Source organism: Varanus komodoensis, unplaced genomic scaffold, assembly GCF_004798865.1.
Source record: "Varanus komodoensis strain SLA01 unplaced genomic scaffold, ASM479886v1 scaffold29_1, whole genome shotgun sequence".
NCBI lineage: Eukaryota > Metazoa > Chordata > Lepidosauria > Squamata > Varanidae > Varanus > Varanus komodoensis.
The window spans coordinates 343764-470605 of record NW_025335759.1 but is presented as its reverse complement, the minus strand read 5'-3'; the positions used below and the strand labels follow the sequence as shown (position 1 = coordinate 470605).

Genomic DNA, 126842 nt, shown 5'->3' with positions numbered 1-126842 from the left:
TTACTGGGAGTGAGATGGGGGAGTGCAACCCAGTTGATTCTCCTGGACCTCTCAGCAGCTTTCAACACCATCAACCATGGTGTCCTACTGAGACAGGTTAGGGGTTGGAGCCACTGCTTTGTGGAGGTTCTGCTCCTACCTGGTGGACTGTGTCGAGAAGGTGGTGCTGGGGGATTGTTGCTCTGCACCATAGCAGTTATACCACTGGGGTTCCACAGGTCTCTATACCGTCCCCCATACTGCTCTTCAACATCTACATGAAATCACTGGGGGGATGTTATCCAGAGGTGTGGGATGAGATGTCAGCAATATGTTGGCAATACTCAACTCTACCTATCTTTTTCATCAAATTCAGCTGAAGTAGTAGCTGTCCTGAATTGGTGCCTGGGTTCAGTAATGGACTGGATGAGGACCAATAAGGTGAAGTTCATTCCAGGAAAGACAGAGGTACTGTTGATGGGTGGATCATCTGACAGGTTAGGGGGTCTTCAACCTGTTTGGCATGGAGTCCCATTGCCTCCAAAGGACATGGCCATAGCTTGGGCTGCTCCTGGACCCAGAACTATCACTCAAGTGTCAGATAGGTGGCCAGGGGCATCTTTCTTCTGCTACTGCTGATATTCCAGCTTTGGCCTACCTGGACAGAGGCTGGCCACAGTTACCCAAGGCCTGGTAACATACTGGCTGGACTATTGTAATGCTCTCTAGGTGGGCTGCCCATAAAGATGGTCTGAAAACTTAGATTAGTTCAAAGCAGAGCTGCCCAGCTGTTGTCAAAAGCTAGCCCATGCACCCATATTATGCCAATCCTGTAGCAACTACATTGGCTACTGGCTGAGGTCCAGGCCCAAGTGCTTATTTTGACACATAAAGACCTAAATAGTTTGTGACCAGGATGCCTTCTTCCATATTTACCTACCTGTGCCTTAAGATCTGAGTCAGAGACGTCCTTACAGAAGTGAGGGGGATGACAAATAGAAGAAGGGCCTTTTTGCTGTTGGTGCCTCACCTCTGGAATAGTCTCCTCAAAGAGGTTTGCCTGGACCCCTCATTAGTGGTGTTTCAGGGATCCTTGTCCAGTGCAGCTTTTCCTTTGAACTTTATAGGAGCTACCCATGTTGTTCCATTGTGGCAGAAATATTTTGGGGGTGGAATTCAGTACCCTGGATAGCTCCCAGGAAGCTCAAAACAGAAGAAACAATGGGATGAGGTGCTTCACTGACAGGATTCACTCCCTCCACACCATCTCATTTATTTTTATTTTTTTATTTTTGCCAGTATAACATTGTTTGAAAGGATTGCGGTTTAGGGAGATTTCATCAGAAGGAAAACAGAGCCAGGCGATTATATTTACAAGCAAAGCAGGGGTGAAAAAAAAAGAAAAGAATGGTCAGTCAATTTGTTTTCCTCTAGAATACATATTAGAGCAGTTCCAGAGCCCCAGTAAATTTAGTTTTTTTTCTGGACAATCACCAAAAAAAAAAAAAATGCTGATAAATCAGATGGATCCTTTTTAAGTCCTTGCATGAGGCTGAGTGGGGCAGCTGAAAAGTAATGCAAGGCACAATTTAAGGAGATCTCTTACCTTCACTGCTTTAGTAGACTTTTCAGGGGCTGAGAAACTGGAAGAAGGAGAACGCCACCCTCCCTCCGTCCTACAGCTGCTGTTTCTCTTTTATAGAGAAAAGGGGTCATCAACGCCTATTTCCAAGGAATTTCAGGGGAATTTCTCACAGCCCCAAGGGCTAAGTTTATTGGCAGGGCAGTACAAGAACCAAAGGGCTTGCTCAAGATTGCCAACAGATTGCTAGAACCATAGGGTCTATGTTCGTTGTTCTGAAAGAAATGAGTGGGGTCAGTTGTGGTCTTGTCATTTGCCCTGGAGAGGTGTAATTTACTTTTGAAAAGTTGGCAAACAAATATATCTCCCCAAAGTTCCAGTGAACTCCCTGAAAGGCAGCCAAAAGCAGGGAGGGAGTAGTCCAGTGCATTTTTAACATATCAACACTGCCCTTGCATGTCAGGTCATTGCTATAAATTTGCGATTTTGTTTTGGCCTTATCTAAAAGTATAAGAAAGTCAGTTCCCGGAGGGTGAAGATGGGTGCTTTCTCCTCCAGATGCTCCTGGTACATCTGATAAGTGAAGTAGTGTTTATAGAATATAAGAAGAGACCTGCTAGATCAAACCAACACCCCATCTAGTCCAGCTTCCCAAAAGCAGCATGTCCATGCTCCCCAGTGACTGGGATACACCAGCATAACAGCTTCTCTTGCTTCAGGAATACTACAAAATTAATGGTGCAATCCTATGCATGTTTGAACAGAGGAAGTCCTACAGTTCCAAGCATTCTGCAGCCAGCTGGGAGCTATAGAACTTTTTTCTCTGTCTGAACATGCAGAGGATGGTGGCCTAAGAGTGCAATCTTATACTTGAGAGATAAGAAAATTCAGCTCAAAGGTAAAACTACACATTAGCTTAGCTGTAGACTTCTGGCCTTGAGTGCAGCTTCCCTGATCCTGATGCAATGGCAAGTAGAGCAGGAGAACTTCAGTTCTTTGCCTCACCACATAGAATCATAGAATAGTAGAGTTGGAAGGGGCCATGAAGGTCATGGGGTACAACCCCTTGCAGTTGCAGGACTCCGAGTTACACCATCCCACTCAGATGGTTGTCCAGTTACTCCTTGAATGTCTCCAGTGTGGGAGAGCCCACCACCCCTCTAGACAGCTGGTTCCACTGCCATAGTGTTCTGACACTGAGGAAACTATGGTAAGCTATGGTCTAAAAAGTTTTAAACAAACATACAAACAAACAAACAAACTTTTCCTGATATCTAGCCAGAATCTGGGTTGTCACAGCTTGACTTGATTATTCCATGTCCTACACTCTGGTGCTATCAGCAAAAAGAGATCTTGACCATCCTAGAGAGAGTGATGAAATACTACCCCCCTCTATTTCTTCCCCTTCTTTACCACCAGTTCTTCTGCCCATGTGTCAAGACCCATGGCAGCTTCAGGGCTTTCTCTGCTGCTCAAGGATCAGCACAACAGCCCTGGTAGTTGTAGGATCACTACCCCAGTCTGCTGCAGCTGCCAGGGTTATCATGTGCTCCACCAGGGAACCTGGCAGAAAAGCTATATAAGAACTGAGTCTTCTTCCCAAAAGCTGCCCTGGCAACAAAGGTCTTCCTGACTTGCTTAAGTGCTCCTGGTTTGTGGATTCTCATGCCTTGGTCCTGCCTTGCTCCAGTTCCTCCCACCTTGCTCCTGCCTTGCTCCAGTCCACAAAGTACCTGCTCCTTTTGGCTTCTTTTCCTGGTTTTCTGATGCCTGGCTTGCTTGACTATGCTTTCTTCTTGAATGGACTGTGTCTAGTACTGCAACCCTTGGCTCTGACCTCTGGACTGTGTGACTGTGCTCATGCACTGTGCTTGTGCTAGTCAGTCGCCCACTTCCTGGATGTTGACACCATATTGGTAAGTCTTTCTCCAGTGAGCTACTTCCTCAAGTCAGGGAGCATCCACCAATCAGTACATCTTCTTTACCCCTTTGATCTTCTTCTAATGCTTTCAATGTCTCCTCTTCCACTGAGCTGACACTTCAGGTTGGTGAATGTCCTCCCACACCTCCAACAATTTCTTCTGCATCTTCTTGATCTCCTTCTGATGCTGTTTCCCAATCTTTGTCTTCAATTTTTCTAATCCGTTTCCATTGATTTTCAATAGATCATCACTGATCTTCATCTATTAAGCCCCATTCATAAATCATATTTAAACCTTGCATCAGGAAGTTGATTCTATTATATTTCCCACTGTTGTCATCCTAATCTGGATGAGGTATGTCAAATACCATCACGGTGTTGGAATCTGACCTGTGAAATGTAGGAGGAGTCAGAATGAAAAGAAAAAAGAATGGGAAAGACTGGTGGCGCTGAGCAAGTAGACGAGCTAAGAGGTTGTAGGAGAAGGTGGTGTCAAAGGGGAGCAGCAATAAGGAAAAGGGTATCAGAGTGGGATACAGCCACTGCCTGGGTTCAGAACACATGATAATCCACACACAAGGGAAGAGTGTGGGTTGTTGTCAAACTGTGGGTTGTTTAAAATGTGGGTTATTCTTTTGTTTGAACCCATCCGTGCTAACAAACCACTGCTTGTTAAACCAGAAACAACTCATGAAGACATCCTATGGTTTGTTGTTAGGGTGTGAACGTGGGCTCTTTGTAGTTAATGAACCATGGTTCATTAGAGTGATTGAGTTCAGAATACGCAGACTAAATCAGCCATGTTTTAGCAACAAACCACAATTCAACAACAATCCACACTCAACCCATACTCAACTCTTGAGTGTGGGCTTTCATGTTATCTGAACCCAGCCACTGAAGAGGAAGATAAGGGAAAGAGGCAGAGTGATAGAAGTCAGTTCCTGATTGTATCCTTCTCCGTTCGTCTCAACCAAAAGGAATTACTCCTTTTCTCCCTCTGCTCTAACTGACTTTTTCAATCATCTAGTATGCCAAGGCGTCAAGTCCTTCAGCCTTCCCTGAATGTCACACAGGGGCCTTCCCCTAGCCACAGAGGATTGAAGAATTCTGTGCAGAAATGGGTGTCAAGGAAAATGCCTGGAGCCACTCAGAAATGGGCAGGTAGCTATGGCGTGTCCTCAGTTCCTTCCTTCTATATTAGCAGAAGCTATTTTGTGAGCAGCTGCATAAGAGAGATGCTCTTAGTTCAAGAGAAACCGGTCAGCCAGCTTCTCTTGTGAGCAAGTGACAGATCCCTTGCTATTTTAAAATGATCTTTATTTGACAATCTGGGTTGTTTCCTCTTCAGAAATGGCCTCCGTCCTGCCCTCTTTCTTCCATTTATGTTGTCCTCTCCTCAACTACCTCTTTCTCTTCCTTGCCTTGCTTCTGTGCTCTCATTGCTTTGGTTAGTTTTCATCCAGCATTGAGTGGGTTCCTGCCCTGGAAAGCAGCTTATAAATGCACTCGAAGTCACACTTCTGGTCTCCTGCCTTGCTTCAGCTCTCTCTTTGCATTTTCTGCTTCTGCCTCATTTTCATCAAGCTCTCCTGCCCACCTCTTTCTGCAAGCATTTCTCCTCATCCATTTCCAGGCTCTATCCAAGTGCTGATTTCAATTGTTTAAAGCCAAATTGACCCACAGTCTCCTCTCATGTTTACCTATGGAGGCATGAAAATAATGTTCTGAGTACTACTCCAGGTACCTCTGTCAAATGAGGCAAGGCAGGTAGATATAAGAGAGAACAACTTTCCAGTGGTGGCATTTGCAGAATGCTTTCCACAGACAGGATCACCTGGCACCTATGCTCTGATGCTTCCAGTGCCTTTCTACTCTTCCAGCATTTTAAGACCTGATTTTTGATCCTGCTGGCAGCATTCCTCCTGCATGCCTAGTGCAGGCCTGTTTGGAAGGCTGCATCTGATGCAGAAGAAGGTTGCTGGTTGTGCAACCAGGAGTCTGTGCAACCAAGAGTCCACTTTAGAAGACCAGGCCAAGCCAAGAGAAAGCCCAGGAATGCTTGGAGGGACAGATTCCAATAAAGCTTCATGCCTGCCCTCATTGACCTTCTGGATAGGCTGTCTGGGTTGGAAGTCAGAGGTGCTGCATTGTCATATTTCCAGTCCAGCTTGGATGGCTGATGCTAGAAGGTGGTGTTCGGAGCTGACTGCTCTATGCCGTGGCAGCTATGCAGTGGAATTTCACAGGGTTGTTTTATCTTCCATGCTGTTCACCATCTGCATGAAGCTGCTGGGGAACGTTGTCTGGAGGATGGACTGAAGTGTCATTGGTATGCTGATGACACCCAGCTCTATCTCTCCTTTTCATCAACTCCAGGTCCAGTGTCTGGACACAATAATGGACTGGATGAGGGCCAATAAACTAAGACTCAGTGCAAACCAGATGGGGCTACTGCTGGTAGATGGTTTGCCTGCCTAGATGAGTAATATTCACCCTGTTCCAGAGGGGTTGCACTCCCCCTAAAGGATCGGGTGCATGATTTGGGGGTTCTCCTGGATCCAGCACTGTCATTAGAGGCACTGGGGCACCTGTGCAGAAGAATTTTGTCTTGGCTGGTTCTGTAAGAGAAGCTCCCATTCCTTCCATTCCCTCTGACTTCTTGGCCTCATTCTGTATTTTACACGTTTAAATTATTGTGAAGCACCTAGAGAACGTCAGCTAGTGGGTCATATAAAAATGTAGCAAGCAAACAAAATAGAGATACTATCAGGAACCATGTGTGAAATAGTAGGTGGTAGCTAAAGCATTGGTGCTTACATTCATACACTTCTACCCATGTTTAGTAGTACTGAGTGAATTCACACATTCATTTCTTTGTTTGATAAAATATTTCTGAAATACTCCAGTCAAGTAGTAACTGAAAAACAAATCTCAGCATTTATTGGAAATATTTAATCATTACAATGATGAGACACAATTCATAAACTGATTGATTTTAAAGTTTATTGCTTGGAGGGATTTTTGCAGCAGTTGATTTTTTTTTAAATTGAAAAAAATAACAAAACACCAAGGGTCAAAACAAACCCTGCATCTAAAAGACTTCCTACCCCTTATACAAAGGTCATAACTGGACTGGAGCCTCTATGCTTACTTTAGAAACAAATGCTGGGTGGAAGAGAGTGGCATCGTCTCAGCTACCTGCACAGGTAGCTTCAGACCTGTCCACTCTCATTGCATGGACTACACTTGTCCTCCATTAATTCTCCTCTGCATTGCGTCAGAGATATCCTGCCCTTGATGGGATAAAATGTCCCAGAATTGATGCTGCTTGTGGGAAAAGTTATGTGTTCCCCTGGATAAGGTATCAGTCAGCAGCTGGTTGGGTTTTGGGATTCAACTATTTGCATTAGAATTTTTCAAGAGTTTTCATGGCATGAAGTCTCTAAGTAGAAACTACTTTACTAGTAGAGCATCATTGTTCCAGCAGCCTGTAGCAGACGTTGCCAAAAGGATGGACTTCCATACTGCTTCACTAAATCTGTGGTGATCTGAGATGCAGCTGGGTCCATCATATGCAAGGTTGTGTGTACAAAAGCAGCTTGAAAAGTCACCTAGGAAAGAAACATGGTTTATGTACATGGTCCTACAACCAAGGTTCTAATCTTCTGACTCCTGTATGATTCAGTGGCACAGGAAGAGGGCTTTATTTGGGGCAAAGAGGCTTTTCTGTCCATGAAAGCTTGGTGTAAGACTCTGAACCCTGGAAACTCAGTGGCTGCATGCCAAACCCTGCATCTTCAGTGCAGCATGTTTCTGGAGATGTAGCCTGCATCTCCCCCCTATACAAGACAGTGGAGACAGCAATGTGTACAGCAAGAAAAAGCTGCCAAAGCACACCTGCCCCAAGGACACCATTTTAGTGAGTGCAGCCTTATTTTTCCCTTGCAGCTACTGAGGCTTTGGAAAACTCAAGGAAGGCTCTGCTTCCAGTCCAGAGCAAGGCAGGTTCTGCCAAAGGTCCCTGTCCAATGCACAGATGTGGGTTCCAAAGTGATTCCACCCCCCATGCATAACCCTCTCACAAAGTCTCCCAAGGTGAGCCCAGATGAATCAGAGATAGTTGAGTTGGGTCAGAATGAATAGTGTTCCATGGAACAACTTACTAACATTAGTAAACTACAGCCTCCCAGGCTTTCAGAACATCGTCAAAATAATCCATGGCCTCTCCATTGCGCAGCTTCAGATCATCCAAGAGGTCCCCATTGAAGTTTCCACAGGGTGCACACAGCTTTCCTGCAAGAATCTCCTGGGCTTTCACCGTCACCTCCCCATCAGCATGGAGATGAACCTGCACCTGTGAGTGCAGCTCAATGGTGATCCCACCGTGAACCTTGCTTATAGATGCAGAACTTCCTGTGTAGCTGCTCCTGTATGGGAGTCTTACCAGGCGTCCATTTACCTGGAAAAAAGAAATATTGGAACAGGTGATGAGATGTGTGAGGAATCTGTTGGATTTGCTGAACTTGGCTCCCTGACTCAAGTCTGCTTTACAGCTGTCCAAAGTTCCTGGCAAGTGTGCCCAGTGTTTCTAGGGTGCTGTCCAGGAATCAAGCCCATGTGCTGTGCAAGCAACACGCCTCTCCCACACCAAGTGCAACTGCCATTTGAGAGGCTGTAACTTCCCTAACCCTAATCCCCAGAAAAATGAGACCATTTTCTAGTGAGGACTCAAAGGACAGAAGCCTTGGCTACTCCCAGTTCCCAGGGAAAGTGTCCACAAAGTCACTTCCCTCTTCCCTTACTCTTGGGATTTCAAGCCATACTTCCATAGGCCACCAAGAGCTGGCAAATGGTCATCATCCTATTGGTGGGCTGACACTACTACTTGCTTGCTTAAGATATGCTGACCACATCCAGATGTCACCACAATTGTCTTCCATCAGCAGTAGGCCAGAAAGCTAAGCAAAATCTCGCAACATCTCTATGGTGGCCAAGTAAAAGGAGAGCCCTGACCACTTACAGGGGTACATCTCTTAATGGTGGCCCAGGCACATGGCCAACTGCCAACCCACACTTCTGGTGAAGAGCCAACAGCATCCATCATATATTAAGATGCCTTGAGGACATGTGACATTATTAAGCCTACAGAGGATGATGCTGACTCATGCTCTAAGCTCGAGGAATAAGCTTGCATAATATTCTCCTTGGTCGCCACTCACCCGTGTCTCCCTGCTGTTTTTAAGCATGATGGTTCCCCCTGGGAAGTAAATGTAGACAATCCTTCCAGCAGCCCTTCCAGCGTAACCATCTAGTTCAACACTCACTAGCACCTTGAACCAGTTGGCAGCACTTTCATCACAAAGAGAGGCTATTTCATAGACTCCGCTACAGGAGTACTTCCCTGAGGCACCATCAAAAGAATTGAGCTGGGCATTTCCAGAGAGTTTGCACAGGCCTCTCTCCCTCACACAGCTAGGTACTCCATCTGTAAGTGTGCAAGACTGGCAGCTGGTTTTCACACAGGTGAGTTGGCTTGACGTGCCGCAGGTGCATTCCTCTGAGCAGTTGCTTGAAAAGATGCTCTCTCCAGTCTGTTGAAAAATGAACAAAATTACAGCTACATCAAAAGGGAGTTCCTTTCTTCTTTTCTTCTTTGCTTTTTGGATGGCCCACAATTATATGATTTCCTGTGCTGAGAAATAGCATGAGGATTACTTCACCCATCTGTTCATAAACTAACAGAACAGTTCCTAACACAAAGATGTAGGGGAATGTTGGAGCACTGTTTGCTCAAGCACTTAAGACTAATATTGAGGGGTAAAGTTTATCCTGGAGTGTATAATTGATTTGTCTCCTCTTCAGACATGCAGCTCTCCACCTTTGCTTTCATGTGCCCCACCATTTCCCTGTGGCATTTCAGCTTCTAGCTCAGTGGCTGAGCTGATGCAGCTATTTGCTTAATTAAGAAAGGAAAATTGCATATAGATGGTGGTGCCATTCAAGAAATCCAAAAGAGATTTGAGCGACTGCAGATTGCTGTGTACCTGACTCCTGGAGTCTGGGAACTTGCAGACAGTTCCCCCTATTTCTTGGAGTGGTATGCAAATTGAGTCATATGAATATTATGGAAAATAAGCTACCATGTAAATTCTTTGCAAAGAAAATAATCATAACATTCTGAATCTGTGTTCAGCTTCTTCTGTGTAGCACTAAGAAAAATATACAAAGCACAGTATACTACCGAAGGTTATGTAAATTAGTGGGCATTTCTTTATTCTTCACCAACAGTGAAAAAATATGAGTAAGTGTTAGAAAAAACACCCTTGAAAATCTGCAAAATGCACATGGAACTGATGGATGCAGGGCAAAGCCCTCCCTGCTTCTTATGAAAATGAGGAATATTTAGCTGCTTTTGTGAGGCAGGACACATTTCTGAGAGTGGGGTTCCTACCTTAATTTAGATGTGGTGGCTGAGGAATCATCTGCCCCTTAGGGTTTTGTTTTTGTTTTTTTGAATGCCTATGGATGCTCATAGCAACAGTGAATTAGTCCATTCACAGCCTCGGGTTGCGATTCACAGAATGGGCATGGGGACAGTGCTATTTGTCATGCCTGCTCTGGGAAATGCAGCAGGGAGAGTGATTGAAGTATTGTTGTTCATTGCTATGTTGTTCATTATGTTGTTAACTGCCCAGAGAGCCTATGGATAATGGGGGAGGCATGCAAATTAAATGATAAATAAATAAACCAGAACCAAAGCAGTAGAGAAACACCTCAGCCACTTAATTTAAATGTGATAAGCCTCCATAAATATTATTCTAAGAAATTATCCCACTCCAGGGGCATTTTCTTTCCTGATCCCCACCCTACAACCACAAAAAGCTTGGCCAAAAGCTTCAACCAGATGCGCACGGATTTTTAGTTCCATCTTGTGATTCTGGAATAGACATATCAGTTCCCGTAAGAGCCACACCAGGGGTCTTGCTTGCTGGTCTGAAGCAACGGTGGCAATGGCATAACAGGGTGGAAGAATTACCTTGAGGTACAGTCCATCATGCACACAGCCACACCTGTCCATAGGCACACATGCGGCTCCATCAAACACGTAGCCCTCATTGCACTGGCAGCCTTCATAGCATTGCCTTGTGCACGTGGAAGGACCAGTCAGGCTGGCACAGCTGTAATCACAAGACATGGTGCAGGTCTCATAGTGGCTGTTGGCTGGGCAGGCGAGAGCTGTGGAGGCAGAAGGCAAGCAAAAAATGCTCAGCAATCTCCTCCTCACTGATGGAGGAGGATATTTTAGCAAGTTAAAAGACAGGCTTGTCAAACTGTTCTCTTTATCATAAACATTGCAAAATAAATAGAAGATTGCCCAAGAGGCTGGATTCCATTTAGCGTCTGTTTTTGCCTGAAATTTTCTTGCTAAGGGGAAAGAATGGACAGCTAAAAAAGTTTTCTGGAGAAATGGAATGATTGGGTCAAACTTGCTAAACACAGGTTCTTAAAAGTTACTTTGTCTATGACCTGGGAGGTTTGGTATAGCATGGGGTATGTCCCTGAGTTCACAAATCTCTGAAAAATGCTTGGTTTGCAAGCCTGCATACAAGTGAGAGTCATGTTCTCTGCAAATGTTCACAAGCTCCCAACCTTGCACCCACATCTGTTAAAGGTACACTTTGGAAAAATGCAAAAATTAAAGTTGTGCATTTTTACACTCCAGTTAAAAGAGAGTGCAGGAAAGAAATGCAGTTTTGAAAACCATGCTCTTTTCTTGTTTGAATGTGCTGGGGGTGGTTGTGGGGGGGTGAGGTGAACAAGTATAAACATCAACAGGAGGTAGCCTAGTTTTGAAGTAAAGTGGAGGGAACTTCCATAAACTCACACATTGCTGGTTGCCCCATTCCTATAAAGGAACTGAAACTTTTCAACAAGGACGTTTTGTCTCAAATTTGGGGGCAGGGAAAAACAAATTTTGGTCCTTGGAAATGGGAATAAATTTAGGGCAATTGGGGCAGGTGCTTGTGGGGGGCAGAACTTACTAATGCCAATAGGGTGGAAACCGAGATGCTTTGCTTTCTCTTTAAAAAAATGTCTGAGGACAGTACCTCATGGTGTTAATGTAATCCTCTAAAATGTGGAATTGTTAGAGCTTTGCTTCTGCATACACTGTTACATGAATACAGGAGAAAATTTGTGCTTGCTGGTTTCAGCACATTGCCTTTGCGCTGTGCAATTTAATAAGAATCTGCTTAACGAATTTCTGTGCTTGTGTGGAATGTAGGCAGCAGAGGCTGCTGGTCATTTACTCCTGCAGTGTAATCTCTATTAAGACTACAGGGAGAAGCTCATTTTCTCCTTAATAAGGATTCTTCCTAGATGATGATCTGAAATGCTAATGATGTTTTGTGTGAAGGATGATTTATCTCATGTGATTGAGACGACTGCAAGTTCTTTTTCTTATCTCAAATGCAAATTAGGGGAAAATATGTGCCTTCCTTTAGAATCTTTTTTATCTGTCTTTTGCATAAACACTTTTATTGGTGTCCGACTGACGTGAACAATTTATTCATTCAAATATGTTTAATGATAAGGAGTGCCTTTTTTTTTTTTTTGCACTGTTATGGCAGTTGTGCAGGCAAACATCTCCACTGCCCAAAGAACCCTGGATGTAGTATTGTCTGGGATATTTTTGGAGGACAGAAAGTAGCCACTCCTGGTTCTAGCTTTGGTTTCTCTCTCTTAAAACAAACTGAAAGATGAGGAGTTCATCAAAACTGTCTTCACAGCTGGACTCCATTTCCAGAAGGGAATGGTGCCCCAGCTAGTAACTATACTCCAAAACTTTACAAAATGTAGCTCCCTGAGAACATCTCACACCATTCCATTTTTTGGCAAATGGGAGTGTGGGTTAGGAGGGTATTTTCAGCTTAGCAGTGTTTCACTTGGAGAAACCTAAGAGAAAAACTCATTCTGCAAACTTACGACAGAAGGAGGAGGTTCTCCAGGAGCCGACTGTCCCTCCAGCTGCCTGACATGCAGCTACATAGGCCTGAAGGCTTCGGCAGAGGGATTCCTCCGCCCCTTCCGTTGCACACATGTCATACAGGCAGACCTCGAAGTACTCAGCAGGGCTCACCAAGGGGTGACATTCTCTGAAAGGGCCAGATTTGGACTGGATCATTCCACAGGACTGCTCAGCCCTGTATGGGGCAGTCTGGGCTGAACTGCAGGTGGGGCATCTCTCACCGCAGCCATCAGAACAAACAACACCGTCCATGGGAACCTTCCAGGAGGCCCCAAACTCTTCCACATTTTGAGCATGTTTGCCATTGGGTAGCAAGAAGTCATCACTCTTGTCACCATTGAAGTTGCCCCCCAGACCACACATGTGCCCCTGGTAGGTGCTGGGGACAGTCACACGGACGAATGAGGAAGTATCATAAAGGACTGTGAGGCTAAAAGATGTCTGGAGTATGATGTTGTTCCCTTCCTGGGTGATCCAGAATTTCCCATCCACCTTATTCACCGGCAGATTGTAGAACTTTCCATTCACCTGGATGAACAACAAAGAACAATGTGGTCTTAATGCTGGTCACACAGCATAGAGTGCTTGCACAGACGTTACTCTTTCCATCAGTGACCCCAATCATGCACCAGTTGCGCTAGGGGGAACCCATGCGAGTAATGAAGAATGGGACCACCAGGACCATGTTGCCTTGATCCCACGTACAGCCATCCACACCTGAGTGATGAGCGCGGCAGGGCTGCTGACAAGCTTCTGCTCATGTTCAAGTGAGAGTGCAATTGGGACACCAGGCACATGTCTGCAGCCCTTATGCACCGGTTATTGCCCCAGAGATAGAGAACCATGCCAACGCATTGTCCTCAGCACATGAGGCCAGGGGGAAGGGCCAGCAATGTGGTCTGAGTCTCTAACTCACATGATGTCACTTTACCATAGTCACTTCAAATAGCCAGTAAACTATACATTTCTATTCACTTTTGGCCAGAATGTATGTATAACATTTCCTGGAATTGAATGTGGACCTGAAGGCAACCTGCAGTCACACTTTTCAGAGTTTGCATTGCAATTGGTGAAATAACAATGCCTTAGAAAAGGTGCATGAGAAATGTATACATTTGGAAGAAAAATGCTCACGTGCACTTTAGTCAGTGGGGGGGGGGAATGTGTGCATTTCAAAAATATGTGCAATTGTGGCATCTGTTTGGTGAAGTTTGCATTACATATACAGGTTTTTTTGAGGGGAAAGAAAACAACCCAGCCAATCGAAGGCTTGCAATACAGTATGGACACCACAAATGACAAGCTTAATGACTGAAAATCAGAGAACTGCACCAAGCTCAGCCTTTGCTGATCTGAACATTGCTTAATACAATATAAGGTCACTTACCTTAATTTCCCATTTTATTCCCCTCTGAAGGATGATCTTATATCCATGAATGGAGACCACAACAGCCCTTACTAGACCTAAAGGCCCATGGCTAAGCTTCTCAGTTTCCAGCAATACAGAGAATTCCACTAGCTGATGATCCCTACCACAGACATTGACAAAAGTGTAAGTGCAGGAACCATGGAAGAAAAAGCTTCGGCCATCAAAGGAAATGTAATAAGGGTCACCAAACACAGTAGCTGTCCCATATCCACTAGGATAGCAGTCCTGGATGCCCTTCTCCACCCTGCACTCCTCATGAGTCCCACAGGAAAACCTTTCACACTTGATCACTCCATCACCCGTACATTGGCACTTCTTCTGGCAGGAAGTGTCCGGAAAGAATGTGTCTCCTTTCTTGTAATATCTGCCCCCCTGCACACAGCCACAGGCTTCTTGTGGGACACACTGGTCCCCACTGAGGATAAATCCAGAGTCACAAAAGCACCCTTCCGTGCACTCAGCCTCACAGGTGCTTGGAGCAAAAGGGCTGTGGCATGTGGCGGGGCAGCCAGTTCCACAGGGTTCATAGTGGGAGTTCCGTGGGCAGGGAAGACCTGGAAGGACAGAATACAGAGGCATGTGCTGACCTTCGGGACAACACTCAACAGGCATTCAGAAGGCCTCAAGTTGAACCACTGGTGTCTCTGCCAGGAGGGGAAAAATCCACATTAAAGCATGGGTTCTCGGTCTGTCTGTCCATCCATCTGTCTCCCTTTTTCTCTCCCCCAGCCCTTACTCATGCACACACACCTGAAAAAAGTAAGATGCAGTTGTAGGCACGAGATTTAAATAAATGGCTCTTATTCTGCTGTGAGAGAGAGAGGGAGAGAGTTGGGCCCTGCCTTTAATCAGCAGAGAATCCGATGTCATCTTTGTTCAGTTGTAACCCTGGAATATAAATAGGAATGGATGGATTCATCAGGCCTGTTTCCCCAGACTTTCTCCCTTTTCCACCTTCTGCTCTGCTTCTCCATGGTGGTTCTGTGCAGATGTTTAGTGGTTCTTTTACATATGAGTGCACAATTTTTCTGCAATTTTCAAATTGTACACATTTTATATGCATTTACCCCTTTGATTGATACATGTGTATATGCATTTTAAAGGAAAGCATTTTTCTTTGTACTGTTTTCAAATATGGATATTTTTAGATGATGTTTCCCTGTTTTGCAGAATGCATAGTGAGTCCTAAAATATCCAGAGTTTTAAACACAAAGTGCTTTGAGTCTACACCTATTTCTAAGGAATGCAGAATGGATAAATCTGCAAAAACAATCCAACAGAACAGATTTCTCCCCCATCCCCAAATATGAATAACTCTCAATTCAGTTCCATAATTTAACATTGCATTAAGCTCTTTGATGCTGGAAAAGACTCTTGCGAGTCCCTTGGACTGCAAGGAGATCAAGCCAGTCAGTCCTAGAAGAGATCAACCCTGACTGCTCTTTAGAAGGCCAGATATGTACTGAAGATGAAATTAAAATACTTTGGCCACCTAATGAGAAGGAAGGACTCACTGGAGAATAGCCTAATGCTGGGAACAATTGATGGTAAAAAAAGAAGGGGACAGCAGAGAATGAGGTAGCTAGATGGAGTCACTGAAGCAGTTGGTGTGAGCTTGAGTGGACTCCAGGGGATGGTGAAGGACAGGAAGGCCTGGAGGAATGTTGTCCATGGGGTCGTGAAGGATCGGACACGACTTCATGACTAGCAACAACAACAGCAGCAAGCTCTTTGAGGAAGCACATCTCATGTTTTAAATCCATTTCTAAGTTGCAGTATCTGTCTCTCAATGCATTTAATTAGGAAAACTTAGATGCAGCAAGCAACACTTACTGCAGAAAGAGGATGATCTCCACGGCTGAATGTGGATGCCCCGAGACTGGCAGGTTGTTGCATAGGCAGCGATGGAACTACAGAGAATGTCGTGGTGGCCCTTGTATTGGCAGGTATCAAAGACACAGCTGTCAAAGTAGAATTGTGCATTGACAGTCTTATGGCACTGCTTGAATGGGCCATCCTTCTTGGTGAGGATCCCACAGTAGCTGTTACTCTCATAGGATTTTTTTTCTTCCTGACTGCACAATGGGCAGTTAGTGGTACAACCTGCCGAGCACCCTGGGACCTCCTTCACCTTCCAGCTCTCCGCAAACTGGATTTCATCAGTTGTCCTCATTCCATCCTTCATGATAAAGTCATCACTGGGATCCTGATTGGCATTGCCGCAGAGTCCGCAAACAGCATTGGCATAAGAACTGGGAAGTATGACCCTGGCATAGCTGTACCAGTCAAAGCTTACTTTCAGGTCAAAGTCTGTCTGGATGAAGCCATGGACACCACTGGTGTAGATCTTGAGCTTATTTTCATAAGAGTATGGCACATCTACAAAGACTCCATTGACCTGGAAAATATGTGGAAGAGACCAGCAGGATTTTTCAGTGAATTTAGGAAACAAGGATTGGTCCAACTACTTTTCTGTAAAAGAATCAGTACACTTTTTATTTCTTCCTATTGATGGAAGAAAAGGAAATTATTTCACAGAAGGCAATGTCAAAAGAACAGAGATTAGAATGAAAAGCAGGTTTGTCTGTCAGAATGGAAATTTGTCCTTTGCAGTTAGAATATGTAGAGTTCCCTAATTTTAGTATCCTCTCTTCTATGATTCTCTGTTGTGCTCTTTCCAGCTTCCTCTCAATTCCTGTAAAATCACCACACGTATATCTGCTTTAGAATGCAATGTTCTTCAGATTGTAAGTGACTATGTAGTCTAGTTATTCAAAAGCTCTACCAGAAGACAGGAACTTCAACCACATCAGCAATACAGACACAGAAGGACCATCTCACAGAAGGAGAAGTGCCAGTGGTGCAAGCTCCAGCACTTAGGAAACAATGCCCAGACCCTGCTGTTCCTTGGTTCTACTTGAGGTTTAACCATAGCTCTCTGTTTCCTTAGCTCCCCCTTTCCTTCCTTTGTTCAGGTCCCAGCTTTACAGCCACCTAATTAGGTTTTCCCATTTTTTCTAGTTGCCCAGTTATTTGGACTAGTCTCCTAACACATCTCTCACCCTCCCTCATAAGCAGGTCTTCTTGCCATCAGCACCATCTGTTTCTTATCTGCTCACTCTGCAGCCCATTCTTGCCTCACTTCCCTGCTTTTCTGCTTGGTTTCTCAAGCTCTCAGCTCTGGCATTTCTGAATCCACCCCCTCTTGCTTCTTAGTTTCCCATTTTTCCTAAGCTTTTCTCACTCTTCATTGACTACAGGAAACTAATTCAGTTTCTGGGGCCTGTATGAGGCAATAGTCCCAGCCAAACTGAAATACTGTCCCTGGAGACATTGGGATGTTTGGTGACATTCTAACTCAGCTAATCATTGTAAAGATTGTTAACAAGACAGATAGCTAGGAATGATAGGAAATGGATGAATAATGCTTCTGGAGGATAGCAGCAGGTAAGAAAAGCCTGACCAAGGGCATCCCCCCCAGTCTGGCATTCTGGCATGTATTGAACTACAACTCCCATCAGCTCCTGTCAGCACAGCTATTTGGACTTACGGGGTTGACTAAGACAGCTATGGAGAGATATTAGTTATAGAAGTTCCACCCCCACCCCAGAGATAGACTTTTCCTCCAGTGGGGTCTACGAATGCACCAAGCCAGGGGCCATGCCTAGGTGGTCAGCAGGCATGGCATTATTCAGACAGGCAAGCCTCAATGACAGCTGTGCAACTTTGCTCAAAGGCTTTGTCTGTGTCAAACTAAGGACTGTTCTAACTTGTGCAAAGCCAGGTTCACTCATTGGTTCTAATTGTCATATTCCCACTTTCAAAAACAGTTTTCCAGATTAACTAAAAGGGTAGAAATGCAACAGCAGATGGTCAATGTTGTATGCTACCTGCTTTTGAAGTTCACGGAATGGTTGTGGGGGATATACATCTTTCATTTGCAAAGCACAAAAGCAAGGCTTCTGTGGATGTTCAACCATTCTTTCCTTCCTAGTCATTCTTTTGCAAAGCACATATGAGGAAGGCTATTTCATATGTGAGGAAGAGATAAATCATGAAGAGAGGAACTTGTGAGAAAGTCATAGAGGTGACTTTCATGGGGTGGACTGCACCATCTATGTTTTGGAGAAAAATCTTTTTGTTCCTCACTTTTGCTTTTGGTCATTTCGTCTTTTGGCCCTTGGAGTTTGGTTTTCACTCACAGTGCCTCCCTACTGTTTTTTTCTGGTGCCTCCAAAGAGATCCCAAATAATATGATACTTTTTTTTCTAGCCAACCTTCTGTCTGGTCCCTGATTCTGTAGCAGAAAAGGCACTCACAGTGCCCTTCATCAGACACTCCCTTCCCCTTAAATCAAGATTAGTAATGGGGAGAAGTTCCTGTAGGAAAAATATCTATGTTTGGAGGGCTGATTTCTCATGATCCGGTTCTTTTACAGGCACTTAGCTCCCCTCACCTGCTCCTTGAAAGGTCTCTTCTTGAAAAAGGTACTAATTCCCCCCTTTGCCCCAACAGATGTACCTGAATCTTGTTTGGGTACTCCTGGCTCAGGCTGATGGTCATGTTGTAGACCTCCAGAGTCACCACCTTGGTGTAGGACACCACCTTACTGCCTCGGTGGTTGTTTTCCACCATGACCGAAAAGGGGGTGAGGTTGGGGTTGTCAGAGCAGGTGCCTGCCAGCTGGTAAATGCAGGTCCCCATGAAGTCAAACTTCTTTCCATCGAAGGTAGTGTAGTGAGGGTCTCCAGTCCCTATGCAGATGGCATGCTTGAGCACATGGCAGCCTCGCACTCCATTGACCACGACACATTTCTGGTTGGCCTTGCAGGAATCTTTCCTGCACTCCATCTTGCCTAGTGTCGGGTTGCACCTGCAGCGAGTTTGACAGCTTTCATCATCCCAGAACTCCTCCCCTGCCTTGTAGGTCTTCCCTTTGTACATGCAGCCGCAGCTCTCCACTGGGACACACTTCTTGTTGCTGAGGATGAAGCCCTTATCACACTGGCAGATCTTTGCACAGGTGTCATCACACGTTGAGGGAGCAGATCGGTCAAAGCAAGTGGCTGGGCAGGCATTTCCACAGTCCTCATAGTGACTGTTTTCAGGGCAGGATAATGGGAATGGGACAGGAACTGATTGAAATGATAATAAAAACATGTTAGATAAATCCTGAAGGCTGTGAAATTTTCCCTTCTTGAAGGAAATTCCTATTTACCTTAGAATTTACAATTTACTAGTGCAACAGATGTGTCAATGCAAGGTATACTTTCTGATGGGATTTGAGAATAAATTGCAAAGATAAACTTCCTGGACTTGGAAACACACACTCACACACTCACTCTTAAAATGCAAACTCAAGGAAGAATCACCATCTCCTGAAATACTAGATGCCCCTGAGCATTATTAGCTCAGCAGCTTGATGTCAAGTCAATTCAGTGGACTTCACTAATTAAGCAGTCCAGCATTTATGCTGTCTGGCCCACAAGCACTATGAGGGTGGAGAAAACTGTTTGGTGGGGAAGGGAAGGAAGAAATTCAATTTGGAATCAATTTCTGGTATGGGCAACTCCTTATTCAACAGTCACTGAATCCATGCTGACTTTATATTGTAGGCCAGCTATTCATTCAAATGATTTATTTTGATTCTTCTAAAAGTGTTTGTGAAAAGGTTGCTCTCATTTCCTGGTTTGAGGGGGTTTACATGCTTGCTTTTAAAATCTCATTATTATACACTGTTTTCAGAACTTCAGAGTTAAGCAAGATTGATATATGTCTGGATACAGCAATTACATAAATAAACTTTACATAAATAACTTATATCCAACAGTTAAACAAAATCAAAGCCTATCAATTTATTTGAATACTTACTGCTAGTGCACTGGCCCCAGAGCCTCAACCATCACAAGAATAGCCTCGAAAGACGTAGAGGCCAAAGGGACTCCTGGGATTCTCTGGGGAAAGTGGAGTGGATCCAGTGTCCAACATGTGTTCAGCCCAAGAATATTCTGTGCCAGGGACTTGAATCCACTTTGTGTTTCCCATAGACTTCTTCCCTACCATGATTTCACTAGAATCTGAGGTTTTGGCTACAGCAAAATTATTAAACTGATCAATTGCAGCAATGTGGTATGACATGCCATAACTTGTTATGGCTGCGATATTGGCAAGGAATGGATCAATGGTAATGTTTCCAATAGGGGTCCCCATAATGAAGAAAGAAACCTGGATTCCAGCATCAGCTGAGATGTGAAGTGACTGGGAGGGCTGAACAAGAAGGTGGAGAACTTCCCTAGCCACCATGCTACAAGAGTCTTCTTTGGGCCCAGAGTGGAATTTGACCAAGTGGTTTGGGAAGTGATGACATAAACAATGCCACTTTCAGACTGGGAGAGCACAGGAGGGACAATGCAAGCAGTTCCCCAGGCGGATACAGGCAAGAGCTGCTCAACCACCTGATTGCAGACTGTGTGCTTCTCAGTACAGCTGCTCCCACTCAGGACAGCCACAGGTTCCTCTGATTCCTCTGGTGCCAGATAGATCATCTGAGCTTTGCAACTGGATTCCCTGGAAGGCCTCAAGCTGAACAACTAGTCTGCTTCCTGCAGGATCATCCCATCCTTTGAATTTCACAGCCCCAGCCAGGAGAATGTCAACTTTGGAAGGAATCCTGCATGCTACAACTGTAAATTGTTTGAAAGTAACTGTCTTTTTTCCTTCTGGGGTCAGCAAATAATACAATGTTCCTAGTTCTTGGACTGGGTACTGGATTGTGGCTGAAACCTTCTGAAAGTTCCTTGTGTGAAAAGACAGAGACACCTTTGTCTGCTTGGATCTGGACAGTCTGGTCGAAGAAGTGTGTCTCTAACAACTCAAGGGAAGTGGAAAGCTGAATTGATACTGTTTGCCATTCATTGACCGGAATTATTTTCTGGAAGATGGGCTTGTTCACAGTCATTAGGACATTGGTTTCAGGATGGAATTAATTTTGAAGGGGACTAGGAATGATACATCCTATAACATAATGCAGTTGTACTTGGAACATTGTGTGCCATTCTGGTTTGTCCATCTCAGAAAGGACTTCCAAAACATGAAGGTGGGGGAAGAAGTCAAAACAACATCTTGGCTCAAGCATCAGGAGACACGTATTCCAATTTAAGGTGCTTGTTCTAACATATAAAGCCCTAAATGGCTTGGGATCAGGATACCTGAATGACTGCCTGCTCCTGTATGCACTAACCCAGCCTCTAAGATTGGTTTTGGAGGCCCTTCTGTAAGAGCCATCCTCCATGGAGGAAAGGAGGATAGAATTAGTGCCTTCTTCTAGAAGTAGTTGTGCCCCATTTATGGAACAGCCTCCTGAAAGCAGTTTGCCTGGTGCTTTCAGCACAATCTTTCAGGAACCAGGTGAAAACAGCTTTATTTTCCAGGCATTTTAATAACTGATTTTATTTTGACAATTTTAAAGGGTGCTTGTTTATATACTACTGCTGTTTTAATTTATTACCTCTCAGCTGTATAATGTTTTTTCTTTCTTTCTAGATATTGTGTTTTATTTGCTTGTTTTTATTATTATATTGCATTTTTATTCTATTGTGATCTGCTTTGTGAGCTCTTGGGCTAATGCAGCAGTATACAAGTTTAATAAATAAATAAACAAGAAAAATATTTGACAAGTGAGGTAAAAGAAACTTTGGAAAGAAATGTCACATAAAAGGTTTCAAGTAAGGCAAACTAGCATAGAAAAATAGCTTTTACAAGTGAAAGACCTTGAATATTTAATATGTTTAGATACCAATATTTGCAAGGAGAATGGGGTGTCCCACATTTGAACAAGTATTATCATGCAAACCAGTTCAGACTTAATTTTTTATGAAGAGTGGTAACACATGATATATGCAATAAACAAACACAAAATAAAGAGATATCATGATTATTATGGATGCAAATCAGAAAATGCTTTAGAACAAGAGAGATAGTAAGGCAAAGTACAAGAGATTTGACAGAACATGCAAATGTGGATAATTATGAATTAGGAAATGAAGGAGTAGTCTCTGCAAATGCATGAAATTCTGATTAAGAAGGGAAATGTTAGTATAAAATGAATACATGAGATCCGTTTTGATGTTAAAGCAAGAAGTCTGGAGACAAATTTTTGATAGATTTCTCTTCCAAACGTTATCAACTAAAATAAAAAGGGTGTGTTAAACTTGGTACAGAAATGGAACTTGACACCACTGAAATTGGCCAAAATAATAAGAACTTTCATGTTGGAAAGGGAGTGAAATGGATGAGATGCAAATGCATATGTGGTGGAAATGTAGGAAGGAAAGAAGATTTTGGTACAGGATATTTAAATCAGACTGGTTGCTATGAGAATAAGATTGTGAGGAGGAGGAGAATTATGTAAGCAGGCTTGAGTTCTTTGAAGGGAGAAAAGGTGAGATATAAATGGAAGGAAGGACGGAAACCAGAGCTAACTCTTTTGAGTTTGTGGAAAAGAACAGTGAGATGAAAGAAAGCCAAATTCATTGAGTGTTTTGTTGATGACTGCAAGGCAAGTAATAGTGAGTTACTGGGAGACAGTTCAGATGCTGACAATATCTAGGTGCTGTTTCTTGCATGATAAAGCACTGGGGGGAACTAATTGTATGCAAGGAGCACCCCATAGTGTTTAGTACAACTGCTGACCATAAAGCTTACAAAATTGGGTCAGCTGAGCCCACCATATGGACCTGTCCAGCAGGATTCTCACTATGTAGCCAGTGTGTTTAAATGAGCCTCCTCTTACCCTTACTAACGCAGCGCATAACTCCACCCTGGATCATGCAGGCCTCATCCATGGCACAGCCGTGGGCTTCACAGATTACCCCTCGGCTTGGGATGCAGCGGCAGCTCTCTTGGCAGTGATCCAGCAGAACCTTCTCATTGGGCTGATGGGACAGATTCAAAAAGCTTTTAGAAAGCAATAGACTTACAGCTAATCCTGAACATTGGAGGAACTGCCTTGATATTCTCCTTGAGTGGAAGGTTCAACACTACTTAAGGTTTCATCTCATTCAATCTGGCAAAGAGAAGAACTTGACTTTTATAGTAGATACTGCAAAATTCTAGCATTGGCCACAAGAACTTGTGATATCTGGATGAAATGCATGGGACTGAGCAAATCACTCATACTGAGAAGAATAAATGTACATTCTGATCCATAAAGACTAGGGGTAGTGACAGAAGGTAGGACACTAGGATACAAAAGAAAGCCCATTACCTTGTAGTAGTATCCGTTTCGGAAGCAACCACAGCTTTCTGCACCAACACAGCTGAGACCATCAAAGAAGAAACCGTCGTCACACTGGCAGCCCTCAGCACAGGTGTCTGGACATGGCTGGGGGTCTCTGATCTTGGCACAGCTTCTGGAACAGAGGTCACCACAGACCTCATAGTGACTGTTGCGTGGGCATGTTAGAGCTAAATTAGAAGAACACACATATCAGATGAAAAGTGCACCAATTCTGCACAGAATGACTTTGAAGAGGGGTTGGCCTGGTCAGTGAAGATGGTTGATGGATTTGCAAAGCTAATAATGTTCTAGCTTGCCAACATTCTCCAACCTTTACTACAAAGCTCAGTTCCCACCCACATACTTGTTCTTGTTTGCAAACTTTTTATTTATTTGCCTGAATGAGAAAAAAAAAAAAAACACGATTTTTTCAGTTGTGCACTTTCCCCCAGTGGTCACAGTATGAAAATGCAATTTCTTTAAAGCATGCCCAGGGATGGTAGGATAGCTCTTTAAAATGCCTTTCAGAAGAAACATCAACCTTTAATTTGCGTCTCCCTGCAAAATATGGACTCATTTCAGGTGTTGTTCCTCTTTCATTTCTCTGTGCATGTGCATCTCTGTGCTCAGCCACCAATACTCACGGCAGAAGGATGGGTTCCTCCAGGGTTCCACAGAGACCCCAGCCTCTTGGCAGGTGGACACGTAGCTCTGGATGCTCTGGCACAAGATCAGGCTCTCCCCATTGCCCAGGCACACATCGTAGACGCAGTTGTCAAAGTACACACTGGGGTCCACCTTGCTGTGGCAAGCCCTGAAGGGGCCATCTGAGGCGGTGAGGATCCCACAGTAGTTGCGCTGTTTGAAGATGGCCTTCTTCCTCTCCTCGCAGACTGGGCAGCTGCTCCCAGAGCACCCATCGGAGCAGGATCCTTCTGCCCCAGGGACTGGAACCTTCCAGGCAGCACCAAAGGCAGCTGCATCTGAAGCCATCGTGCCATCCGGAAGGAGAAACTCATCCTCCTCCTGCCCATTGTAGTTGCCACACAGACCTTGCAACAGGCCCTGGTAAGTGCTTGGGACCATGACTTTCACAGAGTAAAACAGGCCAGTGTTTATCTTGATCACAATGAGGCCAGTGTTTATCTTGATCACAAAATTACTGCTCTGCTGTGTAACTGTGATCTTCTCTTCAGAGAGGCTGACTGGAGGGGACCGGAGTAGACCATTCACCTGGAGAAAGAACATTTCTCTGTTGTACATTTAAAAAAACACTAAGAATATGGGCATAGATCTTAGTAGTTCTAGCACTATTTGTACAAATCGTACTAGGTTCCAGCTTCTAATTTGCACAAATTATGCAATTTGTACAAATTGCATGAGCCATATTGTGAAAAATGTGTGATGTGCATGAATTTCCTTAGCATCTTGCTTTTAAACATGGGCAAACTGCAGCTTATCTCAGAGGTGGAAACCTTTAGCTGGCTCAACTCACTCCACAGCAAGTCAGTGCAGAGCTGGCAAACTGGATTCCTGGAGGCTAAATCAAGTTTTATTGCACTGAGAGATTCCTCATCCCTAATATGTAGAAAGAATGGGGAGATGCCTGAACAGAGCCGCACAGATTCACTTTCACTTACTTTGGGTATTGAGCAGTACAGAAATGGAATGGATATATACTTAAAGAGATATCAAATAACAGCCCTCAGAGGGAAGCATTAGAAGGAGGGACTAATTTTGCATTTGCACTGCTGTGGAAACCATTCCAGTGTGCAAACACAATAAGGCAGCAAATGGTGTAGATAATGATGTAGTTTGTCTGGAAAAAATAGCGCACTTGGGAAAGTGAGAGGGAAAGAGCAATAGGTTTCTCTTCTAGACTTACCCTTACAAGTCCCATCTCATTTCTGCCTTGAGAGATTGTATGATTATAGGCTGTGACTGATACAAGGCTAGTGTAAGGAACATGAGTATTGTCCCTGTTCTCATTCGTGACTTCAATGTGGAAGTAAGGAAGATCGGCATCCTGGTTGAAGGTCCTGGCAATGGTGTAGGTGCAGGCGCCCGTGAAATCAAAGTTCTTCCCATCAAAGGTCTGATAGTGCGGCCCACTGTGTGCAATGCAGGTGGATGCGGACTCTGCTGCACAGGTGGGGTGGCCTTCCATGATCTCACACTTCTCCTCCTTCTTGCACCGGATCAAGCTGCAGGAGGGAACCAGCTTATCTAGGATGTAGAAATTGTGGAAATGTGACCTCTTTCCCTTTGAAAGCACAAACACTTGTAGCCAGCTTGGAGCAACACTTTAGGTGTTTTTACACCTGCTCACAGCCAGGATCAGTGCCTGCACTGTCCCATCATGCTCTGCTCCTGCTTTACATTAATTTAACCATGGTACCCACAACTCCACTAAAATCTGAAAGAGTTGCAACCAAATATTGCATGTCAGAACAGAATAGATTGGAATGCATGGAGAACAGCTGTAATAGAGAATCGAATTAACTGCTATTTTGGGACAAGAAGTTATGGCAGGGAGATGAAAGGGAGTGATTTTTTGACATTTTGTGTCCATGCATGTACACTTTACATTTTACATACGATGTACATATCTGAGCATTAGTCTCAAAGTTCATCTGCCTTTCTCTTGGATCATGCAGCTAATAACCTGGGAAAGGGAGCAGAAACCTGTGAGTGGTAGAAACTGAAAGAGGCTGTGAATTCTAGCACAAATTTGTGTACTTACAATGCATGTTTGCATGGCACCCACAACATAATCCCAACAGGTAAAACAGGGGCCAATAGCAATAGAGCACTTTGCCAGGGACAGGCAGTGTTAATACAGACTGTTCCTGGAGGACCAGGGGCAGGTGGATCACATGACAGGAGGCAGACTGTGGTCCTTTAGTTCTCCTCCTCCTTCACCACTGACTATGCTCTGCCAAAGCATCTGGAGAGCCACCAGTTGATCTCTCTGTTCTACATTGAGTCAACAGAAAAGAGGTAAGAGAAACTGCACAGAACATCTTGAGCATTGTTTCATTCCATGTCATGTGTCCCAACTTTTTACTTCCTTTTATATATACATTTGTGTGTGTTAGAAAAGTTACAGTGAACAAATTTATATTGATAGCAAACTCTGATTTTCTCCTGCAAATACTGTTAGTAAAAGCAAGCAAACAAAAATGCCTGCCTGCTTGTATTTCTCCTAATCCTAATGAATGACAAAAATGCTCTTAGTTTTTCTTGGTGTTGAGTGATCCTCAGAACTCTTTTAGGGAAAAGGTGTGGTCTGACCAAACTCTGTCACCAAAGGCAACAAAGTGCGGAAGGTAAATAAACTGCCATCTGAGTGCAAATTCACATAGCCATTCATGGAGTTAGGAACCACACCAAGAACATTTGAAATAATGAATAAGAGCAGGTATGAATGAACAAGCAAGGTTTTAACTAGCCATGATCTTCCCAATGTCATATCTCAGTTTGTCTTTTGTCCAATTTATGTCTGTGCTTGCAATAGCTCAAATGTCCCCCATAGACCAAAGTGGGGAAGATTTAGAGATTTGCACAAATTTGGAAGTCTAGGCAAATGAACAAGGGAAATTATACAAATTGAACATGAGTGTATGTTCAGTACTTCCACATATTTTTGGCAGATGCATTCTTGATCAGGTTGCAAACCAAATCAGGTAGTGCTCGTGTTGTGTGAGCAGAAATGGACTTTTAGAGAGTTTTCATTCTGGCACCAAAGCCTCATTTCTAGTTCTGTGGCTTACTAGTTATTCAGTCAACATTTTAAACACTTCTGCCCATAGTCAGCCACATTATTTCATAGAATCATAAAATAGAATAGTAGAGTTGGAAGGAACCAGAAGGTCCAACCCCCAGCTGTTGCAAGACATTAAGTTAGACCATCCCGTTTAGGTGACTGTCCAAACACTTTTCCCTCCAGAGAGGGAAAAGCCACAATTTCCCTAGGTAATAGGTTCTATTGTTGTAGTGCTCTGACAGTCAGGAATGTTTTCCTGGAGTCTAGTCTACATCTGCTTTCTTTTAACTTAAGTCCATTATTCCATGTCCTGCACTCTGGAATGAACAAGAGATCTTGTGATGGCCTTTGCCAATATGCATAAAATCCACAGTGCGCATGTAATAAAAACTGTAAAGTTCTATAAGAAAAATTTTAAAACATGGCAGGGAATGCTGGATGAAGAAGGAATAAAAATGCCATTGCTGGCAGCAAACAGAAACTGGAAGACAACATTGAAGTGTGGGTTAAATTCAATAGTCTGTAGGATTAATAAAAGTGGCATGCACACTCCTTCCAGCTTTAACATTAAGCAATTAAAAGCCATATATATATATAATGGATACATACCAGAGGAGCAAACAGCCACTGAACCATAACCACCATATTGTGAGACTCCAAGGATGTAGAGCCCAAAAGGACTGCTGGGGTGCTCTAGGGAGAATGAGGCTGCGTTTCCAGCCAAGCTGTATTCAGCCCAAGAATATTCCGAGTCTGGGATTGGTCTCCACTGGACATTTCCGATGGTTGTCTTCCCTAATACAATTCCTTCAGTTTCTGAGGTTTTGGCTACAATGACAGCGTAATTATCAAACTGACTCATTCCATCAATGTCGTATGATCTGCAATAATTGGCTATGCCTGGAATGTTGATGAGGAATGGTCCATTGTTTCGCTTTTCAGTAGCAGCGAAGAAAAAAAGAACCTGGATTCCAGTGCTGGCAGAAATGAACATTGGCTCAGAGGACGGCCTGTTTAGCTGGATAACCTGCTGAGACTCCATAGTCTGAGATTTTTGTGTATGCCCATGATGGTACTCAGTGTACGTGCTTTGGGAGGCCATGATGTACACTATGCCATCTCTGTCCTGGAGAACCTGTTGAGGGACAATGAAGAAGGTGCCCCAGCTTGTAACAGGCAGGAGCTGTTCAATGACGTGGTTGCAGACCTGGCTGTTTTTATCAGCACAACTGTGCCCACTCAGGACAGCCACAGTTTCCGTCGATTCAACCTTGGTGCCCGATAAATCATCTGAGCTTTGCAGCTGGATCGCCTGGAAGGCTTTGAGGTCAACCTCAAGCTCTTTTCCTGCTGGATAGACCTGCCCTTTGAATGTCACAGCCCCTTTCAGGTCAATTATGACTTTAGTGGGGGTTTCACTGGCGATGACTGTGAATTCCTTGAAAGTATTTGCTCGATCACCTGGTGGTGTTAGCACGTAATATAATGTGCCCAACTGCTCGACTGGGTACACAACTGTAGTACCAATAGAGGACCTCTCTTGGCTTTGGGCAAAGACAGAGATGTCTTTGTCAGCTTGGATCAGCACCGTTCCATCGAAGGTATCACTCCCCACCATCTCTATGGTGCTTGGAAGCCTGACTTTCACTGTCTGTCCCTCCTTGACAGGAACGGTTCTCCGGTACATAGACTTGTTTACAGTCACCTTGGCCATGGTTGCAGAATGATGGCCAGTGATAAGAAGCTCATATTTAGTTTCAGGTTGGTTTGGGTGGCTTTTTTGGTCATTCTGCATGAAGGCTGTAACAAATTTCTTCCCCCGGGCATTTGCTGCATGAGCACCTAGAAAAAGGAGTGCAGCTATTATTCAGGAAGTGGGTTTCAGATGATGCCAGTGCATCACTGATGTGACCACATGTGGTGCAGCAGGTCATACTAAGCGAGTAAAGCATGAGTGTGATTAGTTATTACTAGGATGCCTTCTACATTAGCTACTATATGACCTTCTGTACAAATTTAACTCTGAGAAGCTGAATGGCATTGAAAAACAGCAGGCCTCTTCTTTTAGTTTTCTTTTTCTTTTCCTGTGCTACAATATTGGTCTTGACCAACAGGGAGGAGCTGATAGATGAAGTACAGATTAGGGGAGCTCCAGATGCGAGTGATCACTCCATCTTTTGCTTTGAGATCAAGGGACTGGGGACATACAGCAGGTTGAGCACTGGAAGCTGGGACTTCTAGGGCCAACTTTGGCCAACTGAAGGCCAGACTGGGGAAAGTCTCCTGGGATAGGTTACTGGAAGGTAAGCGAGTTGAGGAGGGGTGGACAGCACTCAAAAGGGAGGTTTTGGAGGCACAAGCCTTGACGATACCTCTAGTCAGTAAGGTGGGGAGGCAGAGGAGAGTGTCGCCATGGATGCGAAAGGAGGTAGTTAGAGGGATTGGACAAAAGAGGAACCTCCATAGGAAATGGGTATTGGGGAAAATAGAAAAAAGGGTATACCGTGAGGAGGAGGCCCATTGTAGAAGGATTCTTCGCAAGCCTAAGGCTGATTACGAGCTGAGACTTGCCAAGAATATCAAGAGCAACAAAAAGGGCTTCTTTCAGCATGAAAATAGGAAGAGGAAGGGGAGACAAGTGGTGGGACCACTAAATAAGGAGGAAGGAGATCCAGTGACTGATATGAGGGAACAGGCACAGATGCTAAATGACCATTTTGCCTCTGTGTTCTCCCCAAAGCAGGATGGGGGATATCCGCATAGGAGATTAGATGAGGCTGGGGACTTCGGGGCACAGATTAGAGTCACCCCCCTTGAAGTTGAGGGGCTCCTCAGGGCATTGGACATTACAAAGTTGCCAGGCCCTGACGGTTATACCCGAGATTACTTAGAGAGTTGGCAGGGGTTCTCTCACGCCCGCTGGCCTCCATTTTTGAGGCCTCATGGAGAATGAGTGAAGTTCCAGAGGACTGGAGGGTGGCATCAGTGGTCCCAATTTTCAAAAAAGGTAGTAGAAGGGACATGGGGAATTACAGACCTGTTAGCCTTATGTCCATTGTAGGAAAAACAATGGAAAGGTTCATAATAGAGAGAGATCTAGTGTTGCTGGATAGGAAGGGAGGCTGACAGCCACACAACACAGCTTCTGCAAAAACAGGCCCTGCCAGACAAACCTTGTGGAATTCTATGACAAGGTTTTGAGATGGCTAGATGGAGGGGATGCAGTGGATGTGGTATACCTGGATTTCAGCAAGGCCTTTGACAAAGTGCCCCATGATATCCTGGTGGAGAAACTGAGGAGTTTTGAGATACACCAAAGCACTGTCCGGTGGGTTAGGGCATGGTTGACTGATCGAAAGCAGAAGGTAACCATTAGCAGGGGAATCATAGTAATGGCGGCCAGTGACAAGCGGGGTCCCCCAGGGCTCTGTCCTGGGGCAAATCTTGTTTAATCGTTTCATTAACGACATGGAAGAAGGGGTGAACAGTCTGCTGATCAAATTCACAGACGACACTAAAACTGAAGCAGTGGCCACAACTGAGGAGCAGGTACTCCAGATCCAAAAGGATCTGGACAGACTATGGAAGTAGGCAGGAGACAACAGGATGGCATTCAATGAGGATAAGTGCAAGGTCTTGCACTTGGGACATAGGAATAGCTGTCATAAGTACAGGTTAGGTGACAAGTGGCTGGAGAGCAGCACTTGTGAAAGGGACCTCGGGGTGCTGGTTGACTGCAGGCTAAACATGAGTCAGCCGTGTGATGTGGTGGTCAAGAGGGCGAATGCCACCCTTGGTCGCATAGCCAGAAGTGTGGCTTCTAGATCAAGAGAGGTATTACTACCACTTTACACGACTCTGGTGTGCCCGCAACTAGAGTATTGTGCTCAGTTTTGGTCCCCTCATTACAGAAAGGGTATAGCCCGGTTGGAGTCAGTGCAGCGTAGGGCCACAAGGTTGGTGGCTGGTTTGCAGGGGATGGGGTATGAGGTGAGACTGAGGGAACTGTGTCTCTTCAGCCTGGAGAAGAGGAGACTCAGAGGGGATCTGTTGGTGACATACAGGTATGTGAGGGGATGTCACATGGAGATGGGTAGAGACCTGTTCTCCCCTGCAGAGGAAGTCAGGACGTGCTCCAACGGAGCAAAGCTCAGGGAGCCAAGGCTCCGTTTGGATGCCAGGAAGTACCTCCTGACAGTTAGGACCCCAAGGGTGTGGAATGGGCTTCCTCGAGAGGTTGTTGAGGCTCCATCGGTGTGGGTGTTCAAGGATAGGCTGGAGGTGCACATGGTGGGCATGTCGTGAGTGGAGCCGGCTAGTGCCGGAGGTCAGACTAGATGGCCTGGGAGACCCCTTCTGACTCGCTCTGTTTCTCTGTTTCTATGTTTTAATATAGGGGTCGGTTCTGTCCCACCACCACAATGCCTCTAGGAGGACCTGAACAGCTATCCTGAAATTGACCAACAATCCACAAGCCCAGTTTACTTACTGCATAATTGCCACAAAATGACCAAGAGGACCAGGATCCTCTGCATTGTCATAGCTGCAAATCGAGAGAGAAAAGTAAGAAATATTAGCATCAACTCCATTTTCCCCCTTTCATTGGCATGTTAACACACACAGACATAGTCCTGCTAGTCAGGGTCTCCTACAATGTGAAACAGAACCAAACTTTATTGCACAGCCAATAATTTTGCAAGGAGCTGTGGAATGCTGCACAAACTGATTTCACTTTTTATGATCTAGGTGTGTTCTCACATCCTTTCTAAAACCATGAGAAGTTGGGCAACTCTCATTCTTGAAGGACTACATTGCCCAATTCAGGAGTGAAAGAAGCGAAAGGGCTCTTCATGCTTGCCCAACTGGTGGGCAATCTGTTTCCCTACTGATTGATTGATTGATTTGACTTTTATGCCATCCAATTAACCATAAGGCTCCCTTAATAACGGGCAGGTTCTTAGCAAGACCAGTACTCCCTAGTCCATTAGCCAGGTCTGAAGACAGATAAGGCTCAATCCAATGCATATTTAAAAAGAAAAACTCCTATAACTCACTGGATGGAGAATGCTGGGAATTGTAAGACTTTTTCCTGTTTATGCCTGTATAGGCATGCTCTCTTTAAACTTTAAAAATTAAAGTCAAACACTGAAATGAGCCAGGAAAGCAAATGGAAAGCACTGCAGAGCTCAAGTTCTGCTTTTTCCTGCAGCACATTGCTACAGTAGATATTTTGCTGCCACAAAATTTCTTTATTAATAGTTTCTTTATAAATAACTTTCTTTATTAATATTGATTAATATATTATTCAAGATTAACTAATATTGTTTGCCACGTATGGGGAAGAGCTGTTGGACTAGGTGGTCTTTCCTCTCATTAATAAGACATGGTCTTTGTTAACTTGGCACAGAAAGAGTACTTGATCAGCATCACAAGGCACAATCCAAAGAAGTCACTTACCTTCAACCCAGGAGATCTTCCTTGGATGGACAAAAGAGGAGAGGGAAGAGGCAGCTGGCTCTCCCTTTCTCTTTTGAGCTGTTCCTTCCCCTTTTGTAGAGAAAAAGGTCAAAGCCTTTTTTTCTGGTGAACTTCCTTGGAATCCTTCACAGTCCCAAAGGTCTGGGTTTATTGGCAGGGCAAATGAAAGTGCTCTGCGGCCAGCCCATCCTGAGCTTCTTGGCCAGCCATGGCTGCCCCACACCCTCAGGTTCTAACTGGGCTTGGAGGGGAGGAAAGGGTGCATGCTGGAGGGCTAGAAAGGGGAGAAGGCTGGAGCCAAGGGCTGGACACCAGTTCCAACCAACACCCCAGCCTTATTCCCTCCCCCAAATCTGGTTGGCCAAAAACAGCTGGTGTGAGGTGCAGAAGCATCAGAGATCACCACCCTCTTGCACAGCATAGGATGGTTGGAGGCTTCTGCGCATCTGCCTTGGGGGGCAATATGATTGCCAACTAGATTGCTGCCATCTAAAGCTTGCTGAAGCTGTCTGGGTGATAAGCCGAACTTTATAACAGCTTTGTTACAGAATTAGGTTTCATTCTGCAACAAGCAATTGCAGAACCATTCATTCTGCAATCTTTAATCTCTTCTGGTAAGCCCAAGGTAAGCCTCGCAGAGGCTTACAAAATGTTTCAAAGCTCCACAACAGGTTTTGCTGAGTCTTCTGTATCATCTTATTCAGGGTTGGTGCCCACCAAAGATCCCAAAGTCTGGTCCTTTAGGGGCTTCCCTGACAACCATCTGGTGGTTTTCCCCTGCCCCACCATTCTAAAAGGTCAAAGTGCCTCTCCCAACAGTTACTGGCAGTAGTGGTTTTAAGCTAAAATATTTTGGATTTTGGGGCCCAACCCCCTTGACTTTGCCCCCATCCAGTATTGGGATGAAAGGGAAGTTGATCTGCAGGCTGGAAGCAGTTCAACACTCCTACACTAACATTTTTCTTCCTGAAGCTGCATAATAATAAAAACAAATCAGACAATTCAAACTTTTTTTATTGATGGATTTTCACAACACCACTGTAGGGATTCTTGCTTATTGTTCTTCCACCTCAATTTATACGATTTATTTAATATAACCATTCATAATAATATGAGCTTATTTTTGAGAAGAATCTTCCCCAGACATTGTACATATTTAGGGTTGTTCCTACTGTGGATAAATAGGTCTATTGCCTTTTTTCCCCTCCATTCTGTCTGTATTTTGAGGATTGCCAAGTGCCTGTTGTTTTATTATTTGCTTATTGATGGAATTAGGTCTCCCCCCCCCCCAGTTTCCCAAACCCATGTTTATGCACACATGTGCAATTGTGCATTTCTAATAATGTCCAATGCCTATTTTCATACTTTAGACTATGGAAGAAAATTGACTTTTTCTGCATTTGTGTAAAATTCCAGATAATTTTTAAAAAATCAGTTGGGGCAAGTCTGCCAAATCCATGCACCTTGGGAAAAGTTAGTCTACTGCAGAATCCACAGGTCAAATTCTTAGAAATGTGGACTCATTTGAATCCATTGTAGGTATCTCTGACATTCCTTAATATGTCTATTGCAGGCCTATTTGTGCTTGCAGCTAGTATCTCTGCAGTTGCAAGCTTCATTGTAAACTCTGGGTGTGCCTTTTCTTCCTCTCTGTTTTCTTGATAGGCAGCAGGAGTGTTTCAGCAGTGCTTGGAAGCACTATCAAAAGCATTGTCTTTCTACAGTCCAGTAGATCTACCTTGGATTGATGGATAAGAATGAAAGAGGCAGCCTGCTCTCAATATCTCTCCATCATTCCAATTGCTTCTTCCTCTTCAGAGGAGAAAGAAGCTCAAAGCCCTATTTCCAATGAATTCCCATGGGATCTCCAGAATCAGGTTTATTGGCAGGGCAAATGCAAGAGATACAAAGCTAGCCCCTTACAAGTTCTCGGAAGCTAGAGAAGTGAAGCTGTTCCATTTTAACCCTTAAATTTAATGTTGGTGACTGTGAGAAGATTCCAGTTTTGTCTGTTCTAAGCCACTTCACATTTATTTTCTTTCTAATATATAGCTCTCTCTCTCCTCTCTCTCTCCAGATTGTATTTCAGTGTCAAAAGTGGCAGAACTAAGTATGTGCACCATCAGTTTGACACCGGAGAAGTGTCACAACATCACAATATCATTTAAATATATCTAGACATGCTGGAGAGAACCAGAAAGCACCTAAAATTTATCCACTACCTATTGCAGCATTGGTCCCTATTGCACCATTTCTTATTTATAGCATAATTTTTACTTGCTGCACCAATGCTTCATGCTGACTCAGAACTGACACTTTGAAAACAGCGTGTGGTCCTGCCACACCTCAGATCAGAGGGGAAATGATGTGCAAATAGCTGTGGAAATGAGATGAATGCATTTATGGGTGAACACATGAAAAGCTGACATGGGCAGGAAATATGGACTATTTCCTTTTGTAGGGATGGTAGCTGCAGAGGACTTATTGGAGAGAATATTCATGCTGAAGAAAGAACTTTTGACCCTGATTCTTGGCATGTTTAAGTAGGGAAGAATGCAGGAGAGGCTTCACCTGATAAAATTCCATTATAGACAGGGAAGGGTATTTATACAATTCGTTTCCTGCTCACCAAGGCATCCAAAGCTTTTTCCCCAATGGTAGGAAGAACATCTGCCCTTCCCAGCACCAGTCAAGTCCTCCATTCCTGTGTACTTGCTGTTATCCCCAGTTCCTGATGGGAGATAACAGCAGGGATTCCCAGTGTGCTGTCCCCCTTTTCTATTGGAAAGAAAAACAGCACCCAAGGCAATCCTTACTGTTACCTCCAAGATGAGATTGGAGATAACAGCAATGTTTCTTCCAGGAATTACTCTTCCAGGGAGACGGGCTTGGTGCAGAACACCGGCTGGGCTCAGGTTCTACATCCATGTTTTGAAATAAAGCCAGGTCTGCTACAGTTTTATAAAGCAGCTCTTTGGGGATACTCTGATGCAGCAAAAGGGGTGCAAAAGGGAAGGGACCCAAATCTTGTCTACTGCAGAGACAACAGCAGTGACAACAAAGATGAAAGAAGAAGAAATGACATACTTCACACAAAGCCTCTTCTACCATTTGCTTTTTCTTCTTACATCTTCACAGCACAAATGGAAGAAACTGATATCAAAACAGAGGCTTTAAAAAGGCAAGCCAGGGCTAGGTGGGTTGCACACTGGGTTTTGCTTTGCACACTTTTTGCCTAAACATTGCCTCCCTGCACTTTACATGCACATGAGGGGGGGAGAGGGAGGTTGACGCAGCTTCCACTATCAAGTGTAATTTTTGCTTGGGTGCATCTGTGCATCTCTATTTGCAGGCATCTTAGAAAGTGCCTCTGAGCATGAGCTGTGTGTCTTCTTCTAATCGCAGTGTTGATTCACACATATGTACACCCAGATTAGATTTTTAAGTTTGGCTTAGGATGAGATAGGATAGACCTTTACTCACTGAAAACTAAATTCTCAGTCCAACCAATTCCAGTCATAGCTAGAATGGAGCTGAGTATCAGCTCCATCTATCAGCTTCCTCAAGCAGCCAAAAATCATTGTTTTCCACAAGTGATTCACTTGGAATTAGGACAAAATTTCTTTGGAAACATCTGAGAATGTGACTCTGTTGTTTATAATTTAAGATGTTCTGGGTGCCAGAGACAGCCCAAAGTGACCTGCACGTTCCAAGGAATATCGCTGAACCTTTGGGACTTCCCCCACTTTTTTTTTTTTAACAGAGAGTAAAGAGTGAAATAGGTCTAACAGCAGACATTGATCAAAACCCAACCAAGACTTACTTTCCACTCAGTTTAAGAGCTCAGAGGCAGAAATACCTTGGAAGGGGTTCTTTGAGAATTTAGATATACATGGATCTGACTACACCTGAAGGGATACATCCCAAAGGAACATGTGGATTGCCATGTAGTGGTCCACCATTTTTCCACTTGTGATTCCAATATTTCATGAAGGATTCTGCTCAAATGCTGTAGATTTCACCCACTCCATGGTTTTGGTACTCCCTACACTCATGAGAACATATGAAGCTCCCTGCTGGATTAGGCCAAAGGCCCACACAGTCCAGCATTCTGTTTGCACTGGGGCCAGCCGCCCACAGGAGACCCAAAAGCAAGATAGGAGGGCAATGGCATCCTTCCACCCCAACATTTCAAAGTAAAATGTATGGTAAGGGTAATTTTGTTCTTGGCTCTCGCTTGGTGGACAACAGTTTTCATGAAATGCCTGCTGTTTGGGATATTCTTTTATGCTATTATCTCAAGATCAACCTCATGTTTTCACCTCCCACCTTCTACCTGCACAAAACATGTCCAGTCTACCAGACAATGCTCTGCTCTCTCTGCTCTGAGTCCTTTGTCCAAGGATCCTTTGTATAATGCCCACGCATGACCCCTCCATGTGCCATGATTTTTCGCCACCCCCATTAGGTACCAAAAATATTATAAACCACATCTTCATCCCCAAAAAAAGCTCAGGGTGCTGTACATAAAATGAACTAGAATGTGTAATAAAACATAATAGGATTTTTTTTTTTTAAATGACATGTTCTAAGTATCATCATAGAAGCTCAGGAAGAATAGAACTATTTCAAACAGCTGAAGAAACAAAGAGACTCAAATCTACAAACCTGCAGATTTGCAAGTCTGCGAATCTGCAAATTTGTCAGGTTGCTTTAAAATGGTTGTGCCAGTAGAGATGGCTGTTCTTTCACCTGCTGGCAAAGGCAGCACAAGACCTCCAGTGGATGGGAAGTCCAGAGTTGGGGCACCAGGGTAGAGAAGCTCTGCCTTTTGTAGATGCTAAAGGTACTTTCTTCATTAAAGGGTAGCAAAAACTGACCTCCACCAGTGGCTGTTAGATGCACGAACAGGAGGCCTGCTGTGGACACTAGGCATGGGCCAATATGATGAAACAAAGGGGGCACTTCTCATTTTTAAAGCAGAAGTGGTCCATAAGTGAGAACAGATGGACCCTCCCTTACTCCCACTCCTTTCTCTTTCCCTCCAGATGCTCTGGAGTCAACTGGGCATCTTACAACCTTAATGTGAAAAGAAAAAGAAGTTGGGACCAATGCTGCAGGGCCAAGAAAGTATTTGCATTTGTATTATATTTATTTGTGTGAGCCATCCCAAGGCTATATAGCAAGGGGATGGCATACAAAAACTTTAAATAAAATAAATAAGTAAGTAAGTAAGAGAGTGGACTGCAAGAGCAGGAAGAGTGTAGCTCTCCACAGCTTCAGCCACCTTTGCTCTTAGATCAGTTTTCCATGGTTGGATCCAGATGAGGAACCCAACAAGGGATCAAAATTTGATGGATTTTCTTGACTAGGTCCCATGAGTTCCATTCTGTCAACCCTGTGCTACTGCTAACTCAGTCCGATGTGAGTTGAGCCAGTCATGGACTTCTGTCTTAAAATGGGCTATGATTTGTGGATTTATAAATTGTCTTAGACTGAGTTGAGGCTAGGAATCCTTCTGCCCCTGTACTATTGATGCCGGGAGAGGATGCACATCAAGCTAAGCCCCCTGTGAATAAGCCCCCATGAGCTGCTTGTTTGTTTGCTAACCCGGCAGACAATCAGGCTGGTTGTGAGTTGTTTCCCCTTAGTCTTTCTCTGTCCCCCAACAGCTCTGGCCTGTATTTCAGGCACTTTGTGGCAAAATCCCTTGTTTCCCCAGCCCCTACTTTGCTTTTTTGCCCTTGGCTGGATGATACACATTCCCAGCAACCCATGACAGAGTTTCCCAGTCACGAGAAGCCACCATGAGTCTCAACAACCCTAAGCCAAGCCATTGTTTGCGAAAAATTAGCCACACTATAGAAACTGATCCAGCTTCACACAACATGGAAATCCACCATGTTGACATGTTGTGAGAACCAGGTCACTGAATGGTGGCATACCCCGACCCCTGGGTTTCAGGAAGGATTCTTCCTGATGGCAAGGCACACGTTGTTTCCATGAGTTAATTAAACTCATGGAGATTCTTCAGGAATGGAAGGAAATGGGCCAAAGTGTCAGCTTTGTTTGTGGTTTGGGGGAAGACCCAACATGCTTTGGCTCTCACTCAGTATGCATTAATAAGTTCCAAAGAAAAATTGCAGCTTTGGAATTTTTCCTTTTTAAAACATACAACATGTCTCAAATTTCTCTTGCCCTTGACCTTGATTCCAAGAGATTGTTGAGAGCTGTTGAACTCCAAGGCCACAAAAAACCCCCAGCAGAATATGTATTTTTTTTTCTTTAAATGGCAAAATGCCATATCATAACTGGCTAGTTGCAGGCCAATCCCACCGTTAGTAAGACTTCAGGTGGAGGACCCTGGGAGGTGGTAACAGGAGGACTGCTCTGTGCCCGTAAGTTAGTCTGCTGCCTTCAAGGGTATTGGTGGATCTGTACTGAAGACAGATTCATCTGCCAGTGCAGCTGGCTTTATTTCCTGGAATGAGAGCTGTTGTTCTGTCCTTCATGCCAGACTGTAGCATCTCTTGGGTCATATCTGGCCAGCTGCATATTCTCTGAGCTCATTTCTGACTTTATTCTTTGGGGTCTCATCCCCATGGAAAGAGAAACCAAGAGAAAGAGAAACTACAGATATTGACTAGGTCACTGTGCCAAAATCCTGCGACACAGTGGAGTCCAATTATTAGCATGGGAAAATGATGTCATGCCTTCACTCACCGTGCCACAAATGTCAGTTCCACACTGAATGATGCAATAGCAGTTGGCCCATGTCAGATCGCAAATGGCAGCATTTTATGATGGGAGTTCCAGTAAAAGGAAGTCTTGAGGATGGAGATTCCTGAAGGTGTATGGGATCATGCATTCATGGAGGGTTTACAGCTGGTGTTTTGGATCCAAACTAAATTAGCTAAACTGAGACCATTCTAAAATGAATGGGTTAAATTAGTCATGAATGAAGCCTCATCAACTTCAATAGGAATTATGTACTATTAAATATGGATAGAGGCCAGTATGTATAAATAGAAGAGGAATGGTTATATTCTTTATTGCATGATCATTCAAAAACCCCTATATATTAAATACAATAAGACATTGGCTGTACTATCGAGGAAAGCAGATTTCATTTGTTTGTATGAGCTAAGGATTTTTGAAAAATGATGACCGAGGTGTTGCAAGAAGTGTTCGTTGAGCAAAAGCCCTATGAGTCAATGTTAGAACTTTCAGATTTCATACAATACACTATGCCCGGGAAAACAGGAGATAAGGGGACTAAGTGATTGTGAAAGGCTGCATTAGCTAAACTTACTCTAATCATGTCATTATAATTGGCTAAAAGCTATCTCTAATTTATGACTTCCTAATTTAGAAGAATTGTATGTGTCAACTTCAATGCTGAATTATATTGTGCCATGTTTTTTTGCAAATTCTGCAGCTTCATTTAGCAGTGGGAACAGTTAACCCTATCCTGGGGTACTCCCCACCTATATTTAATCACAGACATTAAAGCACATAATTTAATCTCTTGGGGTTGAAAAGATGGACTCCATAGCTTTTGAGGAGTTGACTTCATATATTGTGGTATTTGGCTCTTACGTTTGTGCAGCCAATAAAGCAAGGACTTCTGAGTTTTGGGAGCTTCCTTGGAAGTTGATTGGGAAAGAGGCTTTCATTGTTATTTTGTTCTCTATAAAAGGAGGAGCTGTAGCTAAGAGTTGTGGACAGTGGGCAGAGCGGTTCTTTTTCTTCTTCATCATCATCAAGCCAAGAAGCTCTACTGAAAGTTGAAGGTAATCAGCTCTTTCTCAATTGCTTTGCGATGCTGATCAATTGCTATTGCTGAACTTGTCATATCAAAAGCAAGTCCTATGGCCGGACAGCCAAAGCAGGATCCATCTAGTCCAGCCATCCCCAGTCTTGTGCCCTCCAGATGTTTCAATCCACAATTCCGAAGATTCCTTTGATTATGGTAGGTGGGGCTGATGGGAGCTGAAGTCCAAAGAGCAGTGTTTTTCAGTATCTGGCTTAGGATGTACTGGTGGGTCTTGGCCAACAGATGCTCTTAGTATTGCAGGCTGTTCAGGGCATCTTGCTTGGAATGCCCAGTGCTATGGATTTGCCATGCACACTTCAGGGGCAGGTGTGGCAGTGGGAGCTGATTAAAGAGTATGGTGAGGATGATTAATATTACTGCTACTACTACTATGAATTGCAAATGATTGTTAAGGCTGGGAAGGAAAAGGAAGGGAGATGGAGGAGAGGAAAGGTGTTGCAGGAGGAACTGAATGTAAATGCAGCAGGGGGGAGGGTGAAAGGGTTAGTCTGATTTAGTTTTCCCTCTTTGCCCTTCAGTGCCACTGGTGCTAGTCAGTGCAGAAACAGGATTGTGCAGATCTTGTTACAAGTGTTCTATCTCTGTTTTGTGGATTCTCAGGCATCCTTCATTCCATCACCTGCTCTAATCAAAGCACCCTTTTTGGGTGGGGAGGAGGGAGAATTTTGTTCTACTGTCAAAACACAAGTGTACATTGGTTAATGCAAATCAGCATTGATAGGTGTAAACTCTGTAGAAATAAGATGTACATTTGCACAAGTGCAGGAATGAAAAGTAGCATAAATTTCATTTCCAAGTCTGCAAGTCCTCCCAATCTGCTGAACTCAGTGAAGCTGCTCCACTGCAAAATCGACAGGTTGGCTTCACAGAAATCTGAGCTCTTGCTCTCGCAATACCATCTCCAGAAGTTGTTTTGCTTAGGTTCTGAGGTGTCAGTCAGGCAAAAATTCTTGGATATAGGAATCCAAGTTTTTGTGTGTGGCCAAAAAAAGTTGCCAAGGTGGGATTCTTTTCAATAATTTATTTTATTTATTTATAAAATTTGTATGCTGTCCAAATACTAACTTCTCAGGACGGCTAACAGCATAAATAAATTGATGACCCACTTTGGCTGCAAATTAATAAAATACAATAACAAAATTCAATATTAAAACATATTAACATATTAATTAAATAAAAAGGTGCCAAATAACCTGGTGCCAAAAAACATCAGGTGCCAAAAACATGACGGCACCAGGCGGACCTCTCTGAGGAGTGCATTCCATAATCCATCCTTTCTTGTTCTACAGCCGTGACAATGAGGTGGATCCTGTTTTGTTTGACTGGTTTGATGCTACTGAGTGGTGAGTATGCTGGATTTGTAAACTGAGTGAATCACAACCCCCCACAAAAAAAAGGAAAGGGAAAAAAGGAAGAGAGAAGCCAAACACACATTTCATTTTTGTTCTAGCTACCCAGTGCTTCTTAAAGAGTTAGCAGCCAGTCTCACTCCTCCCTTCATTATTGCACTGCACAAGGGTCAGTGAATTGGGGTTCTGAGTTTCAGTGAATGAAATGAGCCTCCTCAAAAACAGACCTTATGTTAAAATCCATGTATAACTGATCATTAACATTACTTCATTCATTCCATGCCCTGCTTTCCACTTGGTTATGATGCTTGAATTGCAAACAACCATTAAAATAAAAACATAAGCATAGTAGATCAAGTAAGCTCTGGGGGACTCCCTCTCCCAAAAGTCAGTCTCAGGAAATGGGGAAGAGGAGGAGGAGGAGGAGGAGGAGGAGGAGGAAACTGAGGTTTGAATCTGCTAAGACAAGTGTCTCAGATGAGCCCAAAGAGCTGTGTGGTGTAAAAAACTCTTTTTTGGAGGATGGAGATGCTAAAAGAGACATTTATTCCTCCTGTGAGCAGACTGTTGCATACAGGGAGTACTCCAACTTCAGAACCCTCTGTAACAAGTGGTAGAAACCCATAAGATTGCTCTCAAAGGCTGCAATAATATGCAAACCATTGAGCTCAGTGGAACACATGTCTGAGTAAGCATACTTTGGATTTCACTGCATGTGAGGTTAAGCCATGGAACAGGATGCTTTCATCCTTCGTTTTCTTGTCTTGAGTCTACTGCAGCCACTGCAAACAACAGCCAGATTGAAAAGAGGAAAGATATGCCACCCCATCAATAAAGGCATAAAAGAGTAAATTCTACCAGGTGTTGTCTCTGCTGCATGATTATTAAAAGCCTGCCTTAATTTTGCATCTGGCTAGCTTGCCATTGGGTCATTCTGATAGAATGACTGGGGGAAAAATAAATTTCTCCTTCCATGCTGTAAAATCATGATAATTGAGGTACTTGTGCCCATAGCTGTTTCTGATTCCTGCACACCCTCTGTTAGGATCAGAGTCTGGGTCACCCTGCAAGTATCTGCAGAACCAGGAACACCCCTGCAGGTGCTTGCAGGGAGCAGCTGTGTGGCAACACTACAGTGCAGGTGGGAGCCCTGGACAGCTGCATATACAGCTTCACTGCACGGCTGCTCTTTGCCCCAGCAACACAAGCTGTTCTGGCGGTTACCTCATGTTTTGACTTCTACTTTGTCTTGAACTGGGACTTTGCTCCTGCCTATCCACCTGCCAGTTCACTTGCCTGCCTACCTGCCTGCCTCCTGCCCAGTTCCATCCTTTTCCTGCTTCCCTCCTTGTCTCCAACCTGACCCTGCCCTACCAGGTACTGCACCCATCCTCTCTGACCTCCCCTTGCTCCTGATTGTGACTATCTTACTGTCTTAGCTGACCCTTGGCCTGCTCCTGGCCTGTGCTTTGCCTGAACCATGTTGTCTTGCTGACTCTTGACCTTGGGAACTCAAAATCATGCCTTTTGCCTCTAACATTCTAACCTGGTGCAAGCCACCACCCTGTATGTGCACCCTGGTCCTGGCAGCTTGACCACAGCTGCCTACTACCTCTGTGTCAGAGATTACATCCTCACCCCTGTCTTCTGGAAGTCCTTTCTGAGATGGAGCATCCAGGGCAACATGCAGATTTCCAGATTTGGCTGCATTATACATTTATATGCTTTCATTATGATACATGATGTCTGATCCTATCTCCTCCTTTCATAATGACGCATTCTTTTTAAATCCATTTTATTTGTATTTGTTTTTAGGGACCTGTGTAGCAAGATCCCATGGGAAGGAATTTGTCACTGCATTTTTATACAACCTCAGGCAAAGCCAGCCTGATCCTAAGTTCACGCTGCTTATTAATGGCTACCATCCTGAAACCAATGTCCTAGTGACTGTGAACAACCCTAACTTCCAGAAAACTGTTACTGTCAATGAAGGGCAAGTAGTATCAATCCAGCTTCCCAGTTCCCTTGAAATGTTGGACTCAGGCTTGTTCGACGGGACTGTGAAGATCCAAGCCAACAAGGACATCTCTGTCTTCTCCTGCAACCACAAGCTCTACTCAAGTGGTTCCACAGTTGTGTACCCAGTTGAACAATTGGGCAAATTGTATTATGTAGTTACACCATCAGGTGACCTAGAAAACACCTTCAAAGAATTTGCAGTTGTAGCTCATAACTCTCCTACTCTAGTAGACATTCTCCTGACTGGGGCTGTGACGTTCAGAGGGCTGTCTTATCCTGCAGGAAGCCGGCTGGTTGTTGACCTTAAGGCCTTCCAGGCAATCCAGCTGCAAAGCTCTGATGATCTGTCTGGCACCAGGGTGGAATCTGTGGAACCTGTGGCTGTCTTGAGTGGACACAGTTGTGCTAGGAAGCACACAGCCTGTGACCATGTAGTTGAGCAGCTCTTGCCTGTATCCAGCTGGGGAACCACCTACATTGTCCCTTCTCTATCCTATCAAAGCAAATTTTACATTACATATGTCCTTGCTTCCCAAAATACTTCTATCAGTTACCAGTCTGGGCTCCAAAAACGCACCCGTAATATGGTGGCTGGTGAAGTTATCCAGATTGCCACAAAGAGCTCTCAGCCACTCTTTATCTCTGCAGATGAGAGAATCCAAGTCCTCTTCTTCTCTGGTGGTACCATAAGTGGAAACCTATCCTACGACCAGCTAATCCCCCTTTCTGCTGATGCTCCTGAAGGAAGCCAACTCTACGACCCATTCCTCATCAATATCCCAGCCTTAGAAAGCTATTGCAGGCAGTACCATATTGATGGGATGGGGCAGAATGATAATTATATCATCATCATTGCTATTACTTCAGAATCCAGCCAGATCCAATTAGCAAAGAAGCCCATTGAAAATATCCAGTGGCAGGCTATTCCTGGCACAGAATATTCTTGGGCTGAACTCTCCCTGGGCACAAAAGCTACAGTGCTTCCCATAGAGCACCTCACTTCTTCTTTTGGGGTCGTCACCTTTGGAGGTTCTTACCGTGATGGCTATGGCTCTGTGGCTCTTTGCTCCTGCAGTAAGTATTCTCATTCGCTTGCATGGAAGGGACAGTTTGACCGCAGGCTGTGGAGATTTTCATGGGTTTCACTGGGAGATTCTTTTAAAGTATATTTGCATGCATCTGGTTTAAATATCCCAACACAGCCCCTGGTTATGCCCAATGCTATTCTCATCCTTTGCTCCTTGAGGTACTGTATTTTTCTGAAAGCATTTCCCCCATTTTGTTCTTTTTCTTACCCACCCAGGAGAACCCTGCTGAACTAAATTTCCTCTGAAGGAACCCACCAGCATCCAGTGGAATGGCGATGGATTCAGGGCATTAAGAATGATAATGAAATGGCTGCCAGGCTGCCAAACAATACATAGTTGAACTATGGAACTGGCAGCCACCATTTCATGGTCACCAAACTATTAATTGGCAATAAAAGCACACACTCTGTTGTGCACCACAAATCACACCTGACTGAGTCACTGTACAGGAAAAGAACTGGCAGACCCCCCCCCCCAAAAAAAAGGCAAAAGAAGGAGATGGTCTTCTGCCATCTTTTATGGTGAACCCCAACCTTAAGAAACTATAGGACATTTCTCCTGTCCTAAGAGAAAACCAGTGAAATGGTCCACTGGATCATGGAGAAAGCTAGGGAGTTCCAGAAAAACATCTCCTTCATTGACTATGCTAATCCTTTGATTATGTGAATCACAACAAATTGTGGCAAGTTCGTAAAGAGATGGGAGTACCAGACCATCTTATATGTCTCTTGAGAAACCTATATGCAGGTCAAGAAGCAACAATGAGAACTGGACATGGAACCACTGATTGGTTCAAAGTTGAGAAAGGAGTTTGGCAAGGCTGTATACTGTCACCCTTCCTATTTAACTTATATGCAGAGCACATCATGAGAAGGGCAGGGCTAGATGAATCACAAGTTGGAATTCAGATTGCTAGGAGAAATATCCACAACCTCAGATATGCAAATGATACCACTCTAATGGTGAAAGTGAAGAGGAACTTAAGAGGTGAAAGAGGAGGGCACAAAAGTTGACTTGAAACTCAACATCAAGAAAACTAAGATCATGGCATCTGGTCCTCTCACTTCCTGGCAAATAGATGGGGAAGAAATGGAGGTAGTGACAGATTTTATTTTCTTGGGCTCCAAGATCACCACAGACAGTGACTACAACCAAGAAATTAAAAGACGGTTGCTCCTGGGGAGGAAAGCTATGGCAAATCTAGATAGCATACTAAAAAGCAGAGACATCACCCTGCCAACAAAAGTGCATATAGTCAAGATACAATGTATAGCTGTGAAAGCCGGTCCATAAGGAAGGCTGAGTGCTGAAGAAATGAGGCCTTTGAATTGTGGTTCTGAAGGAGACTCCTGCGAGTCCCTTGGACTGCAAGAAGATCAAACCAGTCAGTCCTAGAGGAGATCAACCCTGACTGCTCTTTAGAAGGCCAGATACTGAAGATGAAGCTCAAATACTTTGGCCACCTAATGAGAAGGAAGGATTCACTGGAGAAGACCCTAATGCTGGGAACAATTGATGGAAAAAGAAGAAGGGGATGGCAGAGAATGAGGTCTCAAGATGGAGTCACTGAAGCAGTTGGTGTGAGCTTAAGTGGACTCCGGGGGAAGGTGGAGGACAGGAAGGCCTGGAGGAGTGTTGTCCATGGGGTCGTAATGGGTCGGATGCGACTTCGCAACTAGCAACAACAACAGCAATTTCTTTGCTATCCTCATCTTTCATAGCAATATGGCAAGCTGATACATGATGGTGAATTCTCACCATACCAGAAGAGAATTTCAGTTCAGCTCACCTTTGTTTTGCAGGAACTAAGCTTTCAAGCTTGATTTTTGCTAGACTGATTTCATCTCAGTCTTGTGTTGCCATGGAATCTGATGGTGCTTTTTGGTTCTGAGATTGTAGAACTGATCTTAGTTGGAGCCTTTTATCATGTGTGTAACAGGTGTGATGGTCTCATTCTTTGTTGCTTTTTAGGATCAAGGCCAACATCTTCTGTCTCAATCCCAAAAGGTAAGGTGGATTTGAAATGAGAACTAAATTTGGACTGAAGACTTCTTTAGTCCGAAAACTGGGCCACACTTATCAGAAATGAGATACCATATCCTGGAGAATGCTGATCCCAATCTAGTTCACAGTTCACAATCTAGTTGAAACCCAAGTGTTCATGAACTTCATGCGACTTTTTTTGGTGCACTAAGAATAATACAGCTCACACTTCTGTTTAATTTTGTCCTGTTTCCACTTTCTATCTTTGATATATCAAGCAACTAAGCTATATTCTACAACTTTTCTAGAACCAGAAGTATTTCTGATGGACCCCTAAACTTATCTGTGATTAGGCCATTAGTCAGAGTGATTTTATTGATATGGACTTGAGCTGCTATGGACTGAAGTCAGAATGAATTGTGAAAAGGAATTTAGAGACCTTTAAGAAGCTTGAATTTTACCACTTTGCACATCCCTAAATATAATAGATTTTCCTCAACTGTATGGTGCTTCAAAATGGTTCATAGAAGCAAAATCTAAATCCAATAACAGCAATTAAAAAAAAATGTCCCCCACAACAGACAGAGTGGCCATCAAGTATGCTCAGTCCTCATCTGTGTTTGTTTGTTTATTTATTTAAACTATTTTTATGCCACCCCATTTGCAAAAAGCCTCGGGGCTGCTCACAAATATATCAATTAAAATATTATACAGTAAAAATATAAAACAATTAACAATATAAAATAAGCCACCCTGGCTGAAGAATAAAATAAATAAATAGTATTAACAGTTAAAATGACCTTTGAATAAAAAGGTCTTGGCCTGGCACCAAAAAACAAATTTGACTGCACCAGGCGGACCTCTCTCTGGGGAGCGCATTCCATAGGTGGTGCGCCACCGCAAAGAAGGCCCTCCTCCAGGTACTCACCCTCCTAATATCTTTCACAGAGGGTTCCCAGAGAAGGGCCTCTGCTGCCAATCTCAGGGGGTGGGCAGGCATATATGGATGCAAGCGCTCCTTTAGATAACCAGGTCCCAAGCCGTTAAGGGCTTTGTAGGTGATAACCAACACCTTGAATTGGGCTGGACTTCAATGGGGAGCCAGTGAAACTGACGGAGAACTGGAGTTATATTATTATTATTATTATTATTATTATTATTATTATTATTATTATTATGAGAACAATGCCCACAATGTTTCCCACCCCACCCCTTAGGTTTTCTTCTATTTATGTTTTTATTTATAGTGGGTTCCCCTATGCATGCTGATACCTCTGTCTTCTGCATGGATGGTGTAGCTTTAGCCATATAAGCAGAGACTGAATGGTCAGCTATGGAAATTGTTTGGAATTCATTTCTTTATATGCCACCCTTTTCCTTCAAGGATCCCAAAGGAGTAGATGCATTTCTCTTCCTTTCCATGTTATCCTCACAGCAACTGAGGCCAGCTAGGCAGAGTCAGTATCTAGTCAAAAGTCACCCAATGAAATTCCTGGCCAAGGAGAGCCAGTGGGGTTAAGAGCGCAGGACTGGGACTCAGGCAATCTGGCTTCTAGTCCTACCAAATCATGGCCCACTGGCTGAATATGGGCCAGTCACAGACTCTCAGCCCAACCTACCTCATAGGGTTGTTGTTGTGGGGATAAAGTTGAAAGCAGGAAGAGAAGAATGATGTAAGCCATTTTGTAGGAAAACAAGGCAGGATATAATTCTAATAAATAAATAAAGGAGGGACTAGAATCTGGCTTCCCAGAGTCTTGGTCCAACATGTTACCTACTGCCCCACCACGGCTTTATGTATAAGCATTTGATCTTCCAAGGTATTTTCCTTTGAGGAATTTGTTAAGCTCCTGCTCTCAGAGTGAGGTATCCACTAGCTATCTTTGCTTTATTGGACAACTAGCAGCTCTGTGATTCTTTGTCGCACACAATGGCCTCAGTCTCTGTGTAGGTAACACGCACATCTCTGATGAGAGTCTCTTTGTTGCCACTTTTTAGGATCAGCCCTGGTGCCTCCAGTCCCAAAGTCTGAAGGTAAGATGCAGTTGGGTTGAGAGATGGAGATTTGAGATGTGGGATTCTTTAGGATGGTGTGGATATGCCTAGAAATCTGGCTCATTGGTGCTTGGTGGGCTTCCTGCCACTCCCATCCTGATATTTGAAGCAGGCCGAGTTGGTTTTATTCTGCAGATTTCCTTCTCTAAGACAGGTCACAGTCTGTATGTTTGAAAGAAGTGGAAAGGAAATTTGTGCAAATTTACACAATTTGCCCACATCAGAGAAATTTGTCCTTGTCCTTGTAGTTTTGTTTTTTGGTTTGGAGTTTTTTTTTTCAGTTTTTTGTTTCTTGTTTCTCATTTCCTTGTCTTTTGGTTTTTTTATTTTTGATTTTTTCACTTTTTCATTTTTGGTTTTTGGCTTTTGGTTGTTTGTTTTGTTTGTTTTTGGTAAAATGGTCCCTATAAAAATCTGGTGCAATTTTTGTAAGATTAGATGATTTGCATAAAATGGCATGTGAAGAGCATGTGGTCTTCAAGCACTTGTAAAGCACTTCAAGCACAAACTGCCGATTATCTTAGAGACAGCAATCCATGGGCTGACTCAACTCTTGCCATAGTGAGTCAGCACTAACACAGGGCTGGTGAACCAGAATCAGGGTGAGGGCAGGAATCATGAAAATCCCTCAGACATCCACCCTGCATCAGATTCCTCATGCATCCCTATAGAAGGTAATCAAGTGCTATGCTGCTGACATTATTTCAAATGCAACAAGAGATGTGGAAGAATGTGTTTTGGGGAGTGGGGATCTGTTGGATTCCTAGGGCTAGGTGCCCTGGGCTCTGGTCTTCTTTGTCATGCCCATGAGTCCACATCCCTGGCCAGTCCTGCATGAACTCTGCCAAACCAGCATCCCTCTGGTTTGTGCTGCACACAATGCAGAAGATGGTTGCAAGTTCAGTCTTTGTTCCATGAGAGTTTGTGGGCTTCCTCTTGGCTTGGCTCACTTTTAAAACCAGGTCAAACATAAAATCCATGAGCTGAAGAGGACTGGATTCCAACTGGAGCTTTGTTGCAACCCTAAATATAAGCTTTCATGTGGCCCTCACCTGATATTGCTGACCACCCTTGGAAGAAAAAGAACAGGGTTATTTTGACATGGATGGAAAGTTTAGAACAAGAATGTCGTGTGCAACAGCACTGTACGGATCATTGTGTATGTCAGCACAAGGCCATTAAGCCCTCCTAATTAGCACAAGCATTAGCATTTGCAGGTGATACCAAATGTAAAGCACTGACCTTAACAGGGGCTTGACAGAGGTTCCCTGCAGGGAGAGACAGGCATTGGAGATTTCTCATGACAATGTACAAGACTTTCTCTAGGAAACACATTTAAAATGATTCAAGAGATGAGAATCTATGACAGGAATCAGCATCTGGAGGATGGATTGCCAAATGCAGTCCTTTTCTCTGCCTCACTTGTCATTTCAGAGGCAGGAGGGGCATAGAGAAGATAGAGCTGAGTTGATATTTCCCAGATGTTTTCTGATTTGGGGAAGCTTCAGATTGTTCTTTTCTGAAACCTTCCATCCTTAGAAAGATAAAACCACTTTGCAGTTTTTTCTAAGGGCTTTCCCCCCCTTCCTCCTCTTTCGAATCTCTTTCGAGGGAGATGAGCTCTTGAATTACAATGAGGAAAGTAGCATTCTCTCTGCTGGTATATTTAAGTTAAATTGCTATAGCTCAGCTCCATCTAGAGGTTGTGTCACAGAAAAGCAGGAAATGAGAGTTCGTTGTATAGGCAGTCCCCAGGTTATAAATGAATTCTGTCCCTGAGAAAAAGGCAAATTGTCTTTAAGTTGAATGTTATGTAAGTTGATCATGTATCATTGTCCCTCCATATTTGCAGGGGCTAGGGGTGCAGGGTCCCCATGACAATGGAAAAAAATCATGAATTTCTGTAGTCTCTCCCCTGCCCAAACTCACCAGGACCTCCTCTTTGCAGCAAGGAAATGCTGGAGAGATGTTTCTCTCTAGATGGGCAGAGCAGGAAGGCATGCTTTGGAGACCATCCCCTCCCTTTCACTTCTTTTTTCCCTACAGTGATGATGATTTTCTGCAGTAATTCTTAAAAAACTAATAGGCTTTATGGCAGTTCATAAGTAAGCATGGATAGTTCATAACTCAGATGTTTGTCACTCAGGGACTGCCTGTGTAAAGCTCCGATCTCAATGCTGCAATGAAACAGAGGATAAAGGAGTTCATAGCACAATAAATGCTTTTTGTGGAAACGCCCTAAATGCTCTTTGCCATTTTTCAAGGTGCTGGCTGCCATTCAATGCTCCCTAACAGATACACCAACACTCTCACAGAGAGCCTCACAGAGAGGTCCTGAAATTTTGGAGGATGCAGAACCTCAGCTAATAATATGCTAATGATGAACCTTCCAGAAGGTTTGGAAAATCCCTTCTCTCTTAAAAGAAATAGGATGGAATGCTTTCCCTAATGTATCTGGCCACAAGTAAGGTAGAGAAGTCTAAGCAAGCAGTTGCAAGCAGTTCCTGTTGCATTAAGGCTTCCTGGTAGTTCCCTTTGAGGTGGTGGGGGGAGAGGGGAACAGCCAAGATAATACATTGCATTTCCGCACCTCACAGCAACCTTTTGTAAAACTCGTTTCTGAGCAGGATTTCTTGACCTAATAACAAGGTGTTCTCTTCTACTCTAGAATTGTTTCTGTATTCTTATGGGACAGACCAAGGTGACATGAAGAATCCCAAATCAGATGATGCAGAATCCCCAGCGGTCTCTGTTGCAGTTCCCTTCCCCTTCTATGGCAAGAAGTACAGCACCCTCTATGTATGTAACACTTGGCCAGAAGGAGGTGCAGTGATGTGATTCTCTATCAGACTCCATAACAGAGCTCTGCCTGCCTCTGCTTCTTACTTCCTCTTTTGTATATCATGTACACCTTGATTTGTGAGGAGCTCCAGTGCACACAAGAAGCATCATTTGGCATGGTGGGAATGGATCATCAATGACCCTTTGATACCTTTTGTATAAAGGTCATTCATATATATGCTTTTTCTATAGCAGACTTGCCCAAGGTATTGACCTCCATAGGTGTGGATTTACCTGTCCATATTATGGGAATTTTACTCAATACATCTGGAGGAAACCATCCAGAGCAAGGCTGCTACATAGAATCTTCCCTCTCAGGAGTCATGGAAACAAATGTGTACCACAAATATGGTGGGAAATTGAGCTATTTATCTCACTTTCCTGAAATTAATGAGAAAAAAATATCAGGGCAGCATACAACAAAGATTATTATTATTATTATTATTATTATTATTATTATTATTATTATTATTATTATTATTATAACATTTCTATGCTGCCCCTTGCCGAAGCCTCGGGGCGGCTTACAACACAATAAAATACATTGAAATACAATAGAACATAATAAATAAAAAAATGACTGCAAAGCAGAGCCAACGGTGTAATAATTACACATAAAAATCCAACATTCAATATATGCAATCAGAAAGCTAGGGCCTGTCTTCACGCCAAAAAAATATTTTTAATACCAGTAAAATTCATAGCTTTCCTTAAAGAATATAGGGAACCATGGATTGAGGAGTCTTTGAGAATATTCTTGCTGCCCGGGGTCCTCTTCACTGTTGTTTTGGGGTTGTTCCGCTTTTAGTGCATTTCCTTTCAACAGTTCCAAGATCTAACCTGAGCTCTAACCGACTAAAATGCCTGTTTGCTGTAGCTCCCTCTTGTCATGCCCCACCATGCCAATTATGTAAAATTACAGAATGCTTGATAAATCCAATTATTCATAAAGCCACTGAGAATCTGCAATCTGAGAGTGCAGCAGAGTGCTACAAGGACCAAGGCATGTTTGATGGAGGTTTTCCAAACCACTCACTTTCCTCCATGACCTCTCTTCTTTCTGCAGCTGATTCATAACAACTCTGCCATATTCAACTGTGAGTCTGTCTCTGTCCATCGCTCTCCCTTTGTCCCCCTTTCTGCAGGTGGACAACAATGGTTTGATTTCCTTGGGTGAAACAGTTCCAGTGACTTCACTGACTCCAGACAGTTTACCCCGGGATGGTGGACCTCCCCTTATTGCCCCATTTTGGAGTGACATAAACACACGTGCGGGTGGGAACGTCTTCTGGCGGCAGACTCAGAACCCAAAACTGCTTGACCGCTGCACTACAGACATCAATGAGTACTTCCCTGACATCCCGTTCACAGCTACCTGGGCCTTCATCGCTACCTGGGACCGTGTGGCCTATTTTGGATCTAGATCAAAAAAAGTAGGTCTTTCTCTGAGCTGGACAAGGCATTATCCTTCTCCAAGCTGTAGAATTGCTGATTATCCATTAGCATCTTCTTGTTGGCTAGGAGAACCTTTCAATGGACCAAGAAGTTGGTTCTGTAACACATCAGTCCTCTAGCACAAGGGAGGACCAATTTGATGGGAAGAACCTGCATGATTGGACATACCCAAGATAGATCAAGTGGCCCTCAACATGTTTTAACCTGGGGAGAGTCCATTCTTGGTTGGGAAATGAGCTACATATTGTCCATTGGCACCATAGTGACTACAGAATCTCTCTTGGCCTCCTGCCCTTCCCATCTTTGTTTTGTTTTTGTTTTATATATGGAGTTATAAACCAAGGGGAGCATAAGCTTCAAAGCAAAGGGCTGTCCCTCAGTAACAGTTTTATTTGAGTTCATAAGAATTACTTCATGTTTTAGAGCTCAGACCCCACCTCCACCTTGCATTGAGTTCCTGGGCAAGCTGAGTCTGATTGGCCTGGCTTCTGGGAAATGAAGGCTTTCTGCCTGACCATGCCCACCATTTTGTGACAACCCCCAAAACCCTTGATCCAAACTGAAGATGTGCCCACTGGTCCAGTAAGTCTGGATGCTCCTAATCTAGGCTCCTCTGATTTTCCAGGTGGAGCAAGTTCATATAAATAGGAAGTAGTTTGGGGAACTTGCCAAACTCTAGTTATACATAGCAGACAAGGAGGCTAAGTTATGCCTTTCATCTTCACAGCTACTGGCATCACTTGCTACCCTCACTTGTGCAATCACTCGTCACTTGTGCAATCTTCACAATAGCTGGCCGCAGGGTGGAGAGTGACTATGCTCAGCAACCATGTATGATTGTGGACAGTTCCTGGTGCCATGCAAAGCAGCTTGGAGTGTCTGGTCCTGCATAGGCAATTAGGATCTAATAGCTTTGTAGAAGGACCACAGAGATATGGAAACTGCTAAAATGGGTTTGTTGTTATGGATCAACACAGCTGTATATAATGTTGGACTCTCCTTGGGGCTGTGCCTATGAAGACAGTCATGGTGATCAGCTGCACTTCAAAATTTGCCAAGGAGCCACTGCTGAGAAGTTTCCCCTGCTAAGACCACTTGGAACTACTCCAGTGCAGTTTAGTGGTTCCAATGGCAGCAGATCAATGCATCAGCCCCAGGTTGCGGCCTGAACCTTCAAGGATCTATCCATGGTTCTGATCTTATTGAGGGTTGAAGTAGGGTTGAACACCATAGATAGAGCCTTTAAAGTTCAGATTAAGATCCAAAGTGGACACACTATCCCACTATCATTGGCACCACCAGCCTCCACTGGGGTCACCAAGAAAATGTCTCCCTCTTCCCTTCATGCTACAGGTCAACACTTTCCAGGCTGTCTTGACTACCGATGGAGAAAAATCCTTTGCCATATTCAACTATGCTTCTATCCAATGGACTACAGGGACAGTGAGTGGGGGCCATCCTAAGACAGGCCTTGGAGGAACTCCAGCACAGGTAACTTTAGACGGTGTTTGCATAGTACATCAATTGTTGCAGTGGGAGGTTTGGGGCCAAGGTATCAAAACAATGTACACTCCATTAAGGACTCCCCCCCACCAAAAAAAAATGGACCCATGAAAATGTGAATGTATTTCTGTGCATTTTGCCATCTCTGTGTGTATATGTATATTTGCAAAACATTTCCAAACCTAACGTATTGCTAATGTCATTTTCAGTATTGTATGGATTTTTTTCACAAACTTTCCCCTAATAGATGAATTTTTAATGCATTTTGAATGTGCTCCTTTGGACACAGATAGGGGAATTTTTCTGATGAAAAATTCTGAGAAAAGCAAACACTGAAAAAATGTCAAAAAATGCAAACTTCAAAGGCCAAGCGTTGGGTCACCTATAGGTTCAAATGTGTAAAATTTAGTTTGTTCTCATTAAAATGAATGCCAGATGAATGTCTCCTCCATCTCTAAATAACCAGAGTCTTTCCCTTGTGTCTCTTTGCCAGGCTGGATTTGACAATGGAGACAAAATAAATTACTACATCATCCCGGGATCCCGTACTCCTGATATTCTCCATCTTGCCGAAGCCAGCAACGTGAACAGCCCAGGGCACTGGGTATACCGGGTGGACCAGCACGTGGCTGGGGTTAGCACAGATTGTGTTGTGTAAGTATTGGCAATGCTAAGCCAGCTCTTCCCCTGCTCTCTTCCAAAATCTTTTTATTTACTTACTTAATTTATATAACATCCAATAGCTGGAGCTCTCTGGGCAGTTTACAGCAACAAATAAAAATGCAATATAAAATGCAATATAAAAATACCAACAACATTTGAAATATCATAAAAAGGTTATCATAGAATGTTTAAAATCAAATTAAAATACATATAAAAAGTTACAATAGCCTATTTTAGATTGCTTCCCTGTGCAACAGTGGAACAAATTAGACATATGCAAGAACACACTTTCATATACTGAGCTCATTTCAGGCTTGGAATTTTTCCTGCTTTGTCCAGTTTGGGCAATAATAAGTTCTGTTGAAATGCAGAAACATGCCTGGGTCAAAAAATGTGCAAAGCCAATCAGTACTGCCAGTTTTCTATTTCCCCCCTCACTCCTCTCAACTCTTTCAAAGAAGGTGAAAAAACCATGAAAAAACAGAAAGGATTTCACTCCATCCTTCACCAAACCATCTTTGCCTGGATGGTACTTGTGATACTTGTGTTTGTCTTTGAGCAATATTTCTGTTTTATTGGTTGTGCTCTAAAGTTGCTTCCGGCCAGGACAGGAAGCTGCTACAGGGTGAACCCATCCATAGTATGTAATGGATTTCCATGTGGAATGAGACAGTTTAGGTTCAGGTTTTTGGATTTTGTGAACCTCCCCCTGAAATCTGGAATATTTCCAGAGGAAGCAGGTGATCACCTTTCCTTAGGGCTTTACTGAGTCATTTATGTTTCTACCTCTGGTTCCACACTTCCAGGAGACCAAGCAAGCATTTGTAAACTGGAAGAGGGCAGGTTCTTATTTTAGTTCAATTGTCAATATGTAGCAAACAACACTGAGACCTGTTTGGATTTATGACCTATTAAAAATGTTTGTGAGCTATTAAACACCCTTAGAGATCTCCCTTCCTGAGTAGCTTTGCTCTTTCTTTTTACCAGGTGAAGCATCGTCAAATTCAAATAACCTCCTCTTGATCCAACAGCATCAAGACAGGAATGTACTCAATTTCTGGATACACTCCCTTTTTCTACAGGAAAGAAACACACTCCAGTGTAGCTTATTTTTTATTATATGTGTTTATATCCACTCCCTGCAATTTATGAATGTGATGGGCATCCATTATTGTTACTCTTAAAATCAATCAATAGAGCACCACAGTATGAGAATATAATATTAAATCCTTATGGATGAACAATTATACTTCATGCTAAGTAACACAGCCTATCGTGGCTCAGGAAATACCTGAGTGAAGAGATGGGTCTTAAGAACATGACTGAATGCCCAACAGCAGGGTCTGCCCAATGATAATTGGAAATGCATGTGATGCCCACATGCTCTGCTGCAAACACACCTGAAGCAAACCTCAGGAGTGTGTGGCACCTTCAGAAATGTCTCCTCCAGAGCTGGCTGAACAGCAGAAATAAAGAATTGTGCCCAGAATTCATGCTTCATTGGCCATTATTCTTCGTTTGTCTCAGCCTTCCTTTGATGAAGGCCAAAGAAAGTGTGTGCAATGGCTAATTAAGGACAAGAGTGGTGCACATCCAGAGGGTGTGCACACTCTCACACACTCGGTCTCCAGCATCGGTGGCGGAGTGCCTGTGCCTACCCATCGCTCGGAAGCAACTGCACGCATGTCCTGCTTGGAGGCTTCTCTCTGGGGCTCCTGACTGGCCTGTGTGGGAGCTGAGTGCTGGACTAAGTAGGCTTTTGGCCTGATCCAGAATGATATCCTCTTGTTCTTCCACGTCTCATCAAATCTATTCTGATGTACTGGGGAATCATGATATCATAAGAACTGCTCTGCTGGATCAAACCAAACCTCCATCCAGTCCAACTTCCTGTTTCTCGCAGTGGCCAACCAGCTGCGTTGAGAAGTTCTTGAGCATGCAACTTTTCTGGTTGTTGCAGTCCAGCAGCTGATAATTCTGAAAGTGGAGCCTGAGAGTAGCCATGGATAGTCTTCTTCTGATTGCTTCTACGAATCACCTGTTGAACAGAAGAATTATCCCTAAGGGGGAGATCTTCCTTCACAGAAGACTTTGTACTCCAATTAGCATAGACTTTGAGTATTCTGGTACAGCACCTTACTGTTCCCCTTTTAGACTGCACCATAAACCAGATCATTCCTATGCAAAACATAGCAATAAATGGAGTCATTAACAGATTTCAAGAGAAATATTTCAGTCTGAAATCCTGGCAAGCCTTTGCCGGTCAAACAGTGACCTAGTACATAAGAAAAATATTTCCTTATGCTGAGAATCACCTTTATACATGCTGAGATTTAGCAATCTGGGCATTGCAGAAGCCATATTTTTAGTCCTGGAATCTACCAGTAGGAAAGAGAAAGGGCATAGAAACATAGAAACGGAGCGAATCAGAAGGGGTCTCCCAGGCCATCTAGTCTGACCTGCGGCACCAGCCGGCTCTGCTCACGACATGCCCACCATGTGGACGTCCAGCCTATCCTTGAACACCCACACCGATGGGGCCTCAACGACCTCTCATGGAAGCCCATTCCACACCCTCGGGGTCCTGACTGTTAGGAAGTGCTTGCTGGCATCCAAATGGAACCTTGGCTCCCTGAGCTTTGCCTCGTTGGAGCACGTCCTGCCTTCCTCTGCAGGGGAGAACAGGTCTCTACCCATCTCCATGTGACATCCCCTCACATACCTGTATGTTGCCAACAGATCCCCTCTGAGTCTCCTCTTCTCCAGGCTGAAGAGACACAGTTCCCTCAGTCTCGCCTCATACCCCATCCCCTGCAAACCAGCCACCAACCTTGTGGCCCTTCGCTGCACTGACTCCAACCTGGCTATATCCTTTCTGTAATGAGGGGACCAAAACTGAACACAATACTCCAATTGCGGGCACACCAGAGTTGTGTAGAGTGGGAGTAATACCTCTCTTGATCTAGAAGCCACACTTCTGGCTATGCAACCAAGGGTGACGTTCGCCCTCTTGATCATTGCATCACACTGCTGACTCATGTTTAGCCTGCAGTCAACCAGTACCCTGAGGTCCCTTTCACAAGTGCTGTTCTCCAGGCACTTGTCCCCTAACCTGTACTTATGACACCCATTCCGATGCCCCAAGTGCAAGACCTTGCACTTATCCTCATTGAATGTCATCCTGTTGTCTCCTGCCCACTTCCACAGTCTGTCCAGATCCTTTTGGATCTGGAGTACCTGCTCCTCAGTTGTGGCCACTGCTTCAGTTTTAGTGTCATCTGTGAATTTGATCAGCAGACTGTTCACCCCTTCTTCCATGTCGTTAATGAAAAGATTAAACAGCATCGGCCCCAGGACAGAGCCCTGGGGGACCCCGCTTGTCACTGGCTGCCATTCCAATGATTCCCCCGCTAATGGTTACCTTCTGCTTTCGATCAGTCAACCATGCCCTAACCAACCGGACAGTGCTTTGGTGTATCTCAAAACTCCTCAGTTTCTCCACCAGGATATCATGCGGCACTTTGTCAAAGGCCTTGCTGAAATCCAGGTATACCACATCCACTGCATCCCCTCCATCTAGCCATCTCGAAACCTTGTCATAGAATTCCACAAGGTTTGTCTGGCAGGACCTGTTTTTGCAGAAGCCGTGTTGTGTGGTTGTCAGCCTCCCTTCCCTATCTAGCATCACTAGATCTCTCGGTATTACGAGCCTTTCCATTGTTTTTCCTGCAATGGATGTAAGGCTAACTGGTCTATAATTCCCCATGTCCTTTCTACTACCCTTTTTGAAAATTGGGACCACTGATGCCACCCTCCAGTCCTCTGGAACTTCACCCGTTCTCCACGAGTTCTCAAAAATGGAGGCCAGCGGGCGTGAGAGAACCCCTGCCAACTCTGTAAGTAATCTCGGGTGTAACCCGTCAGGGCCTGGCGCCTTTGTAATGTCCAATGCCCTGAGGAGCCCCTCGACTTCAAGGGGAGTGACTCTAATCTGTGCCCCTAAGTCCCCAGCCTCATCTAATCTTCTATGCCGTCCTGCTTTGGGGAGAACACAGAGGCAAAATAGTCATTTAGCTTCTGTGCCTGTTCCCTCATATCAGTCACTGGATCTCCTTCCTCCTTATTTAGTGGTCCCACCACTTGTCTCCCCTTCCTCTTCCTATTTACATGCTGAAAGAAGCCCTTTTTGTTGCTCTTGATATTCTTGGCAAGTCTCAGCTCGTAATCAGCCTTTGCCTTGCGAAGAATCCTTCTGCAACGGGCCTCCTCCTCCCGGTATACCCTTTTGTTTATTTCCCCCAGTACCCATTTCCTACGGAGGTTCCTCTTTCGTCTAATCCCTCTAACCACCTCCTTTTCGCATCCTTTTCTCCTCCTCCTCCCCACCTTACTGACTTAGAGGTATTGTCAAGGCTTGTGCCTCCAAAACCTCCCTTTTGAGTGCTATCCACCCCTCCTCAACTCGCTTACCTTCCAGTAACCTATCCCAGGAGACTTTCCCCAGTCTGGCCTTCAGTTGGCCAAAGTTGACCCTCTTGAAGTCCCAGCTTCTAGTGCTCGACCTGCTGCACGTCCCCAGTCCCCTGATCTCAAAGCAAAGGATGGAGTGATCACTCGCACCCAGAGCTCCCCTAATCTGTACTTCATCTATCAGCTCCTCGCTATTGGTCAAGACCAAGTCAAGGATGTTTTCCCCCCTCATCGCCTCTCGGACCCACTGTGTGAAAAACGCTCCCTCAGTAGCTTCTAGGAAGTGACATGACCTGGCTGTCACCTCCGAGTGAGTCTCCCAAGTAATATCTGGGAGATTGAAATCTCCCATAATTACTGTGTCTCTCCCCCAAGATATCCTTAGAATCTGGTCTGTCAGGACATCATCCAGGGTCTCAAGTTGACCTGGAGGGTGATAACATACCCCCACTGTCAGGTCTCTTTCCCTGTCAAAACCCCGAAGTTTCACCCAGACTGCCTCTACCGAATCCCCATCTGTGCTGCATTCTATCTCACTGCATCCTATCCCTTCTCTGACATGCCCCCACCTCTCTTTCCCTTTCCCTTTCTAAAAAGGTGATACCCTTCTATGTTCACATTCCAGACTTGCCTTTCATCCCACCAAGTTTCTGTGATTCCCACCAGATCATACCCTCCTATTCCCAGGAGAACTTCAAGCTCTTCCTGCTTATTACCCATGCTCCTAGCATTGGTGTACATGCACCTCAACTCCTTCCCACCGCTTCCTTTCCTTGGAGTTCCCAGCCTCCTCCTTCCTTCCATCCTCCCTGATACCTGGCCCCTCTCTGGAGGAGTCCTGTCAGTTCCTGCAGTACCTCTAAAACCCTGCTCCCAGAGCCCTGATCCTCCCCCCACACTTGTCCAGTGCAGACACGTTACTGGGGGGCCTGAACCTCCCCCCCCCCCCAGCTCAGTTTAAAGTCTTCCGGATGAAGCTCACTAGAGCATCTCCAAAGAACCTTTTCCCCATCCTCGTGAGGTATAACCCGTCCCTTGCAAGAAAACGAGTGCTGTGGTCGAGGAACCCGAAGCATTCCTTCTGGCACCACACCCTAAGCCAGTCATTCACCTCAGAGGCCCTCGTGTCCCTTCCTGGCCCAAATCCCCGGACAGGTAAGATTGACAAGGAGGCCACTTGTCCCTTCAGCTCCCTGAGTTTCTTCCCCAAGGCCTCAAAGTCCCTGGTGGTCCCAACCACACCCTGCCTGGCCACATCGTTTGTGCCCACATGGATCACCAGGAGCGGCTGGTGACCCCCAGAGTGAACAAGACGCTCCACTTTGTCCTTCACATGCTGGATGCGTGCGCCCAGCAGGCAGCAAACCTCCCTTGTCTCCAGGTTGGGGCGGCACACCGCCAGCTCAGTGCCCCTCAGCAGGGAATCCCCAGAAACAATCACCCGCTGCCGTACCTTCCCGGTGCTGGTGGGCAGCCATGCCCTGGCCCTTGCCTCTCCCGCAGCAGCCCCCTTGCCACCTGACATCCCAGGCTGGGGGTCCTGCTGGTCCCCTGAGGCCTCATTAGCCCCAGCCTCCCCAAGTGGAGAGAACCTGTTTCCCAGCTCCAGATTGGTGCCAGGAGAAGGAAGAGGCCGTGCTGGCCTCCCCCTCCTGTGGGTGACATGCCTCCATGTCTCCACAGCTGCTCCACGGCCTCTCCCTCAACCCTCTGTCCAGAGGGGGGCTACTCCGGGGGGGTCTGGAGGGCTCTCTCAGCCCTCAGGCCCCTCACCTCCTCCTCTAGCAGGGTCACCAACTTGCACCAAGGGCAAGTGTATCCCTGCCTCTCCTGGGGGAGAAGGGCAAACATGTCACAGCTCTCACAGCGGACAGCAACACCCGTGGCTCCCGCCAAGGCCATCTCCTGGTCTGCCATCGGGATCCCTTACCTTGGTCCCCTGCCATGTTTGTCCTGCAGTTCCTCTCACTCACCCAGTTCTCCCAGACAAAAACCCACTCGCACACACACACAAGGATAACATAAACTTAAATTGGAAGAAAAACAAAACAAAGCAAAGCACAGCACAGCACAGCACAAACAAACAAACAAACAAACAATCAAACCTCTGTGTCTCAGGGAAGGGAGTCTCCGGACAGCCCAGGCTGCAGCCAAGGGACACAGACAAGGGACGATGCCTTATCAGTCCCTCAGGCCGATGGCCCCGCCCCCTGCTCCCTCCTGGCCCCTCTAGCCCCGCCTCCTTCCTCTCTGCTGTTCCTGGCCCTCTGCTCCCCTCCCAGCTCCTCCCTTGCCTTTGCCAGTCCCCTGGCCACTCAGCCCTCTCTCCTAGCCTGTGCCTCTGCTGCTCTGCTGCTCTGCCAAGAGGCCAGAGCCAAAAGGGCTGGCAGTGTCTGAGCGCAGCCTTATCAGACCCTCAGACTGGTGGCCCCGCCCCCTGCTCCCTCCTGGCCCCTCTAGCCCCTCTGGCCCCGCCCCCTTCCTCTCCTCTGCTCCTGGCCCCCTGCTCCGCTGCCCAGCTCCTCCCTTGCCTTCACCAGTCCCCTGGCCACTCAGCCTCTCTCCCAGCCTGTGCCTCTGCTGCTCTGCCAAGGCATCCTATCTTAGGATCACAATTAGCCCTGGGACTCAAAGGAGCCACTCTTGTTGCCAGTCTCTTGCCCATAGCTCTGCACTGGAAAGGATCATGGACAGACAAAGCAGAGTGGACAAGGCCACATGCAATTATCCCCAATGTGGGCATAGCAAAAGACTTCTTAGTTGACAGCTGTCATCCCAGCAAAGTGGAAATCTCAATTCTTTGCAATATATTTACAAGGTATTGCCTTTAAATCCCTTTTTTCAAATTTTTGATCATTAAGCAGAAATAAACAAAACTTGCAGCCAGATGGAGAGCACCCAGGGGTGTCATAGCCCATTTTTCTGGCACTTACAGTAGCAGTATGACACAGGACATGAAGATCAAAGAGACCTTTTATTGCAGCAAATCTCATGGTAAAAACGTAATGGTTTCCACTCTCTAGAAATCATATAGCCAAACTGACAAGTATAGGCACATTGTTTAGTTTAAGAAACAGTTCAAAGACTAGAATCATATCAAAAATTAGTCCAATAATTTTCAGGTTGGGACCTCTATGTTACAAAATAAAAGGCAAAAATCACATAAGGCAAAGAACATTTGAGGCAGTTCAAGAATTTGTTCACAAGTAATTTGCAAAACTAGAATTTATACAGTGGGCAAACATTGGTCCAACAATATTTTCTGTATCAAAATCTCTCAAAGCAGACCAAAGATCAAAGGTCAAAACAAATCTCATATTTGATTTCAGAATTATATGCAAAAGTAAGGTAACAAATCAGAGAACAGAAATTATTATCAGATAAATTTTGGAGAGATAGTTCATATTTATGTTGAGATGCATCATGGGAAGAACAAGTATATGCGAGCAATTCACCAGTTAACTTTGCAATGCGATAAGCTTAGTTTTGATGTTTCTACTTTTTAAAGTGGAATTTAAGTAGCAGATAACAGACCAATAGCCTCATCATACATTCAGTCTCAGAGTTACATGCACAGTGTTCCCATGATTAATCTAGATATGCAAATTCTAACCTCTTATCTTCATTAGCAAGGTATTTCAAGATAACATTACATAGCGGGAATTTCTTACTGCTTATCCAAGATCCTTGGGTGTGATCCAAAGAAAGGCTTCAAATGTGGTCTTAGCTATGTTTTTGTTGCCATTTTGTTTCATTTTGCCAAGGAAAATGCAAAATCTCTCACTTCAGTGGCACTTCAGTTACTGCAAAAGGACATGGATTTGCTGTTTTCCCTTGTTTCTTTTCGATAAAACATTTAGAAACAGAGTTCTTTTCACATTTCACTGTTCTTGGCTACTCTGTATTTTTTCTTGTTGTGGCTTCTGTTTGGGGAATCTACAATATTGTTAGCTCGTTGCTTGATAAGAGGTGCTTGAGGCTAAGCTTTTGCACACATGTGAACTAATGGCTGACAATGCTACAAGTGATGCTGCCATTCACAATATAAATGCTGAACAGTGAATTGCACTTAGCACTGAGATTTGGCTGCCTGGAACAACAGACCTGGAGAAGCTATGATAAAACCATGTTTCTGTGAAAGAGTCATGGCCTTTTGAATGAGGTGTCCTTCGGTGTGAACTTGGTTAAAGCTCAAGGCCATGCATGACTCCCAGAAGTCCCTGAAAAACATGATCTTTACTCATGTTAGAGGTCTTTGGCCTCCCAGGCATGGAGGACCTCATTAATGTTCTTCTCAATCTTCCCACTGGGCAGCTTGAAGTCATCCAAGCTGTCCCCATTGAAGTTTCCACATGGGGCACAGAGTTTTCCTGCAAAGGTCTCCTCAACCTTTAGAGTCACTTCTCCATTAGGATGAAGATGAGCCTGCAACTGAGAAGCCTTGTCAATTATGATCCCATCTGAAACTTGGCTCACAGATACACCATTTCTGTTGTATGGCAGCCTGACGGGACGTCCATTCACCTGGAACACATAAAGAATGGGATAGGTGGTGAGATTTGGGCTTGTTTGAGGCCCTGGACACAAACAGAATGCAAAAAATCAGGGGCTACTGTGAGTTTTTCTCTATGAGGCATTTATTGTGTAATCATCATTCCTTATGTGTAGTTGTTTATTGGTTCTTCATGATCCTTCACTTTTACTTTTGTACTTTCTGAGAACATTTTTAGAGCAGAAAAACTGCTGTACTATTTGTTAAGGCCAAGGAATATACTTTTTCCACTCGTACATTTGCACTATTCTGCTCTACCTATGTAGCAGAATCCCTCAGACAATGGTCTGCAAAAGCTGAAGGGAAACTCCTTGGGGCCCTACCTTAAAAATCTGAGATAAAGTGGTGTTGTGTGCATGACGACGGATTATTCCCCTCAATTCATTATACCACTTCTGCAGAGCAAAGGTGAATTGGGGAAAAGAGAGCCAGTGTGGTGTGGTGGTTAAGAGCACAGGAATGGGACTCAGATGATCTGGGTTCTAGTCCCCGCTCAGTCATGGAGCCAACTGGGTGACTGGGCCAGTCACAGACTCTCAGCCCAACCTACCTCACCGGGTTGTTGTGGTGGGGATAAGATGGTGAAGGAGAATGATGTAAGCTGCCTTGAGCCCTTTGTAGGAAAAAGGCAGGATATAAATCGAAAATAAAATAAATAAAAGTCACTTCACACAGTTCTGTGTGATGACTGTGGAGCAAGCGATTCCTTGCAATGGGAAGTGGTCCATTTACTTGACTGGGAAGGAGCACAGTGCTCTAAGGTTATGTCAAACATATCCACTTTTAATAATCTGAGAAGCTGTTATCCCAAATCAAGCAGGGAATCTCAGATACTCATGTGTGATAGTTCCAATCATGCTAGAAACACCGTATTCTGAGTGCACGTGTTCAGAACATCCCTCCCCATACACACATATCTGCGCAACTGAAATCCTCACTGATGGGCACCCCCTGCAGGCTTAGCATTCAAAAATAGCTCAGGTTGGACTGGGGTGAGATTGTAAGCAATGAATGAAACAAACAGAGATTCCAAGAGAGTCCTGAGCTTCCTTCAGGCTCTCTCTCCCATTTCCAGTTTGCAGCAGCCAGATTGTCCCCCTGGAACAAGCAAGCCAAAAAGAGGCTGCGGGTGCAATCCAGCATCCAGTGCCCTCTGCCCTTAATGCACAGGAGCCTCCAAATGAGGAGGATTACAAGCATGCACAGTGGCTGAAGCAAGGTGTGTTAACCATCCTCTTCCCTGCTAGCCCCTCACCCCGTGCATTGTATCTAGGCAGCTGGTTAGGCAGGCAGAGAAAGCACTGGGGAGGGGGAGAAGGGAGGCTGGAGCAGTGATAGGAATCAGCCTTGGCAAATCCCCCCCACCTCCTCCCCTCCCTGCACCCAGCACACCCCTTTTCTCTCTCTCTGAGGGGCATTTCCACTCTCAGAGAAGCAGCCGGTGTGGTTCTTTCCCTGCCAGCTGCAGCTGGGGTGGGGACTCAGCCCCCAAGCCCCTGCACAGATCTCACAGGCTCTTGGTGCTTGAGCTCTGAACATTCCTATGGTTCCCCCAGACTATGTAGGGAGGGCACCAGATCGGGTGCTAAAGAGATCTGGGAGTGGATCATGCAAACAAGCCTGAGCAGCAGGGATGCTGAATGCCAGTACCAGTTCTCCAGACCTCTACTTACCCATGCCCTATTGTTCTTTTTCACCGTGATGAATGTATCCGGCAAAAAAACGTAGACGGCTGCCCCAGCTGCCAGACTATCATCACTATTCTTTGCGATGCTCACTGCTACCCTAAACCAGGTGGAAGCATTTCCATCACATACAGTGGCTATGTCATAAACTTTACTGCACAGGTACTTTGCTGAGGCACCATCAAAAGAAGTGAGCTGGCCTTCTGGGCTGACTTTGCACTGGACTCCCCTTTGCTGACAGGCACGTACACCATCCTTAAGTGTGCAGGTCTTGCTAGACTGGCAGCTGGTTCTCTCACAGGTGATTTGGTTGGAGGGACCACAGGTACATTTCTCTGTGCAGTTGCTTGGGAAGATGCTCTCTCCAACCTGTAGGGCAAGGAAAAGAAAGAATATACTGAAAAGACAGGGGGATAACAAAGATTTAAGCCATGTTTTTGCCTTTTTTTTTTGTTTATTTCAAATCTGTTCATGCTGCCTTTCCATATTGCAATAGAGTGTGTGTGTGTGTGTGTGAGGGGGGTGAGAGGAGAGAGAGAGAGAGATGCACAGGGTGACTTATTTATTTATTCGTTTTATATGCTGCTCCATTAGCCCATAAGCTCTCTGGTCAGGTTACAACATATTGAATACAATACAACAATACAGAATCCACAAGGAGCAATAAAACCAGTAAAACCAATAAATATAATAGAAAATAGAATCTATGAAATTAATTAAAGTAAGATGAGGTGAGGTGAGATGGAAGGGGACATAACATATCAAACCAACTAAACAACCTTAAAAATAAAATGAAACATACATGAAAATTAATATGTCTAGTATAGAAATCATGAAATGGCAGCAACAGTTAAAGATATAAAGTATTTCAAAATGATCATTAAAATCCATACAATCCAATGAATTCACCCAGCAAAGCGGCTGTGAAACAGGAGTTGGCATCTAAAGGAATAGAGAGCTGTGCCAACCTGATCTCCAGTGTAATTGAATTCCATATCTGGGATGCCTAAAGTCTCCTGCAATGCATTGTGGTATAGTTGCTATCTCACTTTCCTGGCAAGAGCACGCTGCAGACAAGAAGGCTAGGGCCAGCCACTCCCGGGCCTCTAAATGGTACCTGTTAGGGACTGGGCCCTGCACTTCTGCCTCTAGAACTGATCCTGACTCAGTCTGGATGGGCAAGGAGGCAGGCACAGCAGGGAGAGATGAATGAAAACCACCATCATGTCCAAGGAAGCCCTTCCAAAGCCAAGGGAGCACAGGCTTCCAGCGGCGGGCGGAGGTGGCCATGGGAATCAGGGGTTCAAGGGTTAGTTGTCGAATGACGAGGAAGGAACAATGTAGCTTCGTGCAATGTTCTAAATGATTGGAAGTCAAGGACACTGCTTGGAAGAGCCCCTTTGATAGCCCATCTGGCTTGAACAGGGAGGTTTATAATCTTTCTGACTCCTTCTGTTTCAGCTTTGATGTGCACCCAGGAAAACCCACTAACATTAAGCTATGCCAGCTTTGAGCCTTTGGCTCCTCTGTCTGCAGGCAGACTCTAGTCCGAATCCTGATTCTTGCTTGCTTGCCTGCAGATAATGCAGAAGAACATCTGCCTGAGAGAAACTCCACCTCAGGAGCCAGTCTGCAGAAGAAGCAGGGGGCATCCTCAGACCCCCTCCTAGCTTACCTTGAGGTACAGTCCATCAAGTACGCAGCCACATTTGTTTACAGGCACGCAAGTGTCTCCATCAAACATGTAGCCATCATTGCAATGGCAGCCTTCAAAGCAATTCTTCATGCACTGGACTGGAGCATTCAAAGCAGCGCAGCTGGTGTCACAAGATTTGGTGCATGTCTCGTAGTGGCTGTTAGCTGGGCAGGCGAGGGCTAGAAAGAAGGAGAAAGCAGAAGGAGTGACGCCTGGCAGATATGGATGCTGGATAGGGGGGTGAGTGCCAGTACACTGGCACTGAGTCCTGGCAAGGTGGGAGCCTGTGAGTGGGTGATTCCTGAGTCTGGAAGATAAGACTTATTGCCTGTTCTGGATGGGGTTGCACTCCCAGGATCCCCGGATAGACTCATAGCTCTATCCTGTGCTGGAAGTCCAAGCGGCCATGGTTGTTCAGAGTAGTGTTTATTTATTTACACATGCATTTATAGGCCGCCTATAATTGCCAAGGGCTTCCTAGGCAGCTTACAATACATAAAACATATTAACAGAGTAAAATACATTAAAACCAATTAAAACATAATGAATTAAAAGCAATTAAAAAGGGCCACAGCATTCAGGCTAAATGTTAAAAAAAAATCCTTAAAAGGTATGTCTTTGCCTGGTGCTGAAAGGAAAATAAAGATGGCTCCAGGTGAATTTCCTCAGGAAGGGAGCTCCAGAGATTGAGTGCAGCAGCAGAAAACTTCACCTAGTTGCCATCCCTCTCATTTCCCCGAGGGGTGGTTCTCATAGAGGGGTCTGCTGAGCTGATCTAAGGAGGCGAGCAGGTATATATGGCAACAGATGATACTTCAGATAGCTGGGCCCCAAACCGTTGAGGGCTTTATATGTCAATACAAGCACCTTGAATTTTGCCTGGGCCACAACTGGTAGCTACTGAATTTCTTTCAGAACTGGTATTATATGGGCTGCTCTAGAAGTACCAGTTAGGGTTGAGAGGAACCCTTTCAGAATGTGTCCCTCAAGCATTCCATGGACTTTCTCTCAAGCTTGGCCCAGTCCTGCAAAGTGAGTGGAGCCAGGAGGAAGCCCATGAACACTTGCAGATGCCCAGTTGTGCAGCCAGCAATCTTCCCTGTGGGATGCAGGAAAGGAGGGCTGTGAGTGAGCACTCCAGTCACCATTCCTAGTGACCAGACTTCTTTCCCACTTGCTGGTGAAGATAGCAGTGTACTGCTTGAGCAACATGGGGGGCTTGATTCCTGGTGAGCCCCTGTGACCACTAGATGTGCCTTCCGGGAACTCAGATTCTGGGCTGCTACAAAGTGGACCGGAATCCAGGGTGCTCAGCCTGGGGAAAATCAGAGGGATTCCCATCCCCAAACAGATTCCTTGTACATCCTAATTCAGAGTGCCTTCTACCAGTGTTGCCTGGCAGGCCAGCTATGTCCTCTTCTGGTCAGGGATAGCCTAGCTACAGTGGTACAGAAACAAGCCAGACATGCTAACTGCAAGGTATTGGATGTGCGGTGGCACTTAGAGCTGGCCTGGAAACCAGGTCTTGTGCAGAATGCAGCAGCTCAGCTATGCTCAGGAGCTGCCTTCTCCCAGCATGCAACTCCTTTGCTGAGGGAGCTTCACAGGATGCCTGTGAAGGGTTTGGTACAAGTGTGTGAAGCCTTAAATGACGGGTGCCCAGGATGCTTCAGAGAGAGCGTGTTCTCCTTTGAGAGCCTGCCCTGTCCCTGAGGTCATCAGATGTTGAACTGGTGGTGGATCCTTTTGGAGCCTGTCTCAAGCACATCCTCCATGGCTTTCCTCCTGATTGCTTTCTAGGGCCTGCCTCTGGTGGTCAGACAGAGTTGCTCTGCTGTTCTGTTTCCAATGTCTGTTGGGTACTTCTTTATTTCATCAAGACTTCCTTGCTTAACCTGGCACGTTTTTATCACCATTCTGTTTTTAAGAACTTTTGGCACAGTGTTTATTATTGCATTGCATTTCTACCCTGCCTTTCTTCCCAAGATGGCTTGCAAGGTTCTCTGCCTCTCCATTTTATCCTCACAACAACAACCTTCTGGGGTAGGTGAGGATGAGAGTTTGTCACTGGCCCAAAATCCCCCAGAGAACTTTCTGGCTGAGAGGAGACAAACATCAGGCTCTCGCAAGTCCCATTCCAACATTTAAGCACTATACCAATTGACTCTTAGACCTTTTAACTTAAACAGTTCGCTGTTCTGAAGTTTGTTCTGTGGAGTGTTATATAACATTTCAAATTAACAAATACATAATCTGACCACGCCCTCTAAATTGATTGGCAACGAAGCAAATACATTATGTGAAGGCATGCAAGGGTAAAGTACTACCTAGCGGGAAGCTGGAAAGGGTTCACTCTAGAAGTGGGGAAGGAAAGCCTTGCAAACTTACGACAGAAGGAGGAGGTTCTCCAGGCACCGACTGCCCCTCCAGCTGCCTGACATGCAGCTACGTAGGCCTGAAGGCTTCGGCAGAGGGATTCCTCCGCCCCTTCCGTTGCACACATGTCATACAGGCAGAGCTCGAAGTACTCAGCAGGGCTCACCAAGGGGTGACATTCTCTGAAAGGGCCAGATTTGGACTGGATCATTCCACAGGACTGCTCAGCCCTGTATGGGTCGATCTGGGCTGAACTGCAGGTGGGGCATCTCTCACCACAGCCATCAGAACAAGCAACACCATCCACAGAGACCTTCCAGGAGGCCCCAAACTCTTCCACGTTTTGAGCATGTTTGCCATTGGGTAGCAAGAAGTCATCACTCTGGTCGCCATTGAAGTTGCCCCCCAGACCACACATTTGCCCCTGGTAGGTGCTGGGGACAGTCACACGGACATAAGAGGAAGTATCATAAAAGACTGTGAGATCAAACCGTGTGTGGACAATGATGTTGTTGCCTTCCTGGCTGATCCTAATTTTCCCATCTAATGTGGTCAGTGGCAGATTACGGGGCTCTCCATCCACCTGTACCAATGACAAAGGATATCAGCTGGGACTGCATTTCTGGCCATGCACAAACACACCTGCACACTGAAGCCGTGGCCCAATCCTCCCTGTCAACACGCAACTTTAACCTGGTGTGTAATATGGTAGGTACTTACCACACTCTTCCATTTTATTCCTCTCTCCAAGACAATGGTATGTCCATACACAGAGAGCACAACAGCCTTTACTAGTACTGATGGGGTAGCATCTACTTTCTCATTCTTCACCAGGACTGAGAAGTCCTCCAACTGGGGATCGTTGCTGCAGACTCTGGCTAGCGTATATGTGCAAGAGCCATGGAATGTGAAAATCAGTCCATCAAAGGAGATGTAATGGGGGTCCCCAGATTCAACCATGGTTCCATAGCTGATGGGATGGCAGCCTTGGACGCCATTCTCCACGCTGCACACTGCATTTGGTCCACAAGACTGCTGCCGGCACTTCGTAATTCCATTGCCCAAGCATTGGCACTTCTCTCCACAAGATCTGCTGGGATAGAACTCATCTCCTTTCTTGTAGTATCTGCCCTGGTGCTCACAGCCACACTCAGCAGAAGGGACACATGTGCCCCCACTGAGGATGAACCCAGGGTCACAAAAGCATCCTTCAATGCATGGCGTTTCGCATGTTTCCGGGGCAGAACCATGGCACGTGGCAGGGCAGCTAGTTCCACAAGGTTCGTAGTGGGAATTGTGTGGGCATGGAAGGTCTGGAATGGAAGAATGAGGAGAATGTGATGGATGCTTGCAATGCAGTTCAGGCTAAGGGGAAGGATTCCCTGACTGATACTTGGAAAAGAATCTCAAGGACGGTGTGGTACAACGAGCTCCTCCCTCCCTCCCTCCCTCCCTCCCTCCCTCCCTCCCTCCCAACTCTTCCCTTGAAATAGCTCAAAATGGGTCCTTGCTCACTGTTCACAGCCACAGAAAAAGCCATTCCTGGGAGGATATCAGAGAATACCAAGAGAATCCTTACAACAAATTTGTGATCGTAGCTGATTCCAAAAGGGATGTTCGAATATGTAAAGCATTTTCTTCACTAACTCATTGTAATTCATACTCCATGTGGCTTCTTGCAATAACAGCTCAGTTGTTCTTGGCTGCTTTAATTGTATTTCCTCAGCATTTGCATTTCACATTGTTTTAATGGGGGAGACAGCACTAAACTGTAGGGCTACAGTGTTAATAGGTTGATAGGATGAGGCAGTTTCCCTCAGATAACCTGGTAACACACCGCTAACAATATTAGTCAGCTTGTTTTCAATTTCAGAGTTCCAGAAATGTGGATAGCTGGTGCCATCTTAGAAGCAGCATTCCCTCTCTTCTCACAAAAGGAAAAGCCTGACCCTTTTAAGAGCACTTTGTACTCATTGTCTAAAAACAAAGTAAATTTTTTTTTGCAACTACTGCTTCATACCCAAATCAATTGACTTTAAGTATTGTATATGACCCATCAATTGAAATTCTCCATTTCCCCCCACTCTGTGGAGTTTGTCTTGCAGAAATTCCCCTCTCTCATTGTAGATAATTCATTTAGACCAGGGTCATATCTGTTCTAGATGTCCCTAAGACATGGGGGGGGGGGTTCTAATTGACCCATTGGGGGGTGCTGATGCCCACTATGTCTGTAGGGCTCCTAATCCATTGCAGCTTTGCTTTTCCATTGTATAGGGAGTATCTATGATGCCCCATGGTGGTGAACCTATTCTGGGGCTGGAGCTCAGCATCATGGAACCCCATGGTGACAAGAGTCACCAGCCTTCAGTGGGCCCTGATGTTGCAAAAATGCTCACTCAGCTATGCAATGCCTATATTATGTTCTCTGCAGCTGTTTGGATAAAGACATGTTTTTTCTGGTGGTTTTAAGTCACATGACCCGGAAATATGGGGCTGAACAAACATGCACGAGCAAAGGTATAAGGTCTGTGAGACCCAACAGGAATTAATGCAGCAGAGGTGATTACAGATTTCAGGTAGAGTCCTTGTACAGTTGTATCCCCATAAGCAAATATCTTTATATACTATGCAGTGGATTCATCCCCTCAAACCCACCAGGATTACACTGGGGATTAAGTTCAGTCTAATATTAATGAAACGCCAATCTAGGAAGTCATGCTTACTGCAGAAGGATGATGATCTCCATGGCTCAATCTGGATGCCCTGAGATTGGCAGTCTGTCACGTAGGCACTGATGGCACTGCAGAGAGTGTCCTGGTGGCCCTTGTACTGGCAGGTGTCGAAAACACAGTCATCAAAGTAGGAGGATGGGTCAAGGACTTTGTGGCACTGCCTGAAGGGCCCATCCTTTTTGATGAGGATCCCACAGAACTGGTCCCCTTTGTAGACTTGTTTTTCTGCCTCCTTGCATACTGGACAGTCAGTAGTACAACCTGCCGAGCACCCTGGGACCTCCTTCACCTTCCAGCTGTCTGCAAATTGGATTTCATCAGTTGCTTTAGTTCCATCCTTCATGATAAAGTCATCACTGGGATCCTGATTGGCATTGCCGCAGAGACCACAGACAGCTTTGGCATAAGAATTGGGAAGTATGACCCTGGCATAGCTGTACCAGTCAAAGCTGACTTTCAGGTCAAAGTCTGTCTGGATGAAGCCATGGACACCACTAGTATAGGCCTTCACTTTATCTTCATAGAAGAAGGGCAGGTCCACAAAGACTTCATTGACCTGGAAAGCATGTGAAAAAGATCTAGGAAATTCGGCAGACAAGGATCTGGTTTCATCACCACTGGCTGACAGTCTAGATATATATGATACGGTGGGAATGGGGAAATCTGTAGCCCTCCAGATGATGGTGGTCTACAGTGGACTACCATTGACCATGTTGGTCAGGGCTGATGAGAGTTTGAATCCAAGAATCTCTGGAGGGCCTGACATTTCCCATACCTGTTCTATAGGTTGTATATCTTCCCCAGGAGCTGATGTTCCAGTAAAGGTGAGTTCTTGTCCCATGTCATGAGGCAGGAACAAAAAGGGTTTATGACTTTAACAGTGTTATTCAATAAATAATCTACATTCCACTGACTTTCAGATGGATTTGGCTGACTCTTGAAGACTCTCTCTACTGTGCTTTCTCCCATTTTCTCTGGATACTTGGATAAACTCACTTCAGACTAGTTTAGAAGGTCAACTGCAATTGCAAAATACAGTACAGCAGTCTAATTACTGAATCATCCACCAGAGGGCCGCTGTTATCAGTGAAGCCTTAATATTGCATAAGCAATAAATATCATTCAAACAGAAAGTTTGCATATAAGGACTACTTCATATTACAAGCTCCATATAAGTTACTCAAATAAATCAGCAATTTCTGCAAGGGAGGATATAATTCCCAGAGATGCTGGTTTGCACATTTGAGTTGAATTAGGAGTCTCTTACTCATATTCTCCATATACTGTGCAGAGGTTCCTTGCCCTAATCTCACCTTTAAGATTGGCATGCCACAAATTTCCAATAGCAATGGAACCAAATACTGGATTCATTTCCTTTCTGTGCAGTTCCTACCCTTGCAAGAGCACTGCTGGACCAACAGACCTGGCTGCCTTATACTCCCCTTCACACTCACAAGCTTTCTTCTTGGTTTCTAGTTATGACAATTTTATAGCTCTGCTACTCATTATCCACCCTTTTTAACCTGTGTATCCCATTTTCATTGTCTCACACTGCTCTCAGTTGTCCCTAGAATTCTTGCTTTCTTTCTAGAGGTAACAGAAGTCCCTGATCTTAAACTAGGGTGGGCAACTTGTGTCTTGGTATAACTTAGCAGGTTGCAATGAATTACACCAAAATGGAGGTGCTTGCTGTTAAAGGTCCAAATCCTGGATTAGAGGTATGTCAACTAGTTCTAGATGGGATCACACTTCCTCTGAAAGACCATGTTCAGCCTGGGGGTGCTACTTGGCCTAGCCTTTCAGATGTCAGCTCAGACAGAAGCTTCAGTCAAGAGTGTCTGTTATCAACTTTAATTGATTTGCCAACTGTGCCCCTTCCTGGAGAAGAATGGCCTGAGAACAGTAGTGCATGCTTTGGTCACTTCTAGGCATGATTCCTGCAATGTGGTGTGTAAAGGACTACCCTTGTGCCTATGCTGGAAACTGCAACTAGTACAAAAATGGCAGCCAGGTTGGTCTCTGCGACATCATGGAGAAGCCACAAGTCACCTCTTGACACTGGTTGATAACATGTTTCCTGATACAGTGCAAGCCTTTTTCCCTACATGCCCTCCTGCCCCCTAAGATCGGCAGCAGAGGCCCTTCCCCGTGAACTCTCTTTGGAAGAGGTCAGGAGGCAGAGCATTTGGAAGAGGGCCTTCTCTGCGGTGGTGCCCTGACTATGGAATGCGCTCCCTAGAGAGGTCCACCTGGCGCCGTCATTATATGTTTTTTGGTGCCAGGTCAAGACCTTTTTGTTTGGCCAATATTTTAACACATAGTAATTTTAATTGTGAAATTACTTATTTAATTTATTTTAAATGCTGCTCAGTGTGGAATACTTAATTTAACTTATTTTATTGAAGTCTGAAATAATGTTGTAAGCTGTCCAGAGACGACAGCAATGGACGGCCTACAAATTTTTTAAATATAAATAAATAAATAAGTGTTGGTAATTATGGCTTGGGTCCAAAATACCTTCAGGGGTACCTTGGGCCATACATTCCTCCCCTCCAGCTAAGGTCCTCTGGGGATACTTTCCCAAGGCCATCTTCTGTAACATTCATGGCAGCCACCCAGAGGACTTTTTCAGGTCCCTACGCTGTGGAATGCCCTGCCAGAATAGATACATCTGGTTCCCCAAATTCCCACCTTTACGAGAAGGTTAAAAACATATCTCTTTAGAGAGGCCTTCCCAGATTGGTTCTCATGTCAGTTTTGTTTAATATGTTGTCTCAGTCAATATTACTCACTGTTGGTTTTAATTAATTGTAAACCACCCAGAGCTTATGGGAATGGAATGGAATATAAATACTAAGATTATAGACTCTGGTTCCCCACAAGTTGCCCACCCCGGCTCCTTTATCCAAAGGATATAGAAGCATTTCATTTCTGTTCACAACTCCTGTGGGCATGTCCCATTTGCAGTCATGAAGATGTATGTGAGCAGCGAGAAAAGAAATGCTTGAAAATACGTTAGGAATATATGAGTATTGATTTTAAGTGCACTTAGAAATATAGACAATTTAAAGAAATATAGAGATTTTAAAGAATATATGCCATGTATGTTTAATGAAAGGGGAAATCACTCACTTTGAAAAATTATTCACAAAAATGCACACTTTCCTGTTTGAACAAGCAGAAAAAAGGTGATTTTTTGAAAAATAACTTCTAAGGCATGTTCCAAGAATTGGGTGCATTTGAAAACTGCTACTTCTTCCATCCATATTTTGCCTCCTCTTGTTTCCTTCTACCCTTCCTATGATTCTAAGCTTTCCTGTTTAAAAGCCACTGGGAAATCTGTGCCCGTTCCTCATCCATTTTACCTCTCAGCACCACAGCCCTGTAGCTTCTCAAAGTTACTTTATGAAATCTTCCTAGTGCCTAGCACTGCCCCAGACAACCACTTTTGCTCTTAGGAGGTTTACCTAGCTGACCTACAAGCTGGCCCCACATCTGAAACTGTCCCCAGTCTCTCCAAGAAGTACCTTGAACTTCTGTGGATGCTCTTGGCTCAGGCTGAGGGTCATATTGTAGACCTCCAGGGTCACCACCTTGGTGAAGGACACCGCCTTACTGCCTCGGTTGTTGTTCTCCACCGTGACCGAAAAGGGGGTGAGGTTGGGGTCATCAGAGCAGGTGCCTGCCAGCTGGTAAATGCAGGTCCCCATGAAGTCAAACTTCTTTCCATCGAAGGTAGTGTAGTGAGGGTCCCCAGATGCTATGCAGGTGGAATGTCTGGTGGTGTGACAGCCCCATGTGCCCTTGACCATCCTACATTTCTGGTTGGCCTTGCAAGAATCTTTCCTGCACTCCATCTTGGCCAATCTGGGGTTGCACCTGCAGCGAGTTTGACAGCTTTCATCATCCCAGAACTCCTCCCCTGCCTTGTAGGTCTTCCCGTTGTACAAGCAGCCGCAGCTCTCCACCGGGACACACTTCCCATCGCTGAGGACAAAGCCCTTGTCACACTGGCAGACCTCTGCACAGGTGTTATTGCACGCTGAGGGAGCAAATCGGTCAAAGCAGGTGGCTGGGCAGGCATTTCCACAGGCCTCATAGTGGCTGTTCTCAGGACAGGTGATGGAATCTGAAAAGAGCAATGATCAAAACAAATGAGGTTAATTTTCAATTGTGAGGTTAATGCTATCAAAAATACCTTCATTAGTGAGTTAACTCTATGCTGGTATGTTGACTTTCAGTTAATTTCCCCAATACTAGTCTCAGTTCCGGGGTGGGGGAATAACACAGTCAGATTCAGGTCTTCTCTAGATGAGGCTTTGAAACCAACACTTTACCAAGACTTCTGTTTGCTTCACAGGCTGAAGACCAGCCCCTTTGCATGTGCCCCCCCCTCAAACTTTTCAATCCCTACTTTGCCGTATGTCCCACTGCACAACCATATCATGGCGCTGCAGCATAGCAGAACGGCCGGAAATGTGTAGGCTTCTCATTCCGGTTCATCCCACCATTTCCAGTTAATACTGCACATTGCTTGCTCTAAAGCAAAGCTATAGGAATGGTTGCAAGAACAGGGGAGGCTGTTATGGTTGACCTAAGTGGCCCATTCAGCAAGACCATCTTGGGTCCATCTTATGGAGGCCCAAGAGATAAAAAGCTCCCCTCTGCAAGCAGCTGCAGGCCTTTGACAGTAGTTAGATGGGGATGTTTGAAGAGAAAGCGTGGAAAACTCCTAATTTATTCCCCACACCAACATTTCTTAAAATGACTTGTACTCCACACTCAGGGTGGAAGACACCTTCTAGATGAGGCTTATTTTAGCAAATGCACTGCCTCATTCATGGAATGTTAGGAGAAGTCTTCCATTTTAATGCTCCTTTGTTTTCCCATCTTTAATTCCTTGCTTTTGCTTGCCAGCAAAATAAATATAATCCAGAGAAGGTAGGAAAGACAGGTTTACTACATGATGCTTTTGGGCTGCCAGTAATGCACCTTCAGATTCTACAAGTGTGCTTTTGATAACATGTGTCCTAGAACTTAACTACAAATACAGATTTCTGAAAGGGTACATTGTCACCAAAGCACTGAGCATATGTACACCAAGCATATGTGAGACTGAAGATTTGTTTTGCTTTTTGGTACAAAAGAGAAAGTACAAAACTAAGATTCCTTCATGGTGAGATAACACCTTACAGAGTGTCCTAAGGTCCAGATATGGAAGCTTGGAGATGAGCCTTGTCTTTTATTTCACTCTAGCCTTTGGAAGTTGGGTTCCCTCCTTCCATTCAATCAACAGATAATTCATTGGCAAAAGGCACTTTATTTCCAGTGTACAGCCAGCAAACTAACAGCTGGCTAAGTAAGAGCCTGTGAGCATGCACAGAGAGGTTCACTGAACCCAATCCAGAAATTATTTCCAAGAATCTTCCTTTTTAGTAACTCTGGGCTCCACTCCCCTAAGTGTGCTTCACTTGAGAAAGGTTAGCTTCCTATATCTATGCAGACCCTCTAAGTTGGCTAGCCCTGATGCCACATCATGGGGACAGAAACAGGTCCAGACTCCTCTATGTCCTCTCCCAAGTCCCCTTCTGGCACTTCCACACCCTGTTGGGTCCCAGGGTCTACTTGAAGAAGGTGGCCTTGAGATAAGCTCTCCCTTCTCCACCATCTCTATGTCCACACACCTCATTTCCCAGGCCTCACAGTCCTCATCCAAAGAGTTGGTGCCACCCTGGCCCTGAGAAATGTGCCAGGAATAACTGCCTCTTTCATTGCCAACTCTAGTGCAAGTAAGTGCAGCTTTGAGTCAGTCAAAACTACCACACTCCTGGATTGGAAGATTAAATCTCCCCCTTCCACAATACACACAGTTTGCTCCCCAAAGTCTCTGCTGATGCCACCTCCAAAGGTGTCCAGGAGCAGCAGCTGCACTGAAAAAAGTGAGCTGGGATGGCAGTATTTTTGAAACTGAGGCTGGACCTGTAAACATTCATCTGAAAACTTTTTTCAGCTTTAGGACTTACATGGGTAGCTTTATCATGTCCTTTAACACGTGCATTGATGCTTTAACTTGGAGGCCTGCACGAGCAAGGGGTTGGACTAAATGGCCTTATAGGCCACTTGCAATTCTACTGTTTTATGATTCCATGTCATGCCTTTCGAAGCCTCCAGTAGTCTGCATGGGGTAAAACGATGATGTTATCAGGCTTTGCTCAGCCGTGTGTTCAGACGAAGCCTACTTTGCATGAGAAGTGGGCAATGGCAGGCCTACCTAAAGGTGGGAGGGTGAAGAGGCCATGATGCATCCCTCAGTGTTAGAGCACCTCTTGTGCATGCAGAAGGTCTCACTTTCACTGCTTGGTACCTCTCAATAGTCCTGCCCAATGTATCTGGCCAAGAGGATTCTTGGCAATTACACACGGCTTAAATCAATGCCAGGAGTTACCTTCCTTATAACAACGCATGACTCCATCTTGGACTGTGCAGGTCTCATCAGTGGCACAGCTGTGGGCTTCGCAGAGTACCCCTTTGCCTGGGATGCAGTGGCAGCTATCCTGACACTCATGCATCAGCTTCACTTCGTCAGGCTGGGGTAAGATGTTGAGAACAATAATAGAAAGCAATATATTCAAGGCAGGTATCAGTTCAATAACACCAACAGTACATGAGAGATCCAGGCTTGGGATACAAATAACAGAGACTCAAGTGTTCTGAATGTCCCGATCACTTACAATCACCTATAAAACTAGGCATATATCTGCGAGGCGAGGCGTAATGGGCATAGCCACAAGTCTAATATTTCAGGGGCAATCTCACCAACTCAAACATTGTGAGTTGCATACAATCACTAGGCAAGCTAGAGCCAGTTCATGCAAGGTTTTGCTGGAATTTCTTTATCCATTTTGAGTTTTTTTCTTTGCAGGAAACCCAAAGCAGATCTTATAATCTTCTTCTTCCTCCCCATTTTATTCCCACAAAAACAACTCTGTGAGGTAGTTTAGGCTAAAAAGTCAGTGACCATCTCAAAGCTGCCCACTGAACTTCATGCATCAGGTTGTGAACTCCCCCAGAGAGCTTTAGTTGTTGGGCACTATAAAAATTAAATAACTTAAATATAAATGCCCGAGTGGAGACAGAACTATGGCATCCTAGTTTAACACTAACCATGACACTAGATAGCTGAACTTCTCATAGTGGAAAAGTCCAGGACTGAGAAATGTTGTCTTTGAAATCAAAACATTGAGAACATCTCTCCTGCTTAATGGATATTGAGATATTTGGGAGCTGACCTCAAGTGCATGTGATGTCTAGTTGGAAAGTATGGAAGTAAGTATGGAACTAAGCCATAAGTATGGAACTAAGACAAGCACAAAGACTTAGAAAATCAGATCAGGTTCTAATCCAGAAGAACCAGTTACAGAACCACCATGAAGGAAGGGTGAGTGAATACCAGTAAGAAGACCAGCCTACCCTGAAGTAGATTCCCTCTCTGTGGCATCCACACTTTTCTTCTGAAACGCAGCCATTGTGATCATCATAGAAGAAGCCATCATTGCACTGGCAGCCCGCAGTGCAAGTCTGTGAACATGGTGGACGATCAGACGTGATGATGGCACAGCTGGTGGAGCAGAGGTCAACACAGTCCCTGTAGTGGCTATTGACTGGGCACACTGGAGAGAAAATGGTGTAAGAACGTAATCTGTGATTCCAAGAAAATGACCTAAGTGTGACCCATGACGGGAGGAAAGAAGGGTGAGATGGAATTGGCTACGTGCTGGCAAATAAAGAGAGAGGTAGGATGCAGCCAAGAATAAATCAATCATGACTGTTCCTTTATAAAGCTCTTGGGGTATGAGCCTGTCACCCTTATGGCAAATGTAGGTAAGCCTCAGAACTTGGCAGCTTACAGGCATCCCACTGCAGGAACAAGACCTGGTAGATCCATCTCCATCACACCCACACTTCACATTTTATCTAGAAGGCCATTTTCCCCCTCTAGGGCACAGTTGTGACTGTGGGGAGAAGGGCAACTGGAGCAGGTCTTCCTCCGTGATGTGAGGAGAGTGCAGTGGGACTTGGCATTCTGAGTGCCAGCTGCAAGGTCACAGGCAGAAGGTTACAAGGCACTGAAGAATCATACAACCTCCCAGAGAAGGACATGGTGCAGGTGGAGAGACCCAACCAGTGTGGTGGCTGGAACCTCATCCAGCCACTGCCTGGGACCAGTTTGCTGCACCGTGTATGAGCTTTCCAGGGACATTTCCAGTCACATTTGAAGGAAGCATTACATCACATCAGGGCATGGCATCACCCAGCAGCCCATGATGGACCAAGCGTGCATGCAAGTGCACATGCACATGTGGTGTGTGTTAATTTGCATCCCCACCTCAACATTGTTTTCCACCTTTGTTCCAGGCTACTGTCAAGCTATTAATTCACTCCTCCAATGCTTGGATTTTGAAATACACTGTAATGGTACTTACTGGGAGAGCAAAGGCCCACTGAGCCATAGCCATCACCATTTGATGCTCCAAGGATGAAGGCTCCAAAAGGTGCACTGGGATGCTTTAAGGACAAGGCACTCATTCTACTGCTCAGCCTGTGTTCAGCCCAAGAATACTCAGTGCCAGGGATAGGCATCCAGCGAATGTTTTGAACAGTTCTCTTATCAAATGCGATCCCTGTAGATTCTGAGGTTTTGGCTATGAGGACCACATAATTATCATATTGCTGCATTGCATCCATGTGGTATGATGTGCAGTAGCTTGTTAGGGGTGGAATGTTGATGAGGAACGGGTCATAGATTTTCCTTCCTCTTGTGGCACCAGTGAAGAAGAACAGCACCTGGATTCCCACGTCAGCAGAAATGTAAACTGGGTGAGAGTTCCGGATGTTAAAGTAGAAAACTTCCCCAGGGTCCAGAGAAATGGAGTGTGTTTTGAACCCAGTTTGCAACAAGATGGCAGCACGTTGGGATGCAAGTATATATGCCTGGTCAACGCTGGTCTGGAAGCTAAGTGAGGGGACAATGAAGGTGGTGCCCCAGCTGTGAACAGGCAAGAGCTGTTCGATCACATGGTCACAATGTGTATTTTTCTTAGCACAACTGTGCCCACTCAGGACAGCCACAGGTTCCACAGATTCCACCCTGGTGCCAGTTAGATCATCTGAACTTTGCAGCTGGATTGCCTGGAAGGCCTTAAGGTCAACAACCAGCCGGCTTCCTGCAGAATAAGACTGGCCTCCGAACGACACAGATCCAGTCAGGAGAATGTCTACTTGAGTGGGAGACTTGTAGGCTACAACTGCAAATTCTTTGAAAGTGCCTGCCATGTTTCCCTCGGGGGTCACCACATAATACAGTGTGCCCAACTGCTGGACCGGGTACACAGCCGTGGCACCAGTTGTGTAGTCCTTGTGGTTGCGGAAGAAGACAGAGATGTCTTTGTCTGCTTTGATCTGCACTGTGTCATCAAATAAATTACTCCCCACCATCTCAATGGAGGCTGGAAGCCTAAATGAAACAGTTTCCACTTGTTGGGTAGTAATGATGTGCTGGTGCTCATCCTTGTGAGTTGTCACTGTGATGTTGGTTCCAGGGTGATAGGTAGTGAAGACCAGCTCGAAGATAGAATTCCGGTCAGGTTGCTTGAGGTTGGTAGGGAAGACTGTGATAAAGTCTTTCCCAAATGAGTTTGCAAAACATGGTCCTGAAAGAACGATAGCTATTAGGAAAGGGATTGAACCAAAACCACAAGTATCTAATGTTCTGTCGTCTCTGGGGTAGTTTTTTGGTTCAAGATGCATCTTGCTTGCTTGTGGAGGCTTCCCAGGACAGGGTTGTGAAAAACTTGACTGTCCTGGTTGAATTAGGATGGTCAGGGGTGTATAAGAGAGCAATGGGGAACAGCTGACCTTCCAACTGTTGTTGGACTTCAACTTCCTTCAGTCCTCACCATAGACTATACTGGCCAGAGCTGATGGCAGTTGCAGTCCAATGACAACTAGAAAGCATATGCTCCATGCCTCTGACTTAGAGAAGGCACCGTGAGGTTCATGCACTGTGATGAAGAGTGCAAAAAACTTCCTCAAGCTGGTGCTTTCGAGATGCTTTGGCCTTTGATGTACTCTAAAGCATCTAGAGGACACCAGGTTAGGCAAGGCAGGAGTGATAGTAATGTTCTACCTGTTGGTACTCAGAATTCTCTCCCTTCCAGTTGGCTCAAATGGGTTGTGAAATTCAACCCCTATCCCCATTTTCTGGACTATCTGACCTTTGGGAGCTTTCTGTCCAGAATAGGGGTGGATGGGTGGGTGGGATTTTTGTATCTGATTTACATTATTCAACTTTCAGAGAATGGAGAATGTTATCAGTGGTTGGTCTTCCCGTCACAGTGCATTAAATAACCAAAGTTGTTTCCTAGTTAACATCTTTCTAAGACAATTGCACAATAGATAGGAATATAGTTATAAAAGTGTGCAATCCTAGGGCAGAAACAGAGGGTGTTGCAATTTCCGGGATGGTCTAACCATGCAAAAGATTGTGGGGAAATATCTCAACTATAGCATCACAAACTTTTTCACATCCTCTCATGCACTGAGACATGCTGTCGCCACAGGACAATGAGGAGTCACATGCCTTGGGATAGCCATTGCAAAACAAATGGGCTGCTCTCTACCTCAGCTTACTCACCAGCCAGGACCACCAACCCAGTCAAGAGGAAGAAGATCCTCCTTGTTGCCATGGCTGCAAAAGAAGAAGGAAAATAAAAGTCCTGTGCAATAAGTCCTGGCATCCTCGAGGGGAAAGGCATGAGCAAGCAAGCAAGCAAGCAAATGTGTTTGTAATGCATTTAAAAATATGCACGCCCAGAACATTCGCTGTTCTGCTGGTGACAAATTTTCAGAGACATGGTGCAAACCTATGAACTGTCTTCTAGCTGTTCTTTTAAGAAAAGCTTGCTCTGAAGCAATGAGTGGGTGGTCAAGAAAAACTTTGGTAGCTGATTTCTGAATATCAGGAGAGGCAAGAGCAGGCCAGGCTGCTTCTTCTTTGGCCAGTTGACAAGGGAAAGCCACCCTCAAAGATTGTTCAGAAAGAGCGATTAGTTCAAAAGAAAGCTTCTCTTGTTGGCTGCTAGTTGGAACAGTGGGCTGGGCTGGCACTTAAACTCTTGTATTGAGTCCCAGGCTGTTTCTGAGCACTGTTAAAAGTGCTTGCTTGCTTGCTTGCAGTTTGCAGAAACTTGCATCACCTGTCATTTTGCAGTGGGTGGAAGGGAAAAAAAAATCATACTTGAAGTTTAGTATGCATAAGTATGTGCAGAAGGTGGCCTTTTGGGACAAGCTTCTCCTGCTCCATAAGAACGCAAGACAACTGTCTCTCTTGACATGATATTTCCTACCTGACACATTATCTATCACCACCACCATTATTCATATATGCCAGCCTTCCCCTGCTGCTGCCGTTTAGATGTCTTGGGCAACAATTCCCATGTGGAGAGCATCAGTTTGGAGAGGGCTGTCATCAATTCTGTTATTGAGAAACTATGCTGCCAACATGGAGCTGCTGAAAATAAAAGAAGGAGCCACCAGCATGTTCACATTTATGGAAGAAAAGTACAAGGAGGATAAGCTCTCAAGAAACTAGGAGATCCCAGACCATGACTTTAGGTCACATGTTTTCAATACACTTTCAATGGCACTTGCACAAGGATCCCTAACATGGAGCCCACAGGTACCTGGTGTTCTGTCCCTTACCCCAGCATTTTACTGTATACAGTCATCGTTTTGTATGAAATGCATACCACATCCTAGCAGGTCTGCATAGGCTTCAACAAAAGAGAGCCAAATATCCTCATTAAGTATCCATGTTGCCCTACTGAAAGTACTGTAAGGTGCTCAACTGAACACATTACAGGGGAAAGCATTTATCCTTCCCATGTGTAATATCTTTTAAAAAGCTGCGGAGAAGTCATTTCTTCTTCCATTAAATTCTGTGAAGCAGGTAAATAGCTTCAAAGTGCGCGTATGCTAGTGCATATTAAAAACAGCTGCTGTGCAGAATGTATCTATGTAGTAATCTCTTCCCAAAAAGAAGCAGCCACTGAACATTACTAAAAGAAGAAGCATTAGTTGCATTGCAGTGGCAGCACTTGGCCAAATCCTTAGGTGTTGCAGTATGCAGGAGCCACAAAGCAAAACATTTTGCTGAGTAAGATGCAGTTCAAGATCCAGCGGCATGACAGGTAGACACTGAAGTGGTGATCCACTGATTATGCATTTTGTGGTGGTACCCACAGTGGTTTCTTAAGTTCTCAAATGTGCCCATGGGTCCAAAATTATAAGGAGAGCTGCTTCAGATGTATATGAGTTCCATGGTACTTAATCCTCAACCACCATTCCATTTTTATAACTGGCTCTACCTTCCTTATGGACTCTGATCATGGGCAGTTTTGCATTTTAAGCTCACTTAAATCATAGCACTCTAATGACTACAGGAAAAAAAATGGAGTTTGCTACTGCTCTCCCTACTTCCTCGCTACCTGCTACTCCATTGCACATGGGATGGGTTAAGCTGAAATGGCTAACTGGGAGTTAGAAAAGCAGGGGTAAGAATGCACAGGGGCATTAGTCGATCTTTACCTGATGTGCAGAGGCAGAAAGCAGAGGTAAGGAGAAGAGCAGAAGTGGTTTTCCAATCGTGTTGCCCGGAAAATCCAGGGGTGCACCAGAAGCTCATTCTGGGGTTCTCAATGAGAAGAATAATGTGACTTAAGTGGCAAAGCAGATGTAAATTACTTGCCTTAGACCTGTGACTTCTAAATAGCTGCAGGCACAATCCTATGCATGTTTAGATAATTAAAAGCTGTACAGGTCCCAGAATGCCCAGCCAGCTATAGTGAAAGCTGTAGGACTTTCTTCTGTCTGTATATGCACAGAATTGCACCCTTGGTCTGCAATCCTAGAATTCACTTCACTGTGTAGACAAGTACAGGGTTGTGCCAGCAACATTATTTGGAAAGTCTGGGTTAAAGAAACAAAGAGAGCAGGAGAAGGAGAGAAACTGATTAGGAAACAGGCAAAGGAGGGGAAAGGGGGGATCTCACCCATTGTAAAGCAGCAGAAGACAGAGTTGGAAACAAGAGAAGGGGAGCTGAGCTGCTGGTTCTCCACGCCACTACCAATTTCCCGCTCCTGCTGTCTGCAGCTCCTCTTAAATGAATGTCTTCTGGATGGACTATCACCAGTGGCAGTGAAACAGATTGGAGTTTAGAGCTACCTTCCTCCAGCTAGTACCCCCCAGGTGCATTCACCATGCTGTGTATGGATGATGGGAGATTCAATTCAACACATCTAAAAGGCATCCAGTTAGGTAAGGTTGAAGTGGATCCTTGCTTGGCTCAGGAATGACTTGCCCTTAGCGAGCTGGGTTCACCAGCAGGAGCTGCTCAGGGTCACCTGGTTCCATCTAAAGCAGACTCTTACCTTCCATAATCCTGCCTTGGCTTGATGATGAAGAAAGAGGAACCCAGTCTCTCTGCAAGTGCTTCTCCTTTTATAGGGGAAAGGAGGCAAAGCTCAAGCTCCAATTAACTGCTACGAAAGCTCCAGCAATCCAAATAAGCTGCATTTATTGGCAGAATAACTGTAAGAGCCAAGCAGTTTCAAATATGAAGGCAGATGATGAACAGCCTGGGCGTGGGCTCTCCACCAGCCCAAGGAAATCCAAGTGGTTTTGCTGTGTACCCACAAAACCATCTTGAGAGTACTTTTAAAAAAAAATAATCATAGTAGCTCTGAAAACATATTTCAACATTGAGATGGGTGTAGCTAAACATGATACTTGAGAATTAAGAGTAACAAACAGATCCTTATCGCAGCATGGATAGATTCCATCTAGCTTTGCTAAAACCTCTGGCCATGCTGAGGTCATTTATGACCTGCAGTTTCCCTATGTCCCCTTAAGGATGCTGTCTGACAAGTGTTGAAAAGGAGCCCTTTTACCCACGTGCTCGAGTTCCCGTCTGTTTTAGAGGGCAAGACTGCTCTTCAACTATCTGGGCATGATAGTGCCGGGAAGGGGAGGAGCTCAGGAAGGGCCCTGCAGCCCATAAAGCGCCGGCGGTGACTAGGCTGGCCGGCCTGCCCGGGAGAACCAGCACGCCGGACGGGCCCACCTCCTTCCGCACCGCCTGGACCATCACGTCGCCGCTCTGCTGCAATGCCACCTGCAGCCGCCGGCTACCACACCACCCTGCCAGAGGCCAGGACCACTGGCCCAGGACCAGGACCCGGCTCCGGCCTGCCTCCCCCGCATGGGTGAGAGACACACCGGGAAGGGGTGGAGCTCGAGGAGGGCCCTGCAGCCCATAAAGCACCGGCGGCGACCGGGACCGGCAGCCGAAGGGTGATGGCCAAAGGGCGGTCACCACCGTTTGGGAGCCGTTCAGGGGCCAAGCGGGGGGCTGGGCTGGCCAGGGGCCATGTTTTAATTGGTTTTAATTGCTGGTTTTAGATTGTTTTAATTGGGTTTTAATTGGTGCATCCTCGTGCTTATTAGGATGTTGCCTGGGGAGCGTGGGGCCGCCGCCATTGGGGTGGTGATGGGCAATGGGCGTTATGGCGTTGGGGGTCTAACAGGTCTGCATAACCATCTGTCCCTCTTTCTGGTTATTCCCCCAGCCAGCGGGTTCCAGGTAGACTTGTCAACTGCCCCCTGGGCCTGTCGGTGCTGCTGCTTAATGCCAGGTCGGTCCAAAATAAGGTAACACTCATTCATGACTTGATCATGGATGAGAGGGCCAACCTGGCTTGCATAACAGAGACCTGGGCAGGTGAGGTGGGGGAAAGTTTCCCTCCCACAACTGTGCCCGCCTGGGTACCTGGTCCAGCACCAACCATGCCTGGAGGGGAGGGGAGGGGGGGTTGCTCTGGTTTATCGAGCTTCTATTTCCCTTGTGGGGCTTCCTGTCCTCTCGAGACCGGGGCTGGATTGCCTCCACTTGGTGTTGAGCGACCGAGACAGACTGGGGATTCTGTTGGTGTACTGTGCACACTTCTGCCCAACAGACTCCCTGCCTGAGCTGACGGAGATTGCCTCGGACCTGGTGCTGAAGACTCCCAGGAGGTTGGTCCTGGGGGACTTCAATCTCCATGCCGAGACAGTTCTAACCAGGGCGGCTCAGGACTTCATGGCCTCCATGGCAGCCATGGGACTGTCTCAACACGTCATAGGCCCGACCCATGAACGCGGACGCACTCTGGACCTGGTTTTCTCGACTGGGCAGGAAGAGGGTGATCTTAGGGTGAGGAATTTAAGTTTGATGCCCTTGTCATGGTCAGATCACTTCCTCATAAGGTTTGAGCTTGAGAGCGGCCTTTCCCTCTGCAAGGGTGAGGACCCGATTGTATTGGTCCGCCCCTGGAGCCGGATGGATCCTGATGGATTCCTGGAAGCTCTGGGGGATTTTCCGGTTGACAAGGCTGGTGCTCCTGTCGATGCCCTGGTTGAACTGTGGAATGAGATGACCAGGGCTATTGACACGATCGCTCCCAAGCGTCCTCTCCCGCCTGGCAGAGCCCATTCATCTCTGTGGTATACGCCTGAATTACGGGTGATGAAGCAGGTTGGGAGATGTCTAGAGCGTAGGTGGAGGAGATCACGGGGTGATTCAGATCGAACACACTTGAGAGCCCATTATCGGGCCTATGCTGTGGCGGTGAGGATGGCGAAGAAGAAATTCTTCTCCGTTTCCATTGCCTCCTCACAATGCCGTCCGGCAGAGCTCTTTCGGGTGGTGCAGGGGCTGTTACATCTGGGCCCGAAGAGAGATCTGGTGCCACCCTCGAAGGCCCACTGTGATGATTTTGCCAAGCATTTTAGGGAGAAAATCACTCGGATTCTCCACGAGCTTGACTCTGCTATTGAATCAGATTTCACTGGGGAGCTGCCATAGACGCCGTCGAGTCCACAATTAATGGATGAGTTTCAGTTGTTGCGGCTGGATAATGTGGACAAGGTGCTTGGACAAGTATGTCCTACCACTTGCTTACTAGACCCATGCCCATCTTGGCTACTTAAGAAAGCCAAGGACAGGATTGTGACCTAGATCCTGGAGGTGGTCAACGCCTCTTTAAGAGACAGCTGAGTACCTGCCCCTTTAAAGGAGGTGGTAGTCTGGCCAGTCCTAAAGAAGGCATCCCTGGATCCAGAGGTGGCCGCCAATTATAGGCCGGTGGCCAACCTCCCATTCCTGGGCAAGGTGCTAGAGTGGGTGGTGGCGGGACAACTCCAAGCACTCTTGGATGAAACTGATTATCTGGTCCCATTTCAGTCCAGCTTCAGACCCGGGTATGGCACTGAATCTGCCTTGGTTGCCCTGTATGATGACCTGTTCAGGGAGAGAGACAGGGGGAGTGTGTCCCTGTTAGTTCTCCTGGACCTCTCAGCAGCTTTCGATACCATCGACCATGGTATCCTTCTGAATAGGCTGGTGGGATTGGGAGTTGGAGGCATCGCTTGGCGGTGGTTCCGCTCCTATCTCAATAGCCGATTTTAGAAGGTGGTGCTGGGGGACTATGGCTCTGTGCCATGGCAGTTATGCCATGGAGTTCTGCAGGGGTCCGTTTTGTTCCCTTTGCTTTTTAACATCTACATGAAACCGCTGGGTCAGGAGGTGTGGGCTGCAGAATCATCAGTACGCTGATGATACCCAGCTCTACCTCTCGTTTTCCACCAACCCAGGTGAGGCAGTGGCTGTGCTGAACCAGTGCCTGGCCGAGGTAATGGGCTGGATGAGGGCCAATAAACTGAAGCTCAATCCAGACAAGACGGAGGTCCTGTTGGTGGGCAGATCAGACCTCGGGATGGGGGACTTGGGCCTTGTCCTAAATGGGGTTGCACTCCCTCTGAGGGACAAGGTTCGCAGCTTAGGAGTGCTTCTCGACGCTGAGCTGTCTTTGGAAGCTCAGGTGATGGTGGTGGTGAGGAGCACCTTCCTTCAGCTTCAGCTGATACATCAGCTGCATCCCTTCCTAGAGCATGACTGCCTGGTGACAGTGACACACACGCTGGTAACTTCCTGATTAGATTTCTGTAAAGCGCTCTACGTGGGGCTACCCTTGAAGACGGTCCGGATACTTCAATTGGTGCAGAATAGAGCTGCCAGGTTGCTGACGGGAACTGGGCGTTGTTCTCATATAACCCCAATTCTCTGTCAGCTCCACTGGCTCCCGATTGAAGTCAGGGCCCAATTCAAGGTGTTGGTTATGACCTATAAAGCCCTAAACGGCTTGGGATCTGGTTATCTAAAGGAACGCTTGCACCCATATATGCCCTCCCGCCCCTTTAGGTCAGCAGCAGATGCCCTTCTCTGGGAACCCTCTGTGAATGAGATTAGGAGGGTGAGCACCCAGAGGAGGGCTTTCTCTGCAGTGGTGCCCCATCTATGGAATGCGCTCCCCAGAGAGGTCTGCCTGACACTGACATTATTTGTTTTTCAGCACCAGGCTAAGACCTTTTTATTTAAAACTTATTTTAACAGTTAATTATTTATTAACTAGGGATTTTTTTTAATTATCCAAGAATGCACTGGGGGTGTTATTTATTGTATAATTTAGTATTTATTTATTTTATTACTTCTGTATTTATTTATGTGTTGTGAGCCGCCCCGAGGCTTTGTTGCGATGGGGGGGGCATAGAAATGTTTTAAATAAATAAATAAATAAATAAATAAATAGTGAACTGTGGTGGAATGCATCCAAGCGGCAGCCTGGGAAAGAGAGGCTGAGACCCAGGCAGACCCACTTCCTTAGACAGAGCCTTCTTGCCAGCAGCCGGTGTAAAGCAGAACTCACCTGAGCACATGGGGAGTGCGTTTGCTCATCACACTATTGCCTTCACCTTGCACTCGCTCTAGATTTTGGGAGGCCTCTGGACAAGACACCCTCAGTGGGCTGCCCTTCCGCAGTGAGTCTTCTACCTAACCAGCACTGTTACTGTTATTTCCAATCAGTTACTTCTGGCTGTTACCATCAAAGAGAAGGTAAGCAGTGGCATCTTCCTCACCTGAAGGAAGCAACTCAAGGAGGCATTTGTCAGTGGAACCCTCTTGGCATGTAGTCCTTTGGCAGATGCCTGGCCACACCCTTGCTGAGAGCTGCGTCTTATCCAGCCTTCCATGTTATCAGAGTCAAAGGAAATGAGCACAGGGAAAATGGGCACTATGGTTATGCTAAGTGCCCTTTAACTCATGGTTTTGGTTTGTCAACAGGAGAGCTGGTGTGGCACAATGGTTGGAGCACTGGACCGGCTCCTGGGAAGTCTGGGCTGTCATATGCACCCAGCCATGAAGCTCATGGGCTGCCTTTGGGCCAGACACTAAGTTTTAGGTTCTCCCACTTCACAGGGTTTGTGTGAAGATAAAATGGAAAGGAGGAAGAGAATTGTTTAAGGCACCATGAGTTTCATGCAGTAAAAAAGCTGGGATATAATTGTAATGAATAAATAAGCCCCATATGCATCAAAAGTCCCTTTGTTTTACAGACACATCAAGCTGGCGCCATCAGACTGAAGAACTTGGCAAGCTCTTCTCCGCCAGTATACTTAGTTACAGAGAAAAGGGTAGAAGCTGAAACATTCTTGGCTTTGCTAGTTGTTTAGATGAAAACGGGATAAGTTGTGGAATCCATTGACAGGCAAATTTATCTTCAAGTCCCTAACAAGAATTTGACCTTTGGGTTTTTCTTTCTTCCTTCTTCTTTTCTAACTGAAAACAGAAAGTGAAACTGACCTTGAATCACTCTTGTCACTCTTCATGCTCCAGAAAGCTATTCTAGCTGCCCCAGAAGGATCTACTAGGGTGGTCAGATAGTGGTCCTCTAGGTTAGAGGGCTGGCAGGGACAGTCCTCTCTTTGAAGGCATCCTTTGCTTAATGGGCAGTTGAGCCCAAGTCTAGTTTAAAGTCATACAGAGCTATAAGGAGAGAAAGCAGTCAGAAGGGGCTGGGTACTTGCCCACCCACAGTGTGCCCCTGAACTGATGGAGCATGCTGGTCACCCTTCTGCACCATGGAGTGGAATCTTGCATTTCTGTTCATATTGTATTTTTATGCTTACATTTTGCTGGAGGAGAGCTTTGCAAGGTCTATGGACTGACAGAACGATGAACAAGTGGGTCCGAGATCAAATCAAGCCAAAGCTCTCCCTGGAAGCAAAAATCCCATAAAGGAAACAAACCACAGCCTTTCATTTACAAAAGCTGAGCGGGACTGTCACGGGCAGAACATTTTGGAAGGCCTTCATTCATAGGGCTGCCATAGATCAGAGATGACTCGGCAGCATGTAACAACAATATGTTTACAGAAGCAGCTATAAATATAAAGTTACATATATTCATCTTGTGCAAATCAGAGTCTTCTTTGGTCCTTTCCAAGGGTTCCTTCTGTTTTGGCGAAGCACAAGCAACCCTCAGAGTGTCTTCCTTCAGAGAGGACAGGCTTCTACTTAAAACCATCCTCTGAAGATCTGTCCAGCCCACATCTCGTTTAAAGATAAAGCAGGACAAGAAGTGAGCGAGGTGGCCATGAGCTTGCCCATTCACATTCAGCACCCAAGTGACAAATTGAGCAGACACACTGGTCATTAAATAAACACAACAGTTGTGCTTACAGTGCTTTTTGTCCATCACCAGAGTACTGGGAAGTTGCTGCAGGGTCCTGTTGAAAGTATCAGGAAATTAGCAGCCCTGGGGAATGAACTCTTGCATCCGTAAAGAGACGTTGTTGCCTCGAACCTCAGCAGCTTTATTGGTGAGAACAACCCAGGAAAACCCCTTTGCAGAGACAAACCTACAATAGAGTTGTCAGGTAGAGGTATGGCCACCAACCCAGCACAGGCAGAGTTTTTTATAAGTTGTAGGTCATGTACACAGTTTCAAGGCAGTGATGAGATTCTGAATGGGTGAGAAGGCAAGGACAATGGGGAATAATACAGAAACATTGAGGAATGATTATAGGCATCAGGGAAAAAACATAATGACCCACTGAAGGCTTGGTTAATAGATAACAAATAAAACAGTTAGGAGTTACACAAATCTAGCAGGTTTAAAATGGTGTGGTTTTTATAGGGTTCCCAGGGCTGCCTGCTTTTCCCAGGTGTGTGGAACTGGATAAAGTTCTAGTCCCTTTGAGTGGAGTGGAGCAAGGGCAGATTTCGTGTTACAGGGCACGCAAAAACATATCTTTTTATTTGAGGATTTATTTGGACTTTCCCAACCAAGGCAAGAACTGTCGGAGCACCAATGTGTGTCTCATGAGCAATCTATGGGGAAAGTGGTGCGTGGGTTGATGCCCAACCAAAGCTGTTGGTGGGGACAACCCACTGCGCAAATGCATCCCTGCCTGATTCTCCAGATCCAAATGATCTCCTCTAGAGGGCCAACTATGTGGCTCCCCGTCCCCGCAGGTAAAAGCAGCTGGCAGGATGTGCAAATCAGAGCAGAGGCACTGTGGTGGGAAATGGTTCGCGCTTCCTTCCCATGTTATATTTCTGGTTTGAATGGCACAGGCGATTGCTTCAAGCAAACCGACACAACTGTTGGATTGTGTTCACCCTGAGTGAGGCGATGCTTGCTGGGCATGGCCCCTTTCCTGATGCAATCCCTATAGCCTGACCACACTGTTCCCCCAATGGGGGCCTTGCCAGGGCACCGAGACTGGTTTGAATGTCTGTCCCATAGCCTGTGCTTCCTCCCTGGCTCCATACTGCATGGGCTACAAAGCCAGGTGCTGATTAGGGAAGACTGGTAGTAGCTGAAGATGTTACCACAGACTTCAGTTACATTTCAATTAATGCAAATGGATGAATGTGTGGTTTTTTTTAAAAAATACCCTGATATGCCAGCCTCCTGGCTCCCATGGTATGCCTGCCATGTTTCAGGTTACAAAGTTTCAGGGTCTTGGCAATATGGCACTGGCAGGTGGACAGGTGGACAGACAGACATCCTCTCCTATTATTGATAGTCAAAGACAGATGTACGCAGATCATCAATGAGCAAACTGGACAAGGATATCAAGTGCATCAATCAAAACTCAGGACTGACAGCTAGCTTTAATTTTATTACTTCCATTGCTTGACAGGGACATTAGCAGTAGTGAGTCATTTTTGCTGAAAATGAAGCGCAGCAAGTGAAATTCCTGGGGACTTCTGGATGGCATGGCACATGGATAGGCCTCTGTGCAGTTAGCAGATGGCTTCAGGCTCTCTGACTTCTTTTTCTTGGCTGTGACATTCATCCTTCAATCTGCATGTTCAGAAAGATGCTACTGGGCGTGATATCACCTAAATGTTCCAAAACGATGCAGGCTTGGGACAAAGCATCAGTTCAACTTGGCAGCTCTTTGGTAAGCAATTGGAGAATTTTGAATTATAAAATCACAGAACATTGGAATGGAAGGGGCCAGAAGGCCACCAGCTCTAACCCCCTGCTCCTTGCAGGACACCAAGTTAAACCATCCCTCTCAGATGTCTGTCCAGTTGCATCGTGAATGCCTCTGGTGTGGGAGAGCCAGCAGCTTCCCTAGGTCATTGTTGTACTACTCTAAAAGGCGGGAGATTTTCCCTGAAATCTAGTCAGAATCTGATTTCCTGTGGCTTAAGCCCATTATTCCATGCTCTGCACTCTGGGATGATCAAGAACAGATCCTGCACTTCCTTTGTGTGAAGTACTTGCAAGGTGCTATCACATCTCCCCTTAGCCTCTATTCTTGTAGATAAGCATGCCCAGTTCTTTCTCTCTCTCATCACAAGGCCCTATTTCCAGTCCCTGGATCATCCTTGTTGCCCTCTGAACCTTTTTCAGCTTGTCTGCATTTTTCTTAAACTGTGGTGCCCAGAACTGGATGCAGTACTCCAGATGAGGCCTAACCAGTGCTGAATAAAGGGGAACTAGGATTTCACAGGATTTGGAAGAGATGGTTCTATTAGTGTGGTCTAAAATAGCATTTGCCCTTTTTGCAGCCACATCACATTGTTGAATCATGTTCAGCTTGTGACCTACAACAATTCCAAGATCCTTCTCACTTGCAGAACAAAGCAAAGGTCCTGGAATCTGCTTCTGTACAATCCTTTGTGATTGGGGATAGAAGGTAGATGCCTTGCCTGGGGAGGACAGTGGGCAGCGAAGGGTTTGCAGCTGCTGTGGTTTTAGAGGTCACTAGGAAAGGAAGATAAAAAAAGACTTACAGCCTGATCCCGCAAACCTCCTGATGCTGCTGGTAGAACCATGGAGGCAACCTAAGCATGCATACTTGGAAGCAAGTCTGAATAACTGTGAATCATGACTGAATAAACATGACTAGGACCAGGATATAGAGCAGCTTCCTCCTATACTAATTGTATAACTATATATCTTCAATTAAACTAAAGCAACATCCAAACCAGAGGTTCAGAACCTCAGGCCTGAGGTCCTGATCTGCCCCTCCTGGGGTCCAATCTTCTCTCTGAGAAGGATCCAACCCACCCTTCTCTCCCTGACCCTTTCTCACAATCCCTTAGTGGCTTCCTGGCTTTGTGCAGTGTTTTCCCAATGCCAAAAGGTTAAAATGTCTGTCCTAAGACTTTGTTACAGGCAGGAAGAGCTAAAAACATTTTACGCTAAAATACACTGGCATTGTGTCATGCCCTGATCCCTTTACTCTCTCCTCCTTTGGCCTTTGATGCAGCGCAGCATGGAAGCTTCTTCAAAAAGGATTTTGGCCATTCAGTTGAAAGAGGTTGAAGACAACTTGATCCAACTCATAAGAGGAGGGTAAACATGGGAAACATTCCTATAGATTAAGGAAGGAAAGGCCATGCTCAGGGGTTCACAGCTGCACTGAGCTTCTGATGACCTCTGCTGCGAAGATGGACTTTGGCTTCATCATTTATATCCTTCTCCAGTCCAACTGGATTGGAAGCCACACCTAGATTGTATCCAGGTTCAGGATGGACATTGCTCAGAAAACCATTTTTGGAGCAATCAGCCATGAATTTTCTTTTGCGGGGATAATTGTTGGGAGCCCACCCCTGAGGTCTATTCTTTCCCAGCTGCTGTTTGCCCTCCAAGGCACTCTTTATGGCAAATAGCTAGCACCTTGGAGGCCAATTAACAGTCTTGAGGAAATGTTTGATGTTTGGCCTCTCTGTGTATCAAGAACACATTTTTGTTAGGACTTGCCTTCTCTTCAAAATTAAATGGACAGACTAAAAATGCAATAAAAAGACCCTGCCCCCCATGAAAACATGAATACATGCCCTCCCTGTAAGCTGTAATCTCCAGGCCACACAAGAGTTTTTAAATGAATGGCTCTTCAGTTCTTCAGTTGCAATAGTAGAAGGGGCAACTTACTCATGTTAGAAGTCCTTGGCCTTCCAAGCAAGAAGGACCTCAGCAGTATTCTTCACAGACTTCCCACTGGGTAGCTTCAGGTCATCCGAATGATCCCCATTGAAGTTTCCACATGGGGCACAGAGTTTCCCTGCAAGGGCCACCTGGACTTTCACTGTCACCTGCCCATCAGGACGAATGTGGACCTGCATCTCAGAGGCCTGGTCAATCAGGATTCCATCCACGACCTTTCTCACAGACACAGCTTTGGAGACTTTCTGTGGTAGCTTTACTGAGAGTCCATTTATCTGGAACACAGAAAGATTAGGGCATGGGGTGACCTGTTGAGTAAAGAATGTGGGGAACATGATTGATGAACCCCCTGGCTTTACACCCTGGGAGGTGGGAAGATGGTAGCGAACAGCATCAGAGCCTCCCCTCTTTTTTCTCCCCACTTCTCCTCTCCCCCTCCCCCCATCATTTATATGTGAAGGGGCAGCAGGAGCTGTCAATTAATGATTACTTTAAAAAAGGTGAACTTGCATATTGCTCACTGGATGAGTACAACAAAAGAGCATCAAAAGGGACCATTTGCTTGCATGTTTTTCCTTTCCATCTCCTCCTACTTCTACAAGAGTTGTGGAATCATGTTCCCAGTGCGACAGGAACTATGATGTGTTTATTAGCACATGCTCCTCCTGCAATGAAAGCACAGTTGGGGCTCCTCCAGAAAAAGACAGGGCTCCAGCGTGGCTTTCCTCACATGGATCTCCTGAGTCCCAGTGCAGCAACAACGACTATTGACTCTGACTTAAGCAAACCAAAGCTTAAAGTGCCTTGCAGATGAAACATGTCTTTAAAAATAGATGCATGCTGAGTTTTACCGGTGGACTTAGGAACCTCCCGTGCTGCTCTTTCTGACATTCCCTTACCCATATCTTATTATTCTTTTTCACAGTGATGGAGGCTTCCCGGAAATAAACATATACGGCTTTCCCAGCTGCCAGCTCATCGTCACAATCCTGTCCAATGCTCACTGCCACCCTGAACCAGCTGGCGGCATTTTCATCGCATACGGAGGCAATGTCATAAACTCCACTGCAGAGGTACTTTCCTGAGGCACCGTCAAAGGAAGTGAGCTGGCCCTCTGCTGAGAGTTTGCACTCTCCTTCCTTGCGCTCACAGTTGCGCACTCCATTCCTAAGCCCACAGATCTCGTTGTCCTGGCAGCTGGTCTCCTCACAGGTGACTTGGTTGGAAGCCCTACAGGTGCATTGCTCTGTGCAGTTCCTTGAAAGGACGCTGTTTCCAGCCTGTTGGGAAATTCCCAGCAAAAGTTTATGGTTGAGACAATTGGAGAAAAATATGAACTTTATAAAAGACATTTCCTTCTTTTCCTGCTTTTAAATCAGTGGATTTAAAAGATGCATGTGTGGCTGCCGCAGCAAAACATTTCTGCAAAGCAGCTTATGTAAAATCTAGGTACACCATCTGCCCCAGCTGAAACAAGTGGGAATATCATAGTGGGGACCCAGTTGCTAAGTCTTACCGCAATGTAGACACCATCCCGCACGCAGCCACATTTGTCTATCGGCACACAGACATCTCCGTCAAACATGTAGCCATCATTGCACTGGCAGCCCTCAAAGCAATTCTTTCTGCAATGGACCGGAGTGTACAAACTGGCACAGGTGAAGTCACAAAGTTTGGCGCATGGCTCGTAGTGGCTGTTAGCTGGGCAGGTGAGGGCTGGGTGGAGATGGTGAAGAGGGTGAAGGTGAAGATGAAGCCAGCAAAGTGAAGCTTAGCCCACACGTTCCTAACGTCCCCAAGCTGGATTGTACAAAATGTCACCATGGCAGGGTGTCTTCCCCCACTCCCATTTCAGAGAAATATAGCACAGGACTTTCTAATACTTGGCATTGCATTCATCCCAATGAAAAGAACTGTACTTTAAAAAAAATAGTTGCTATTCATTCTTACATTCATATTGAGTGTGATTCTATTTCTCTTTTTCTGACACATGTGTCAAGAAAGCACCATAGCCGGCCTTATGATGTTATCTCAATCATGCCCCAAATACAACGGAATAGTGTTTAGGGTAAATTCAAGACAGAGGTATGGGCAAATTGAGAAGTTCACACTCCAATGTTCAGAAACAGAATGCTAGACATGCATGCTATGCAGAATACTATACTATAAAGAGCTGCAAATTGTGGACTAGAGGGTAAAGAGGTTGCGGGGTTTCTAGATATAGAATCTAGTCCCTAATATTGTTGTGGCACCTTTAGGGGTAGCGTAGGAGAGGAATTTTGCCCATTGTAGCTTCGGTGACCAGGGACCTAGGCAGCATAGCTCAGCCATCTGCTCTGATCACTTGCTTGGGGAAGCCCTTTTTGAGAAAAGTAGAGAAGACTTACGACAGAATGAGGCTGTTCTCCAATGCATTATCTTTGCTTCAGCTGCTTGGCACGCGGCTACATAGGCTTGAAGGCTCTGGCAGATGGAATCTTGTGCCCCCTTGGCTGCATACATATCATACAGACAGTTCTCAAAGTACACAGCAGGGCTGACCAATGAGTGACAGTCACTGAATGGGCCTGCCTCAGACTTAATCATTCCACAGGAAGTCTTGTCCCCATATATTATTGCCTGGTCTGCATTATATTCAGGGAGTTCCTCAACACATCCATCAGCACAACTGACTCCAGCAACAGGGACATTCCATGAGGCTCCAAACTCTTTCACATTTTCGGTCAAAGTTCCATTGGGCATCATGAAATCATCACTGATGTCATTATTGAAGTTGCCACCAAGACCATTCACTTGTTCCTCAAGACCAAGGGGAAGAGTTATTCTGAGATATGAGGTGGTATCATAAAAGATAGTCAGACCAGAAAGTAAGCTCATAGTTATTCCTGATCCTTCTTGGATGATCTGGAAACCAGAAAATTTCTCCGCTGTGGATGATTTCCTATCATTGCTGTTGAGTGGCAAATAGTAAAATTCTCCATCCAGCTATATCAACGCCAACAGCAAAAGAATAAAGAATATTAATGGGGTATTAGGTCTTCTCACTTACACAGGCAAGCACAGACATAGACACATATTCATGCACGTGTGCAAATGCTATTTGCAAACCAGTGTTCCACAGAAAGGTGTTAAACATGATGGGCACATACAATTTGGGATGAGGGGAAATTGGAATCTGGTTGCATAACTGTATTTGTGGGTTTCTAAAGTTGTAATGCACTTGATACATAGAAAAATGCATGTATCAGGATAACCAAAATGGGCATATTAAGGAAAAATACTCAACATGTGCATTAAATATGAAGATATCATTTGCAGAGAAAAGATGTATTTTAAGAGAAAGTATATCAATGTCATGTGGACCTTAAAACAATAATGAGAGATCAGACTGAACAAACTTGGAAAAATGAGAAATTGAACAGAAATAAATATGACCAATTAATCCATCCCTACATACCATAACTTTCCCTTTCATTCCTCTGTGCATGACAACTGTATGTCCATTAATGTAGACCACAACAGACTTCAGTAGAATGATGCCATCATCCTGCTTCTCATATTCCACCAGCACAGAGAACCTCATCCCCTGGGTATCCTTGCTAGATACATTGACAAAGGTGTACATGCCAGAGCCACGGAAGTCAAAACTCCGTCCATCAAAGGAAATATAATGGAGATTGCCGAATGTTTCAGCTGTTCCATATCCCAGAGGGTAGCAGGCCTGGATGCCATTCTGCACCTTGCACTCCTCATGTGGTCCGCAGGAGAACTGCTGGCACTTGATGGCGCCAATGTCAGTGCATTGGCATGTCTCCTGGCAAGAGGAGGTGGGAATGAACTCCTCTCCCTTCTTGTAGTATCTGCCCTCATGCATGCAGCCGCACTCAGTAAGAAGGACACACTCATCCCCACTGCGGATGAATCCGGAGTCACAGAAACAGCCTTCCACACAGGGACTCTCACACGTTTCTGATGCCGAAAGCTGATTACAGGTAGCGGGGCAGCCACTTCCACAGATTTCATAGTGGGAATTAAGGGGACAAGGAAAAGCTGGAAGAGAAGAGTGAGGAGAATTTCTCTGACCTTTGCAGGAACACTGAATAGATATTACCATCAAGACACCTTGTTTTGCATTCAGAGGGGTGGGTGGGCTTACACTCTTCTATGCACATTTCTCTTGGTGAGAGTTTGTATTTCTCACCAAATATAATATTTGCAAGGTTGGTATTATGATTTCTAAGTCCCATCCTAAAAGTGTTTATTAGGAAATATATCTCATGTATTTCAAGTCAGTTGGCCTAGTACTGCATCTGCTTCCTCAGATGTGGAAAAGACATCTCTGAAGTAGCTGTATCGGACAAATGAGGCATGGACAGAGTCAGCTTGCACCTTCTTTGTCCTCTCTCAGTGGTGTAGAACCTCAGCCCTTGGGCAAAATCTTTTCCTCCAGGGTTCCTCATACAGCCCACCTCCTTCTCCTGGCCTCGCCCCTTTCCCTTTACAGCCACTTAGCTGGAGGTTCTTGCCTTTTGCATGGGTTTGTCCCCATCCCAAAAGATTGAAAAGCCCTTCCTGAGTCTTAGCTATTGACAGTAAGATCTGTAATATGCAGGTGTTTTGGTGGCCTATGCCATTTGCCTTTGGCCCCACTCACTCCTAAAAGCTTCTCTGGGGCCTTTAAGGGCTTCTCTGAAATGAAAACATCACTCAGGCTGAAACTGGTGCTCCCCCCCTGCTCTAGCCAGAGAGAGAATGTCTCTGTTATGGAAGTGGTTTCTCTGGCAGGACGTGCATCTTCTAAAAACAGTGTGCTTTTTCTTCAGATGGATGCAAGCACGATTAAGCAAATAATTGCTGTTCATCCAGTCACTAGAAGGTTCCTTTTATTGGGTACTAAGCCTGGAATCATCTAGATCCCTGTCAGTGTATGTTTGTGAGTCTATTTGTGTCCAGTGCTAGGGGTGAGAATGAAACATTCAAGGTGCTGTGCATCTAAGTGACTCCAATATGGTGCAAACTCTAATGCTGCAATTGCTACTTTATGTTTATGGAGCAATTCAGATGAAAAGTTTTGCAACATTCTGCATTTTTGCACTCATACCTCAAGGAGATTTGGGGTGTATAAAAATGAAAGTGAGCATGATATTAACACTGGGGTGCCATTACAGACTCAGGAACCAACCCTAAATAGCAATATTGGGCAGGTTGTGGTCCTTCAGTTGTAAGATGGCAACACCTGCCAGTCTTCAAGACTGATTATGAAATTGCAGTCCAACTACACCCAGAGGATCACATGTTCCCTATCCTTGTGGTAAGTATGTATGTATGTATTATCCTGTCCTATACATAGAAGTCTCAGGTATATTTCTGTGTGGCAAACAATAATTCTTACTGAAAGTTCACATTTTATGCAAGACACTGGAACCCCCACCAGATTAAAAATCAAAATTAAATCAGGGTGAGGGTGGCCCTAATATTCAAGCAGATTTAGCAAGCAACACTTACTGCAAAATGTGGATAGTCTCCACTCCCCAATCTGGATGCCCTGAGCCTGGCAGTCCGTCACATAGGCACCGATGGCTTTACAGAGGTTGTCCCGGTGACCCCTGTTCAAGCAAGTATCAAAGACACAGTCATCAAAGTAGTATGTTGGGTCAATGACTGCATGGCATTGCCTGAATGGCCCATTCTTTTGGATGAGAATCCCGCAGTAACCTGCACCTTTGTACATGAGCTCATCTACTGGACTGCACACTGGGCAATTGTTGCCACATCCTGCTGAGCAACCTGGGACCTCCCTCAGCTTCCAGCTATTTGCAAACTGTACTATATCTGTTGCTGGACCACCATCCCGTGTCTCAAAGTCATCACTGGAGTCGTGGTTGGCGTTGCCACAGAGTCCACACACAGAATCAGCATAAATGTCCGGAACTGTGACCCGGGCATGACTGTGCCAGTCAAAACTGACTCTCACATCGAAGTCTGTCTTAATGAAGCCATAAACTCCAATGATGCCAGCTTTCAATTTATTTTCATAGTAGAATGGCAGATCTGTAGAGATTCCATTGACCTGGAAAACATATAGCAGATGCCTTCAAAAGCTTTCAGGGAGTTCAGAACCAAGGATTCAGTTTGGTTATAATTAGTAGCAGAACAGTTCACAGAAAATGATGTGAGCCGCCCCGAGGCTTCGGTGAATGGGGCGGCATAAAAATGTTTTAATAAATAAATAAAATAAATAAAAATGAGTTGCCTTATCAGATTTATTGAACTCTGGTGGCCCAAGCTGGATAGGATTGCTTGCCGCTTGTCAGCAATGAGTTTGTCCTATGAAGATAAAGCATCTACTTTCCATTGCTTTTCAGAAGCATTTGGCAGCCTCTTTTCCAAAGTTATCTATGGTATCCTCTCCTGGCTTGGGTTACTGGGCAGCTTACAAGCATAATAATAAACTGGGAGAGACTTCCTCTACTTCTGAGAAGGTGAAAAAGGCCTTCTCATAGATTAAACTCCACTACAAGCAAACTTCTCCTTCATGGATCACTGCCTTGTTGTGGCGAAGGGGCTTGCATAACTCAATGAAGCTATGAGCTATGCCGTGCAGGGTCACCCAAGATGGACAGGTCATAGCAGAGAGCTCTGACAAAACATGATCCACTGGAGAAGGAAATGGCAACCCACTCCAGTACCCTTGCCATGAAAACCCCATGGACAGTACCAAAAGGCAAAAAGATATGATGTTAGAAGATGAGCCCCTCAGGTCAGAAGGTGTCCAATATGCTACTGGGGAAGAGGGCTAGTACTAGTAGTACCAGAAAGAATGAAGCGACTGGGTCAAAGCCGAAAGGACACTCAATTGCCAATGTATCTGGTGGTGAAAGGAGAGTCCGCTGCTGCAAAGATCTATACTCCATAGAAACCTGGAATGTAAGATCCATGAATCAAGGCAAGTTGGATGTGGTCAAACAAGAGATGACAAGACTGAACATCAATATCTTAGGAATCAGTGAACTAAAATGGACAGGAATGGGAGAATTTAATTCAGATGACCATCAGGTATACTACTGCGGGAAGAATCCCTCAGAAGAAATGGAGTAGCCTTCATAGTCAATAAAAGAGTAGGAAAAGCAGTACTGGGATACAATTTCCAAAATGACAGAATGATCTCAGTTCGAATCCAAGGCAATCCATTCAACATCACAATAATCCAAGTCTATGCCCCAGCCACTGGTCCTGAAGAGGCTGAAGTTGACCAGTTCTATGAAGGCCTACAACACCTTCTAGAATTAACTCCAAAAAATGATGTCCTTATCATCATGGGGGATTGGAATCCTAAAGTAGGAAGCCAAAAGATAACTGGAATAACAGGCAGGTTGGGCCTTGGAGTACAAAATGAAGCAGGACACAGGCTGGTAGAATTTTGTCAAGAGAATACGACGGTCATAGCAAACACTCTTTTCCAACAACCCAAGGGACGACTCTACACATGGACATCAGACCAGACGGTCAACACAGAAATCAGATTGACTATGTGCACTGCAGCCAAAGATGGAGAAGCTCTATACAGTCAGTAAAAACTAGACCAGGAGCTGACTGTAGCTCAGATCATGAGCTTCTGGTTGCAAAATTTAGGCTTAAGTTGAAGAAAGTAGGGAAAAGCACTAGGCCATTCATGTAAGACCTACATCATATCCCTGATGAATATACAGTAGAGGTGACAAATAGATTTAAGGAATTAGATCTGATAGAGTGCCTGAAGAACTATGGACGGAGGTTCACAACATCGTACAAGAAGCAGCAACTGAAGCTAACCCAAAGAAAAAGAAATGCAAGAAAGCAAAATGGCTGTCTGAGGAAGCTTTACAAATAGCTGAGGAAAGAAGGGAAGCGAAAGGCAAGGGAGAAAGAGAAAGATACAAACAACTGAATGCAGAATTCCAGAGAATAGCTAGAAGAGATAAGAAAGCCTTCTTAAATGAACAGTGCAAAGAAATAGAAGAAAACAATAGAAGAGGGAGGACCAGAGATCTCTTCAAGAAAATTGGAGATATGAAGGGAATGTTTCATGCAAAGATGGGCATGATAAAGGACCAAAATGGCAGGGACCTAACAGAGGCAGAAGAAATTAAGAAGAGGTGGCAAGATTACACAGAAGAACTGTACAAGAAAGAGCTTAACGTCCCTGATAACCACGAAGGGGTGGTCACTGACCCCGAGACAGACATCCTGGAATATGAAGTCAAATGGGCCTTAGGAAGTCTGAGCAACAACAAAGCTAGTGGAGGTGACAGTATTACAGCTGAGCTATTCAAAATCCTAAAAGACGATGCAGTAAAAGTGCTACACTCAATATGCCAGCAAATTTGGAAAACTCAATAGTGGCCACAGCATTGGAAAAGGTCAGTTTACATTCCGATCCCAAAGAAGGGCAATGCCAAAGAATGTTCAAACTACTGCACCATTGCACTCATTTCACATGCTAGCAAAGTTATGTTCAAAACCCTACAGCAGTATGTGGACCGATAAGTACCAGAAGTACAGGCAGGATTTCGAAGAGGGAGAGGAACTAGAGATAAAATTGCCAACATACGCTGGATCATGGAGAAAGCTAGGGAGTTCCAGAAAAACATCTACTTCTGCTTCATTGACTATGCTAAAGCCTTTGATTGTGTGGATCACAAAAAATTGTGGCAAGTTCTTAAAGAGATGGGAGTACCAGACCATCTTATATGTCTCTTGAGAAACCTATATGCAGGTCAAGAAGTAACAGTGAGAACTGGACACGGAACCACTGATTGGTTCAAAATTGAGAAAGGAGTTTGGCAAGGCTGTATACTGTCGCCCTGTCTATTTAACTTATATGCAGAACACATCATGAGAAAGGTGGGGCTAGATGAATCACCAGTTGGAATTAAGATTGCTGGGAGAAATATCAACAACCTCAGATATGCAGATGATAACACTCTCATGGCAGAAAGTGGAGAGGAACTAAAGAGCCTCTTGATGCAGGAGAAGGAGGAGAGCACAAAAGTTGGCTTGAAACTCAACATTAAGAAAAGTAAGATCATGGCATCCGGTCCTCTCACTTCCTGGCAAATAGATGGGGAAGAAATGGAGGTAGGGACAGATTTTATTTTCCTGGGCTCCAAGATCACCGCAGATGGGGACTGCAGCCAAGAAATTAAAAGATGCTTGCTCCCGGGGAGGAAAGCTATGGCAAATCTAGACAGCATACTAAAAAGCAGAGACATCACCCTGCCAACAAAAGTGCGTATAGTCAAGGCTATGGTTTTCCCAGTTGCAATGTATGGCTGTGAAAGCTGGACCATAAGGAAGGTTGAGTGCAAAAGGATTGAGGCCTTTGAATTGTGGTGCTGGAGGAAACTCCTGCGAGTCCCTTGGACTGCAAGGCGATCAAACTGATCAGTCCTAGAGGAGATCAACCCTGACTGCTCTTTAGAAGGCCAGATGCTGAAGATGAAACTCAAATAATTTGGCCACCTAATGAGAAGGAAGGACTCCCTGGAGAAGAGTCTAATGCTGGGAAGAATAGATGGCAAAAGAAGAAGGGTCCGGATGGCAGAGAATGAGGTGGCTGGATGGAGTCACTGAAGCAGTTGGTGTGAGCTTAAGTGGACTCCGGGGGATGGTAGAGGACAGGAAGGCCTGGAGGAATGTTGTCCATGGGATCGCGATTGGTCAGGCATGACTTCGTGACTAACAACAACAACAAGCAAACTTATGTTTCCTTGACTGTATAGCCCATGGATCTAGTTTCTCCTGCTCTCCTGCTTATTTCCTTTATGCAAGTGGAGCTCAGACTCTCCTGCCTATCAGTCCTACATGAAATTTTCAGAGACCCATTTTCTCCTTGACTGCTTGTTTTTCATTTCCATCTCTCTATTGTGCAGTGTTTCTTTGGGTCCTTGCTTTTCAAATGGCCAGCTGCATTGTCCCTTCACAGATCCTGTCCCATGTCGAGTCTCCTTCCCTCCTTCCCTCCCTATCATGCCTAGTTTCTGGACCCTAAGGTCTCTCCTTGGTGCTCTCTTTTCTTGGTCCTTACTTCCCTGGTCCCTTTACTCTTTTCCTTACACCTCCCTCTTCACTACCTGTAAAGTTGCCCATTATTCCCACATATTGATTTCCTGCTGAAATGAAAGAGGGCTTTTGGCTTTGTTTGCACACATTTGTACTTAGTGGCAAAGTTTCTGACATGGATTAGCAGAGCTGGAATGCTGCTCAGGGAAGCAAAGATGCCCTAACCTTCTTTTGCTTTACACCTCTTATTCTATACCATCCTACATTTATTCTTCATCTACTTCACCTCTGAGTTTCTTGCACCTTAGATTCTATCTTTCTCACAAGATCTTCTCAGTGTTCAACTGAGATCACCAGAGATCTGCCCCAGAGATCTAATTCTGCTCATAAGGTATGCATGGGAGTTTTAACACCAAACAAATTGAACAAATTCCCTTATATCATAGAAGTAACTCCCTCTGGTCTTGAGGAGTGGCACACTAGCTAGTCCTCTCACAGATTTCATGTTCCCAAACATTCACATTGCTCAATACTTGTACCTGGATCTTCTTTGGGTACTCCTGGCTCAGGCTGATGGTCATGTTGTAGACCTCCAGAGTCACCACCTTGGTGTAGGACACTGCCTTACTGCCTCGGTTGTTGTTCTCCACAGAGACCAAAAACGGAGTGAGGCTGGGGTGCTCAGTGCAGAGCCCCACCATCTGATAAACACAGGTTCCCATGAAATCATATTTCTTTCCATCAAAAGTGGTATAGTGTGGCTCCCCAAAGGCTGTGCAGGTGGTGTAGCTGACCACATGACAACCCCGGACTCCATTGACCATGACACATTTCTTATTGTCCTTGCAGGAGGACCTGAGGCATAAAGTCCGTCCTGACTTGGGATCACACTTGCAGTGAGTATGGCAGGCCTCATCGGCCCAGAACTCCTCCCCTGCCTTGTAGGTCAGGCCGTTGTAAGTGCAGCTGCAGCTCTCCTCTGGGACACACCTCTCGTCACTGAGGACGTAGCCATCATCACACTGGCAGGTTTCTACACAGGATGTGGTGCACCTGGCAGGGGCCAATCGGTCAGCGCAAGTAGCTGGGCACGCACTTCCACAGGACTCATAGTGGCTGTTCTCAGGGCAGAGCAGCTTGATTGGGCTTGTGGTCGGGGCAGGATCTGGAAGAAATATTGATCAAAACCGGTCAGGTGACTTCTCAGGATCACTAATCTAATGAGAGGTTTGTTTTGATGGAGATAACTGCATCTATATCATACTCCTTCACAGTTTAATCCTCAAAAGCCATGCCAATTCAGAGCATGCACATCTCAGAGGAACTCAGATACCGCACACACAATGCAGTAAGTTGCAAGGAGCTATGTTGCAAAATTCAAGATTTTCAGGATGGGACAGAAAAGTGGGTGTTTGGGAACCACCCTGTCTTCTGGGTTTCTCTCCAGTGGAGATGAGCACTAAGAAAGAAAGAGAGGACGTATCTGACAATATGCTCTTTGCTGAGCAATTATTCATTGTGTGGTCTACTTTTTTATTTATTGTAATTTCTTGGAGGTATGTGTCTCAGGCTGTTTGCATAAAACCAGAATTCTATTTTCAGAGTCTGAGGACTGCTTTCTAGCTGACACTTTTCCATCCAAGAGATCCAGGTATGGACAGGGGTGCATCCATTTCATTCCATGATGCAGGTGATTTTTAGCAAAATGAAACAAAACAAAATGAAATGAAAAGAAACACACCAGGAAGGAATGGTTTAAGTGTCCTGGGCAGGTCTTCTACTAGAAATCACAGAAGCCACAGAAGCCTTCATGTGTCTGATCATCATGTCTATTTTGGACCCCTTGGAAATTTCTGTCTAACTTTGCAGATAAACTTTCCAAATGCTAAAGGCAGGACAGCTGTTATAATCTCAAATTATTATTGGATGAAAGATGTGCTGATAGCTTGAAACTGAGAGATATGCCATCATCTTGTATTTCCTTGTCCCAGACTGGGCCTTAGAGTCCTTTAAAATATGTTGGTACATGTTCACAAATCCTTAAAGAACTCATGACCAAGAAATTACGCTTGCTGCCTATTAGCTGCCAAAGCAAGTTTAAAGTTTCCTTTCTAGTACAGAAAGGCCTAAGCAACTTGGGGCCAGGAGACATGAGAGAACACCCTCTCCTTGCCAACCTCAAATGTTATGCTCTTGGTGGCTCTGCATAGACCTGTTACCCAGTTGCAGTTCAATTTTGAACAGTAGCACCTTTTCCGTGGAACTGGAGGTCAACCAGACTCATTCTTTTTGCCACCTTCTGAAAATATTTCTATTTCAGGAAGTCTAACTGAGCTAACCAGCTACAATTTTACCCAAATAGTTTTGCTGATCTTATTGTTAAGGCATGGCTTTTATTTGCCTGAATTATCTTTTATTGTTCACTGTTCCAAAACTGTCCTACTGCAATAGAGTGTGGTAAACATAATGCAAGACAATAAATTAGAAGTAAATTAAGAATAGTGCCAACTCTGGAACTCCCTCGTATTGCAACCTAATCAGGCACCAGGATCTTGGCACCTACTAAAAGCACACTTTTTCTAACAGGCATTTGCATCTTGCCCTGTGTCCATCTTTTAAATAAGTGATTCATAAATATTGATGCTTGGATGAATGCAGGGAATGTTACGATCCTGTTTTTGACCTTTCAACCCAAGATCCCAGGAGAATTAATTGCATCTGGAAAACGAGAAAATGAGTCATAGTCTTGGTTTCCAGTATGTACAATGTGAGCATACTTACCAAATGAGCCAAAAGGTGCTGGGGCAAAGCCATAGCCCTCATAGTTTCGGCTGCCAAAGACCAAGACACCAAAGTTTGTGTCAGGATGCTTAAGGGAGCTGGTTCCAGTTGTCCCATCCCACGTATATTCGGCCCATGAGTACTGCGAACCAGGGATCTCTCTCCACTGAAAGCCTCTGATTGTTGATTTGTCCCTGGTAATACGACTGACTTCAGAGCTCTTTGCTATAATGGCAACGTTGTTATCAAACTTTTCCATTCCATCAATGTAGTAGGATAGGCCATAGCTTGTTATCGGGGGAATGTTGATGAGGAATGGGTCATAGCCAATGTCCCCTATCTTGACACCAGTGAAGAACAAAAGGACCTGAATCGCCTCATTGGCAGAGATATAAAATGCCTCAGGGTACTGGACCTCAAACTGGCTGACTTCCCCAGCAACCATGTCCTGGAAGCTTTTCAGTAGCCCTGACTGGTAATGAATGCGAGTGCTTTCAGAAGCAATCACATACACAAGATCAGGATTTCTTTGCACAGAGATGGGGGGAACAAGGAAGGTGGTGCCCCAGTTGGAGACAGGCAGGAGCTGTTCGGCAACATGGTCACAATAATAATTCTGCTGGACGCAAGCGTGCCCAGTCAAGACTGCCACTGGTTCTGATGCCTGAATCTTGGTGCCAGACAGGTCATCTGAGCTTTGCAGCTGGACTGCTTGGAAAGCAGCAAGGATAACAGTGAGTTTGCTCCCTGATGCATAGGACCTTCCCTTGAAGATCACATTCCCAGTCAGAAAAACTTCAACTGTTGCTGTATTCTTCCAGGCTATGACTGCAAATTCTTTTAAGTAGTTCGTTCTCCTTGTGCCAAGTGGGGTTACGATATAATACAGTGTGCCAAGAGCATGGACGGGGTAGACGGTCATGCTTGCAATGGAATATAACTTCCTGTTCACTGAGACAACAGAAATGTCATGGTCAGCCTGGATCAATATAGAGTCATCAAATGTTTTGCTGCCTTGCATCTCAGCTGTCACTGGAACCGGCACAGCCAGCACTTCACCTTCTCGGACAGAAACCATTTTCCGGGTGGAGGCTCTGACCTTTGTTACCGTTACCAGGGTAGAGTTATGGTAACCAGTGAGGAGCAGCTTCAGACTTGTTTCGGAGGGTGATCTTGTCTCAAAATTCTCCATGAAGCCCGTGATGAATTGTTTTCCTTGCAATGCTGCTCTGCCCTGAGCTGAAGGGAGGAGAACAGAAGAGACCTGTAGAAACAAAACTAGGCAGGCAAGAGCAATCAAATATCAAAACAGATTAGGTATCAGAGACTAGAGGGCAGAATCAGATGCCCCGGCATCTTAGGGAAAGATGGAGGTGGAAGACTGAATACTTTCCTTGTGATTTCCTCCTCCATCTCCCTTCGCAAGGATGCAATCAGGACTATCACATCTGCTTTCCTAGTTGTATGACCATGGGTAGCTTTGGAATTAAACATGTGCATCGCACTTCACCATCACATGTGCTTATGACTGATTTGGCTGCTTCTACCAGAATATTTACTTTCAGTACCAGAAAGCCATTTAATGTCTTCCCATGGAAGCCTGGATACATAAGGGGAGTGAAATTCTAGTGATGATTAAAGAAATGCATTCCATTGAGTTGAGTTGGGTTGTGGGGTGAAAGAAGAGAAGATTGTTTATTTCCAGTTCATTGGACTCCTATTTGACATCTTGGGGATGCAAGAAGAACATGAGAATTTATACTGAGTGAAACCTTTCATCCATCAATGCAGCATTGTTAACACTGAATGGCAGTGTCTCTCCATCTTTTCAGGCAAGAGTTCTTCCAGTCTTACCTGAGGATGACTGGAATCCATGACCATGAGCATGCCTAGTTCATGTTCTACCACTGCAGCCCTTCCCCAAGAAGAAGGAGCAAAGGGAAGGATCCACTGTTTTCAATACAATTCAATCTTCTGTTTCCCATTATGTCTCAATGGAAGACCCAGTCTGGCTGTAAGCTTCATGCATCATCTTTGCTGGGATAAGCTTTAATACTGGGGAGGCAGTGGGGGGGGGGGGAGGTTGGGTTGAGTCGCCATGTTTTTCTTGAAAGAAATTAAGGTTGCTTCCAAATAGAGGGGCCCTAGTGTGGGAAATAATGATGTGTAGTGATTCCACCTTGTCTTCCATAACAGGTTTTTTGTGGCAAGAAAAATGATGGGAGAAGCAATGGAAAAATGTGGAAGCATTACACAGGCAGAAGGTACCCTTGTCTGGACATTTATACAGTTCTGTGAACTGAGACAGGGCAACCTCATTTGAAAGTATCCTGACTTGAGTGAATCAAATATATACCTTTTGAAAGCAAATATCATTCTTCGAAAGCATTAGAAGGTGCGTTTTCCCATTATGTTAATTTTAACTAGTTTTAAGGTGGGTTTTATTTACTGGTAGTTGGATGCTGTGCTCTATTTTATTTTGTGTTGCTTTTACCCTCATATTGTAAAACCGTCCCAAGACGCTTGTAGTAGGTGGTATATAAAAGCTTTAAATAAATAAATCCATCTTTCTGTTCCTTTACTACACTGAGAGAATGTGGAAATTTTCCCTTTGGGATATTAAAAAGCCCAGTACTCACATAGCTATCCTAAAAGCAGAGGGGGCAGGGGTGTTTAGGGTACCAAGCTTACTCACAACTCAGTAGCATTAACCCAGCCAGAAGGAGCAGGTTCTTCATCATGGCAATGGCTGCAAAAGAAGAAATTGGAGAAGAGATGCTATTAAAAGCTCTGGCTTGCTTGTTGCATATGACTGTGCTGCTGTTTTCCACAACCTGGTGCCTTCCAAATAGTTTGGATTTCAACTCCAGTAGTCCTGTTCAGCGTAGCTGATAGTCATGAATTCTTGCGAGCTGCAGTCCAAAACATCTGGACAGTTCCAGGTTAAGGAATGCTGGTTTAACGCCCCACAGTCCACTTCTCCAATCTATAGCTCCACATCATGAGTGTTACAAAGATTTCCTAAAAAAAAATGTCATTTGGATTGAAATAGAGCGGGTGGCTCATAACAGCTGCCTGACACAGAGAATTACCAACAGGAGGAGCTTCTCCCAGTACAGAGATGCAGTGACAGAACACTTTGTACATGCAAAAAGGTGGCTTCTCTCATCTGGAAAATAATGGGAGGAGTGCTTTGGAGCTCCAGCTTCATTTCACAAGAGCTCTGGCAGCCAGGACAGTTCCTTCCATTTGCACAGCTTTAAAGATTTCAGATTAGATCTTGCGCAAAAATGTGCATATGCAGTGTCTCAATGAACACATAGAAAGGGAGAGGCAGTTTAGCAGTGCTGGATCCAGAGTTTGGAGGGCACTTGGACAAGACTCCTTCAGTGGATGCCTCCCTTCAGTGAATCAGCTTTCCCATGCCTTGGTCACAAGCTCCCATTTCATTTCACTTCACTTCACTTCATTTCACTTCACTTCACTTCACTTCACTTTTTCTTAAATCTCTGTCCTTCCCCATAGCCAAAACCCTCTGCACCATCCACTGCATACTAAAACTAAATATCAAACTTTTTTGCATGCAAAAATATAAAACAGTCAAAAGCCATGTTAAAAACGATTGACAATTAAAACACCTGCTCCTGCTGGAATTGCATAGAGCAGAGTTCATGGGGCTGAGTTATATCCCTTGGAGATGGCCATCCAAGTAGGAGCAAAGCCACTGCAGTGCAGGACCTCCCATTTAAGCTCAGATTGTCACCCCAGAAGGAATCAAAGCTCAATAGTATCAGAAGGTGCTGAAAGATCAAGGAAAATCAACAAGACCACCCTCCTCCATTTCTTTCCTGATCTAGGTCATCATACAAAGTGCCAAGATTCTTTCTGTCTCAAAATTTAGGCCAAACCCCAAATGAAATGGATCCAGATAAATGACCTCATCAAGACCTTTTGGAGTTGGTCAAGAACCATAACTCAAGGACCTTGGCAGGAAAGGAACATTTGTCACTTGAAAGATGATAGATCCTCCTGGTCCAAACAGGATTCCCTTAGTGGTGTTCTTGCTCTCACCTCTTTCAGGTAGCCCAGAAGCACTCCCTCTTGCAAGCAGGCATGAATAGCGTCCCTGGCCCAAAGAAATGACATCCCATGAAAAGCTGATCAGCACAGAAACACATCCTTTCCTCTTTAGACTGAGTTTTGCCCACACTAACTAGTTCCTGTGCCCGCCAATGGGAAGTGGCTATTAAACTAAGATGCAGGTTGCTCAGCTCCTCTTTGTTGACTCGGTTCAGTAGGAACAGCTGATGAGTATGAAACAAAGAGAAGCAGTCCAATGGAGTGGCTCAGTGGTTGATCCAGGGTTAAACAGACCTGGTTGCAAAGCTGCGCTCTGATAGGAACTTCAGTGCATAACCTTGGGACAGTCACCATCTCCTTGTCCAACCCAACCCTCCGGGTTATTGTGAGAATAAAATGGGGTGGTGGGGAGACATGCACTGTAGATTAGAGGTAGGCAGACTCTGGGCTTAAGGGACCTATTTTGTTTTTTGTACTAAAACCACAAGCTTCTCCAGCTGCAGAATTAAAGAATCCAGAGCCCGGGAAAGTTTCATTTCAAAATGGTTCATTTCATTTTTGGTTACCCTGAAGCGTCCCTCATTTATGCAATGCACCATACGTCTCTGTCTGCTGGGTACCTTCCAGAGGTATTGAATTAAAAGTCTCACCAACCCCGGCTGGTGGGGATGATGGAAGTTGTAGTCCAGAAGCTCTGGACAGCATTCAAGGGTATCATATCAAGGAGAGGGTACAGTACAATTTAGGATAGGAGTGGGGTCATTTCTCTGATAATTGAGAATCAGAAATCCTTGTTGATTTACTGTAAACCTGCCAGAGATCTTCCAGTGGATCCAGATCTATCTTCTGCCCACCCAGATGCACACCACTCTTCAGAGGAAGGGTAGGTACAAATGCAGAGAATCAGCAGAGTCAATAAGAATGCTGAAGCCCATCCACACCAGCTTCTTACCTTTGGTGTTTAAGAGTCTTCTCCTGCTTGGATGAAGGAGAGAGAGCAGAAAGCAGAGTTGTCCTCTCCCTTTGTCTTTCTCTCTCTGCCACTTACTTCCCTTTTATAGGGTCAAATAATGAAGACCTCATTCCTCAGAATGGGCCAGGAAGCGATCACAGTCCACTGTGTATTGGGACTGTGTATTGGCAGCAAATGCAAGAGCCCCAGAATGGCTGGAGTTACTGGAAGGGGTGAAAAAAACCCAAACAAACTGGATTAATCTCATTGAACTTTCTGCAAGTCTGGCTGCTTTATACGTCTGTCTTGAGCAGCTGAGGCCCTACCTGACAATTTCCAGAGGCAGAAGCAGCTGCTGCTATTGTGGAAAAAGGGACTGGATTCCATCTCCTTGAAGAACACATACTCACCCAAGATAACTTTTATCAGGGATGACCCTGCCATTTAGCAGAGTCAAGCAGTCGCGTCAAACACTAGAGGATGGGAGGAGGCAGCAGACAGAATTGGGGTGGTATGCAACCTGCACTGCACCCTGCAAGCCACCATGGTGTCCTCAGCCCTGGGGAGGCCATTAGCATGAGAGCAGAACAGGACCCCTGCTTGATCAGACCAAATATGAATCTAGTTGAGCATTCAGTTCTCTCCATGGTCAACCAGCTGCCCACAGGATCCCACTTATTTATTACCTATTTATTTAGAGTTTTTGTATGCCATCCCATCGCTGAATGCCCCGGGATGGCTCACATAAATAGACAAACATAATACCAAAAAATACAAATTATACAAATTAAAAACCCAATTCATTCAGGCTGCAAGTTAAAACCTATAGATAATATTAAACATTATTAAAATATTGTTTAAATAAAAAGGTCTTCACCTGGCACCTAAAAACAAATAAAGACGGCACCAGGCAGACCTCTCTGGGGAGCGCATTCCACAGATGGGGCGCCACTGCAGAGAAGGCCCTCTTCCGGGTACTTTGCCTCCTGATGTCTTTCACGGAGGTCTCCCGGAGGAGGGCCTCTGCCGCCAATTTCAAGGGGTGGGAGGGCCAATATGGAAGCAGGCATTCCTTCAAGTATCTAGGTCCCAAGTCGTTAAGGGCTTTGTAGGTGATAACCAACACCTTGAATTGAGCCCAGACTTCGATGCGAAGCCAGTGAGGCTGGTAGAGGACTGGGGTTATGTGACAATACATTACAGAAATCCAACCAGGAAGTAACCAATGCGTGCGTCACTGTCACTAGGCAATCGTCCTCCAGGTAGGGACGCAGCTGATATATTAGCCGCAGCTAAAGGAAAGTGCTCCTCACCACCGCAGTCACTTGAGCTTCCAAGGACACCTCCAGGTTGAGGAGAACTCCCAAGCTGTGCATCCTGTCCTTCAGAGGGAGTGCAACCCCATTCAGGACAAGGTCCAAGTCACCTACCCAGGAGCTCAGACCACCCACCAACAGGATCTCCATCTTGTCTGGATTGAGCTTCAGTTTATTGGCCCTCATCCAGCCCATTACTTCGGCCAGGCACCAGTTCAGTACAGCCACTGCCTCACCTGGACTGGTTAAAAAAGAGGTAGAGCTGGGTATCATCAGCATACTGATGATTCCACAGCCCACACCCCCTGATGACCTCTCCCAGCGGTTTCATGTAGCTGTTGAATAGCAAGGGGGACAAAATAGCTGCCATGGCACAGAGCCACAGTCCCCCAGCACCACCTTCTGGAATTGGCCATCAAGGTAGGAGCAGAACCACTGCCAAGCAGTGCTTCCTACTCCCAGTCTCATTAGCCTATCCAGAAGGATATCATGGTCGATGGTATCGAAAGCCACTGAAAGGTCCAGGAGGACCAATAGGGACACACTCCCCCTGTCTCTCTCCCTACACAGGTCATCATACAGGGCGACCAAGGCAGATTCAGTACTGTACCCGGGTCTGAAGCCGGACTGAAATGGATCCAGATAATCAGTCTCATCCAAGAGAGCTTGGAGTTGTCCCACCACCACCCGTTCCAACATCTTGCCCAAGAACGGGATGTTGGCCACTGGTCTATAATTGGCGGCCATCTCTGGATCCAAGGACACCTTCTTTAGGACCGGCCTGATCACCGCCTCCTTTAGAGGGACAGGCACCCGGCCGTCCCTCAGAGGCATTGATGACCTCCAGGATCCAGGCACCAATCCCGTGTTTGGCTTTGGTCAGTAGCCAAGATGGGCAAGGGTCAAGTAAACAGGTGGTAAGATGTACTTGTCCAAGCACCTTGTCCACATCATCAGGCCGCAACAACTGAAACTCATCCAACAATATGTGACCAGACAGCGACATTGGCACCTCCCCTAGAGAATCTCAATCACTAGTGGAGTCCAGCTCGTGACGAATCTGAGTGATTTTCTCCTTAAAGTGCTGGGCAAAGTCATCACAGCGGGCCACCGAGGGCGGCATAGGATCTTTCCTGGGGCCAGGATGTACCAGCCCCTGTACCACCCAAAAGAGCTCCACTGGACAGCACTGTGAGGCGACAATGGAAGTGGAGAAGAATTTCTTCTTCGCCGCCCTCACCGCCACAGCATAGGTGGGGACCTATGTTGTAGGACCAGAGTGCATGAAGGACCAGAGTGCACTTGTAGGACCAGAGTGCATGAAGACTCTCCCATGCGTGTTCCCTTTGATACTGGGCATAGACTATAGCCATCCGAAATAGCAGCCCTCCTATCAGCTGTGTTGAAGCAAGATCCAGCAATTGCTCTGACTGGCTTGTGGGCATGGATGGGAGGAGGTGCCATATCACCATTCAATTCAGACTGTGAAGTATCTTTTCCTGGGCATGGACTTGGTCTTTTTGGTTGGCATGACCCTGGCCCCTGGTCAAAAAATTCACTTTGTTCTGAGAAAGGCAGTAAGAGCAAAAGGTCTGAACTAATAAAATTAAGAAGTGTTGCTCCATGGAAGTCCCTTTGATGTCTAAGTCACTAGATAATCCACAATGGTGCCTTTAAGCTGACCAGGACAGAGTCTTGGTGGGAAACAAGGTCCAATCTGAAAGCCAACATAGATCAGCTGCAAAACATCATCTGACTACCCCTTGGGATGCCTCTTCTGTATCTCTCTACCTATTTCCCAGATGCGCTGTTTTTGTAATGCTCTGCCAGCTATCTTGAATTCTATCAGGTAGCCAGAAAGTCAGTGGAGGAGCCAGGAATCTCCTCGAGGTTTCCTGTCATTCACCAGAGAAGAATGTTCAGTCCTTGTATTCTATTTCACCCTGAACCCAGTCCCACTTGGTGCACTCTGTCTTGGGGCAACCCAGGAATCAATTGGTTCCCACTCTTGTCATTCGGGGTTCTTGTCTCAGTACCTTCTCTGTTTCCTCCAGTGTCTGGATGTCATGTGCCTGCTGGAGAAATCCTCCTCAGAGGTCCCAGAAACAAATAACACAGAAAAGCACCCCATGCCAGGATCCTGGGCTACTTTGGGGGGATGGCTATAGATCCTTACCTGGAAGAAGCTGAGTAAACACCTGCCCCCTGAGAACGGCAGCATCTCAAGAGGCAAGCCGACAGAACCTCATGAAGAGTGCCTGTTCGTAAGAAAAGTCTTTCATGAATAAAGGGCTCTCTTCACAAGGAGAACTTCTTCTAATGTGCTGCAGCTCAGTCCTCACTGGAGCTTTGGAAACTCCAGATAATAACCCTCTTGAGACCTGTGGATTGCTGCAACAGCAATTCATTTCAGTTTATTTATTTCAGTTTACAGTCACTGGAAACTGTTCCTTCTTGCATGCAAGCTCTTGATAAGATCTTGCTTTTGGATCTGCCTTTTTTCTTAGATGGGTATTCCTGTGGTTTGACCTTTTGCTTTTTAATTGACTTTGCTAAATGTATCTGATCCTAGTTTGTTCCAGGGCCCAGCCCAACCCAGCCATAGCAGGCCATTGGCAGGGTGGTCTGGGAGCCATATTTCTTCATTTCCAACCTTTATCTACTGCTCCTCATATTAACAGATTTCCCAACAGTGGGCAATGAAGATAAAATTGTTTTGTGCTCCATCATGGAGTAGCTGTGGGCCACCCACATTTATACTCAGGTACCAAAAATGGTGGGGAAAGGAATAATAAAGCAAAATGACATATTTTTCTGGAGCAAGTACAGAACCCAAATACATTAAAACAAGCTAGTCTGAACCCATTTTTGCATTGCATATCACCTCTTGTTGCCATTCTATTTGCAAAGCAAATTCAGATGTGTTTCTGGTTCTCCTTAATTTCAGGTGTGATGGAAGCTACACCAGAAGGTTTTGGGAGTTCTGTGGAGCCTATGGGATGCAAGTTGCTTATCCCTTGTCTAAGAGAAGCCTTGATTTTAGGCTCTCTGTTCCAAATTCTGGTTTTGAAAATTGATTGTTTTGGCTCAGAAGTTCCTAAATATTGTTTTAGCATTTGTTCAGTTTCCCCATCTTTAGTTTGAAGGCTTGTTTGCTTTGGAGCAAAGACTGTGGTGCACACAGCATGATCTTGGATCTGAAGATTACTACCCCAGTTTGAAACTGTAGTCAAAAATTGGGGGATCAGGAAGTAGCTTGCACCTGCTGAATTGCCACGTTTCTGTGGAAGTGAGATCCTTCACATTCCTCTTAAAAATAAGCATTTTGGCTCTATTTCCTTTTACTCCTTGATCTAGAATTGGTGCAATGCCTCTATTTTCCACCACCAACCAGGCGCCTCTGCAGACAGTCTTCCAAAGTCCACTTTGCCATTTTCATAGCACCTTCTTCACCCCTTAGTTGCCAAATGCCAATTCCCCCAAGGTTAGAACAATTAGCACAGGCCCATGTGCTGGGGTTGGGAGTAGAAGTGGGCAGGTTGACACATTACCAACGTTTTTTTCTGTTCAGTAGAATATTTGTGGAAAAGTTTTGTAATATTGATCTTTCACAACTGTCCTCATTTTGAAGTAGCTATTTCCTCCTCTTTACTGTAGTACAATACACAGTCAGCTCTGTGAACAGGTTGCCTTGGAAAAGATTCCTCTATTTCATGTTTATCATAACAAGTATACTCATGAAGGCTGATATGGAGGAACACTGTTTTCCCATTTGCCTTAACCATTTAACATAAGCTTGTGGGGCTTTGGCTGATCCCAACTTCAAGAAGTTGCTGCTGCTACTTCTCAGGGAGGGTGTCTTGGGTAGTTGATAGCTCTTCAATGTGGGCAGATAGCATAGAAACATTAAAACAGAGCAAATCAGAAGGGGTCTCCCGGGCCATCTAGTCTGACCCCCAGCTCCAGCAGGCTCCATTCATGACATGCCTACCACGTGCATGTCCAGCCTATCCTTGCACACCCTCACCAATGGGGCCTCAACCACCTCCCGTGGAAGCCCATTCCATATCCTCGGGGTCCTAACTGTCAGGAAGTACTTCTTGGAATCCAAATTGAACCTTTGTTCCCTGAGCTTTGCTCCATTGGAGGACATCCTGCCCTCCTCTGTAGGGGAGAACAGGTCTCCACCCACCTCCTCACCTCCTCAATATGTCGCCAACAGTTCCCCTCAGAGTCTCCTCTTCTCCAGGCTGAAAAGACCCAGTTCTCCCAGTCTCGCCTCATATGGCTTTTCCCTGCAATCCAGCCACCAACCTTGTGGCCCTTCGCTGCACTGACTCTAACCTGGCTATATCCTTCCTGTAAGGAGGGGCCCAGAACTGAACACAATACTCCAGTTGCAAGCACACCAGAGTTGTGTAGAGTGGTAGTAATACCTCTCTTGATCTAGAAGCCACGCTTCTGGCTTTGCAACCAAGGGTGGCATTTGCCCTCTTGACCACCGCGTCACACTGCCAGTTTATGTTTAGCCTGCAGTTAACCAGTACCCTGAGATCCCTTTCACAAGTGCTGCTCTCCAGCCACTTGTCCCCTAACCTGTACTTATGACACCTATTCCTATGCCCCAAGTGAAAGACCTTGCACTTATCCACATTGAACGCCATCCTGTTGTCTCCTGGCCACTTCCATAGTCTGTCCAGATCCTTTTGGATCTGGAGTACCTGCTCCTCAGCTGTGCCACTGCCCCTGTTTTAGTGTCGTCTGCAAATTTGATCAGCAGACTGTTCACCCCTTCTTCCATGTCATTGATGAAAAGATTGAACAGGATTGGCCTCAGGATAGAGCCCTGGAAGGTGCTGCTTGTCACTGGCCCCCATCCTGATGATTCCCCACTAATGGTTACCCTCTGCTTTTGGTCAGTCAACCATGCCCTAATCCACCGGACAGTGCATCAGTCTATCCCAAAACTCCTCAATTTCTCAACCAGGATATCATGAGGCACTTTGTCAAAGGACTTGCTGAAATCCAGGTAAACCACATCCAGTGTGTCCCCTCCGTCCAGCCACCTTGAAACCTTGTCATAGAATTCCACAAGGTTTGTCTGGCAGCCTGTTATAGGTGCCTATAAAACTAAAGCTGCAGAGTCAGCTTAGCACCCTCCTTAAAAAAAAAGTGGTCTTCTGTCACTGCAAAGTTTAAATATTTGAAACAACATTCGTTAGAGTACAATTGTAAACTATTCCCTAAGGAACTGTTGCCTGTTAGGTAGGATATAAATCTAATACATAAATAACTTTAATGATAATAACCAGCTTCTTCCAAAGCTTATCTTCTGCTGCAAAGCCTATCCTTGCACATATGTACATATAGACAACAGAGCATTCAGCACAGAGAATGTTCAAGGCCAATTAATGCATTCCATTGAGAGCCAGCTGCGTGCAAAGTCCTGTTTAAGGCCTTTTTGTCCATTGATGGCTTACTTATCTCTTGCATTCTTATGCTGACTTGCTAGGCCCAGTTTCACTAGTTGCATGACTTATGCAAGTAAAGTGGTGGAGTGTGAAAACTCAGCATGATATTCCCAATTGCCACATCCACAAGGACACTCTGTAGTTACAACTGTTCTCTCTCCCTCTTCCTCTCTCCAAACATCCATCCATCCATACATTTGATACACACACACACACCTTTTTTATTATTGCTATTCAAAGGACCTAACTTGTTTAAAACTTCATCAAAATCAAAAATCCCACCATCAGGTTTGAGGCATGAGTGAAAATTGATACATCATTATCAGAAAGAAACTTTCATTGTACTCAGTGCCACTTCCTTCTCAATGAGTAGATCCAATCTGTAGAACACATTCCTTTTTGGCAAAAGAACGTTGGCCATCTTAACTGCAATCTTTGGCTTTCAATTAGCTGCACAAGCAACAGCTGCTTTAAACCTGTAAAACTGCTTTAAACTACTAATGTGAAGGAGGGACTGCATCAAAGAAGTGGCCAGCCTCTGCTTAATTATTTCCCTCATTCTCTAACATTTTCTGTGTTCTTCTGTTCCTCAGAAGCCTTCTTATTACCTCATTCACTGGCCGGAGCAAGGAGGGTTCATCTATTACATCAGCATTCAGCCAGATGACATCACTGCTTCTGGAAAAGTCCTGAAACACTACATCACTCCCAGTTGCCCCTGGCCACCTTCTTCTATTCAGGGCAATCCTACTAGCCTGTGCAGGTGTAACCTTCAGATAATGCAATTGCCTTCTCGTGCACTTCCACTAATAAAGCAGGAAGCAAAACGGTACCCATAGAAACTATGCATAATAAAGCAACACAGACAAACCCTCCCACAGCATCCATGGCAACCTGGCCATGAGGCACCAATTACGCCCTCACACACGCATTGCATCTGCATGGCAGGCAAGCACCAGGAACTGATCTCTGGGTGAACACCTGACGTCATCCTCTGCAGCACAGACATGGCCTCATCCTTGCAACCCAAGCGTGGCCACACAGTGCAAGCACCGTGGTGATGGGCAGAGAAGAGGCATCCTGCACTGGCCAGGTTAATCTTATTGCTGCATTGCACTTATACCCCACTTTGCTTGCTCTTGCATGGAACACGGGTGGCTTATAAGGCACTCCTCTCCATGTTGTGCTCACAGCAACAAGGCTGGGAGGGAGGTTAGGCTGAGAATCCATTGCTGGCCCAAAGTCACTCAATGAGTGTTCATGGATAAGAGGAGACTAGGACCTGGACCTCCTGAGCCCCAGTCCAGAGCTCTAACTGCTGTGCCACCCTAGCTTTCACAAGGCTCCTTTGCTTGCTTCGCCACGCTTTAATGGAAGATTGAGGCACTGGAACTCCTTGCAACCACGCTCTGCCCCAGAATGCAGTGAACTATCTATACCAAGTGATTAGAATGAATGGACAGTCATGAGCTGCTGAAGGGCAAAGTAGAGGTTAACATCATAGAAATTGACTGCATAGACTTGAGACTACATCAGAGAAGGAAAGAGAGGGACACAACACATCCCCAAACAACATATGACTAGCAGCTCATGATTTTCCAGGAGTTTCATTCCTCAGCATCAGGGAGAAGGTTCTGTCTCAAAGTCAATAAACCAGTTGTAGCAGCTTGTAGCTTTCTCAGGGTAGACTTTTCTAAGCCAAATCTGTTTCGTTGCCCAATCTGCATACACAAGTGCATTGCAACAGGGATTGCTCACAACAAAATAGGTTCACTCGGAAAATCCATGTTTTCTCTAGCTACTGTGAGGATTGCAGGTAAGTGCCGGGGGTGGCAGAAAAGGTCAGCATCCCTGCTGAGCACAAAGTCCTGGTGCTTGAGTACTGCAGGCTCTGGCTCTGCCCAAGCACCTGGAAGCCCAGACAGCAACTGCTTAGCAAGTACCTCGCTTGCTAAGAGACAATGCCAGACAACAACACACCACCTAGCATTCTTGGAGCCTCTGGCTATGGCTGATGGGAATTGTAGTCCCGGGCATCTGAAGTCCTCCAGCAAGGAGATGGCTGCCCTAAGGAGAAGGGTCCAAGACTAACATAGATGCAAGTGCTGGAACTCTCCCAACAGCACAGCATCTAGAAACGCAAGTGTCAGGAGCCCACTGCTCACTGGAAATGGCTGGGCTTTTGCAAGCATTCCAGCTGACCATTTGCGAAAGCCGGAGGGTCACGGAGTGGGGAGGCCTCTGGAGGGTGGCGAGAGCAAGGCTCCTCCAACACCTGGAGCTGGCACTGGAGGTGGTGGGGGACACTCTGTTTACAAGGGGAGAAGGCCCCTGCATGGCTCCTCATAGCAGAACGCAAACCTGGCCCAGGGGAGTTAGAACGGGGCATTTGCATTCTGGAGAGCTCTCTTCTCCCCCTCATGCTCTATAAACCCCCAGACTGGGGCTGGCCACTGCCGCTTCCACTGGAAATGGTCTACCCATCCAGCCTACAGCCAGAAATGTTGGGTCTGCGGGACAGGCCTGGCTCATTGCACACGTTGCCTCCCAGCAACCTTCAGCTCCTCCCCACTGTCTCGGCTGTCACTCGTTGAGTGGCGTGTGGGCACCGAAGCAACAGGCAACTGCCCCCGTCACGCCCCACCCTTGACCTGCTCTGCTTGCCCTTCTGGGGCAGTTGCTGTCACTGTCTTTCCAGTGGCTTCCCATGTTCTCTAGCCATGAAAACCAGCATGACGGGAGTCCAGTGGGCTACGCACCTTACTACACATTCCTGGCAGTGTACCTGGTCTGCTAGCAAAGTGAAGGGTTAGGCTGTGTGTTGATGAATGCACACAAGGGGGCTTACCTTCTGGGGTGCCTGCAATCTTTCCTATCACCCCCCCAACCTCATGCATGCCCACCCATCCTTCCCAAACTCCACCCATAGTCCTGGCAGCAACAAGCCCATGTCCTGCCTTAATGCCAGGATACCGGCACTGCCATGGTACAATGTGGGTGTTGACCTGTGATGCTGGTGCATCTTCAGGCTCTGTTGCAGCTTGATTTAACAGCAATCCAAGGCTATTCCAGCAGGTATCGCCAGGCCAGGTGTGTGCTGCCCAGTAAGTAGCTTCTAAACCCCAGTGTCATTCAAGAAAATGAATGCTGTTCTCAGTAAAATTAATGTTGCAACAAATCCAACACAATGGAAAGCATTCCTGTGGCAATATGTTCGAGATCAACCTTCCCCAAACAAACACCCTCCAGCTGTGTCAGATCACACTTCCAGCCATTCTTGATCTGCTGACCATGTTGTGGTGCAACACATCTGAAAGCTGCCAGATTGAGGAAGGCTGCTTGACTTGCTGAACAATATATTTCTGAATGCCTTTGCACAAATTACAATAAAACAAAAGACTGTTTACTGGAGGGATTTGTGTAGCAACAGGGTCAAGCCTAGGGCATTGTGTGGTCGGTAAAATACTTTTTCAGTTCAATCTATTGCAACACCAGGGTTTACACAACTCATTATCAAACAGACTGGTGAAGTTTTATGGAACTGTGTTCTCTGAAGGCCTTTGTGAGCATAAAGCTCCCCGTGGCTCGAAGATGTTCAGCAAGTGATCATCTCTGCATTGTCCCTTTTTGGGGAACTGAAGGATACATTTCAAGGGTGGAACAGAGCACTGCAGGGAATTGGGAAACTGAATGCGTGCTGCAGTTGCAACCAAAATTGTGCACACATCCACATACCTATGTCTCAACTGTGGATAGAGATCATTTTTTGGCATATGTGTTTTCTCCAAGTGCCTCCACAGCGAGTTTTTCGACAAACTGCTTTCCAAAATGCAACTCTGTAGCGCCTTGTGGAGCCCACTCTGGAGGAACTTGGACAGGATCGGGTAGGGGGTGGCAAGCCCCCATGCCAGCAGCTTCTTTGGGTTTTAAAGGGAGTGCTCATGTCATTCCAGCCTGCCCGCACTTTTCCAAGTGTGGGCAGCCCAGGGGCACAAGGAACCCCCTAAAAGTGAAGATCAAGCCAAAGTAGGAGTTTGCAGCGGGGTGAAAACAAGGGACAAAGAAACTCTTCTCTGGCGAGGATTAAAATCCAAGCTGAACAAAGGTGCTGATGATTTCCTCTGTATTTAAACCACCAAAGCTTTCATTCCAAAGCAGAAATATGCAGACTTTGTCAGCATTCCTACTTTCAGGGAGATTTTGGTGATGCTTCTCTGGAACTTAAACCTATGTGCAAGATGCATGCATCTTGCTAGCCCTCAAGCATCTAAGTACAATACCTGTGCATTAACGATGAGCTTTGCACACTCAGTGAGATGTATTTTGAACTGCCAATGTATGGGAGCTTAGGAGAAATCCTCTCATGTTGTTTTCACTGAAAAGGACACACAGAGACTTTTTTTCAAGTTCACATCAGATGACTAGAACCAGGTTGCTGTATATTGATACTTTTTTCGGTTGTTCAAACATAAAGCAATGAACTGCTTTGGTTGCTGTATTTTTTTTCTGTTAAGGAGTATGGAATCCTGTCACTTCTCATATTGCTCTTTAGATAATAAATGCTGAATATATTTGAGTTATTATTATTGCATTGCATAGATATCTTTTCTTTTTTCCTCCTAAGAACCCAAGTTGGCTTATATAGTACCAATTTAACCTCCCAACAACAAGCACATGAGGTAGGTTATCCTGAGAATGAGTGCCTGGCTCAGAGTCGCTCATGGGTCTTCATGGCTGAGAAGAGGCTGGAACCAGGATCTCCTGGGCCCCTTGTCCAACGCTCTGACTACCACACCACTGCGGTTCACATGAGCTATCTGTGATAACTCCCTCTAGCTTAGATCAACTTAGCTTATTGCTTAGGTCATTTCACGAAAGGTGATTGCTGATAGGACAGGGGCCCATGGGGGAATGCTGAGGTAGATGTGGCCAGTGTTAGCCTGCAGCCTTAAGCCAAATCAATAACCATCTGTCAAAGATCGCTCTATTTGCTTCCTTTTCTTGACACCCCAGATCAGAGGGTGCTACCTCACTTTTCTAATGGTACAACTGGCCTTGTCCATACTTCCCCAGAATAGCCTGCTATTTTTGGTAGCATGTTCCAAGGTTCGCTGCATTTGTTGCAGCACAAGTATGTGCATCTGATGTAGCAGACTCTAAGTGTGTTTCCCTTTAAGGTGCCAAAAATATGTTCGTCATCCAGTTTCTGGTCAAGCACTGCTCCTATATTGCCTTCGCCAGAAGTATGGAGAATAACTTTTGAAAAAAAAACCATAGCAGTGCATGCTACACCATCGAGATATATGATCCAAGGGCTAATTGTGTCACATCTATCTTGGACAAGTGCCGCCTGTTATTTTTGAAACTTGCTGAATAGGTATTCCAGGAAACATTTCCAGAGTCCTTATCAGGCATGTATTGAGCAACAGCTGATGGTGAAATTGTGCAGTGGAGGCTCAACAAGCTTTTGCGCAATCTGATTCAATGTGCACTCTCTTTGATGGGGCCTGATCCTGGGCTGCCATGTCTCTGGTTCCAGGAGGCAGCTCTTGATGCGTATCATTTTCCATGACTGACTTGCCAACTTCCTTTACCACTGGTTGAGCTGCCTACAGCTCATGTGGAGTTGGGATGGGAGGTTTCCCAGCACCAGGAGTAGTATTAAAGTTCTTCCAGGAGAGAGGAGACAGGCGGGTCTTCATGGCAGCAGCTTGAGAGCATGTAGTCCGAACCCCTCCCTAAAGCAGGCTCTGCAATGGTGAGGCCTCTGTGGAAACTTACAGAATCACAGAGTTGGAAGGGGAGAAGAAGGCTATCAGGTCCAACCCCCTCCTGCTGCAGGATGCCAGTTTCCACCATCCCACTCGGATGGCTGTCTGGTTTCTTTTTGAATGTCTCCAGTGTGGGGGATCCCACTGCCTCTCAGGGAAGCTGGTTCCACTGTTGCATTGCTCTAACCTTTCCTGGCATCTAGCCTGAATATGGGTTGTCAGTTGGATATAAAACAATGCTTCCTTATTGTTGCATGTTATTTT

The 126842-nt window shown here is 45.3% G+C and overlaps 3 protein-coding genes across 5 annotated transcripts; 1 reads left to right on the top strand and 2 right to left on the bottom strand.

Moving 5' to 3' along the window:
* The first annotated feature begins 41609 nt into the window (after nucleotides 1-41609).
* On the top strand, nucleotides 41610-56747 carry LOC123025964 (IgGFc-binding protein-like). Its single transcript, XM_044435150.1, has 9 exons — nucleotides 41610-41640; nucleotides 43462-44739; nucleotides 46725-46760; nucleotides 48735-48770; nucleotides 51460-51590; nucleotides 52778-53065; nucleotides 54441-54578; nucleotides 55084-55244; nucleotides 56241-56747. The coding sequence occupies exons 1-9, from the start codon at nucleotides 41628-41630 to the stop codon at nucleotides 56242-56244; spliced, it is 2085 nt and encodes a 694-aa protein (XP_044291085.1). The 5' UTR covers nucleotides 41610-41627; the 3' UTR covers nucleotides 56245-56747.
* Nucleotides 56748-62678: 5931 nt separating this feature from the next.
* On the bottom strand, nucleotides 62679-86666 carry LOC123025961 (IgGFc-binding protein-like). The gene is made up of 12 exons (XM_044435146.1): nucleotides 86253-86666; nucleotides 83458-83511; nucleotides 81248-82474; nucleotides 80235-80434; nucleotides 79210-79351; nucleotides 76292-76893; nucleotides 72756-73320; nucleotides 70753-71345; nucleotides 70045-70615; nucleotides 67636-67835; nucleotides 65949-66329; nucleotides 62679-64247 (listed from the first exon to the last, which is right to left on the bottom strand). Exons 1-12 carry the CDS (start codon nucleotides 86257-86259, stop codon nucleotides 63969-63971), a joined length of 4821 nt encoding a protein of 1606 aa, XP_044291081.1. The 5' UTR covers nucleotides 86260-86666; the 3' UTR covers nucleotides 62679-63968.
* Nucleotides 86667-93864: 7198 nt separating this feature from the next.
* LOC123025963 (IgGFc-binding protein-like) lies at nucleotides 93865-117552 on the bottom strand. Of its 3 annotated transcripts, XM_044435148.1 has the most exons (13): nucleotides 117513-117552; nucleotides 114021-114244; nucleotides 113060-113114; nucleotides 111684-111737; nucleotides 108989-110227; nucleotides 106747-107372; nucleotides 101672-102236; nucleotides 99624-100216; nucleotides 98554-99151; nucleotides 97683-97882; nucleotides 97066-97446; nucleotides 96155-96441; nucleotides 93865-94981 (listed from the first exon to the last, which is right to left on the bottom strand). In XM_044435148.1, exons 4-12 carry the CDS (start codon nucleotides 111727-111729, stop codon nucleotides 96160-96162), a joined length of 4530 nt encoding a protein of 1509 aa, XP_044291083.1. In that variant the 5' UTR covers nucleotides 111730-111737; nucleotides 113060-113114; nucleotides 114021-114244; nucleotides 117513-117552; the 3' UTR covers nucleotides 93865-94981; nucleotides 96155-96159. The 3 variants fall into 3 exon arrangements, with proteins under 3 accessions (XP_044291083.1, XP_044291084.1, XP_044291082.1); XM_044435149.1 differs by lacking the exon at nucleotides 113060-113114; XM_044435147.1 differs by lacking the exons at nucleotides 113060-113114; nucleotides 114021-114244; nucleotides 117513-117552 and adding an exon at nucleotides 112081-112207.
* Nucleotides 117553-126842: the final 9290 nt, after the last annotated feature.

Bases quoted from the DNA above. Each gene is read 5' to 3' on its own strand.
- LOC123025964 (XM_044435150.1), top strand. The intron at 51,591-52,777 runs GTATGTAACACT...CCCTTTCTGCAG, and splicing joins AGAAGTACAGCACCCTCTAT to GTGGACAACAATGGTTTGAT. The intron at 53,066-54,440 runs GTAGGTCTTTCT...TTCATGCTACAG, and splicing joins TTGGATCTAGATCAAAAAAA to GTCAACACTTTCCAGGCTGT.
- LOC123025961 (XM_044435146.1), bottom strand. The intron at 82,475-83,457 runs GTGAGTAAGCTG...TCGTTCTTTCAG, and splicing joins TGGGTTGGTGGTCCTGGCTG to GACCATGTTTTGCAAACTCA. The intron at 79,352-80,234 runs GTAGGCTGGTCT...ATCTTACCCCAG, and splicing joins GAGAGGGAATCTACTTCAGG to CCTGACGAAGTGAAGCTGAT.
- LOC123025963 (XM_044435147.1), bottom strand. From the start codon at position 112,135: ATGTACAAAGTGTTCTGTCACTGCATCTCTGTACTGGGAGAAGCTCCT. The intron at 111,738-112,080 runs GTAATTCTCTGT...CTTCTTTTGCAG, and splicing joins GGGAGAAGCTCCTCCTGTTG to CCATTGCCATGATGAAGAAC. The intron at 102,237-106,746 runs GTACAAGTATTG...TATGTTTTCCAG, and splicing joins AGTACCCAAAGAAGATCCAG to GTCAATGGAATCTCTACAGA.